Source organism: Myxine glutinosa, chromosome 11 (genome assembly GCF_964187855.1).
Source record: "Myxine glutinosa chromosome 11, kmMyxGlut1.1, whole genome shotgun sequence".
NCBI lineage: Eukaryota > Metazoa > Chordata > Myxini > Myxiniformes > Myxinidae > Myxine > Myxine glutinosa.
Window position 1 is genome coordinate 4,571,449 of NC_136271.1, and position 144,179 is coordinate 4,715,627.

Here is a 144,179-nt window from a genome sequence, read left to right on the forward strand (position 1 = left end):
GGGCGCGAAAATCCTTAACAGACGAGTTGGCCAGGGCTGTCCGTACCTGACCTGGCAGGTGTTGCAGGAACAGTTCTTTGAAGAGGAAACATGGTCGGTGGCTGCCCAGGAGAGACAACATGTGGTCCATAAGCTCTGACGGCTTGGAGACGCCCAGCCCGGGTAGAGAAAGTAGCTGGCGGGCGCTCTGGGCCTCAGTGAGCTTGAAGGTTTCGAGCAGCAGCGCCTTTAGCGTCTTGTACTTGCAGCCTTTCGGAGGATCCTGGAGAAGGCTCACCACTCTAGTCGCAGTGGAGCCGCTGAGCGCAGACACGACATAATAATACTTCGTGTCGTCAGCAGAAATGCTCCGAATGGCGAATTGGGCCTCAGCTTGTGCGAACCAAACGACAGCTTGTCGCTCCAAAAACTCCGGCAGTTTAATCGAAACTGTGCTTGTCGCCATGTTTGTTTGAAGCTCCGAAAACGTTTGAGAGCAAGACGGGGTCACCAATGTAGGAGCTGCGGATGACGAGACACTTCTTAGCTTGTTCAAAGCTCCTTTATTCCAACAGAACTAACTCGCGACCGGAACTCATGCATCTTTTATAACACAAAATCACTCTTAAGTGGGCGTGGCTCCAACAACCGAGCGCACGCCACGCCCATACCATCAATAGCCCCACTGGTCCCGTGCCTGTGGATTATGTCACAATGGGGTAACTCCCACAATGTTGTGTCGGTCTTTCGTATTGGTTGCATGTGGCCTGTGTAGTTAATTCATTGAGTCCGTCATTATTTAATTAATTGAGTCCATTGAAGAGCAGGGCTCTTGCTTGAGACGGACGAAGTGACGGGCAAGACACAAACTCGTCCGAGAAGATGTTTATTGTAAAAACCAACTCGGGAACTCTGAAAAGCCCGTTTATCGGGCTGCATATATATCAAAACCAGAAAGCACAACCGAAACCGAAAGCCACGCCTCTCAGGCGAGGCGCGCTTTGGTGGTCACGTGACCGACAGGTGCAAAAGATTATAACCGCACGCGCGGCACGCTTTGGTGGTCACGTGACCGGCCACCCCGGTGCCGTGGTTTGCCCGCCGGTTACGTCACCGGCTGGAGCAAGGAGATTCTGTAGCTGGTCTCGCTTGGGGGACCCATGGGTCGCTACACACGCCCCCCCCAGAATGGACTTGATCCAAGAAGGTCAACCTGAGGGGGTTCCGGATGACCCGACCGAAACGACCCCTGGCCGGTCGCGGGGGGGGGGGGGGGGGGGGTCCGGTGTGGTGGCGGGTGGTCGGACGGGGGGTGCAGTGGACGGGGGGCGGCCGCGCCGCGGTGGGAGAGCCAGCCTTGGCGGCTGGCTGACGTCCATGTGGGCCGGCTTGAGGCGGTCCAGCGAAATCCGGTCCGCCCGGCCGCCGATGTTGATGATGAAGGACTTGTTGTCCCATCGTAGGACCCAGAAGGGTCCGTCGTATGGTGGCCGGAGAGGCCCCCAGTGCGCGTCGTGGCGCACGAAGACGTACTCCGCCGTGCGGAGTGCTGGGGGGACGTAGGATTGGGGGTCGCCGTGGCGGGACGTGGGCACCGGGGCGAAACGTCGGGCGGTCTCCTGGAAGTCCGTGCCCTGGCGCGCGGCGGACCAGGGGCTGGTGGCGTCGGGAATGAACTCGCCCGGTACGCGGAGGGCCTGGCCGTACACCAGCTTGGTGGTGGACGCCTGGAGGTCCTCTTTGGGAGCTGTGCGGAGGCCCAAAAGGACCCACGTGAGCCGGTCGGCCCAGCCGTCGTCCTGGAGGCCAGCCATGAGTGCGGCCTTCATGGAGCGGTGGAACCGCTCGCACAACCCGTTGGCCTGGGGGTGGTAGGCCGTGGTGCGGTGCAGGGTAACGCCCAACGTGCGGGCGACCGCGCCCCATAGTTCGGACGTGAACTGTGGGCCGCGGTCCGACGAGATGTCCGCTGGTGCGCCGAAACGTGCGACCCAGGTGGCGATGAACGCCTGGGCCACGTCGGCGGTGGTGGTGGAGGCGAGGGGCACGGCCTCCGGCCACCTGGTGGTCCTGTCCACCATGGTAAGCAGGTGGGTGAACCCCTGCGATGGGGGAAGGGGACCCACCAGGTCCACGTGGACGTGGTCGAACCGTCGCTCGGGCACGGTGAAGGGAGCCAGCGGAGCCTGGGTATGATGGTGGACATTGGCCCGCTGGCAGGGTGTGCAGGCGTTGGCCCAGTCATGGACGTCCCGTCGCAGCCCATGCCAGACGCAACGCGCCGCCACCAGCCTCTGGGACGCCTTCCGGCCCGGGTGAGAGAGGCCCTGGAGCGAAGCAAAAATGCGACGCCGCCAGGTGACCGGCACAACGGGGCGAGGTCGGCCTTGGGAGATGTCGCACAGCAGGACCGTGTCCGCGAAGGGGACGTCAGCCAAGCGGAGGCCCGTGTCCGCCACCCGGAGCGCCTGCACCGTGCCGTCGGTGGCCTGGTCCATTGCCATTAGGGCGAAATCGACGCCGAGGTGGACGGCGTTGGCGCCGGCTCGAGAAAGGCAGTCGGCCACGGCGTTGTCCTTCCCGGCGACGTGCTGGATGTCCGTGGTGTACTCCGACACGGCGGAGAGGTGGCGGTGCTGGCGGGCCGACCACGGCTCCGTGACCTTGGCCATGGCGAAAACCAACGGCTTGTGGTCGACAAAAGCCGTGAACGGGCGGCCCTCCAGGTGGTGGTGAAAATGGCGGACGGCCAGGTACAGCCCGAGGAGCTCACGGTCGAAGGTGCTGTACTTCAACTCGTTGGGCAGGAGTTGCCGGCTGAAGAATGCGAGCGGCTGCCAGGCCCCGTTTACCCATTGTTCATGGACCGCGCCCACGGCGGAGTCGGAGGCGTCCGTGGTGAGGGCGATGGGAGCCCGGGGTACCGGGTGGGCCAGCAGCGTGGCGTTGGCGAGGGCCCGTTTTGCGCCGGTAAAAGCAGCGTCCATGTCCGTGGACCAGACAACGTCGCGTTTCGCCGGCTGGCCGCGGAGGGCGGCGTGCATGGGCCGCATGAGTGGCACAGCTCGGGGCACGAAGCGGTGATAAAAGTTCAACATCCCGAGGAACTCCTGCAGCGCCTTGACGGAGCGGGGGCGCGGGAAAGCGGCGATGGCCTCGACTTTGGCCGGTAGCGGCACGGCGCCGGTCCGGGTGATGCGGTGGCCCAAAAAGTCGATCGTCGCCGCACCAAAGTGACATTTGGCCGGGTTGACGATCAATCCGTGCTCGCTGGGGCGGCCGAACAGCGTCCGGAGGTGGAGGAGGTGCTCGGCTCTGGACATGCTGGCGATGAGGATGTCGTCCAGGTAGGTGTAGAGGAACGGCAAGTTGCGCAGCACGCCGTCCATCAGGCGCTGGAACGCCTGTGCCGCGTTTTTGAGGCCGAAGGCCATCCGGAGGAATTCAAAGAGGCCGAAAGGTGTAATAACGGCCGTCTTCGGGATGTCGGCCGGGCGGACGGGCACCTGGTGGTACCCCCGAATCAGGTCCACTTTTGAAAAAATGGTCCGCCCCGCCAACCGGGCGGAAAAATCCTGGATGTGCGGGATGGGGTACCTGTCGGGGGTAGTGGCGTCGTTAAGGTGGCGGTAGTCGCCGCATGGCCGCCATCCGCCCCCCGGCTTCGGGACAATGTGCAGCGGCGAGGCCCAGGCGCTGTCGGAGCGCCGCACGATGCCGAGGCGCTCCAGCGCGGCGAACTCGGCCTTGGCAACGGCGAGTTTGGCGGGATCGAGACGGCGAGCCCGGGCGTACACCGGCGGGCCCGTAGTGGGGATGTGATGCTCGATGCCGTGACGCACCGCGATGGCCAAAAACGCCGGTCGCATGAGGGCCGGGAACTCCGCGAGGAGACGTGCGAAGTCGTCTGCCAATGGGAGGACGCAGGAAAATGCGGTGGGCGCAGAACGGCTCAAAGCGCATGCCAGGGAGCTGAAAGTTTCGGCGTTGACGAGACGCCGGCGTTTCACGTCGACCAGCAGCCCGTGGGCGCACAGAAAATCGGCCCCGAGCAAAGCCATGGGGACGTCCGCCGTCACGAACTCCCAGTGAAAGAGCTGGCTGCCGAAGCGGAGGGCGACGGTGCGTGGGCCGATGGTGCGGATGGCGGAGCCGTTGGCCGCGATTAAGGAGGGGCCGCAAACGGCGGCCCGCCTGTCCTCCGCCGAAGCGGGAATGACGCTCAGCTGGGCGCCGGTGTCGCAGAGAAAGCGCCGCCCCGACGCTTGGTCCGCGATGAATAGCAGGTTTCCGGAACGGCCGGCGTTCATTGCTGGTAGGGAACGCCGGCCCGCCCGTTTCCCGACTTGCCGAACGTACACGGGGGTCGACATGATCGGGCCTGCCGCCCGAACCTGGCGTGGAAATAACACCAGGCCGGGTCCGGCGGGTGCTCCGGTCGACGCGTCGGGACCGGGCGACGCGGCGTCGCCGCTGCCAGTCGCGCCGGCCCGGCGGCCTCCGGGAAGGAAACTGCATCGCGGGCGCCGGGTGGGTGGGCGGGAGGGCTCCCGGCCGCCACCCCGGCGAGCTGGCTTGCCGAATCGATCTTGTCGGCCTCCTTGGCGAGGTCGCGGGGGTTCACGATGGTCGTGCCTGCCAGGGCGACCCGTACCGGGGCCGGGAGCTGGCGAAGAAAGAGCTCCTGAAACAGGAAATCCGAGGGGTGCTCGCCGAGCAGCGCGACCATGTAGTCCATGCGTTCGGACGGGCGCGTATCGCCGAGCTCAGGAAGGTCGAGCAGGCGTCGTGCGCGCTCAGCCGGGGAGAGGGCGAAAGCACCCAGAAGAAGTGCCTTGATGGCGTCGTACTTGCCGTCAGCGGGCGGGTTCTGGAGGAAGCTCAGGCAGCGGGCGGCGGTCACGGAGCCAAGCGCGGCGACCACGTAATGGTATCACGTGGCATCCTCCGTTATGCTACGCAGGGCGAACTGGGAGTCCGCCTGCGCGAACCAGATGGCGGCATGTGCTTCCCAGAAGGTGGGCAATTTGAGGGACACTGCGGTGTCCATCGCGTGTCGTAAATTCGGGGTCACCAGTGAAGAGCAGAGCTCTTGCTTGAGATGGACGAAGTGACGGGCAAGACACAAACTCGTCCGAGAAGATGTTTATTGTAAAAACCAACTCGGGAACTCTGAAAAGCCCATTTATCGGGCTGCATATCTATCAAAACCAGAAAGCACAACCGAAACCGAAAGCCATGCCTCTCAGGCGAGGCGCGCTTTGGTGGTCACGTGACCGACAGGTGCAAAGGATTATAACCGCACGCGCGGCACGCTTTGGTGGTCACGTGACCCGCCACCCGGCGCCGTGGTTTGCCCGCCGGTTACGTCACCGGCTGGAGCAAGGAGATTCTGTAGCTGGTCTCGCTTGGGGGACCCAAGGGTCGCTACACCATCATCATACCTTTATGATTTGCTTATTGTATTGTTTTGCCTTCTGTGAAGTAAATTGATTATATTTAATTTTGTTTGACTGTCATTTTTCGGATGAAGTTGCAAGCGTGGCAATCTAGAGCCTCTACTCCTTGAGCTCAACCATAAGTTAAAGCTATATATATATTTCAACTGAAGAAGTACACTGACCCTATGACATGATGCTGACGTCATGTGCGTAAATTATGCCAACACGTCACCTCAACAGTAGGAGCCATCCGTATGGCGCTCAAGCCTTTGCAAACTGATATTTCAAACCTATGGACATGCAAATCGACAGAAGTAGCTCATTTGCACAACGGAAGTGAAAATAGTCCGATTTTAAAACACGATTATCCGGCTTATTATTTTCCCAAAATTTAATTTCATGATTGTGTCCCTTTAACTGTCGCTTTACACTGAAGGCAAAACTTATAGGGAGGACATGGTGATTGTGAATAAGACAGCAACAAAGATGTCTTTGACTTCGCATAGCAGGAAGCACAAACATGGCGGCCGTAGTATAGAAATGGACGTACGCACGCTTCCTTTTATAGTGATCAAGCTGACTCCTTCCTTGAATAACTTCAAATGAATCCTGAGCAGGAACTCAACGTCTCACTTGAAGAACCACCAAGCCTATTGTTACGTGCTCTTCCCCAACCCCCGGTCACGGTGTTCCTCCGAACCCCGAGAGGAGTCACGGCAGAAAAATGTGTTATTCTATATGTCAAAGATCAATGGTGAAGCCACACCAATTGTTACCAACAAACAAATATTGTATTAAGATCACACAAGAATAACAGTACAACAACAATAGTAATCAATTGTACAACCAATATATATTTCCTATGATGGTACCATCAGGTTCGTACAATATAACTCACTGTGCTCCAAGTGAGCGAAAAGAAGAACATTCCCCAATGTCTCTTTCCCGGCTTCAAGCCAAAGTCGATCCGCTCCAGTAATCGTCAAAACGATGTCGAATCAAGACCAGAATCCCGTTCGGATGACAGTCACAGTCACACGGCCAAAGCTGTGCAAATGTGCCCTCAAGGCGACGGGGAGATCCAAAGGCGCCCTCCAGGCGACTGGGAAATCACACCCTCGGGTATGGATGATTCATGGCTCCAAACCGGCGAACCGCAGATTTACCTTCAAAATCCACGTTACACACACACACACCAGATAAACGTCTGGATGCGGTAAAAATGGTTGAAGCGAAAAACCTTGCGCGATGCGTAAAGCACGCGAGTCAAGATGGCCGACGGCCCGTTCTCGAGGCGTAACGGCATGACGATGATTCTCCTCGGAATCAACCACCAAAACCTGACACGCAGGTTGATCTGTCACAGCGATAACAACTCTGTCGCAAGAATCCCTTTCCCGGGAAACCCGAAGTTCGCTAGTGACCTCCGTTCATCAACGTTTGCTCCAGACCTCGAAGCAGCTAAGCTTCTTCCCCTACTCACACGCTCCGCCTTTTTCTCCTCTTCTTCTTCGTCGTCGTCCGGTTCCGGTTTCATTTTAAAACATTGACTTATTTACCTTTTGAAAATAGTAACCTCAATCTCCCTTAAACGACAACAATAATAGTACATGGAATCAAAAATGTTTACAGTGGATGAAAACCACAACAACGGAAGTGACGAATCCGTAACACTATGTACAGACAGTCACCTTTGCGGGCACTTCTGGATGATGGTACAGCCTTCGGCGTGCCGCAGCATACGGTCAGCCTTATTTACACACTCGCTGTTCAATGTGTGGAATGGACTTCCTGAGGACACCGTCCAAGCATCCATAACTGATGGCTTTAAGAGGACTCTAGACCAAGACAGGTTGATGTCCTGAGGACACCGTCCAAGCATCCATAACTGATGGCTTTAAGAGGACTCTAGACTAAGACAGGCTGACGTCCTGAGGACACCGTCCAAGCATCCATAACTGATGGCTTTAAGAGGACTCTAGACCAAGACAGGCTGATGTCCTGAGGACACCGTCCAAGCATCCATAACTGATGGCTTTAAAAGGACTCCAGACCAAGACAGGCTGATGTCCTGAGGACACCGTCCAAGCATCCATAACTGATGGCTTTAAAAGGACTCCAGACCAAGACAGGCTGATGTCCTGAGGACACCATCCAAGCATCCATAACTGATGGCTTTAAGAGGACTCTAGACTAAGACAGGCTGATGTCCTGAGGACACCGTCCAAGCATCCATAACTGACGGCTTTAAAAGGACTCTAGTCTAGACCAAGACAGGCTGATGTCCTGAGGACACCGTCCAAGCATCCATAACTGACGGCTTTAAAAGGACTCTAGACCAAGACAGGCTGATGTCCTGAGGACACCGACCAAGCATCCATAACTGACGGCTTTAAAAGGACTCTAGACCAAGACAGGCTGATGTCCTGAGGACACCGTCCAAGCATCCATAACTGACGGCTTTAAAAGGACTCTAGACCAAGACAGGCTGATGTCCTGAAGACACCGTCCACACATCCATAACTGACGGCTTTAAGTGGACTTTAGACCAAGACAGGCTGATGTTTTACCGAAGATAGGATGCACACCCTCCTGTCATACAATGACTCAACGTGATCTGTCCTGTCGTCGTTGTGTTCTCAGTTAGATTTTAAAAAATGCTCCGATCGCACATTCACCAGTCCATGAAAGACTTGGTACACCATTAACACTTCACCTCATTGTCTTTGTTTGTGTACAGAGTCGAGGCTCGTGGAAGTACTGGAGTTCAGGGATGAGCTTTGTTGCTCTCCTCTGGACTCCATCCATCTTTTCAGCATTCCCTTTGTATCTCAAGTGCCACAGGACTTTGCTGTACTCTAGATGTGGCCTGAGAAGCCTCTTGAAAAGCAGCCGGGAGATTTATCTTGCTAAGGTAGGAAAATGTCCTCCTGAATACAAAGATACAGAGGGTGCCATGCTCTGAAGTTGGTTAAGGAGAGGAGTTATCCAGCTCGACGAACGATCTGCTTCAGCCAAAGAGTAACTGAGAAATGAATGGAAAATGGTACAGTCTTCCTCAGTTTGTGGTAACTGATCCATCACTTCATTTATTTAATATCAGGTGGGACAAACATTGGTCCTCATCTCATCGAATTGTAGGGTCATACTAAATGAAATGGAAAACCAAATACTGCATTGGAGTCATCAGAAGGAACCAAAGCAAAATATAAATAAATAGTAATGAGCAAAGATGGAGTCATCAGGAGGGACCTGGATAGGATTCGGGTTTCAGCCGCTACTCCACTACCCTCAAACCCATCCAGGCGCAGCCAAGTGAACCTTCCAGAAGAAAAAAAAAATCTGCAAGAATTCACGTCTCCGAAGACAGATAAATAAGGAAAGAGAGAAATTAAGAAGAAGAAAGAATTAGAATGAATAAAGAGAAATATGAAAAAGTAGAAAGAAATGTGAAAGGAACAAAATAATATCCCTATTACTCCTAGCCCTAACTCCAAGCACTAACTCCTACCCCTATAGCACTAACTCCTAGCTCAAGCTCCGAGCCCGAGAAAGATGTTGGGAAGAACCCAGATAGATAGAATTCAGCATTTCTTCCTCAGGACAAAACGCAGCGACAGTTACAAGCTGCCGGAGGTCCATCAGCAGGGAAGCAGAATCCACACAGCATTAGGAGCACCTGGAGACACCCGGAGACACGTTTGAGCAAATGAACACTTTTTTAACAGTCGGAACTGCTGTTGAGCTCAATTCCGCTGTTTAAATTTTGAAAATCGGTTCAGGTTAAGAGTTTGTAGAGCGTATCACATTTTCATTTTAAAAAGTGAGCGGAAATTAAATAAATTTACGAACACCGCCTGGAGATTTCCCGGAGACGCCCGGAGAGTTGTGTGTGGGTGGAGTGGAGGGGTGAGTTGGAACTTGGAGGCGGTTCTTCTTCTCTCAAGTTGAATCAATTTTCGGCCGACTGCTAAAAAAAAGTGTTCATTTGCTAAAAACGTTTCTCCGGGCATCTCTGGGCGCTCCGGGCATCTCTGGGCGCTCCGGGCATCTCTGGGCGCTCCGGGCATGTCTGGGCGCTCCGGGCATCTCTGGGCGCTCCGGGCATCTCTGGGCGCTCCGGACATCTCTGGGCGCTCCGGACATCTCTGGGCGCTCCGGACATCTCTGGGCGCTCCGGGCATGTCTGGGCGCTCCGGGCATCTCTGGGCGCTCCGGGCATCTCTGGGCGCTCCGGACATCTCTGGGCGCTCCGGGCATGTCTGGGCGCTCCGGGCATCTCTGGGCGCTCCGGGCATCTCTGGGCGCTCCGGGCATCTCTGGGCGCTCCGGGCATGTCTGGGCACTCCGGGCATGTCTGGGCGCTCCGGGCATGTCTGGGCGCTCCGGGCATCTCTGGGCGCTCCGGGCATCTCTGGGCGCTCCGGGCATGTCTGGGCGCTCCGGGCATGTCTGGGTGCTCCGGGCATCTTTGGGCGGTCTGGGCATGTCTGGGCGCTCCGGGCATGTCTGGGCGCTCCGGGCATCTCTGGGCGCTCCGGGCATGTCTGGGCGCTCCGGGCATGTCTGGGCGCTCCGGGCATCTCTGGGCGCTCCGGGCATGTCTGGGCGCTCCGGGCATCTCTGGGCGCTCCGGGCATCTCTGGGCGCTCCGGGCGGTGTTTAATATGACCCAACAAACATGCACACCTCACCAGAAATTGTTAAATTATTTCAAGTAGTTGTGACTTATACCAACCTCATCGATAATAATCGATGGAACGATCGGAAGTTTAAAGTAAACAGGATCACCTTTTAGTTTTACATACTTCCGTATAACGATGATGAAAAAAGATTTAGAAGCGTTTTATTTGGATTTGAAGACCGGGAAGCCGCAGGATGTAAATTCTAACCACTGAAGGAGGGACACTACCAAAGGTGCACCAACGCAGTCACATGTGGCAAATAAGCATCGCTTGCAGTTTGTCCAACCAAGTACAGTACGGTACAGTAACCCAAATGGCGATACCGGCGGTTACGGCGACGGCGGTGTAATTACACAACAGCCTCGTCAACAGAAACTGGCTAAACGAATGCACAATGTATGGTAAAAAGTGATGAACTTAGATGTTTATATAATCAGAATATTTATCAAAGGTCAGCGCTCGTGCAGTTATTATAAATAATTTGATTGCATTGCATGGCAAAGCGGACGCTGACGTAAAAAGATGGCGCAGAGTAGGATCACTCGAGTTTTCTTGGTTTTATGAATATATAGGACAGCCTTTTCGCGCCGGATCCTAAATTGAGCAATCATAAATACTAACACACGTTAATGTATAAAATTAAATAGTTATACTGCATTTCGTGAATGGATGGATTTACGTCAGAGATTGCCGTGTACGTCATGGTACTCGCTCAGCTCGCTGAAAGTCAGTGGACATATTTTATCTTCCGCTATTAATTTATAGGAATTGCAAGTTTTTATTGTGACGTAATTTCAGCTCTCTGATAAGATGGTGAGGCGCAGTAGCTGTCAATCATCGTCGTGTTATAAGTTACCATATTAAGCGGTGTATAAGGCGCAGTATTGCCATAAGCCTAGAGATTTGGTGATTCTTCAATGGAAAATGTTTTGTTTTGCTGTAATGATATTTAATCGTTTTATGGAAGACGGTTTTACTGAACAAAGAACGAAGAATCAAAGAGAGGGAAATAATTCCGCTGCTTGTTCATTTGTAATGGCGGCTCCCGGGACCCCAGCGTGGCGAGGCGCCGTGGACGCGGCACTTGGCATCGTCAAAGGCTGCAATGCACGGATGGACCGTTTTCTGAAGTAAATATTACTTTGCGGTTGCTGGTTTAGTGTATATTTCACATTAACCTTTAATACGTGCGAACGTGAACCATGAGCCTTTGCACTTTACACTTTGTATTATTGACGTGTAGACATTTCACATTGATATGTTATTTGAAATTATAGTTTACCAAAAATGTTTTAGTAATTAATATTATTATTTTTGAGCTTTGCTCCTGTTTTAATTTCCGGGTCATCGATGCAGCTCTATTTCGGGGGTGAAGATTTATGACTTTTAAACAGTCGTTTACCTCAGTATGCGTAAACTATTAGTATTAGTCGTTGTTTATTCTTTTTATAAAACTTGACGTGTTCCTTTTCGATAATATCGCTTGTGCGCTTGTTAATATTAATTACACGGTGCCTTTGGAAAAGGCTAAGACCTTGTGTGTCGCGTCCTTGGTCAAATTCCTTCCATGTGGAGGGGCCGGGGTTTCATCACCGGTAAACTTAAAGGCACATCCTCCGAAACGATGCAACCAGCAGCTAGGTAGAAAACCTGTTGTTTCCACCTGGCACAGCTGACCAGCAGCTCGGTACAACACCTGTTGGTCCACCTGGCACAGCTGACCAGCAGCTCGGTACAACACCTGTTGGTCCACCTGGCACAGCTGACCAGCATCTAGCTACAACACCTGTTGGTCCACCTGGCACAGCTGACCAGCATCTAGCTACAACACCTGTTGGTCCACCTGGCACAGCTGACCAGCAGCTAGGTACAACACCTGTTGGTCCACCTTACACAGCCTACCAGCAGCTAGGTACAACACCTGTTGGTCCACCTTACACAGCCTACCAGCAGCTAGGTACAGCACCTGAGTCTGAAGGACAGTGTTTGTTGCACTCGCATCGCAAGCAGGTCAATGTTCTCTCTTTTTCAACCACCATCTCGTCTCCAACTTTACTCCTGATCTCCGTCATCCGACCCTCCCCAGCAAGTCCAGGATGCACGTGATCTTCCAGTAAACCCATCCTGGTGACACTTCCCCAATCCAGGATGATTACACACCTCAACTCCTTTTATTCCTTCATTCTCCCTTCTATGGAACCATCTTATGGAGGGTCTTCTGTCGCACTCTTCCCTCCAGGATTTCAAACAAGCAATGCACCGCCATGGCTCATCATCCCCAATTCTGAATCGTAATCTTCAAAATACATAATTAACCTTTCCTAACTCGACCATCTTGCTCGTGTCAGTGTTTCCTCCGTCTCTGCGTATTCTGTTTGATCACTCCCGAGATGTCTGGCCCACTGGCAGTTCGACCTTGCTTTTCCATGAGCCTCGTTCCTGTAATGAAAAAAACGGTCTTGACTGTGATTCTGAAATATCCAAAATTTGGGCGGTTTTCTGAACGTGTGCTTGTTTCCATTTGGTGTCTCTTGCTCACCTGCATATTTAAGGTAGAACATCCTGCACCACCGTTGTAATTATTCAAATCCTCCTGCATTTCCTCTTCCGTAGCTGTCGATTGCGATGCCGTATCGTCATTCATAAAACTAGCTTTCCCAGGCTCGGCTTTAGAGGGAGACCTTTTCTTTGTACAATGCGAGTGCTAATTTTTCATGATTTTCACGTTTATCTTTTGCCATCCCCAATCCCCTGGACATGCAAAGCACATTTCCTTGCTGTGTCAGTGAAGGCCCAAAGGATTGCAGCAGAACCTTGAATGTGCTCCTATTTGTACCTTTTTATGAACTTGCAAATGTTGCTCTTTATTCCGTTATTCCACTCGGGTTATTGGAAATGCCTTTCCGAAGTTTGACATCTTGTGGTATAGTCGCTCTGGTCACCGAGGAATTCTCCATTTTATTAATTTGCTTGGAGAGGCAATTACCATTGCTATATAATAATATATACATGTTTTTATTATTATTATCACTAGCAACGGTACCCACCCTATGGGCGGAGCTTCAATTGGGAGGCCCAAATGAAAAGGTAAAATATCAGAAATTGAAGGCTTTTTTATTTTAAACGATTTATATAAACATCCGTTAAATCGTATCACACGCAAATCATCAAAATCTAAACAGTATTTGGAGAATTTCAATAAAAGCCACATCACTGTTCATATCGGTAAAATATTATTCCATCGTCTTTGGAAAAACTGGAAAATTGAAAAATTGGAAAAACAAGATAGCCTATTTTACTCCAGGGGGTCCCAGGATTACCCTCCCAAAATTTTGTTGCGATCGGTTCAGCTGTTTTTGCGGTACCTGGGAACAGACAGACACACAGACAGACAGACAGACATTTGGTGAATTATACAGAACATTTATTATGGAATATTTTTTGTGGGGGTGAACTTACTTTTCAAGATGACTTAGAACCAAAAGTTCATTGGAATTAGGTTGAAATTATTCTAGATTTTGTTGATGTGACCTTTAAAAGAAACAAAAACCACATTTGACATTTCGAAGCAAATAAATTGATCCTTGAAAGTGATGTAAACTGATATCGAACTCAATTCACGGACAGTACTGTGTTAAACTTCTGTACGTTTTCCAGAAGTATCTCTATTTTGCACATTAGCCAATTTTTTTTTCACAAAAACAAAAGTTAAATTACGACTGGGATTACGGACAGTAAAATTACAGTTCAGTACTTCGTGTAACCCCCACGAGCATTCAGGAGAGCACGTACACGTTGAGGCATGCTGTTCATGAGATTTGCCAAGGTTTGGACAGGAATCGCTTGCCATGCAGTGACAATAGCCTGCTGTAATTCATGCACAGAGGTCGGCTGCTGGTCCAAGTTGTAGATTTGACGCGTTAATTCTGCCCACAAGTTCTTTATCGGATTAATATCCGGGGACATGGCAGGCCACTCCATATGCTCTACACCACAGTCAGCAAGAAAGTGTTGGATCATGCGAGCACGATGAGGCCGTGCATTGTCATCTTGGAAGACAAAGTTTCCTCGAAAGGCTGCACGAGCAAATGGAAGCAATGTTTCTTCCAGAATGGCCCTGTACTTAAACTGGTTCAGGATTCCATACAGAACAACCAGGTCAGTTTTGCCCCCTGCATGAAAAGCAGCCCAAACGGTCACCCCACCACCTCCAGCTTGGACTCTTGGCACTATACAATCTTCGTTGGAGGCTTCATGCACTTGTCTGCGCACTCGGACGCGGCCATATTGAAGGATAGACCAGAAATCTAGACTCGTCACTGAAGATCACGTGATTCCAGTGTCCTGGCTGCCATTGACGGTGCTCTCTGGCCTACTGCAATCGGCGCTGGCGGTATTGTCTGGTCAGGCGTGGCTTTCTCAGGGGACGCCTGGCACGATAGCCTGCTTGAACCAGTCGTTGGTGAACTAACCTTCTGGATACAGGCACATTTGTCAGTTGCTGCCACTCAGCCCTAAGCCGATTAGCTGACTTGGTACAGCCATTGCGGACTAACCAGTGCAGCTGGCGATCATCCCTCCTTGTGGTTCTGCGGAGACGTCCTGGCCTCGGTTTTGGAGTAGTGACACCCTTTGGAGCATTTCCTTTCAGGATCTTTGACACCTGACCTTAAGAAGTGATGCCATACTGCCGAGCAATAGCACGCTGTTTCATGCCGGAATTTCGTAAAGCCACCACTCCATGACAAACAGCATTGTCGAGTTGACGGACCATTTCCAGAGGAAGCAGCAATAACTTTTGTAGACTTGCAGCAGTTGTTTTCCACGAATACAGAACGCAACAACCCTGATATACCCGATTGCGAAGCCAATCGTCAAATGTACCTGTCCGTACATTTTGTCACTCCACCTGTGATATAATCCTGTGATTGACTTCTTGCTGTGACAGACAATCAGTGACATGATGTCTGTCGTTCCTCTTCCTGGTATAAATCCAAACTGCATTTCGTCAATCTTCACTTTCTTCCTTATCCTCCTCTCCAACACCCTTTCCAATACCTTCATTCCATGCTCCAATAACTTTATCGCTCGGTACGAGCCACACTCTCGAGGGTCACCTTTCCCCTTGTATAGAGGGACGAGGGTACTCAGTTCCCAATCCACTGGAATGCGGCCTTCTTTCATCGCCAGATTACAGATCTCTGTCATTCTCTTCATACCCCAACTTCCTGCTGCCTTCAACATATCTCCCACATCACCCGTCGGCCCTCCCGCTTTTCTACTCTTCATTGCTTTTATCGCTTCCTCAACTTCCTTCTCAGTTATCATCTCTGCCGGTCCTAAAACTGGGTTACTCTCTATGTTGCCATCCCATTCATTCTCTGTATTCAACAGCATTTCCATATATCTTTTCCATCTTCCTTTAATTCCATCTGGGTCCACAACAATTTGTCCCACTTGATCCTTTAAGCAACTCACCCCCATCACATCACACCTCTCTTTCGCGATCTGCTTTGCAATCCTGAATACTGCTCTCTGACCCTCTTCCGAATCCAAGCGTTCTCCGAACATTGACATCTAGCTTTCTAGCTTTCATTGACATCCAACCACTTTCAAGCTCAACCACATCTTCCTCTACCCTACTCAGCCTCTCTTTTAATGCCTCCCTTACTGTCACCTCTTTCAACCTCCACACCTTCATTCTCGGTTGGTACTTCACCCGCCGAGCTCTCCTCGCACGTTTCACCCTTATGTCGCAGAGAACCAAGTGGTGCTGTGAAACAGCCTCCTCCCCCGGGATCACCTTTGTGTCCCGGAGGTGCCCCCTATCTCGCCTACGCACCATCAGGTAGTCAACGGTTGTCGTCGACCCACCCGACGTGTATGTAACAAGCTTATTATCCTCTTTCTGGAACTGAGTATTACAAATCAATAAATCAGCTCCATCAGCAAACTCCAAAATCCTTTCACCTTCTCCATTTCTCACACCATATCCGTAACCCCCATGAACTCCCTCAAAACCATCCATACTCCTTCCCACATGTCCATTTATGTCTCCTCCTACCACAACAACTTCCTCATCTTTCACGGTTTCCATCAGCTTCTCTATCGCACACCAGAACTTGTCCTTCTCTTCATCGCTCCGACCAACCTGCAAAGCATATCCCGAGATGACGTTCACCAAGTGCTTTCCAATCATCATTTTCACCATCATCAACCTATCACTCACTCTAGTCACACTCACCACACTGTCTACAAACTCCTCAGAAAACAGGACACAAACACCATTCATGCCCTCCAGGCACCCTTGCCACACAAACTTTTATTTCTGTCCCTGCCTACCCTTCACCATTCTCACACCACTTCCCTTCCATCTCGTCTCTTGCACGCAACATATGTCCACTCTTCTTCTGACCAATACTTCCACCACTTCTGATCTCCCTGTCATTGTCCCTACATTCCATGTCCCAAGCCTCAGAAACCGATCTCCCCTTCAGGCTGTACCCTGCCCATATGTAGTTGTAATTGTCATGGTTCTCTTTTTGAGGCAATGTTTTTATGGCCGGATGCCTTTCCTGACGCCAACCCTCTTGGTCGTCTCTTGCGACACGCAGGGAAGAAGCCCACCTCGATGTAACTAAATAGGGAATCTGTATCGAATGAGATCATATACGTGTCTCCATATGAGGGGTGGAGCTCTGCTAATTAGGTAGGGCTTAAGGATAATCCCCAGTGTGTAATTGGCCCTTTGATTTTTATTTTTTTTCCCTTCCGTTTCATTTCATCAAAACTTGGCCAGCCATGCAATCGGCTCCATTGTTACAACAACGGCCATTAAACCGACATTGCCGACAGTACCCAGCACATTCCACCGGGCAAGTCGGCCCTGCCCCACGACCGCCAACATCATCCGAACATTTCTGAAGAGCAGCTAGACTGCCCGACGACTCGTAATGGAGAGACCACACCCCGAGCATCGTGATTGGTCCAGAGGACATGGATTGGTGTTGATGGAGCTCGGTGATTGGGCAGGAGTGATGTCAGAGGTTGAACGTTCGAGAGGGAGTAAGAAGATGTCTCTCCCTTGCTCGCTCTTTGTTCTTGGTCGCGTGAGGGAACAGCTGCGTTTTCACGCCCGGGTGCGCTGTGGAGAGAACATTTGGGAGCTTTGGGGAGCCTTTGCAACGTTGGAGGGGTGTTGTTGACGGTGGTGCTCTTCGGAGACTGAGGAGGTCGTGAGCAGACCGAAGGAGGCTATCCTGTCTCATTGTTTCACGCTGGCTACGGGCGCGACTCCATGCCATCTTGTGCGCTTCCCGCGTGGTGACTCGGGTTTGACGACCACCAGGCTCCTCAAAGTCCTCGTTGAGACGCAAAGCTGAGTACCAGCCGACTTAAAACAATTTATTTTTACTTTCGTTTTCCCCTTGTTTGTATACGAGTCTGATTGGAGGCGCCTCAATATAGGAATTAGTTTTACTTTGCCCTTTGTTTTGTTGTCCTTGCATTATTTTCATGAAATCATTATTTGTTGACTTTAAATTTCTTGTCCTGTTCGTTTTTGTGTTCGTCGGTCGATGGATAACCACGTGCCGGCCGTCCGATCAGGTAAGGCTTTGGGCCTTTCCCGCACGCATGAAAAGATAACCCCGCCAAGTTGGAAATACGCCGAGGAGTTAAGGCTCGTTTCGGCAATCCGTCATCGGGGATCTCAATCCCCGGGCAATGTGACAATATTAATACGAAGTAAAAGTTTTGATTATATTGTTACAGACGCGGTTTTAGATGTTAGTTTACCGAGCGGTTTGGTATTACCGCGTCCGAACAGTTACTCCCCGATTAGAACCCTATCCCGTTCGATTCCACTCGAACGTTGGCCGAATCGCGCTACGCTAAATCAATGAAGGAAAGGACACAACGGCTGGGATAAATGCAACGACACAAGGGGTACAGTTCTCAAGACCTCCGGAGGAGGATATAATTGGTGATGCAGAAACGGGTAGATTACACGGTAAGAGGTAAAGCACAGAAAAGATGGGCACTTAGACACAGTCTTATCTATCCCCGACAGACCACAGACAAACGGGACAAGACTGACTTACACGGGGATTGATGGCAGGGAAGGACAGGCAGTCGATAGCACAAGGTGCACCTTGGCTCAGGGGCAGAATCAACACGGTCCGGTCCAGAGATGCGGGGAGGTATTGCCGCGCTCGGAGGTGACGTCTTCTCTCTCCAAGCTGAGGGCGCATCTGACGTCACCTCCCTCTTCCTGCGCATGCTCAGCGGGGAGTGACACGCCCTCGGCTCGTTAGCTCCGCCCCAGATGGCATCGGTCCGCCGCTTCTATTGGGTGCGGGGGGTTACCGGGCTCCGCCCTTGACGAGGAGCTGACAGCGAGCCCCTGCATGGTAACCCCGTCGGAGCACATGTTCAATGGCGGCTAACCAAGCCGGAGTGAGGACGCACACTCCCCGCGCCGCCGCCGCTGTTGTTGTTGTTGTTGTACCATGAGGAAGAGCTGCGGGGAGGTATTGGGAGGTCCTAAACTTTCTAACGGTGCCATACAATCACATTCTGGTGCAACGAAGAGTCAGAATTAATGGAAACGAGTCCTTAACTGACATAGACTAAGAATAACTAGCAAGATGTCCTATAGTTGTCTACGTGAGATGCGGTGGACCTGGATGCGACATTTAATGGGGGAAATAGGGGAAGGTCGGGGCTACAGAGTGTTGTTTACAGACAATGGGACTAGGGAATGGGGGATTGGGGATAGTTGGGAAGTATTGGGGAAATAGGAGAATATTTACAAGCGGATATGGATGGAGGCCAATCTCATATCCGCAACATTGCACCCTTCTCTACCTCGGGGTGTCCCGACCCGATAAATTTTTACTTACTTTAGTGTGGCACTCAGATGTAGTTCCCTCTACTATTAACTCAACCCTGAGTGCGACAGTTTTACAGATGTTCACAAATGAGTAAATATGTCCCGCTGCGACGTTGCACCCTTCTCCTCACAGAAACACACCCACAGGATAACCGAATCGCGGAAAGAATCCTCAAACTAAACATACAGCCGGTAGGGAACATTATTTACACAAGACTACACTGATATTTACACTACGATCCAGGACCTGTTCTTTGAGGAACACATGCAGATGTTATGCATAGAGAGAGAGCACGCATGCCAGCATCGATACACCAACCCACGAGTGCCCTGTGGCCCTACGGCCTTTAATAATGTGCAGAGCACCCCATCCAAGCACCAAAAGCACCACCCCATCATGTACAGTCAGCACCATCCGGTGCACCAATAAAGTGTTCATAGTCACCGGTGGTGTCGCAGCCGGCCGATGTTCTGCCGCTGGTCTTGCCTTGGAGCCCACTTGGCCTTCTTGCTTCTTTAAAAATAAAGAAAGGCGCCAACCGCGTCCATTTCTGAATTGTGGCCGTCAGGGGGGCCAACTATAAGTGGTTCACCTGTATGGCATAGGTGCCACGTTGACCCAGAGGTCCATCCACGGGTGGTGCTTGCCCGCAAAAGAACTGCGGTCCATGGTGGGCGGCCACAAAAATTGCGGTCCATATGGTGTATCGATCCAGGCAGCAAGCAGCGAAAGTACAGGCCCACAACTGCGGAGCCAGCACCTCTCTCTCCTCTCTCTCCGCCCCAAAGCCAGATCCTCGGAGGTGGGAGACAAAAGAACCAAGTGAGTAAGGTGGTAAGGGCGCAAAAGTGCACGCAATACAAGGTAATGCACACTGGGGGCACATGGGAACCAGGTGAGACAGGTACGTTCCTACCGTACGCCCCCCCCCCCCCCCACCAGGTAACCTACATTGCCCCTCCCTTACCCCTTACTGTATCCACACAACACAACACTACCCATAAACATCTACTTTACAAATCAACAAACGTCCCTACTGTCTTCCCCGTTCCTCCCATAAACCAAATTCGTCTTCTCTCCCTCCTAACCAATCAAATTTGCCATTTCCAACTCCCATCAAAATTTGCCATCTCCAACTCAACATCAAAATTTGCCATCACCAATTCATCATCAGTCCCTCCTAAGGAGGGAGAGATGGAATCACCCCAATGTCTCATCCACGTCGTGATGCGTCTCACAAATCCACACAGCAATTCTCCTTTCCTGCAACATAGAACAAAGGAACACAGGTGTGGAGTCATCATCATCACCTCAGGTAAGTGGCTGCGTATGGTGCGACAGGTTCATCAATCCTAACTATTTCCTAAATGACTTTAACAACTTTACATTACCCGGGGTCTTTCCCTGCCAATCCATTGGCCAACTTACACTATGGGTTCTAAAAACCAATTCCCATTGACCAAACTGTGGTGCTTCTCAATTTGGGGTCTCACTCCCCCGATTCAACACTCGGTGCCTCGCACAATTTCTGGGCTGTGACGTGTAGCTCCCCCAGCAGGTCTACCCACCTGCACACCTCCACCACTGTAGGTGCCACCCGAGCTTACCTGCTCCTCACCCTAACCTAACTAACTGGGGAAGGCCCTCTCGCACTCTCACCCCCTCAGTGCCCTCTCTGGCACGGGCTGCCCGATCCACACCCGGGATCCTCAGGCACCCACTGACACTAACGGCTCCCAGAGCCCACCTGCGGCCTCACCTGGCCGACATCCTCACAGTGGTGGAGTGCCCAAACCAACTACACACACTAACAGGCTACACGCCCAGCCATTTCCACAACACTAATGCACCCATCCACAATACCATTCTGCAACCGCACCACAAATGCCAATATCCAACCACAATTTACCTGTACCCTCTACCTAACACTTACACTACCCGCCCCGGGTACTCGTGAAAGGGGTCCACTCTTCCCCCATCCACACCTTCGCACCATGCACACCACTCCGTACCACTTACTCCAACTCTCTCCACACCACTCATTCCAATACTCCATATATTCCACACACCTGTACTTGCACACCTGTGCTCTCATACTTGGTGCCGCCTGCACCCTTCTCTCCCCCAAGCGCATTCGCGCTGATCCACAACACTCACTACTCATACACTGCTCCACACACCTGTCCAGTTCTCACACAGCATCATCTCATCTAACTACTCCCCTCTGAAACTTGCGCTTCCCAGTCGTCCCTTTAAACTATTGCGCTCCCTCGTCATTATCATCCACACTAAACTACCTGCGTCCCCACTACAGGTATCAGTCACTAACTAATCTTAACGTTACCTAATGTCATCTTCTAGGTCCCTACACACAATATAACCTAACCCACCCGGGCTAGTTTTCACTGCCATACACCCCATAAACTATAGCGCATTTGCCCCACGTTTGTGAGGGATGACAGAGTTGCCATCCCACCACATCGGGCATCTCCCACTACCAATTTTTGCACATCAAATTTCAACAAATCAAAAATTTGCCAATCACTACTCATCATCTGCCAATCATTACTGCCAATCCTTTGCCAATCATCAAATTTTGTTTTTTTCTAATTTTGGGTCCAAAACACTAACCTCATCACACAGTCTACTCACTAATGCCTCTCGGTGCGCCAATTCCTGTCCAAAGCCCGGCTTCGTAAAGCCGAGCAATGAATGCGGGTTGTTTGGTGCCAGCGGCTGGATACGTCCCGCATTCGGTGCAGGGAAGGAGGTTTACCCGGGCCGAGGTCCCACGCACCATCTCGGCACGGAGCCATCCCATGGCCCGATCTCGACCTGCCGGAATGCCTCAACAAAAAGTGGTCGCCATGACGACCCTTCCTATCGGGCTGCCCGCTCCGCCTAGTGGAGCACTGACGCGGCCGTTCAAAGCGAGGCCCGGCGTGGATCGCGTACGGCGGTTCTTTCGAAACCGCCGTGGTTCCGATCCCCGCTGGTCCTTGCGGCACGCGAAGCTGCCCGACGCGCACCGAGGGCCCGATTCGGCTATAAGTCGTTCTAACCTCTAACCCGGTTACCGTCGATGCCTTACCTGCATGCTTACATGCATACGCTACCCCTTTCTTGCTCATACCTCCAGCTGTTCCCATGCTCCTCGTACCTTTCCTTACACACCTCGGTACACTCATTCCACCCACAGCCTTGGTCACACACCTGACCACCGAACACTTTGGCACACATTCGTTGGTCGCACACCTCACCAACACACCTTTTCGCGCCCCTTCCTCGGTCACCTCCTCTGTGACAATCACAGGTGTGCTCTCACTCGCACACCCAACCACGTGCCTCACTACCAATTCCAGCGTGCATTCCCACACACGCTCTACCATTCCAGGTGTGCTTCCTTTCTCACCTGTCACAACCAACTCACGCTCTGTGGCACTCTTACTACTCTCACCTCCACTCTTGACAGCGCTCTCACCCTTACTCTCGACAGCGCACTCTTTCCCCATGCACCTGTCCGTTACACACCTTTCTCGCGCACACTCTCCCGTTACACCCTCTGTAACACTCACCACACCGCGCTTCCATGTACCCCCTCGCACACGCGCTTTGACCAACTCACTCTTGACGGCACACTCACTGGTCGGCGCGCACTTTTTCCTCACACACCCCAGAGTCGGACTTTCTCGCACACCTCCTTTTTCGCACACCAGACCTGTCGCACACTTCACCAACGGCCTCTCACGAACACCCGGGTCCATCTCGACCCCCAAGCTCATTAAATCCCCTGGCGCATCATACGCACGACCATATTGGTCACCACTTACACCGGGTCCTCTTTCTCTTCGCTTCTCCTCCATCACCTGCGAATCCCTCATCCGGTTAATGAGCACATCATCACGATCCGAACACAGACTTTGAACCAATTCTTTTACTTCCTCCTTTATCTCTTTCTTATCCCCTCTCCGTCGCTTCTTAATTTCGCTCACCCCTTCTTCCACTTCTTCTAATTTCTGCTTCACCTCTTTTATTTCCCGGTGCGTCTCCTCAAGCTCGTCCTCTAAGGCCACCTTGACCGTTTCTATGTGCGTCCTCACCTGCCGGTCCTTCGTCTCCATTACCTCTACCACCTTGTTCATTTTCCTCGTCAGGTCCTCATGTACCGTCTGACACTTTTTTAATTACCCCTACGTCCTTTTTCATCTCCTGTGTCGATTTTAAACCCTCTATTACCGCTGTGTTCTTCGTTACCTGGTCCACTAACTCAGTCTGTCCCACCGTCAGCTGTTCCACCTCCTGCGTCAGGTCCTCTATGCCCCCTTGTAACTTTACAGTCCCCTTTCTCACCTCCTTCTCCATGTGCTCCTTACAGTGCCTCACCTCCTCGCGCACTCCTCCGACCTCCTCACTCACACCTCTTCTGATCTCTTCTCCCATCACTTGCATCTCCTGCCCAGATGCCACCCTCATCTGCTCCATTTCCTCCCTGTGAGCATCCAATTTAGTTTCTACCCCCATTCTGACCCCCTCTATCTGCTGCCCCATTTGTTTAACTTCCCTTTCCGCTTGGTCCCTCATCATGTCCCTCAATTTGCCTTCCATACTGTTTTCTAACCCCTCTAACCCCTTTTGCATCCCTTCCATTTGATTCTCTTGAGCGGCCATTCTGTTTTCTACCCCCATTAACCCATTCTTTACCTCTTTTATCCCATTGTCTAACCCCTCACCGGTACCCCTCGCTTCGTCCCTCATTACCCCCATTTGCTCACTCTGAGCCTCCATCCGGTTCCCCATTACCCCCAATTGCTCACTCTGCAGTTTGAGGGACGCCTGCATTTGCGCCATAAATTGCTCCATGAGGGCCTGCATTTGGGCCATCCCTCCCACTTGTGCAGCGGGTGCGGCCGCCGTAGCTATGTGCGAGGCGCCATTTTGCGCGCCCGCAACCTCGTGCGCGAGGACGCCATTTTGCGAACCTGCCGCCCTCACTGCTTCGCTCTCCTCATGTCCCTCATGTCCCTCAATTTGGTCCTGGATCGACCCTGCCTCACTCTCCTCTACCGGAACCCCGCCGTCTTGATCCGCCCTCGCGCGACTTTCAAAATTCGGGTTTTTATTTTTTGTAAAACAAAATCAAATTTCGCCGTTAATAATTTCGAGCGCGTGAAGCGCGCTTCGGGTCCGATCCCACTCCTCGACACCAATTGTTACAGCCAATATTACAATTGGTGTCCAAAATTTGGGCCTAACAAATTTAGTCCCAGGTCCGAATCCAACTCCTGACAACCAATTGTTACTTAATAACACAATTGGTGTTCCAAAATTTGGGCCTAACAAATTTAGTCCCAGGTTCGAATCCAACTCCTGACAACCAATTGTTACTTACGCGGTTTTAGATGTTAGTTTACCGAGCGGTTTGGTATTACCGCGTCTGAACAGTTACTCCCCGATTAGAACCCTATCCCTTTCGATTCCACTCGAACGTTGGCCGAATCGCGCTACGCTAAATCAATGAAGGAAAGGACACAACGGCTGGGATAAATGCAACGACACAAGGGGTACAGTTCTCAAGACCTCCGGAGGAGGATATAATTGGTGATGCAGAAACGGGTAGATTACACGGTTAGAGGTAAAGCACAGAAAAGATGGGCACTTAGACACAGTCTTATCTATCCCCGACAGACCACAGACAAACGGGACAAGACTGACTTACACGGGGATTGATGGCAGGGAAGGACAGGCAGTCGATAGCACAAGGTGCACCTTGGCTCAGGGGCAGAATCAACACGGTCCGGTCCAGAGATGCGGGGAGGTATTGCCGCGCTCGGAGGTGACGTCTTCTCTCTCCAAGCTGAGGGCGCATCTGACGTCACCTCCCTCTTCCTGCGCATGCTCAGCGGGGAGTGACACGCCCTCGGCTCGTTAGCTCCGCCCCAGATGGCATCGGTCCGCCGCTTCTATTGGGTGCGGGGGGTTACCGGGCTCCGCCCTTGACGAGGAGCTGACAGCGAGCCCCTGCGTGGTAACCCCGTCGGAGCACATGTTCAATGGCGGCTAACCAAGCCGGAGTGAGGACGCACACTCCCCGCGCCGCCGCCGCTGTTGTTGTTGTTGTTGTTGTACCATGAGGAAGAGCTGCGGGGAGGTATTGGGAGGTCCTAAACTTTCTAACGGTGCCATACAATCACATTCTGGTGCAACGAAGAGTCAGAATTAATGGAAACGAGTCCTTAACTGACATAGACTAAGAATAACTAGCAAGATATCCTATGGTTGTCTACGTGAGATGCGGTGGACCTGGATGCGACATTTAATGGGGGAAATAGGGGAAGGTCGGGGCTACAGAGTGTTGTTTACAGACAATGGGACTAGGGAATGGGGGATTGGGGATAGTTGGGAAGTATTGGGGAAATAGGGGAATATTTACAAGCGGATATGGATGGAGGCCAATCTCATATCCGCAACAATATTTTGCTTATACTGACATTCTTAATTGAAAGTGATTTGTTATTAATTTGAAATTCTCCACATGTGCAGTGTGCAGGAGGAATTGGCTGACCAGATGCTGGAGATGACAAAAAAATTATACGACCTTCATAAGTTCCAGGAACCTTCTGGTGCGTTTGAAGGAAGTCCTCTGGAGAAGTTGCAGGTCAAAGGCTTTGATGCAGAGCAAGTGTGGCAGCAACTGGAGCTGCAAAATGAACTTGTTCTTAAGCAATTGTCAAAACGTGTGGCCAATCTCGGCACTGGACAAACCATCAGCCTCTTGCCGATTGAAGTTGGTGGTGATGCGGAAAATCTCTCGTCGCTTGAAAACGACAGTTGTGAGGAATCTGATGGGAATGACTCTTCAGAAACGCCAGGCTCTGACGGCGAAGCGGGTAAATGTGATGTGAGCAACTCGGATGTGGATTTTGACATTGACGATTTAGAATCGACTGTACAGACGTCTGTTTTGAAGGGCAAAAATAATTTGGAGGATCAGTTTTTCTCATTGTCTGAGATGGAAGCTTTCTTGGAATCAGAAGAGAAGCGAGAGGACCGTAAACGTCAAGCTGATGGTTCACAGAATGATGCAGTTGAGGAAGAGAATGAGGATGAAGAGGTGGATTATTTTGAAGACATGACTGAAGATAATGACATGTTTGGAGAGGACGAGGTGGGTATCACGTGATCAACCAATTGGTCTCTGAGTGGAATGTGCTGAGTGTTTGTTTGGAAAATTTCCAATGAAAGGCTTGTTTATGGGGGGTGGGGGAAAGCTTGCTTATGGGTGGGGGCGGGGGGAGCTTGCTTATCGGGGGTGGGGGGGGGGGGGGGGTTCCTTTTTAACCAACTTCTGTTGAGATCAAGTGTCCAACTTATTTGTGTGCACCATTTGTACTTGTTTGTATAAAATGTGATCCCCCCCTCTTATCTTGGCAATCTGAAATTTCAGCTTGATTTAAGCAAGCTGGTAATTTATGAAGAAAGGAAGGAAAGATGGAGAAGCCTTTGTTTTATTACCTTTGTAATAAAACAAAGTCTTCTTTTAATGTATATTTCAGGCTCACGGAGGAGCTTGCACATGTCTTTAGAATTTCCAAGAACAGCCACGGATGTTTTTGCACTTTTACATTAATCGCAAGTGCATGCGTACACTCGAACTACACTCGGTAGAGCGCACACCTCCGCCAGGCTGAACAGTTTGTTTTGTATCCACTGATAGGCCGGATCTGGATTCGGACCTGAACCAAAATCTAATCGGCTTGTTCTTGTCATCTACCCAACTGATCCACCTCATTTTATCATAATCTGTCAACAACCTTTTGCGATACCATGATATATATATCGTTTTTGGCTCCATTGGCTCAATGGTGAAGAATCACTTGAAATATTATCGTATCTGGTTTAGGATCTTCACCATAAGCTACTTCACCAAAAAAAGGGGAATGTAATTGGATCTATGTCTGTATCCATCAGTCTCCTCCTAAACTGTTGGGCAGAAATTCACCAAACTTGGTATTTATGATCACTACATGGTACGAAGGTGCAACCTTCATGCCATGTGATGATCATAACTACTAAGTTTGGTGAATTTCTGCACATCCGCTTAGGAGGAGATAGCGTGATGGACAGACAGACAGACAGACAGACAGACAATATCCCTCCTATCTGCACCCCTCCCCTGATTGTTATAAAGAGCGTGAGGTTGAAAAACAAAAGGTGTCTCTTCACCCTTTTCCGACCTGAAAGTCTTTTCTTCTTTTTTAACTACAAGTTGCTGCATTTGTGTTTATTCAGGAAGAAAAGAACCCGAGAGATCTTAAATACAAGGATTACTTTGAAGGTCAAGGAAGCAAGCGGAATGTGAACAAGAAAGTGACATTTGGAGATTCTCAGGAAGAGGAAGAGAATGGACCTGATGAAGGGTGAGCTTGTCGTGAAGTACGTGAAATACAAGAAAAAGTCTTCCTTGTAAAGGCTGCTGTCGATCTGCGTTGGTGGACAGGTAGAATGTTATATGGAATTGACAGAACTTGCACGTTGTGGGGAGACGGGAGAAGCGTTTCAGGCGTTAACCCTTTGTCGGAGCACGGGATAGGTATGAGTATTGATTTTGGGGAAGAGTGAGCCAACTTGTGCTTCGATTGAAAATGATGCATGTGGACACAGATTGTCAAGGTTGAGGGGATTGGTACTGGGGCAAAAGGGAACATAATAGGGAAAGAAACAAAAAGTGAAAGAAAGACATTTGATGAATAAACGAAAACCTAATGATTAATAAGAGAAGAATACAAAATATAAAGGGAGAAGTGAAAGAGAGAGAGATAAGGGGTAGGATAGAGTTAAATGAAGTGAAGTTAAATGAAGTTAAAAATGAAGTTTAAAAAAAAAAAAATCAAATAAAGTTAAATGAAGTGAATAAAAAGCAGGAAGTGATCGCCCAGTGTTTGCCTGGCTTCACCAATCATGTGGATCTTGCACAGTGCGCACGTGATCGTGTAGATGACATTCACCGAGGTACAATCGACGTGGTATTTGACTTTAATGCTGTGTTGATTTTGGGTCTCGGGAGGTGTGCCAGCGATCTAGTAGATTTAATGGTGTAACACCCACAACATGGTGAAAGACTATGCTGGCACAAACCTCTTGATCACCTGGTTGTGGATGATACAGCTTGCGTCAAATCGGTGGCGTTTCGATGATTAAATGAATTGGTCATGATTTTCAGAAGATGAAAATCCAATTCTTTTATCTTCAGCAGTGTCTAATATCTGTTTTGGAAAGAAGATAATTTGCTCATTCTTGGAGATAACATTGTTTGAGTGCATAAAATCCTGCTAGGTCATACAACGTCCGCCTTATGACCGCTGGTGCATGTGCAGAAGCTCTTCGTTGCGTTTAAGGACAGGCCCCATTGATTGGAAACCTGGTGTGTTAGTGGCAGTTTAGTTGTTACATCAACAGGATAATTTTTGTTTAAAAGAAGTAATTATTCGAGTTTTCCTCCATATTTGAGGAGGGGGAGTTCATATTATGGAAAACAATTGGCTGCATAATGCAACCTTCACATACACGGATTATTCTTACGAGTCCTTACGGATCGCCAACTCGTAGTCAATCGCAAGCATCCGTAAATAACTCGCTGGTACTCGTCACAACTCGCAACAACTTTTGACATGTCAAAAATCATCTTCCGTTATTTACGGATGCTTGCGATTGACTACGAGTTGGCGATCTGTAAGGACTCGTAAGAATAATCCGTGTATGTGAATGCACTCTAACTTAAGCTGGAGTGCATGCCAAGCAAGGCCTACTTTAGTCCCAGCTGCCTCTGCTCACACATCCCTTCCATTGATTTGATTAAACTCTGTTCATCTTAAATTAAAATAAAAAATCAATTTAACTCTGTTCATCAAGTTTACCACCTGTGGCACCGAAGGTGGATGGGAGGTTATGTTTTCACCCCTGTTTGTCTGTCTATGAACAGGATATCTCAAAAATATGTCGACGGATTAGGACGAAATTTGGTTGAGATGTTGGGTATGTGACGAGGACGAAATGATTCGATTTTGCTGAAGATCCTGATGAAGATTTGGATCCGAGAATTTTTTGAGTGATTCTTCACCATTGAGAGATTGGGCCAAAAACTATATATAGCATGATATTTTAAAAAGTTGTGGCCGGATTATGACAAAACTAGGTTGATGAGTTGCGTTGGTTAGGTGACAAGAACAAGTGGTTCAGGTCCGAATCCAGATATGGCCTATCAGTGGGATACAAAATGTAAATTGGTCAGCCTAGTGGAGGTCTGCTCTCTACCTGAGTGCCTAAAGCCTGTGTTGGTTTGATGGATAAGTTGGCTGGCTTGAAATCTTCAGGTCTTAAGTTTTAGTCCTTGTCATGCCGTTAAATAACCCCAGGTGTGACTCAGTCTGTCGTTCTTCCAAGGTCGGCAAAACTAGCACCAGGGGCACTGCATCGGTGGCACAGCCATGCTCCCAGCAATGATGTGACCGACAGCAATGATGCCATGGGTTGCATATAAAATGAGTGAATGAACCTTTTGCATTATGTTTGGTTAATATCAACTGGTGTAGCGGCACTTGATCGGTGATTTATCGTGAGTCCTTCAAAGGTTTTTTCCGAGCATTCTTTCGTCGTGCAGAATCTACAAGCCAATGTTTGCTTGAGATGAGACAATGATGCATGTATGGCTCTCAACACCCAACTTCCTGAACAGGTGTGGTGAGCAGGAAGTTGGTGTACATCTTTCAGCTGACAAAAAGGGACAGCAAAAGGGGAAATCGTCTTTTGAGAAGACCGAAGAAAAAGTATGACTTTGAAGGCACACCCAACACTCCTGAAACTTGCTTGGTATTTACTTTGTACTTCAATGAGGAAGGTCTTTTTATTATTAATTTTTATTGATTAGATGATTCTTCAGTTATGGTCCAGTCCTTCTTATTCTTTATTGCTCAGAATATATTTTTTGATGAATGTTCATACTTGGACACAGAAGACCTGACCTTCACTAGTTGTTTGTAGCATGACGCTTTTTGCTGTCGATGTGCATCCTTTATATTGGCATTATACGTGTAACAGATATGGAACATCCTTTGGTTGTTGTGTCCCATGCAGATCCGACATCGAATCCAGGAGCTGGAGACCGAGGCATTGGCTGAACGACCCTGGCAGTTGCGTGGCGAGACGACTGCTGAGCAGCGTCCGGAGAATGGCCTTTTGGAAGAGAGCCTACTATTTGACCACGCTGTACGCATGGGTAAGCATTGTTCAGGAACATGTTGGAATTGTGTACTTTTGGAAAAAAAATTGTTCTTTTAAACAATTTGTTGTTCTCTGGGTGGCTTGCTGCAGCTCCTGTGATCACTGAGCAGACGACTACTAAGCTGGAAGATATGATAAGCCAGCGGATCAAAGATAAGGTATTTTTTATGCCCAATGATTAGAACATAATACATCTTAGAATTCTGATATTTGTCGATCTTCAAACTTTTTTTTCGCCCTATTCATTGTGGAGGAATTTGGGGCAGCGCTGCCTTTTCATTATACAGTAGCGTTTTGATGCCCATCTTAAGTTGTCTTGAGGGCATTGTTGGCTGGCGTCATGGGTTATGGAAATTACCCCTTCGCTGAAGGACATTCACCAGCCAGCTGAGGTTTTCCAGGTAATGTGATCGTGATGTGCTACCTTCCTTAACAATTACTTGTTTTCCAAACTCATGGAATCCAAATCCTCGATACTGCTCCCAATAGCTGGATTTTGATCTGCCATGACGAAAAACAACACCTGACAAAAGGTTAGATAAGCTTCGTTTGGGAGCCAACGTCCATCTAGTAAGGAGATGGTGTCTTCTAAAACAAGACCGAAAGTCTAACAGCGGCGTAGCCTGGCTTGTTTGATACTTTAGTTGAAGAGGATAGTATGACCTGGGTGGAGATTCCATTTTTACATATAGATATTGCATATTACATATAGCAGCGGTTCTTAACCTGGGGGTCGTGACGTACGCGCATACGCGAACAAAATACTGTGTGTGGTGTGTACCTTTGTTAGGTTCCTAAAAATGGGCTCAACAAATTGATATGCTATTTATGACCCCTTCATGACCCCCGGAAAACCCCAAACGCCCCCCAGGCTGCGGCCCGCTGACATAGCATGTACATATTACATATAGCCTACCTACCCCTGGTAATTCTATTTTTACATATAGCTAACGTTTATTGTAATGTATATGTTAGTGAACTATCAAAGGTGCATTTAAAGTATTGTTGTGGATCTCGAGCTCGTCGACGTACTGAGGGGGGATTAAGCCCTGCTCCCCCTCGAGCTTCGAGTCCACGAGGCCGCAACCCACTCTACACTCGTGGTGGCGGATTGCTGAGCAATTCCAGCCGCCAAACCCGCAGCGAGCGCGTGGAAGGGTTTCCGGTCACAACCCGAGTACCTTCGATACACACGCCGCCGCCAGGACGGGGGCTGGAACTCACACGAGTCACACTGGTCTGATATGCCCGAGCGGTTTGCGTGTCGCGTAACGCATGCCGTTAATTACTATGAAGCTGATCAAGCGGTTTTAACTCGTGCAATGCGAGGCCAATGGTGAAGGGACGAAAACGGCCAAGTTGGAAACAAGCACAGGTTTATTCACAAATGTACACTGGTGAGAGAAAAGGGACACAGAAGAGAAACTTAACAGTCCTTATTTACGTTTCCCAGACAAGGGTCCTCTGACTCGTTTGGGGAAGGGGAGGAAGAAGAGGACGCACACCAAGCGCGGTCGCTTAGTGCAGCTCGCCCTGGACGGCTTGTTGGGCGTTCCCCTCGAGGATGTTCGCGGCAGGGACGTCGACCTCGGTCGTGCACGGACGGGAATCCACGCAGCATGTCCCGAAGCCAGCGAGGCGAAGCACACATGCAGGGAGTCCAGGCAGGGAGATCGTCGGAGTACAGGGCCAACGAGAGTATGTTCAGAGTCCTGGGCTAGAGAGAGCGGGGGCAGAGAGTTTGAATCCAGCGAGGTCGTCCTGCCAGAGCGCGCGCCTTCCAGAGAGCGCGTTCGGGGGTCCGGGCCGGGTCTTATAGTCCCCGGAGTCCCACCAGAATGTTCCAAAGGCCTCCACTGGCCGCCGGGGGTCACATGTCGTGATAGCCCCTCGTCAGTCACTCCCCTTAGTTCTCATTGGCCACTCCCCTTTAGCTCCCGTTGGCTGTTTGCTGCTTACCAGCCACGCCATTCAGCTCCTCCCTCGGGCCTGCTTGACTTGTCCTCGGCCCATCACATGGCATTCCAGGCTCCAATGAGGCCTACCCTTACTTTACCTGCCTCAACGCATACTAACACTGGGAAGGAGACTATACTTAATATTTAATAAGAGATAACTAACTAAGCGAGGCTCCACATGTTGTGGTGCAACTAACTAAAAGGGGGGTTGCCTTTATTCCAAAAACCACAACAGTATTTGTCTGTTTAAAGTTTTTCTTAGTCCACTAAAAAAATATTTTAAAGCAACATGTTCTTGGGAGCTATTAACCCTCCAAGTTTCACTCTCGATCTGCTCCTGAGTTTATATGATCTCACTATAAACAACATTGTGGGTTAGTCGGCCCGCATTCCTCTCCTTATCTGGAATTCACTCTGGTTGGCAAAGATGCGCAGATCGAGTGGGTCTCCTACTGTACTTGCTGCAATGTGCAGCTGTCCGTGTGTAAAAACACATGGCAGATTCAGCCGCTTCGACGACATGTTAGGCCTGTATGGCATATAAATGAAAACGTCGGTCGGTGGAGTTAGCAATCGTACGCCATAATGACATCATAGATGTAATGACATCATAGACGTAATGACGTAGTGTGACAGACGGACACAAAACTGCCGCTACTTTTATGTATAGAAGATATATTTTAACCTCCAGTAACTTTGCAGTCACTACGAAGGGATTAGTGTTACGATTAGATTTACTATAACATTAATGTTACATTATTATTATGAAAATGATATTGCTATCAAAAAACCGAGGTGAATTCCTTACTTCCACGGTTATTAGTACCGTACACCGCTTATCATTGATTCATGAACCATACACCACTTCAATCCATTAACTGTGCAGTGTGCATTCACGACATTGGGATTAAAGTGTTATGGTCATATTTACGATATTATTATTATTGTTATGAAAACGATACTACTGAAACGATATTACTGTATTAAGAAACTGGGCTTAATTTGTCTGAAGCAGCTTGAAGGTGAGGCATGAAGCCTAAGGCCTATACATACCGTGTTGTTGGAAGAGCAGTAACGCCGATGCTTTTGATATTTGATGGTTATTTTAACGATCAGTTTGTTTGTGTTTCACACTGAATGAAAAACATAAAGGTAGAGCATGCAGATTGTGATATATGACAAGTTCAATGATATGTCCGGCCTGAACGGCATAGGAATCAAAATGGCGGTGTGTGGAGTCAGCCGTTATACCACCGTAATGACATCACATCACCCCTGTCATGTGGCGAGATTCTCAGCCCTGATTGGTGTACGTTTGAGGAGACATACATTCATACATACATACGGACAGACAAACACTGTTCTAGATGGATTTGCCCAATGGGCTACACCGTAAAAACTGGACGGACTTGTGGTTAGTTAATACGCGGATTGACTGTTATTGTACTTCCAAAAATATTTAATTCAATAATTTTTTTTCACAGTCTGTTCTTGAAGGTTACAATTGTATGGTTGCAGAGTTTGTTTTTTTTCGTCTTCTCTTAGAGGTGTGTGTGTGTGTGTGTGTGTGTGTGTGTGTGTGTGTGTGTGTGTGTGTGTGTGTGTGTGTGTGTGTGTGTGTGTGTGTGTGTGTGTGTGTGTGTGTGTGTGTGTGTGTGTGTGTGTGTGTGTGTGTGTGTGTGTGTGTGTGTGTGTGTGTGTGTGTGTGTTTTTTTGCGCACGCACGTATGCTTGTCATGTCATGCAGGCCTGGGACGATGTTGTGCGAAAAGAGAAACCAAAAGAAAATGCGACAGAGTTCAAGAAAAGGGTTGTTTTGAATGAAGAGAAGAGCAAGTTGAGCCTCGCTGAGATCTATGAACAGGAGTTTCTCAAACAAACGCAGGTAACCAGCTTTGGGGAATCGCTTCGAGCTTGTCTGAGTAAGTTTACACTTTGCCCATATTCTGGGTTGAGGGGTGTAAATTATCCTAACAGCCTGTCGGTTCGGTGCACAAGTCTGTTTGAATTTGATGAATGTTTGCACGAGTGTCAACATCCATCAAACAGAAGGGGCTGGAGGCATTGTTTTTGGTTTGTCCTTCTGGCTCTGCGTCCATCCATCCGTCCATGCGCGTAGCAGATTTTTTTTACCTCCGCCACTGAATGTGGGCGGAGGTTATGTTTTCACCCCTGTCTGTTTTTCTGTGAACAGGATATCTCAAAATGTTGTGGACGGATTTGGCCAAAATTTGGTGGAGACGTTAGATGGGGTGTTTGACAATGAAGAATTGTTTCAATTTTAGCGAAGATCTGAATCAGAATCGGAGAAGAATTTATAAGTGATGCTTCACCATTGAGTGTTTGGGCTGGAACATATGTATGTGTGTGTGTTATATATATATATATACAACACAACATGCATTTTAAAGGCCATTTTCCCTGCGCGGATTAGCATTGCGGTCCCCATGACAATCTTCTCCATTTTGCCCTATTTTCTGCATCTCTCCTTGTGTTATATATATATATGCCGTAATCTATCCCTTCAAAAACGTTCATCACATGCTACCCACTTGCAAACTAAAATATAATTAATATGGAGCATTAAATTGATCATTCTCGACTCAAAACACAACTTCCACACGAACGATACCATCTCGGGAACTTTTTCACAAGCCTGATCTCTGGATCTGTTTGAATTTGGTGCATGTACCGAGCACACACTACATTCGGAGTGATGCTGTCACCGTGTCACAAAATTGTGAGCTCTCAGCCAATCTGCATTGCGGATCGCCCTCTAGGCGTGCGGTTACCGTTTCGCTTGCGATATCATCATTACCCTGTGCTCGCGAAGCGAAAGGCAGAGTTGGGCATTCGGTTGCGTCCGTACGCGTGGCGTACTCACGTGCGTGTCTGCATTTTAAAAAAAAATCATTTTCTCGGCAACCGTTTGTCCCATTGGCATGAAATTTTTCCATAGGAGTGCTTCCTCCTGTAGAATTTTCTAATCATAATTATGACATCATAGGTCACGTGGTACAGGCACCATCTTGGAAAAATCGAAAAACGTTCCATGGAAAAAGTTGAAACATTGTGCGTTGTCAAGTACTCCCCATGGGGAATAAGATATTATATGGGGTGATGGGGATGAGGACTAGAGTCCCAAACATCACTCACGACTAAGTGTGTTACAGGGTGAGTAATGTCAGCGACCCTAGGTCCTATCCGCAGCCCGCCGGGCCAAGGCCCAAAAGCTGACCGGGCGGTTTTTAAAAGCTTGAACGGTTGGTTTAGTGCAAGGAGTAGAAGCTCTTGAGTTTTGACTGCCACACTGGCAGCTCAGGGGAGGCTTGCAACCCGATGCGAAAAATGTCAATTAAACAAAATGAAATGTAATCAATTTACTTCACATAATGCAAAACAATACAATAAGCAAAACGTAAGTATGACGACGGACTTGATTAATGAATAATGACAAAAAAAACAAAAACAAACACCTTTAGAGGCCATTTTTCCCCACAAAGTGGGGGTTGGCCTTTTTCGGGCACCGTGGTTGTTGTTGTTTTTGTTGGTCGCCTTTTTGAAGCAATATTTTACGGCCGGATGCCCTTCCTGCCCGCCAACCCTTTTTGTCGCCTTTTACGACAAACAGGGAATTACCAGTGAACTGGTACTCAATTTGCCGACCTCGGAAGGATGACAGGCTGAGTCAACCCCCCTGGCGTTAATTCAGCGATCGACCGGGATTCGAACCCAGGATCCTAAGCTGGCACCCTAGCCACTAGCCCAACACCAGGGATTAATGATGACAATGAATAATGACAGACTGAATTAATTAACACAGGCCACATACATCCAATATGAAAGGCCGACACAACATCACACACACACGGACCCTCCATCAAACCCAGGGCAAGGAAAGGGAAGCAAATTTAAAAAACGATATTCGCAGGGAATTCACATGAAACGGGCTGTGAGGGAGGGAATGGTATGGGGTTCAGGCCTGTTTGAAGAGCAGTTCCGTCGATGCTCACCAGAGCTGGGCTTGGCGGGAACAAACGTGAATGGACCAGTCATCACGCTCTGCGATTACTTTCTCCTTTGATCCTTTCCCTTTTGTCAACCTCCTTCATGCAACACAGCTTTCATCTAGCGTGAAACACAGCGTGAAATCCCTCAGGAAGTTCATCCAGGTCAACACTTTCATGTAGCACACGCCGAGCCCGTTCACAGCATGAAGCCCCAATAGTCTCCACAAAGACCCAAAGAAGCGCCTTTTTTCCACAGAATACGCTCTTTTCCTTTTTGTCCACCTCCTTCATGCACACTGAATCTTCATGTAGTTCAGAGATCGAGCCCTTCACACCAACACGCCCAAGCTATTCATGCCACGAGCAAGGATTCTTTTTTACAGCACCACCAAGAGATGCTCTTCTTCTTCTTTCTCTTTTCCTGCACTTTCTTGCTTGAAATAAAAAGGGTTGAATCCTTTCCAATGCTGTTTTTGTGCACCACCACCAACAGTCAAAATTATGTGGTGTAAAGGGAGTGGATATGAAGTAAACTTTAAGAAAAAGGAAAAATAAATACGAAAAGGTCCTATTTGGGATCCCACAGCTGACCTGGCATTTCTACGCAATACACCCAAAACGACACAAATTGTATCTGCATGCTTTGTAAACGATTGACATTCCCACAAACGTAACAATATGTTAATGATCGTCATCGGTACTTTAATTATGACATCATAATTAGACTATTACAACACTTTATTCAATCGGTATGAATTTTTTTCTGCAATTGTTGGTCTGATTGACCAGAAATTTTCACCATAGGCGCACCTCCGCCTGTAAACTTTTCGTGATAATTATATCATCATAGGTCACATGGCACAGACGCCAACTTGGAAAAACTTCGCACCTCTATATCTCTGAAACTGCTCCATGGAAAAAATTGAAACATGGCTCATTGTCAAATACTCCCCATGGGGAAAAGGATATGTTAATGATGATGTCATCATTGCCTTCATTATGACGTCATAATTCGACAATACAACGCTTCATCCGATCAGCCTGAAATTTTTTCTCTGCAACTGTTGGTCTGATGGACACTAAATTTTCACCATAGGAGCGCCTCACCAACAACAACAACAACAACAACAACAACATGCATTTTAAGGCCATTTTCCCTGCTAGAGCGGGGGTTAGCCTTGCGGTCCCCATGACAATCTTCTCCATCTTGCCCTATTTTCTGCATCTCTCCTTGTTAACCCCCTTGCCCGCATTTCTTCTTCCACCATCTTTAGCCAAGTCTTTCTCGGTCTTCCCCGTCCTCTACTTCCTTCTACATTCATTTCCATCACTCTTCTCACCCAGTCACTTTCATCCTTCCTCAACACATGACCAAACCAACTCAACCTGTTCCTCTTCACAGCATCAATCACAGGATCTATTCCCATCATGTTTCGCAATTCATCATTTGTCTTCCTCTCTCAACGATACTCCGCACATCCACCGAACCATTCGCATTTCCACCCTTTCCAGCCTTCGTTGCTGCTCTACGTTCATTACCCATGTCTCGCTCCCATAAATCATAACACTTCTCACACATGCAGCATACACCTTTCCCTTCAGCTTCAACCACACTCCCCTCCTCATCAGCACGCCAATCAGTGGATTAGTGAATAGGAACTCGGTGAATAGGAGTGCCTCCTCCTGTAGAATATTTTAATGATAATTATGACATCACAGGTCACGTGGTACAGGCGCCATCTTGGAAAAACCAAAAAACGTTGAAACGTGGCTCATTGTAAAGAACTCCATATGTGGAATAATTGTTAACAATGACGTCATTGGTGCCTTAATTATGACATCAAAACTTCGACAGGGACAACACTTAGTCTGATCAGTTTGAAATTTCTTGAGCGTGATCTAGACAACAATTATATTAGAGAATATAAATTTATGATGTCATCGCTTTTTCTTTTTAGCAGTCGTAGAGCATATCACATTTTAGTTTTAATGTGTGGGCGGAAATTAAATAAAGGCACAAACACAGGTGTTTATAAGCATTGCGATGTATACAGGAATTCAGCGATTCGCAAATATGAAGCTTTATTGGACAGAAACCGACCTGTTCTGAGGCAAGGTGTACTTGAGTTGAGCGGACAAAATGGCGGAATTATAACCCCCAGCTGAGCGAACTGAATGCAGGCTGACCGAATGTACGCCATTTAGCTTAAATTATCTTCAAAAACACACCCCAACACAGTTTTCATGCATGAAATCTTTTTGAGGCCGAGAAGTACGCTTGCAGTGTTTGTGGCTGCTACGTTTCATGGTTTTGGAGTTATGGAGAAGAAACACACACACACACACACACACACACAGCCTTTTATTGTTATAGATATACACATATATATGCATATACAATTGTCCTCAATGAACAACTGAAGGGTGGGGGGGGGGGGGGGGACAACAACTGCAAAGCAGGAAAAATAGAGGTTTTTAAATTTATTTATTTACATATATTTTTTGTATACAGAATCTAGGCTCGTGAAAGAGCTAACATTTATCACAAAAAGAAATCAAAGAGACAAACAAACATAGTATATAAAAAGGGGAGCGGTAGACAAGATGGGGAGAGAAGGGGAAGCACATAAACACAACATTTGAGAGCAGGGACATCGGGAATGTGTGGGAGGGACAGGGATTGGGGGAAGGCGGCGTGGGAAGGGGGGGTGGGTGGGAGAAGTATAAACACAGTACACCAAGGACTTCCAGGAAAGAAGTTGGGATTTCAAAAAAGTGGATTTTGGGTGAAATTAGCGGGGGTAGATAAGATCAAGGTTTTGGATGGGGGAAGATAAGAGATGGTGGTGAACAGCTGTTTTAAAGACCTGGAGGGAGGAGTGGGATTGAAGAGAGTGAGGGAGTTTGTTCCAGAGGCGGGGGAAAAGAGGAATGAAGGAGTGAAGGTGAGCAGAGAGTCTTGATTTTGGAAGTTTAACCATTAGAGGATTGCAGGCAGATCTTGTGCGACCTGTAGGAATATTTGGGGGACAGAGCCCAGAGAGAGCTTGGAGGAGCAAGGCCGGAGAGGAGTCGGTAAAAGACAGAAAGACCACCAACCTGCCTGCGGTGAGTAAGTGAAAGGCCCTCGGAGGTAGCTTCATCGCGGGAGATTCCAATGATTCTGAATGCTTTGGTTTCAACAGCATGAAGACGAGCTAGGTGTGAGGCAGGAGCACCAGCTCAGAGGGGGGAACAGTATTCCATTGAGCTGCGGATGAAAGCCTTATATGTGGTGAGGAGCTCAGGTGTGCCAAGGAAGGACTTCGCACGACGGACTATGCCCAGTCGGCGACTGGCTTTGGAGGCCAGATTTCAAATATGGTTTTCCCAGGAAAGATCATGGCAGATAGTGAGACCCAAAAGCTTGAGTGACAGAACTTCTTGGAGAGGATTATTCAGAAGGTGGATGGGAGGGTTGTCCAGTCGGTCTTTTCGGAGAGACATCGTAAGAGTGTGAGATTTGTCAGGATTGAAAGACATGTTCCACTTGTTTGCCCAGTCTATGATTTTGTCCAGGTCTGCAGAGAGTGAGGAGGCTGCAGACTGCCGATCTGAGGGACGAGGAATGGAGCGGCAGAGAGTGGAGTCATCAGCAAAGAGATAGAGAGGATTTTCAAGAGAGTCGGAGAGGTCATTGATGAAGACCAGAAAAAGCACAGGGCCCAGAACACTGCCTTGGGGAACCCCAGCCTGAACAGGAAGAGGAGATGAGAGAAACCCATTCAGGGCCACACGTTGACTACGACTAGAGAGGAAGTCCGCCAGCCATGCGTGGAGATTTCCATGGATACCGAAGGAGGAGTGTTTGGTGAGCAGAGCGGGATGCCAGACAGTATCGAAGGCATGTGATATGTCAAGGGCGACAGCTCTAATTTCCTGTTTGGCATTGAGGACCTCCATCCATTGTTGAGACAGCAGAAGCAGCATGTCCAGAGCAGAGTGACCAGGTCTGAAACCAAATTGATGATCAGAGATCAAGCCATTGGAGAAGAGGAAAGATTTCATATCCGAAGCAATGATGGATTCCATGCCTTTGCTGATAATTGGGAGAAGGCTGATTGGTCTGTAGTTGCTAGGATCTGTTTTTGCACCTTTTTTGTGTAAAGCGGTGATGTTGGCTGATTTCCAAGCAGATGGCAGATGACCTTGAGCAAAAGAGAGGGTGAAGAGAACAGAGAGAGGGAGTGAAAGAGTGGAAGAACAGGATTTTAGGACTCGTGGGCTGATGCCGTCAGGTCCAGTGGCAGAATCAGAGTCGAGGGTTGACAGAAACTTTTCCACCTTGTCAGGAGGAAAGGACACGGAGTTCAGGAGCAGCTGGGTACGACTGGGTACGGTGGGTACAGAGAGGGATGGGTTTGGGACACAAGATTTAGAGGCAAACACAGAGTTGAGGCAATCAGCTTTTTCACGTGCGGAGTCAGCTGTGTAGCCATTTGAGGTGAGGGAGGGGATGGAGGGGGAACAAACACCAGAAACAGATTTGACCAGACGCCACCAGGATTTGGAAGAGGGAGACAGACAGGCGAGTTCGGTCTTGAGAACGGAGAGATATTGTTTCCTGGCTCTCCTGAGGGTGGAGACACTTGTTTCGGGCTTTGTGAAAGGAAATGAGATTTCCTTCCGTTGGATTAGCTTTCCAGGAGACGAAGGCAAGTTGTTTCTGGGCAACAGCCTCACCACAAGAATCCGTGTACCATGGACGGGAGGAAGGGTATGACAACTGAAGACGAGATGGGATAAATCTGTGCATGAGAGAGAGCAATTTACTTTGGAAGTATTCCCAGGATGAGTTGATGTTAAAGGCGGTGGAGATGGGAGACCAGTCCAGATAATTGATGGCTGCTTGAAGACCGTGCCAGTTGGCCTGAAGTGAAATGCCAGACCCGTCGAGGCTGAGGAGGCTCTGTGAGAATGGTCAGACAGATGTCCACTTTAACAAGCACATGATCAGATGAGCCGATTGGAGCAGAAGAAGAGCAGCAGACATTTTCAGGGAAGTTAGTCATAACCAAGTCCAGAAGACAAGATGCTCCGTTGACTGAGATCCGGGTCGGGAAATTGACAGATTGCGTCAGTCCCAGTGAGTCGCAGAAGTCCTTTGCTGAGGCTGGTGAGAGAGGTACCCACACCTAGCCAACTGGCATGGTGACAATTGAAATCACCACATATGAGGAAGAGAGAGAGAGTTTGGATGAGTAGATAGAAGTTGGTCCATATTATCAGACAGCGAGATGTTGATGGAGTAATCACTGTTTGGTGGACGGTACAACAAACATATGAACAAGAGGTGGGAGCGAAGGGGAAGCCGTAGCCAGAGGTATTCCTGGGGGGGTGGGGGGGGGGGGGGTGGAGAGCAGCAGAGTTTCGGGAATGTATGAAAGAGGCACTGTAAGAGATGGAATTTTTTGGAATGGATAGATTTGGTGAGGAAGTCGAAAGCAACCTTTTAAAGAAGAAGAAGAAAAAGGTGTTATAATACACTATAGAATACAGTACTTCAGGGGAAAGTTTAAACATTTTTAAGTTTAACAGTGAAAACTATCTGGGGAAATGTGGGTGAAACGCGTGGTCGAAGAACGAACGAACGAATAGGAACAACGAATAAACGAATAAGAACAGAGAAGGAAATGTTTTTTTTGTTTTTGAGTTGAGATTTTAAACAAGGACGTATGGGGTGAAAAGACTGGGAAAAAACTGAGAACGAAAGTAGTTGGAGCACAATAGATGGACCGCTGAGAGAAAAACAAAGCCTGAAGGTCGGATACGGTTGGACCGACAAGGTCGGACACGGTCGGACACAAGGCCTCAAAAGACACGACACGAATTAACCGACGATATTTCATACAGGTATGAAAGATTAACACTGAGAATCTTCCTGGGGACACACTATACGTACACACACCATAAAATAAATAGTGTTGACGAAAATACAAATGGAAACAATTACTTAACTTCGATAGTGTGGAGAGCGTGGACAGCTTCGAAAAAACGGAAACCTCGTCGGCAAGACCGGAAGCGGCAATTTTTGCATATCATTTGCATATCACGAAAAAAACCATTTGAATCCCCGTTCCAATTTCCAAAGGTCACCATCACAGTTGATGTAACCGCATCAACCAATTATAAGCAACCGCACCAACCACCACTAACCGCTCTTGACCATCTCCACATCACGATATCACAACTGCCTTCCTCTACAACAAGAAACAGCAACCCACCTCACACTTTTATTAGCCACCACGCTCAACCACCCATGCTCAACCACCCAACGTCAGCAAGAGGCAACCTGAACTGCTTAACCACAGTCACACAGATTCAAGACCTTCACCACACAACCCCTTCAAACACCCACGACCCTGCCTTTGCCTTCAAAACTGCCAGCAGCGGCTACGCAGTACGAGGGAGATACTGCCGATGAAGCACCATGTACCATTGTACCACCATCTTCAAACCCTGCTGACGGGAAGCGCAAAGGTGCACTAACTTCCCCATAACTTTCTACAACAGCCACGACCCTCCGCTTGCCTGCCATACCACTTGGGATCTTGGCGCACGTTCGCACCACAAATGCACAGCAAAATATGTCCACCCCATGCTAAGTGAGGAGCTCCGAGCCGTGACCAAGTTCGAACACCACTGAGAACAATACGAGCACAAAAAATTTGCAGTGAGGATGACGTCAGCAAGAGGCTCGCCTGGGCCAATGGGCACGCGCGACAGGCCCAAACGGGGAGGCGCATGAACCTTGCGCCAGGCAGATAGGCCTGGAAGAGGCGGGGCGTGAATACCGATCCCCATCTAGCCTTTCCCCTCTCCAGACAGATAAAAGGTAGTCATCAGCCAGCGATTAGTCTATCTGGGTTCAGCAAGGAGTCTGACGGAGAGCAGAGTTCCAGACAGGGCGGTGGATGAGCTGACTAGGGTGCTGGACCTGAACTGGAGTCAGGAGCGACCAGTGGATCAGCAATTACCGAGTCCATAACTAAAAGAGCTTGACCAGTTATTTTCCCCATTTACCCATTATACAGCAGTGTTTGTACTATTTTTGGTTTTTGAATAATAAGTCACATGACCCCTCCTTTGCCTGTCTAATACTGATCATTGTAAGAGTTATTTGACAATCTGAGCTCACCATCTCACCAATTATATAGATTTCCATTGTGATTAACCTTGGGAGCTCAGAGTAACGTCACAATTGCTGAATATGGAGAAGGTGGGAGCATAGTCTTCCGTAAATAGTTATGCTTATCTACACTTGGTTATAAGAGTCGGTAATTTCTTTAAATTTTCAGATTTCACTCCAGATTTTGGTAGTTATTTAGTCCACCAGCTCCGATCCACAAATCTGAATCCAGACTTCAGTTATATATGCTTTAATTATTCCGTGAGAGGAGATCATGGTTCCAAGGCAAGACATGTTTGAATAGGCCGAAACAAAATGGCAACCAAGACTCCTGCAAGGTGATGTTGGGCTGACCAATGGTAAGCCTTTCATGAAGGTAAGCCATTAATTATCTTCAAAAGGGTTGTTTAAATTTTCCCAAATACGCACTTTTAATTCTTGCACTCCCTCGGAGTTCCTTCATTATGCACGCAAAGTTTCAGGCCGCCCTGTTTCATGGTTTTGGGGTTATGGAGGAGACACACTGACTGACTGACACAGTGACATTTTATTATATGTATAGATGAATTGATTATTACAGCAACCACATGTCTTCTGTCTGTACAGCTGTTATTGCAATTCACCATCTTTGAGTTAAAAACCACTGATTTGGCATTCTTTTATGCTAATGTGGATCTCGATTCTGGTTCGTCTTGCGTCCAGTTGGAAGAGGTTCCAAGCCTGCTCGTGGAAACGAGGCTATGGAGCGTGCCATTTCAACGGTGCTTTAACATTGTGTAATTATTCCCTTTCCTGCCCAACGACATAATTCGAACCTGTGAAGATTCAGATTGTGAGGAATCTTTGAAAAGCAAGGTGTCCGACAAAGTTCAAAGTTAAAATGAAGCAACCTGTTTTTTTTTTTTTGTTCTTTTGTTTTTTTGTATACAGAATTGAGGCTCGTGAAAGAGCTAACATTTATTTCACAAACAAATCAAACAGACAAACAAAATATATAAAAAGAGGGAGCGGAAGACAAGATGGGGAGAGAAGGGGAAGCACACAAACACAACATTTGAGAGCAGGGAGATGTGTGGGAGGGAGAGGGCTTGGGGGGAGGAGGCGTGGGAAGGGGGGGGGGGGGTGGGAGAAGTATAAAACACAAGGACACCAAGGACTTCCAGGACAGAAGTTGGTATTTCAAAAAAGTGGATTTGGGGTGAAATTAGCGGGGGTAGAAAACATCAAGGTTTTGGATGGGGGAAGATAAGAGATGGTGGTGAACAGCTGTTTTAAAGACCTGGAGGGTGGAGTGGGATTGAAGGGAGTGAGGGAGTTTGTTCCAGAGGCGGGAGAAAAGAGGAATGAAGGAGTGAAGGTGAGCAGAGAGTCTTGATTTTGGCAGTTTAACCATAAGAGGGTTGCAGGCAGATCTTGTGCGACCTGTAGGAATATTTGGGGGACAGAGACCAGAGAGAGCTGGGGGGGGCAAGGCCAGAGAGGAGTCGGTAGAAGACGGAAAGACCACCAACCTGCCTGCGGTGAGTGAGTGAAAGGCCCTTGGATTTAGCTTCATCGCGGGAGATTCCTACTCAATTAAACACTGTTTGATTGATGTTGATCTTGGAATTTTTGACTTTGATACTTTGTTGCCAATTAATTATTGCAGTTCAACTTTGTTTGGATTTAGAAGTTACAAAAAACGTTCTTACTCGTAAATCACAAACATTTGACTTCTGGTAAATCATAGATATAAATTCATTCAATTTGGCCAATGGATTGGAGAAACTTCAGTGTTCTGGAGTGTTAGTCAACCACTACATCCAGGATCGAATTGTGGTAATTTGGACTTGTTTGTGACTTGTGACTAATCTGCTTCACACAATCCACTGGTGGGTGGTGGTGGTGGTGGTGGTGGGGGGTGGGGTGGGGGGGGAGGGGTGGAGAGGAGAGGAAAGAGGGTCAAGGGGCCAATTGAAATTGTGCCCTTGACCAGCTCACAGTTGCCTCAGCAATGTATGTAAAATTTGGTGGAGAACGGCCAAGTTTTTGATACTAAAAGGGTCATGCATATATTTAGAGAGAATTGGTGTATTTTTAGTGCAATGTATGGTTTGAAATAAAATGAGCAGGAAGCCACAGCCTTCGACTGTCCCGTTTAACTGTCACGTTTGAATGTGCACATCGTAGAAATTGACTTTTATTTGTTTTCATGTACAACAGAAACAGAAACAGGAGGAAGAAAATCCACAACATAAGGCAGTGAAGAAGATGATGGACTCTCTTTTCTTGAAACTGGATACTTTGTCGAATTTCCAGCTGACACCAAAACCGGTGTGCATCAGTGTTTAATGAGCTGCAGATTGCACCTTTGTACAAATCATTCTTTCCATGCTTTTTGAAAAAAAACCGGGGGATTTTGTAATCGGCTCCATCTGTACGTCTCGCTATCTCATAAATGGTTGTGCAGACATTCACCAAACTTAGTAGTTATGGTCACCACACGGCAAGAAGGTACAAAAGCAGTGTAGGTTTTGGCCCCGCAGCAGCCTCTTCACTCAAAGGGTCAAATACCAAACAATGTAATTATGGGCACATTTTAAACACTTTTTAATGAAACTTTGTATATTCAATCAACATGCGTGATGCATGAAATATGTAAGGAGTTTTTGGATTTGACCCCCAGTTAGTGCCCTCGGGGGTGGGAACTTGGGTATGGTCACAGGGGTCAAAACGGTGGGAGGGAGGGGTTGGGGGAGGTGAGGGGTGTCGGTGTATTTTGAGCAAATAATGTGTAAACTCCACTCAACCGGAGGGTGGGTACTCTGCTGGTTTGAACTTGATTTGCCTCTTGGATCACTGAAACCAAAAACCGAGAGGCGTATCGTTTTTAAGATCAAAGGTCAAAGTTGCATAAAATTATCAATTTTCATCCGATTGACGACATTTGAACAGGTTTTGCATTTTGGGGCACTGAATTGGTTCACCAAAAATCATAACGATCAATTTAACCTTTTTAGAACATCAACAGTCTCCACGACAACAATTTCACCACATTATAGTGAAATGGGACTTTTTGTGAATTTATTATTGCCATACCTCGAATTTTTCAAGATGTCAAATTTAAACTTACACAGCTTATTTGTACACATGTTATGTGAGTAAAATGTGGTCAAAACTATTCAAACGTCAATACCATCTCAAAACATGCAAAACTCCTATTACTCCTCATTTAGAAAATCTATCAACCAAATTTGTTATGCACAACATTCCATCGTGTAAAACACTTGGTAGGTCAAATTTTCTAAATGACCAAATTGCTGTTTCCATGACAACTATTGTTTATATAGATTTTGCAAGTATCATGCTATGCACGACATCTTTCTTGTTTGTACTTTGGAGCTGCATGTGAGAATAAATTAGATTTTTTTTTTAAATTTAATTTAATTTTTTTTATTTTAATTGTAATAATTTTAATTTAATTTTTTTTTTTTTTTTAAATCTTTTTAATTTAAGGTTTTCATAATCAGGGGAAGAAAATGAATTTGATTACCGCCTCATTTATCACTTACTTGGTGTATGTTCTGTTCATTGTTGTAGCCTGAGCCTGAGGTGAAGGTGGTCTCTAACTTGCCAGCAATATCACTGGAAGAGGCCATTCCCGAGCATGTAAGCGATGGAGCGTTGCTGGCACCAGAGGAGGTCAAGGTGAGACAGACACCCTTTTGCATGGCCTGTTGAGCTACATTATTTCAAGGCAGATTCGTTGCGGTGGGAAAAGCCACACATACTACAGAAAGAACAAGCTTGTTATTTTTTTGCTTCCCCTCTGCTTTGACGTGTAGGAGAAGGGACGTGGTGGAGGTGACATGAAGGGTAAGTCAGAGCAGTGTGTGACTGATAAAAAACGTGCGCTGAGGAGAAAGAAGAAGATTCGTCACATGAAACGGCTGCAGAGAGAAAATCAGCAGCTAAATCGAGAGAAACGGGCACAGGAGAAGAATAAAAAGCCCGAGGACAAGGAAAGTGTGGTTCGAAGGAAAAAGGTGGATAAGAAAGCTGAAACCGTGCGCTTACAAAAACTCGCTCGTGATGGGAAAGCAACATTTCTTAAGGTTGGTGATTGTTTTCATGGTTTGTATTTTTATTTTCAAACACGAGTTTGGTAATTTGTTCCTTAAGAATTTTGCATCCTTTTATTTCTCTCGTAATATAACTAGTTGTAAGATTGTATTTCTTGTGGCTTTATTTGTTTGTTTTTACGGACGTTCCTCTTCAGAAGGCCAAAGTACACTCGAGGTGGGGGCTACTTAAGGAGAGTTTGAGAGAGAGAACAGAAAAAGATCCTAACGTTCTTCTTGAATGTTGGATGATTATAGCATGAGGTAAAGCAGGATGAGTCCTGTGCTTTTGCTGGTCTTCATTAATGATCTCTCCAACTCTCTGGAAAATCCTCTCTATCTTTTTGCTGACGACTCCACTCTCTGCCGCTCCATATCTCAACCCTCAGATCGGCAAACAGCAGCCTCTTCACTCTCTGCAGACCTGGACACAATCACAAACCGGTCACACAATTGGAACATGTCTTTCAATCCTAACAAATCTCACACTCTGACAATGTCTCTCCGAAAAAAAACCGTCTGGAAAACTCTCCCACCTACCTTCTCACCAATCCTCTTGAAGAAGTTCTGTCTCTCAAGCTATTGGGTCTCACTATCTGCCATGATCTTTTCTGGGAAAACCATATTTCCAAGCTGGCCTCCAAAGCCAGTCGCCGACTGGGCATCCTCCGTCGTGCGAAGTCATTTCTGGGTACTTCTGAGCTTCTCACCACATACGAAGCTTTAATCCGCAGCTTGATGGAGTTCTGCTCTCCCCTCTGGGCTGGTGCTCCTGCCTCAAACCTAGCTCGACTTCACGCTGTCAACACCAAAGCTTTCAGAATCATTGGTATCTCTTGCGATGAAGCTGATACTGACATGTTCTTGCTCCTACTGGCTCATTACGCGAACCTGTACTTTGACATACCATTGCTCAAATGTGGGACCTAGAAGAAGCTGATGTACCTATTCATTAAATCAGGACTGCATTCACACCATTTTACCCTCACATCACACACAGCAGAATTTTAGGCTTTCATGCATGAACAGGCAGTGACAGTGTCTTATCTATATGGGCAAGGAAAGACGACTGTGTGGAGAACATTTCTCGAGAGTCATGACCCACTTGCTAACCTCAGAGAAGGTGATCTTGACCAGAGCACAATCGAAGCTGCTGAGCAGTTCATCCGCAAGATGTGCAGCAGTGGTGCTGCAGACACTTAAGATGGCTTCCTTGTAGTGCTTTTCGAAAAGTTTATGGCAAGTGACAAATTTGGTCTCCTACAAGCCTCAAAACAAAACTGCTTTGACAAACTGCATATCCAGCAGGCTCATTATGAGATAATGGTTATGGAGACAAGGTGACTCCAAATGTCCCATCCCCTCTTGACTATGGATGGATTGAAGTTGAGGGCAAGTTACAGTCCAACTTCATGACACTGAAGCCACCCGTGAAAGGCTGTACAACCCTAATCACATGTTCTTTGAAAGGGGCTTGCATAAACAGATGTGGTTGCAAGAAATCTGGTCAAATGTATGGCACTATGCCAGTGTGGGGAAGGGGGATGAACGTCCGTCCGTGGTAGGTTTTCATTACCACGATAACTTGAGAACCGCTGAAGGGATGCAAGTCAAACTTGGTTTGGTACAGGTATGTATAATGATGTAAAGATGAACTGATAAGATTGGGGTCACAAGGTCAATGATCAGAGATCACGTTAGGTAAAAAATCTTGTTCTGGAGCAAACGTGTGAACCAGTGATGGGATTTTCACCAAACTTGATATAATAATCATCATCATCATCATCATCATGATGCAAAGTTGAGAGGTCAAAGGTCAGTCTGTAATAGGTTTTTGTTACCGCAAAAACTTAAGAACGGCTGATGGAAACCAAGTCAAACTTGGTACAACTATGTATCATGATGTAAAGATAAATCGATTTCATTATGGGGTCAAAAGGTCAGAGGTCCCATTGGGTAGAAATTCTGTTACTGCGCTAACTTGTAAACCAGTGATGCGATTTTGACCAAGCTTGGTGTAAGTATGTACAGTAAAACCTTGCCGTGCGTCGGGTTACGTTCCTGTATATCACTGTGAATGGCGAAATTGCAAATGGTGAACAGCTTTGAACATGTCAGTCAGAGATACGTTCTAGCCTCACAAAATTCGAGACCAAAAATCTGTCTTTTCTGCTTAGATTACCTGTACAGTAAAGTACAGTATTGTGATTGATCTCCCAGGAGCACCCACAGTTACCTTGTTTTCTTTCTTGTTTGTACGGGCGATATCTCAGCCATCCTTTGAGATAGAAAGCTCAAATTTTGGCATAATCGTGAGCACGTGCTTTGGCAAAAACAGTATTTTTTTGTTTTTTGATGAATCAATAAATTAATTACTTGATTATTATCGATTCATTAAATACTTATTTATTGACTTTCTCATCTGGGCAATATCTCAAGCACATTTTGAGCTGGAAGCTGATATTTGGACACGACAATGACCACGTGATTTGATTTATTGATGAATTAATTAAGCGATTTATTATTTATTGATTAATCGATCATTTTTTATTTTTGTTTAATGACTTGGTTTTCAAAAAGTTACAGATTCAGATGGAATACTGGTGGTTGAGGTATGAGGTATGCTGTCAGCCAATTGATTACGAAATTATTTTAGGATTAATATTTATTGATATTAATTATGCAATTAATCAATCAATTACTGTACACCTCTCCCTCCCAATACCGTCGCTATGTGCTGCACGGCGGTATCACCGGGCACCGGAGGCACCCCGGCAATGCCGAGTACTGGATGCTATTTATGTATTTGGCATGGGGGAGGTGTACTTTGAATGTATCTGTACTTGTTTTCTTTTTTGTTTTTCCGGGCGATATCTCAGCCATCCTTTGAGCTGTCGGGGGAGGGAAGAACACGTGGACATGGGCGGGGGAGGGAAGAACACGTGGACACGGTCGGGGGAGGGAAGAACACGTGGACACGGGCGGGGGAGGGAAGAACACGTGGACACGGGCGGGGGAGGGAAGAACACGTGGACACGGGCGGGGGAGGGAAGAACACGTCGACACGGGCGGGGGAGGGAAGAACACGTCGACACGGGCGGGGGAGGGAAGAACACGTGGACACGGGCAGGGGAGGGAAGAACACGTGGACACGGGCGGGGGAGGGAAGAACACGTGGACACGGGCGGGGGAGGGAAGAACACGTGGACACGGGCGGGGGAGGGAAGAACACGTGGACACGGGCGGGGGAGGGAAGAACACGTGGACACGGGCGGGGGAGGGAAGACCACGTGGACACGGGCGGGGGAGGGAAGACCACGTGGACACGGGCGGGGGAGGGAAGGCCACGTGGACACGGGCGGGGGAGGGAAGAACACGTGGGTAGGGGAGGGAAGAACACGTGGGCGGGGGTGGGGGAGGGAAGAACACGTGGGCGGGGACGGGGGAGGGAAGAACACGTGGGCGAGGGCGGGGGAGGGAAGAACACGTGGGCGGGGGAGGGAAGAACACGTGGGCGGGGGCGGGGGAGGGAAGAACACGTGGGCGGGGGCGGGGGAGGGAAGAACACGTGGGCGGGGGTGGGGGAGGGAAGAACACGTGGACACGGGCGGGGGAGGGAAGAACACGTGGGCGGGGGAGGGAAGAACACGTGGGCGGGGGCGGGGGAGGGAAGAACACGTGGGCGGGGGCGGGGGAGGGAAGAACACGTGGACACGGGCGGGGGAGGGAAGAACACGTGGGTGGGGGCGGGGGCGGGAAGAACACGAGGAGAGAAGCTAATTCTTATTATTATAAAAAAAAAAAAAATTTTTGTATTTAAGACATCAAACAAAGAGTAAGAGGTTAGGGAAAAAGTGTGGGGTGAAAAGAAAAAAAAATCCAGAGAGATCGAACGTGAATAACAAAAGACCATACGACGCGACTGGGCAGGCCTCGAGGCTAACCAGGCCCCAAAACACGAACGACCAAAGTGACTGACTAATACACAATTGTGCACGAAATGCAAAACACGATTGAACCAGAAACACAGTCGATACAAACACATAAAAAAACAACTTAACTTTGAGAAAAAAAACAACAATTTAACTTTGATCGACGTGGACGAGCTCAGACGACACACAACCACACCCGGGGAACCGGAAACGGAAGTCGATTGTCAATTGTATATTTGTTGGGGTCGGTTGGCAGTGGGCGGGGGAGACTGCCACAGATGTTTATATAACCCCATGTAACTATGTCTGTTTTACAGGACAGTGGAGCAAACTCGATACGTTCTTCGCAAGCGTTCTTTGCACGTTTACAAGAAGTGAATAGTACAGGAGGAAACAAAAAAGAGCCCAAAGGAAAGAAGCGCAACAGGGATGAAAAGCAGCATCTTCAAGCATCCAAACTGAAGTTGTGACCTTTTTATTTTGCCATTATTCAGAGTAGCCCTCATTCCCTTTCACCTTGGCGACCTCAGCACAAGAAGCCTTTTTCAGGTGTTCCCATTGTAATCGATATGACTGTCGACTTCATTGATTCATGTAAAGCATCCGACCCTGTTTTTTAAATTATTATTAAAAAAGAATTTCAAAGAGAGGAGATTGAAGCCTGATTTTGTATCTCGGCATGTGATGTAAAACCTTTCACGGCACATCTCTCTACCTTCTATCCCTTCCGCCGCCCCTCCTTCCACCCCCCCCCCCCCCCCCCCCCGCAACCCTTCACAGCCCACCTGAGGAGCTCCAGCAGGCTGCAGGCAATCCCTTTTGCACTATTTTATGCAAAATGGTGAGAGCAGTTTGTTATAAGACCTCATAAGCCAGGTGTTGGCTTAACGGCTAAGATGCCTGGCTTGATATCCTATGGTCTTGACTTTTGAGTTTCTTTCGTGCCGTTAAATAATACCAGGTGGGTTGACTCAGCTCGCCATCCTTCGGAGGTTGGAAAAGTGAGTACCAGCTGACTGGAAACGGGGGTCACTGCATCATTGGCACAGCTTCGCTCCCAGCAATGATGCAACCAGCAGCTTCAGGCTGCATACGAAATCTACCATATAAAAGTGTGTGTGTGTGTGTGTGTGTGTGTGTGTGTGTGTGTGTGTGTGTGTGTGTGTGTGTGTGTGTGTGTCAGTGTGTGTGTGTGTCAGTGTGTGTGTGTGTGTCAGTGTGTCAGTGTGTCAGCGTGTCAGTCATAAGGGTAGGTTTTAAAGGCTTTGGGTAGTGCTTTAGGATGGATTCGAGTGGGGGGGTGTGGGAGGGGGGGGGGGGGGAGAGGTTAATGAGCAATCTTTGAACATGACTTTGTCCACCAGTTAAAAGACTGAGGACCCAATGGACCCCAAACACCCAAAATACCCTGTTGACTGTTAAAGACTGAAAAGACCATGAAGACCCAATGGACTCCGAACACCCCCAAGGATTCTGAAGATCCAAAAGACTGAAATGACCCAATGGACCCCAAACACCCAGAAGATCCTGAAGACTGTTATAGACCATGAAGACCCAATAGGCCCAAACACCCAAAATATCCTGAAGACCCTTAAAGACCCAAAAACACAAAATACCCCGAAAACCCATAAACACCCAGAAGACCCAAAAGACCCTGAATAATTTCAGATTTTTTTCCCTCCTGTGGGTTTCCTTCTGTGTCCATCTTGTCCTTTCCTACCCCCATTCCACCCCACACCCTTGTTACTGTTGAACACCCAATAGACCCTGAACACCCAAAAAACCCCAAAGACCTTTAAATACCCCGAAGAGCCAAAAAACCCCGAAGACTGAAAAGACCCAGAAGACCCAAAATTCGCCAAAGACCCAAAAGACCCCGAGGACCCAGTCGACCCCAAATACCAAAATTATCCTTAAGACCCAAAATGCCCCAGACTCTTAAATACCCTGAAGACCCAGAGGACTGAAAATACCCCGAGGACCCCAAAGACTCAAATCACCCAAAAGACCCCCAAGGACCCAAAAGACCCCGAGGACCCCAAAGACTCAAATCACCCAAAAGACCCTAAGGACCCAAAAGACGAAAATGACCCAAAAGACCCTGAGGAACCAAAAAACACAAAAGACACTGAAGACCCAAAAGATCCCGAGGACCCAAACGACCTAGAAGACCCAAAATAAACCTAGAACCCAAAAGATCCAGAGGACGCAAATGACCCAGAGGACCAAAAAGACCCAAAATAAGAGGAATTGCATCTCTTCAAATTGGAACTGTAGACGGTGGCTTGCAAATCGAGCCTCAATATCGGTGTACAGAAGCGGGGTTTTTTAAAATCACAATAAATACAAGACGCAGGGAGGTGACATTCGCTGAACGTGACGTGCAAAGTGCGCAGAGTAAACTGAGTGTTCATTTACGTCTGTAAGATATCTATTAAACAAAGAAGATATAAGCACACCTGACACTAGGCCCAGGCTTCAGATTTTGGCATGCTCACACGGCTGCACCGTCAAATAAACTGTTCCAACCCGTCATTTTTGACGGACTATATCCTAGTAATAATATAAGACCCAATTCCTTGTGAGCAGCAACTTCCAGGCCATCACAATACATTGGGGTACGAGTGGGTTTGAAAAAGAAAATAGTGATTCAAGGTCCGTAGTGCACGTGTGAGTAATTGACCACTGGAACATGATTTAGGTTTTGACGAGGCACCACCTTTTTACCTTTTTGCTCCCAACGTGATGTGGTTTGAAAACTCATTTCCTTACTGATTGAAGTGCTGAATATTTTAGGTCAAGGCATCCATTTGTTTTTTGCTTCTCTTTGTCGATGTATACGTGGCACTTCATGTTTTAATTTTAGTACTTTGGTACTTTCTAACTCTGTTGCAAATTGATGTAATTGTTACGTGCTCCTCCCCAAACCCCGGTCACGGTGTACCTCCGAGCCCCGAAAGGAATCACGGCAGAAAGATGTGTTATTCTGTGTGTCAAAGACCAATGGTGAAACCACACCAATTGTTACCAAAAAACAAGTATTGTATTAAGGTCACACAAGAATAACAGCACAAGAACAATATTAATCAATTATACAACCAATGTTATATCATTCCTATGATGGTACCATCAGTTTCGTACAATATAACACTGTGCTCCAAGTGAGTGAAAAGAACATTCCCAAAGTCTATGTCCCGGCATCAAGCCAAAGTCGATCCACGCTCCGGTGATCGTAAGAATGATGTCGTATCGAGACCAGAATCCCGTTCGGCTGACAGTCACGCTGCCAAAGATGCGCAAAGGTGCCCTCAAGAGGCGATTGGGAAATCACACCTTCGGGTATGAACGTTCAACGGCTCCCAAACGGCGAAACGCAAATTCCCACTCGAAATCCACGTTACACACACAAACCAGCTTAACGACTGGGTGTGGTGAAATGGCTGAAGCGAGGTGAAAAGGTTGGAGCGATGTGAAAAGCCTGGAGCGATGCGAAATCGGGAGCGAGGCAAAATGGCTGACGGGCCCGTACTGAAGGCATACCTGCACTTCAACAACGATTCTCTTCGGAATCGACCGCAAAACCTGTCACGCAGGTTTATCTGTCACAGCGATAACCACTCTGTCACAGGAATCCCTTTCCCAGGAAACCCAAAGTTCGCTCGTGACCCCCGTTTGCCAGCGTTTGCTCAAGACCTCAAAGCAACTCGGCTTCTTTCGACCTCACTTGCTCCGCCTCTTCTTCCTCCTCTTCTTCATCCGGTTTTCTCTCGATCCGGTTTCCGGTTTCTTTTAAAACATTAATTTTTACCTTTTGCAAACGGTTATCTCCATTTCACTGAAACGATAACAATAACAGTACATGGAACCAAAAATGCTTACAGTGGATGAAAACCACAACAACGGAAGTGACGAATCCATAACAGTAATCCCACATGCTGCTTGTTTATTGTTGGTTCGTGCCATATATTTGAAGGCTTCATTTTTCCAGCTAACCCACCCCCTTTGTAAAAAGGATGCTCTGGTGTTGGACTGGTCTCAGATTTGGTTTAGTGTTGGGAGTTGGAGGTGAGACCGAGTATGAAGCTTGCTCGACATTTTAGCAGCTTCCGCATCTCTACGTTGCGACCCTTTGTTGCAAGTATTCAGAAGATATCCCAGTGAACTTTATTTATTTATTTTTTGCAAGACCATTTGGCTTGTCTTGAAAGGAATTGATGTATTTCCAAAAGTTTTTCTCTGGCAAAACAATCCAAGACATTTATAATCATTTATATTGTGTGTAAAGTTTTATATTATATCCACCATCTCATATCATCCCCAAAACAAAACCATGATCTTTTGTACCCTCACTAACACCCACCCCACCTCAACAACACCTCCTTCCAAATTTCAGTTTTTCCCCTCCTGAAGGTTTCCTTCTGTATCCATCTTGTCCTTTCCTTCCCCCCATTCCACCCCACACCCTTTGTTTGTCCAAGTCTTCCTATATCTTGGCCTTCTCCCACCTCTCTACTATTCCCATTGTCTTGTTGTGTCCTCATCCATCCAGTGCACGTCAGTACTCTAGTCTCTTCCATGAGCCTCAGCTGTGTATACTGTAAAACCCGAACATTCGTGGATATGACATTTGTGGACCCAGCGTATTTCTGTTTCATAAATTGTGACCTGCTTCCACATTCACACGGCCTGTGTTTTGCAAATTCGTGGTTTTTCTCCATACAGGTTGCTTCTGGTTGTCCATTCTCAGAGGTTGCTTCTGACAAACCAGATTAAATCTGCTAAACAGAAACTTTCCTCCTTCAAGATGTCTCTGATTCTTTAATATCCCTCCCTAGTTACTCCCTCCTCCGGTATGATAGATCTGAGCCTCGTCCTGATGGTGGGGTTGCTATCTTTATCAAAAACTCTTCCTCACTCTCCTTGCACTGTCCTCTCTCCACCCCACCCCTAGGAGTACCTCTAGCTACGGCTTCCTCTCCGCGCCCACCTTTTGTTCGTATGTGTGCTGTACCGTCCACCAAACAGTGATGACTCCATTTACATCTCGCTGTCTGACAACATGGACCAACTTCTATCCACTCATCCCAACTCTCTCTTCCTCATATGTGGCAACTTCAACTGTCATCATGCCAGCTGGCTGGGTGTGGGTCCCTCTTGCACCAGCCATGGCACCTCAGCAAAGGACTTCTGCGACTCATTGGGACTGACACAATCCGTCAATTTCCCAACCCGGATCCCAGTCAACGGTACATCTTCTCTTCTAGACTGGGTTATGACTATCTTCCCTGCAAATGTCTGCTGCTCTTCTTCTGCTCCAATCGGTTCTTCTGATCATGTGCTTGTTAAAGTGGACATCTCTCTGGCCATTCTCAGAGAGCCTTCTCAGCATTGACGAGTCTGGCATTTCACTCAGGCCGACTGGCACGGCCTTCAAGCAGCCATCAAACATCTGGACTGGTCTCCCATCTCTAATGTCTCTGACATCAACCCATTCTGGGAATTCTTCCAAAGTAAATTGCTCTCTCTCTCTCTCATTCACAGATTTATCCCATCTCGTCTTCAGTTGTCATACCCTTCCTCTCGTCCATGGTACACTGAAACTTGTGGTAAGGCAGTTTCTCTGAAATCACTTGCCTTTGCCTCATGGAAGGCAAATCCAACGGAAGGTAATCTCCATTCCTTTCACAAAGCTCGGAACAAGTGTGTGTCTAACCTCAGGAGTGCCAGGAAGCACTATCTCTCTAATATCAAGACTGAACTCTCAAACCTGTCTCCCTCCTCCAAATCCTGGTGGTGTCTGGTCAAATCTGTTTCTGGTGTTTGTTCCCCCTCCATCCACTCCATTACCTCAAACGGCTACACAGCTGACACCGCACGTGACAAAGCCGAATGCCTCAACACTGTGTCTGCCTCAACACTGTGTCTGCCTCAACACTGTGTCTGCCTCAACACTGTGTCTGCCTCAACACTGTGTCTGCCTCAACACTGTGCCTCAACACTGTGTCTGCCTCAACACTGTGTCTGCCTCAACACTGTGTCTGCCTCAACACTGTGTCTGCCTCAACACTGTGTCTGCCTCAACACTGTGTCTGCCTCAACACTGTGTCTGCCTCAACACTGTGTCTGCCTCAACACTGTGTCTGCCTCAACACTGTGTCTGCCTCAACACTGTCTGCCTCAACACTGTGTCTGCCTCAACACTGTGTCTGCCTCAACACTGTGTCTGCCTCAACACTGTGTCTGCCTCAACACTGTGTCTGCCTCAACACTGTGTCTGCCTCAACACTGTGTCTGCCTCAACACTGTGTCTGCCTCAACACTGTGTCTGCCTCAACACTGTGTCTGCCTCAACACTGTGTCTGCCTCAACACTGTGTCTGCCTCAACACTGTGTCTGCCTCAACACTGTGTCTGCCTCAACACTGTGTCTGCCTCAACACTGTGTCTGCCTCAACACTGTGTCTGCCTCAACACTGTGTCTGCCTCAACACTGTGTCTGCCTCAACACTGTGTCTGCCTCAACACTGTGTCTGCCTCAACACTGTGTCTGCCTCAACACTGTGTCTGCCTCAACACTGTGTCTGCCTCAACACTGTGTCTGCCTCAACACTGTGTCTGCCTCAACACTGTGTCTGCCTCAACACTGTGTCTGCCTCAACACTGTGTCTGCCTCAACACTGTGTCTGCCTCAACACTGTGTCTGCCTCAACACTGTGTCTGCCTCAACACTGTGTCTGCCTCAACACTGTGTCTGCCTCAACACTGTGTCTGCCTCAACACCGTGGCTGCCTCAACACTGTGTCTGCCTCAAAATCTTGTGTCCCAAACCCATCTCTCTTTGTACCCGTCTTACCCAGTCGAACCCAGCTGCTCCTGGACTTTGTGTCCTCCTCTCCCAACAAGGTGGAGATGTTTCTGTCAAACCTCAACTCTTGATTCTGTAACTGGACCAGATGGCATCAGCCCACAGGTTCTAAAATCATGCTCTGCTGCTCTTTCACACCCTCTCTCTCTGTTCTCTTCACCCTCTCTTTTGCTCAAGGGCATCTGCCACCTGCTTGAAAATCAGCCAAAATTACCGCTTTACACAAAAAATGTGCAAAAACAGATCCTTGCAACTGCAGACCAATCAGCCTGCTCCCAATCCTTGCTGACCTTGCTGGTCATGGAATCCATCATTGCTTCGGATATCAAATCCTTCCTCTTCTCCAATGTCTTGAACTCTGATCACCAATTTGTATTCAGACCAGGTCACTCTACTCTCGACATACTGCTTCTGCTGTCTCAACAATCGATGGAGGCCTTCAACACCAAACGGGAAATCAGAGTTGTCTGCCTTGACATATCTCCAGCTGTCTCCCTGCTCACCAAACTCTCCTCTTATGGTATCCATGGAAATCTTCACGCATGGCTTGCGGACTTCTTCTCCGGTCGCAGTCATCGTGTGGGCCTGAATAGAATTCTCTCATCTCCCCTTCCTGTTCAGGCTGGAGTTCCTCAAGGCGGTGATCCGCCTTGTGCTGTTTGTGCTATTTGTGATCCGCCCTGTGCTATTTCTGGTCTTCAGCAATGATCTTTCCGACACTCTGTAACATTAGTCAGGTTCACTATGTTTTTTCGTTCAAATTTTTTGGAGATTAGCAAAACTATACATTTTTGGAATATTCAGAGCATGAGGAATCCAAAAATTAATGTTGGCATTTGCATACATACCTTTGCGAAAATGACACTCAGGACAGTGATGAAGATCTGTAAAAGCATATTCCTGAACGGTATATTCATATTCCTAGTAGATCCTGTGTGTAGGACTTATAGTTCAATCTGATACTAACAAGGCTGCTTTCTTGCTTTATAAACCCATACCTATAACTTCGAAGGACTTGCAATATCATGTATTATGTAATACAGTTATATCACAAATATAAGGACATTGGTTTTCTATAATCCTGAGCACTATTTTGAGGCCTTTATTGGATTCCTTGACCCAGAAAACATAGGATTAGCATATTTAATTAAGTTTCTAGGTTGACCAGAAGCCCAGATAGTGCAAAATATTGTCGCGCAACCGCCGAAATTAATATCAGGCAGTCGCGGATGCCGATCACGAAGGCTTTAACTCCGAGGCGGAAACTCAATGGCGGATTCGAAAATCTAAAACACCTAAGCACGTGGAATGGAGGGAAGCGGCACAAGTCCCCGCAGCCTTATCTATTGAATTAACCAGGAAACTGCGTTCAGATATTTGTACAAAAATAATGCAAGGGTTTATTCAGGAAAAGCAAAGACAATAAAAACACGCGCCGGTAATAAAATAAGGTACTAAATTGGGATCCCACGCACAACAGATTTCAAACATGAACAGGGGATGTGAATTAATAAAAAGAACACGTATGTTAAATGTATACGCGGAGCTCGGCTTATCTGTCTTTGTCGTCTTCTTCTGCTGCTGTCCAACACCAGCCCGCTCGGCCCGACCGCACACCACGAGGTCCTGCTCCGAGCTCCGATCCTCTCGCCGCCCACGAGGTCCGTGCACCAAGCTCCAAAGCACCCAACGCAGGCCAGCGGCTTCACACGAGGTCGATAACCACACGAAGCACGAAAAGACAGGAACAGAGACAACGCAGGTGTGACTGCACGGCTCGTCCTTCCAACTCGCTTCTCAACTGCTCACTGCAAAACCAACTCTTGACCACGACTCCACTCTCTACTGAACTGCCAGGGGCTGGGGATGAACTCGTCTCAACTCAACACCAACTCGTGACTCATGGGCTGCGCGACTCTCAACTCTCAAAAACTGCTTGTGCACATGAACTCGGAATCAGATCTGAACTCCTCTCCACTCTACTCCCAGCAAAGGCGTCCGGCGCTGTTAATATCTCTCGCCCATCACGTCAGCTTTGGCGCACTGCTCTGCCAATCAGAGCCTCCCCCGACTCGCTCAGGTCACGCCCACTGCGTCACTCCAACTCCCGTCTCTTACTCCTGGTGTTATAGCACATGCTATGTGAGGCAGATAGGCCTCTCGGAGGTGTAAATGGTGGCGGCCATTTGTGGCGGTGTTCTAGCCCGATTTCTTCCTAAGTCATGTCAGGGGGGGGGGGGGAAAGGGCGTCATTTAGTGTTGTACTAAAGGTCCTAACTAATGTTTAAGTGGTGTGCAGTGCCAAAATGGACAAAGGTTTGGCTAACCAGTTGAGACATGCAAGGGCTCGACTCATTATTCCCTGCACTACTTAACACACGAATCTCCTGGTAGATTCACAATCATACATCTTAGCCGACAAAACGCCTACACATGACTTATTACAGGTAGATTCCCTATCGCGACAGTCGAAGCATGTTACCTACTCAGATCTACTCTGCTCTACGTATATCACTACCCAAATTCATAACAATATGTATTTTATGGTGGCCATTTTGAAAATCCAAAATGGCGGCCATGCAGGTGTCTGTGCAAATGCCAACATTTATTTTCGGATTCTCCATGCTCTGATGATTCCAAAAATGTACAGGTTTGCTAATCTCCCAAAATTTTGAACGAAATTATATTTGTTAACATAGTGAACCTGACGACATCCTCTCTATCTCTTTGCTGATGACTCCACCTTCTGCCACTCCATACCTCAATCCACAGATCAGCAGGCAGCAGCCTCCTCACTCTCAGCCGACCTGGACAAAATCACAACCTGGTCAAACAAGTGGAACATGTCTTTCAATCCCGACAAATCTCACACTCTTACTATGTCTCTCCGTAAAGAACATCTGGAAAACCCTCCCATATACTTTCTCAACAATCCTCTCCAAGAAGTTCCGTCAGTCAAGCTTTTAGGTCTCGCTATCTGCCATGGTCTTTCCTGGGAAAATCACATTTCCAAGCTGGCCTCCAAAGCCAATTGCTGACTGGGCATCCTCCGTCGTGCAAAATCTTTCCTTGGCACTTCTGAGCTCCTCACCACATACAAATCTTTAATCCGCAGCTTGATGGAATACTGCTCTCCCCTCGGTGCTGGTGTGCTTGCCTCACACCTAGCTCGGCTTCACGCTGTAGAAAACAAAGATTTTAGAATCGTTGGTATATTTTGTGATGAAGCTGATTTTGAGGGCCTTTCACTCTCACCGCAGGCAGGTTGGTGGTATTTCTGTCTTCTTTCGACTCCTCTCCGTCTTGGCTCCCCCTGCTCTGTCTGTGCTCTGTCCCCCAAATATTCGTTCAGGACGCTCAAGATCTGCCAGCAACCCTCTCCTGTAAAACTGCCAAAATCAAGACTCTGCTAACCTTCACTCTTTCATTCCTCTTTTTTTCCCACCTCTGGAACAAACTCCCACACTCTCCCCCCTCCACCCCCACTCCCCATCCCTCCCCCGCCCCAGCCCCAGCCCTCTCCCTTCCACAGATCGATGTCCTTGTTCGCTCCTGTTGTTGTGCTTGTGTGCTTCCCTCTCTCTCTCCCCCTCTTGTCTCTTCTCCCTTTGTATATATATATATATATATATATATATATATACATACATACATACATACATACATACACACACACACACACACACACACACACACACACACACACACACACACACACACACACACACACACACACACATACACACATACATACACACATACACACATACATACATATATATAGATGTTTTATGTGTCCGTTTTTTGTGTTTAATGTGTTAGCTCTTACATAAGCCTTGACTTTGTATATATATATAAAAAAACCTCTTCCACCGGCCACGCGTAAACACATCGTAAAACAACGCGTGGAGCAAGCCCTAAACGACGCGTGGAGCAGGCCCGGACCAACAAGTGGAGCAAGCCCTAAACTATGCGTGGAGCAACCCGAAACAACGCCGAGAGCAGGCCCGGACCAACAAGTGGAGCAATCCCGAATCGAAAGTTGGCATATTTTAATATGGAACTAGTTTGCCATTGGTAGATTAACTGTAATGCAAACCATCAGAAGCAGTTGGAGGACAAAAATGTTTTTTTACACAAATTGGGTACAGGTGTGTAAAATTTTGGTGGCATATGTTTAAGGTAATCATGACACTCGGTTCATTTTTGTAATTTGGCCGAGGTCGAGGCCGTTTATTCCTGATATGTGATACAGTATGCAACCCGTGACTGTAGAAAACAGACTTTTTGGAAATCTGGCTGCATTTTCCATCCAATCATGTAACTTTGTTTTAAAATATATGCATTTGGTTGTTGCTACGACGATGAAACTTTTTTGTCAATCACTCGAGGTTGCGCAGAAACCGAATTTAAAACTGAACTAGGCAGTTCATAGAACACCTTACCCCGCACAGTGTTCAAATGTACAATTCATTTGAAATACAACAATGATTTTTAAGGTCGTATTAAAAAATAATCTGCAACTTTAGCACCGTTGATGCAGTCTTATACACCACCATATGTAACATGTCCTAGTGCTGCTAAACGGAAGGGTTTGGAAGTGATAAAAAGGTGATTTGTGTTCTCGAGTGTTCAAGTATCATTGTACTAAAATATACAATTTCGTGACTGCCGATTTTTGACCGTGATACATTCGGTCGTTACTTATCCAATCTCAACCAAACTTAACAGGAGGACTAAGGGTGGAGCAAGCCCTAAACGATGCGTGGTTGGGTCACACACTGAAGGTTGGAAGAGAATTAATTTGCCTCCTTCTCCAAGGGTGTTTTCCCACCAATGGGATTGCGTGTTAAGGTGTATATCAGTGTTAAGATAGCTTTATCGTGGCGTTTTTCCAAGGCCGCTGCTAATAACAAAAGCATAATATTGGACAAAAGCATAATATTGATGTTATCACAAAGCAATATTAACACGAATAATATATCCCACATCCCAAGGGATGTTTCCTCCTTGAACAAATGCCGTGTTAACGTTTATAAAAGCTTATCGTGCCGTTTTCGTTGGAGCAACGGCCCCTGCAAGAAATAAAAATATTACAAGTACAGATGCATTAAAAGTACACGCCACCTCCAAAATGCCTTGGTAATCCCCTGATTTCATGATGCCATGCACATATTCAAGGCACCCAGTGCCAGAGGCAGCTCAGCAACGCAAAAACATCACTGAACCTCCTCAATGTTTGACTGGAGGGAAGGTTTTTTTTTCTTTGAAGGCTTCATTTTGTTTTCTGTAAACGTGGAGGTAATGTGCCTTACCAAAAAGCTCTAATTTGGTCTCATCTGTCCACAGGACATTCTCCCAGAAGTATTTTAGCTACTCAGCAGCTAGATTTCTCTCTCTCTCAACAGATAGAATCCCCTTTCATTGAGTTGGTGAAGGATGGTGCGAGATAAAAATCTGTCGTACCTTGTGTCTGAAGGTCAGCTTGAATCTGTTTGGCAGTTGATCGAGGTGCTTTCTCCAACATTCGAACAATCCTTCCCTGCAATCCTCGATCAAGTTGTTTTTTTTTTTTGTTTTTTTTTCCTTGCAGCCACGTCCATGGAGGTTGGCTACAGTGCCATGGGCCTTAAACTTCCTGATAACATTGCGTAGATAGACACAGGAACATCAATGTTTCTGGAGATAAACTTGTAGCCTTGAGATTGTCCATTCTTGGCCACAATCTTGTCTGATCTCCTCAGACAATTATCTGAATTTTCTTTCTTTTATCCATGCTCATTGTGGTACACACAGTGACACAAAACAGCAGAATGACTCCTTTTCTCTATTCAAACTGGTTGAATGAGTGATTTTTATATTGCAGGCACCTGCAACTCATCACAGGTGAGTTCAATTCCGAAGTCAAGGAGAATCACCTGCTTGAAATGTAATTATTCCTAACAACTTCTAAAAGGTGCCAATAATATTGTCCCGGCCATTTTAGGATTTCTGTGTGGAGTAAGCTAATATTTAGTAATTTTTTCAGGTTTTTTTGTTTTGTTCCACTGCAAATCAAAGAAATACAAATGTGTAGATTCCAAAAGATTTTTTAATTTCAACAATTTTCTGGAAGAAATGGTGCATTATTTGAAAAAAGTTCAAGGGTGCCTATATTTTTGGCCACGACTGTAAATATCCTATAGCACCCAGCATTACCGTCTTGCAGTGCATCGAGACGGTATTGGGAGGGATAAAAAAAAAAAACAAACACCTTTAGAGGCCATTTTTCCCCGCAAAGCGGGGGTTGGCCTTTTTCGGGAACCGTGGTTGTTGTTTTTTGGTCCCCTTTTTGAAGCAATGTTTTACGGCCGGATGCCCTTCCTGACGCCAACCCTTTTTGCCGCCTTTAACGACAAACAGGGAATTACCAGTGAACTGGTACTCAATTTGCCGACCTCGGAAGGATGTCAGGCTGAGTCAACCCCCCTGGCGTTAATTCAGCGATCGACCGGGATTCAAACCCAGGATCCTAGGATCCTAAGCTGGCACCCTAGCCGCTAGCCCAACACCAGGGTTGCCAAGTTGTTGTTGCAACAACACCAAGGGCAACAACAACCAGGGAGGGATTGGTGTACAATAATTGATTGATTAATTGCATAATTAAAATCAATAATCATAAAATAATTTCTTAATTCAATTGGCTCATAGCATACCTCAACCACCAGTCTTTCATCCGAAGCTGTAACTTAAAAAAAAAATTTTTTTATTCAATCATTAATCGAATAATTAAATGATTAATTGATTCATCAATAAATCAAAGATACCCTTTACACCTAAATCATTTGGTCATGATCATGTCCAAATATCAGCTTCCCAGTTCAAAGGGTGCCCGAGATAATGCCCAGATGAGAAAGAAAATAAATAAGGACTTAATTAATTGATAATAATTAAGTAAATAATTGATTAACCAAAAAACAAAAAATACAGTTTTTGCCAAAGCGCTTGCTCACTATTCTCCCCAAATTTCAGCTTCCTAGTTCAAAGGATGGCTGAGATATCGCCCGGACAAACAAACAAACAAGAAAACAACAGGAGTGAAAACTGTGTACTCCCTTTCGGCACGTGTCATTGCCAGGCCCCTTTTGGTGCCTGGCGGTGACATCATCCAGCACCTGGAGATGGAATAGGAAAGGAGCGGTGTACAATAAAGCACAAACATGTATGATTACCTTTTGAAACAGTCGCTAATGTTGTTTAACACTAACCTGAAAAATTTGGAGGAATCCCGACATTCGTGAGGCAAATTTTACTTCTGGAACTGAGCAAAGATCTACTGTAATCTATATTAAGGGTTCATACGACCCTTCCTGCCGCCCCCGTAGAGAACGGATGTACTAGTATAATTAAATCAAAATAAAATAACGGTCGTATAAAAAAATCATCCTGGTAGTTTACCACCAACAGACTCTGGCATGATATGAAGAAACTTTTAATACAGAATTAAAACAGCTCTAATGCAGGTGTATAAATCCCTCATTCGTCCACACATTGACTGTTGTATGCAAATTTGGAGTCTACCATATAAGTATCACAAAAGTAGCATATGAAGAAAGACACGGAGATTGAACCTGACAGTATTGGAAATGGGAGAAAACACGGAAACCTTCTCTGAACTTAGCGCATGTTCCAACAGATAGAAATGATAAATGAATAGTTACTCTGAAAGAATGGAGTATGAGGGGCCATTCACGGAAACTAGAAACAACACGCTCGTCTGGATGTCCGGAATACCTCTATCACCATAGAGTGGTAGAATCAACTACCAGATAGCGGAGTAACCAAAATACCAGATAGCGCAAAGCAGTCACGAACCTCTTGGAAAGAACAATCACAGCATGTGGTTTATATAAAGAGATACACATGTCCATATAAACCCAAGCATACACCAGTCACCTTCCTTACAAAAGGATCCTGAAGCTTGGGTGTGGTGTACTTCAAGGTAATAATGAACGTTTTATATCCTGGACAAGCGAATACGTGAATGATTCCAGTCTAATACTGTATGGTGCAGAAATGCAAAATGACTCAGACGTCGGGAAACCATAACCAACGTGCTTTATTAGCGCATGCGCATGATCCACCCCCTTGTGATGTCAACAAATGAACATTCCAGTATACATCAATCCTCCTATACAGGAATCCATAAACTAGTCCACTCAACATTGAACAAGCTTTAACTGAAACAACATACATGTAATTAGTAAACCAAAGGTATTCGATTCCACCTCACATGCCCAAGCTGAATCTTTAATCTTACAAATCAAGTCTCTGTGGAGGTTAAGACTGTTCAATCTGTGGATGTCTAGACTCTGTTCAATCTGTTGAGGTCGAGACACTGTTCAATCTGTGGATGTCTAGACACTTCAATCTGTGGAGGTCGAGACACTCTTCAATCTGTGGATGTCTAGACGCTCTGTTCAATCTGTGGAGGTCTAGACGTTCTGTTCAATCTGTGGAGGTCTCGACACTCTGTTCAATCTGTGGAGGTCTCGACACTCTGTTCAATCTGTGGAGGTCGAGACACTCTGTTCAATCTGTGGAGGTCGAGACATTCTGTTCAATCTGTGGAGGTCGAGACACTCTGTTCAATCTGTAGAGGGCTAGACATTCTGTTAAATCTGTAGAGGTCTGGACGCTCTGTTCAATCTGTGGCGGTCTAGACATTCTGTTAAATCTGTAGAGGTCGAGACACTTCAATATGTGGAGGTCTAGACATTCTGTTAAATCTGTAGAGGTCTAGACGCTCTGTTCAATATGTGGAGGTCTAGACATTCTGTTAAATCTGTAGAGGTCGAGACACTGTTCAATCTGTGGAGGTCCAGACACTCTGTTCAATCTGTGGAGGTCCAGACACTGTTCAATCTGTGGAGGTCGAGACGCTCTGTTCAATCTGTGGAGGTCCAGACACTCTGTTCAATCTGTGGAGGTCTAGACATTCTGTTCAATCTGTGGAGGTCTAGACATTCTGTTCAATCTGTGGAGGTCTAGACACTGTTCAATCTGTGGAGGTCCAGACACTGTTCAATCTGTGGAGGTCGAGACGCTCTGTCCAATCTGTGGAGGTCCAGACACTCTGTTCAATCTGTGGAGGTCGAGACGCTCTGTTCAATCTGTGGAGGTCCAGACACTCTGTTCAATCTGTGGAGGTCTAGACACTCTGTTCAATCTGTGGAGGCCCAGACACTGTTCAATCTGTGGAGGTCGAGACGCTCTGTTCAATCTGTGGAGGTCCAGACGCTCTGTTCAATCTGTGGAGGTCTAGACATTCTGTTCAATCTGTAGAGGTCTAGACGCTCTCCTTGACCTGAGTACCATAGAAATTACTCCACACGAACCACATTTTGGACTAACAGTGGGAACTGGCTCAAATCTGACTGGGTGCTGGATGCATTTTCTGGCATTGAGCTATTTGATGAAAACGGTAACGTCTGAGGAACCATACTTGGTTAAACAGGTGAATGGTGTTCCACCGGTACTAAATCAGGTGACTGCAGATTATTTCTCGGTGTTGAATCCAGAACCTCCAACGTTCATTCGAACTCAGGTAAACTTTGCTCCGATCTACCATACGCATCACTATCTCTCCATAAATCGTCAGCTATCAGATGATCAGCATGCACATACGTACGTTTATTTACTGTACCTCTCACCAGGTAAGTTCAACTTTTCCTTCCCACCCCCTCACATTTCTGATATGGACGAACTGATATAAGTCAAATGATCTCAATTTAGGGTTAGGATCATCATGGTGAACCTCAGAGCATTTTGTTTATTTTCTACCTTTCTTTGTAAACAAGGTTTAATCATAGACGAACAAGTTCTGGGGGTTCTTTTCAAGAACAATTCAGCCGGAATTATATGCATTGTCGTATGATAAGTGTTCCTGTAATGCAAAAGTGCAATTGCTATTTTGTGGTACGTCCATGAATTGTCAGATTTCTCAAACATTTTCTTGATTGTCTGAACTAAAGCTATGACTCTCAGAATGGTATTGTGGACCTAAGGTGTGTGATCTATGCCGTTAAATTTCAAAAACGTTGCAAATTCATCTGCAATGAATTGTGGGCTGTTATCGGACACGACATGTTGCGGAAAACCATACCTCGCTAACAATGATCTTAGCACAACAACGGTAGCACTTGCTGGAGTATTGGACACAGGAAAAACCTCAAGCCATTTGGATTCGCTGTCTACAACTTTCACAAAAGTTTGACCTTTCACTCTGGCAAAATCAATGTGGATCCATTGCCATGGTTTCGTATTCCACGGCCACAACAAAAGCGGAACAGCTTTTGGGGACATTATTTGTGTTGCCGCACAATCAGAACACGACCTAACCATATCCCCCATAGCCATATCCAGTCCTGGCCACCAAATGAATAATCTGACAACAGATCGCTTACTTGTTATGACGTCAAATCTGGCATCAGACATTGCTTGATTATTCGAACGCTCTGTTCAATCTGTGCAGACATGACATCAAATCTGGCATCAGACATTGCTTGATTAGCCCTTTTGTCACCTCAGAGAACAAAATCTTGTGAATCTCTAGACCACATGGTTGTGACATTCCTTCCTTTTCCTCTTTTTTGGCAAACGTCATCGATTTGTAGTATCCAAAGGGGCTGGTGTCTTTGGTCAGTTTTGATGAGCTTGGTGTGGAACGTGTTTCTCAACGAGCTTCCAGTGCATGGTTACAAATGAGCTCCACTGGGTCTCAACATCTCCACCCCTGAGTAGATCCACCCAGTTTATATCTCTGACTTCTTCTGAAAATGCAGCAAATTCTCCTTTGGAGTACAAGTACACATCCTGTGGGCACGAATTGCACATGGGATGAGAAGTCTCGCTTCCATGAAGCTAACATTCCTCCACCGACACACGCTCAATAAGGTATTCATTGCTCGTGAAAAGCAAATCCAGGATATTAGCACCTTGTTGGTTGTTGGTTCTTTCACCACTTTTCCTAGCAAATTTACAATGATGATATCCACAAATGTTTGTTCAATTTCACGGTGTGTACATCCTGACTCCCAATCAATGTTGGGAAAATTTAAATCTCCCATGAGCAGAGCATTGCCCGTATTTGTCGAGTTAATAGAATCACAAATCATTATAATATTGTGAAAATGGAAACACAAATCTTTATAATATTGTTACAGACGCGGTTTTGGATGTTAGTTTACCGAGCGGTTTGGTATGACCGCGTCTGCACAGTTTACCCGATTACACTCGAACGTTGGCCAAATCGCGCTATGCTAAATCAATTAAGGAAAGGACACAACGGCTGGGTTAGATGACACGACACCAGGGGTACAGTTCTCAAGACCTCCGGAGGAGGTTATAATATGGGATATGCGGAACGTTTAGATTACAAGGACAAGAGGGACAGCATAGGAAGGTGGGCACTTAATCATGGTCTTATAGTAGCCCCGACAGACGACAGATAAACGGGACAAGACTGACTCACACCGGGATTGATGGCAAGGAAGGGCAGGTAGTCGAGGCTCAAGGTGCACCTTGGCTCAGGGGCAGAATCGACCCGGTCCGGTCCAGAGATGCGGGAGGTCTCTCAGCGCTCGGAGGTGGCGACTTCTCTTTCCAAGCTGGGGGCGCATCTCTGACGTCACCTCCGGTAAGTGGCTACGTATATCCAGCTGGGAGTGACACGCCCTCGGCTCGTTAGCTCCGCCCCAGATGGAATCGGCCCGCCGCTTCTTATTGGGTGCGGGGGGGTTACCGGGTTCCGCCCTTGACGAGGAGCTGACAGGCAGCCCCTTCGTGGTAACCCCATCGGAGCACATGGGCAATGGCGGCTAACCAAGCCGGTGTGAGGACGCACACTCCCCGCGCGCTGTTGTTGTTGTTGTTGTTGTTTCATGAGGAAGATGGGAGGAGGTATGGGGATGAGATTGTGGGGAGGTATTGGGAGGTCCTAAACTTACTACTGGTGCCATACAATCACATTCTGGTGCAACGAAGAGTCAGAATTAATGGAAACGAGTCCTTAACTGACATAGACTAAGAACAACTAGCAAGAGGTCCTATAGTTGTCTACGTGAGATGCGGTGAACCTGGGCACGACAGTTAATGGGGGAAAAAGGGGAAGGTTGGTTCTACAGAGTGTTGTTTACAGACAATGGGACTAGGGAATGGGGGATTGGGGATAGTTGGGGAGTATTGGGGAAATAGGGGAATATTTACAAGCGGATATGGATGGAGGCCAAATCCCATATCCGCAACATTGCACCCTTCTCTACCCTCGGGGCGTCCCGACCCGATAAATTTTTACCTACTTTAGTGTGGCACTCAGATGTAGTTCCCTCTACTATTAACTCTACCCTGAGTGCGACAGTTTTACAGATGTTCACAAATGAGTAAATATGTCCCCCTGCGACGTTGCACCCTTCTCCTCACAGAAACACACCCACAGGACAACCGAATCGCGGAAAGAATTCTCAAACTAAACATACAGCCGGTAGGGAGCATTATTTACACAAGACTACGCTGATATTTACACTACGATCCAGGACCTGTTTTTGGAGGAACACATGCAGATGTTATGCATAGAGAGAGCACGCATGCCAGCATCGATACACCAACCCACGAGTGCTCTGTGGCCTTAGGGCCTTTAATAATGTGCAGAGCACCCCATCCAAGCACCAAAAGCACCACCCCATAACACAGTCAGCACCATCCGGTGCACCAATAAAGTGTTTATAAATCACCGGTGGTGTCGCAGCCGGCCGATGTTCTGCCGCTGGTCTTGCCTTCATGTGGTGCACTTGGCCTTCTTGCTTCTTTCAAAAATAAAGAAAGGCGCCAACCGCGTCCATTTCTGTATTGTGGCCGTCAGGGGGCCAACTAAAAGTGGTTCACCTGTATGGCATAGGTGCCACGTTGACCCATAGGTCCATCAACGGGTGGTGCTTGCCCGCAAAAGACTGCGGTCCATGGTGGGCGGCCACAAACATTGCGGTCCATATGGTGTATCGATCCCGGCTGCAAGCAGCGAAAGTGCAGGCCCACAACTGCGGAGCCAGCACCTCTCTCTCCTCTCTCTCTGCCCCAAAACCAGATCCTCGGAGGTGGGAGACAAAAGAAGAAGACAAGTGAGTAAGGTGGTAAGGGCGCAAAAGTGCATGCAATAGAAGGTAATGCACACTGGGGGCACATGGGAACCAGGTGAGACAGGTACGTTCCTACCGTACGCCCCCCCCCCCCCCACCAGGTAACCTACATTGCCCCTCCCTTACCCCTTACTGTATCCACCAAACACAACACTACCCATAAACATCTACTTTACAAATCAACAAACGTCCCTACTGTCTTCCCCGTTCCTCCCAGAAACCAAATTCGTCTTCTCTCCCTCCTAACCAATCAAATTTGCCATTTTCAACTCTCATCAAAATTTGCCATCTCCAACTGAACATCAAAATTTGCCATTACCAATTCATCATCAGTCCCTCCTAAGGAGGGAGAGATGGAATCACCCCAATGTCTCATCCACGTCATGATGCGTCTCACCAATCCACACAGCAATTCTCATTTCCTGCACACAGAACAAAGAAAACACAGGTGTGGAGTCATCATCATCACCACAGGTAAGTGGCTGCGTATGGTGCGACAGGTTCATCAATCCTAACTATTTCCTAAATGACTTTAACAACTTTACATTACCCGGGGTCTTTCTCCTGCCAAACCATTGGCCCTCTTACACTATGGGTTCTAAAAACCAATTCCCATTGACCAAACTGTGGTGCTTTTCAATTTGGGGTCTCACTCCCCCGATTCATCTCCCGGTGCCCTCGCACAATTTCTGGGCTGTGGCGTGTACCTCTCCCAGCGGGTCTACCCACCTGCACACCTCCACCACTGCAGTTGCCTCCGAGCTTACCTGCTCCTCACCCTATCCTAACTACCTGGGGAAGGCCCTCTGGCGCTCTCCCCACTCGGTGCCCTCTCTGGCACTGGGCTACCCGGGTCCGTCCTCCGGATCCTCGGGCCCCACTGACACTAACGGCTCCCAGAGCCCACCTGCGGCCTCACCTGGCCGACATCCTCACAGTGGTGGAGTGCCCAACCAACTACACACACTAACAGGCTGCACGCCCAGCCATTTCCACAACACTAATGCACCCATCCACAATACCATTCTGCAACCGCACCACAAATGCCAATATCCAACCACAATTTACCTATACCCTCTACCTAACACTTACACTACCCGCCCCGGGTATCCGTGATGGGGGTCCACTCTTCCCCCATTCACACCTTCGCACGATGCACACCACTCCGTACCACTTACTCCAACTCTCTCCACACACCTGTACTTGCACACCTGTGCTCTCACTCTTGGTGCCGCCTGCACCCTTCTCTCCCCAAGCGCCTTCGCGCTGATCCACCACACTCACTACTCATCCAGTGCTCCACACACCTGTCCAGTTGCACACCTGTGCAATCACACCTGTTCCATTCTCACACACACGGCATCATCTCAGCTAACTACTCCCTTCTGAAACTTGCGCTTCCCAGTCGTCCCTTTAAACTATTGCGCTCCCACGTCATTATAATCCACACTAATCTACCTGCGTCCCCACTACATGTATCAGTCACTAACTAACCTTAACGTCACCTAATGTCATCTTCTAGGGCCCTATCAATATCCTAACCCACCCGGGCTAGTTTTCACTGCCATACACCCCATAAACTATAGCTCCTTTGCCCCACTATGGGAAGGGTGGCAGGGATGCCACCCTTACCAACCGGGCCCATCGCTCATCAATCCCCCAGTCCTCTGGCACTAATAAGCCCCCCTTTAAGTTCTTCCTCTAACTCCACTTTATTTTTTTCTATGAGCTCCCGCACCTCCCGCTCTTTAACCTCCATCACCTCTACCACCTTGTTCATTTTCCTCGTCAAGTCCTCATGTACCGTCTGACACTCTTTTTTAATTACCCCTACGTCCTTTTTCATCTCCTTCTGTGTTGATTTTAAACCCTCTATTACCGCTGTGTTCTTCTTTACCTGGTCCCCCAACTCCTTTTGTCCCACTGTCAGTTGTTCTACTCCCAGCGTCAACTCCTCTATACCCCCTTGCAATTTTACAGTCCCCTTTCTCACCTCCTTCTCCATGCGCTCCTTACAGTGCCTCACCTCCTCGCGCACTCCTCCGACCTCCTCACTCACACCTCTTCTGATCTCCTCTCCCATCACTTGCATCTCCTGCCCAGATGCCACCCTCATCTGCTCCATTTCCTCCCTGTGAGCATCCAGTTTGGTTTCTACCCCCATTCTGACCCCCTCTATCTGCTGCCCCATTTGTTTAACTTCCCTTTCCGCTTGGTCCCTCATGTCCCTCAATTTGCCTTCCATCCTGTTTTCTAACCCCTCTAACCCCTTTTGCATCCCTTCCATTTGATTCTCTTGAGCGGCCATTCTGTTTTCTACCCCCATTAACCCATTTCTCACCTCTTTTATCCCGTTGTCTAACCCCTCAAAATTATTGTCTAACTTCCCAAATTTCTTGTCTAACTCCTTAAAATTATTGTCTAACCCCTCACTGGTACCCCTCGCTTCATCCCTCATTGCCCCCATTTGGCCCTCTAATCGCTCACTATCAGCCCTCATTCCGTCCCTCATTACCCCTAATTGCTCACTCTGAGCCCTCATTTCCTCCCTCATTTTCTCGCTATTCTGGGCCATAAGGGCCTTCATTTGTATGAAAAAAAGGTCCAAATCTACCAGCGGCGCTACTACGGTCGCGGGCGTGGGCGCCGTGGCCATGTGCGAGGCGCCATTTCGCGCGCCCGTAACCCCGTGCGCGACGACGCTATTTTGCGAATCTGCTACCCTCACTGCTTCGCTCTCCTCTTGTCCCTCAATTTGGTCCTGGATCGACCCTGCCTCACTCTCTTCTACCGGAACCCAGCCGTCTTGGTCTGCCATAGCGCGACTTTCAAAATTCGGGTTTTTATTTTTTTTGTAAAACACAATCAAATTTCGCTGTTATAATTTCGAGCGCGTGAAACGCGCTCCGGATCGAATCCCACTTCCCGACACCAAATGTTACAGACGCGGTTTTGGATGTTAGTTTACCGAGCGGTTTGGTATGACCGCGTCTGCACAGTTTACCCGATTACACTCGAACGTTGGCCAAATCGCGCTATGCTAAATCAATTAAGGAAAGGACACAACGGCTGGGTTAGATGACACGACACCAGGGGTACAGTTCTCAAGACCTCCGGACGAGGTTATAATATGGGATATGCGGAACGTTTAGATTACAAGGACAAGAGGGACAGCATAGGAAGGTGGGCACTTAATCACGGTCTTATAGTAGCCCCGACAGACGACAGATAAACGGGACAAGACTGACTCACACCGGGATTGATGGCAAGGAAGGGCAGGTAGTCGAGGCTCAAGGTGCACCTTGGCTCAGGGGCAGAATCGACCCGGTCCGGTCCAGAGATGCGGGAGGTCTCTCAGTGCTCGGAGGTGGCGACTTCTCTTTCCAAGCTGGGGGCGCATCTCTGACGTCACCTCCGGTAAGTGGCTACGTATATCCAGCGGGGAGTGACACGCCCTCGGCTCGTTAGCTCCGCCCCAGATGGAATCGGCCCGCCGCTTCTTACTGGGTGCGGGGGGGTTACCGGGCTCCGCCCTTGACGAGGAGCTGACAGGCAGCCCCTTCGTGGTAACCCCGTCGGAGCACATGGGCAATGGCGGCTAACCAAGCCGGTGTGAGGACGCACACTCCCCGCGCGCTGTTGTTGTAGTTGTTGTTGTTGTTGTTTCATGAGGAAGATGGGAGGAGGTATGGGGATGAGATTGTGGGGAGGTATTGGGAGGTCCTAAACTTACTACTGGTGCCATACAATCACATTCTGGTGCAACGAAGAGTCAGAATTAATGGAAACGAGTCCTTAACTGACATAGACTAAGAATAACTAGCAAGAGGTCCTATAGTTGTCTACGTGAGATGCGGTGAACCTGGGCACGACAGTTAATGGGGGAAAAAGGGGAAGGTCGGTTCTACAGAGTGTTGTTTACAGACAATGGGACTAGGGAATGGGGGATTGGGGATAGTTGGGGAGTATTGGGGAAATAGGGGAATATTTACAAGCGGATATGGATGGAGGCCAAATCCCATATCCGCAACAATATATTGTGAAAATGGAAAGACAAATCTTTATAATATACTAGCTGAAAGCACCCGGCGTTGCCCGGGTTCTTTTTGAATGAATTTACTACTATAATTCAGCTTTTACTCGCGGCCATAGAAGATTGAGTACTATAATTCAGCTCAGCTTTTAATTGTGAAATGGGCCGGGCCCGGCCAATGCGGCCTCAACCGACCTCACCACCTAGCCTATACCCTTCCCGGGGCCCGTCCCGACGTTTTTGGTTCTTTTTGAATGAATTTACTACCATAATTCAGCTTTTACTCACGGCCGTAGAAGATTGAGTACTATAATTCAGCTCAGCTTTTAATTGCGAAATGTGCCCAGCCCGGCCGATGCGACCTCAACCGGCCTCGCCACCTAGCCTAAAACCTTCCCGGGGCCCGTCCCGACGTTTTTGGTTCTTTTTGAATGAATTTACTACTATAATTCAGCTTTTACTCGTGGCCGTAGAAGATTGACTACTATAATTCAGCTCAGCTTTTAATTGCGAAATGGGCCCGGCCCGGCCGAGGTGGGCCTCGACCGGCCTCGCCACCTAGCCTCAAACCTTCCCGGGGCCCGTCCCGATATTTTTTGTATTGGAGGTTTCCTCCTATCTTTCACCGTTCAGGAGATTAGCCAGTGCAGACAAACAAACAAAAACTTTCTTTTATAATATACCATAGAGAGATTGTGAAAATGGAAACACAAATCTTTTTATATTGTGAAAATGGAAACACAAATCTTTATAATATTGTGAAAATGGCATCGTTCAGGTGGATAAGCGACTCCAACAAGTACACCTGTGCTTTGAACAGAAATGTTCACCCAAATAATCTCAGCATCTTCGACACCTGATCCACACAAAGATGGGTCGAGCATCATGCTCTTATAACAAGAAACAGAAATCCTCTTCTTCCAGCATTAAGTCTTCCTCTTCCGGTATTAAACTCCACCTCTTCCGGTAGTAACTCCTCCTCTTCCGGTATTTATGTATGTGTCCTCTGGAATGCCTGAATATGCTATATTATCCTTCCACACAAAATTCATTATCATACAGTATAATCTAACCAGGTATCACTGATTACACAAGTATCATGACCATGTTCAATCATAAAATCAGTGAGATGTGCAAAACTTGTATTCCTTACAGCCAGAAATAAAAGTAGTGGCCTGAATGTGAACATTTATTAACATTAGCTCTGTTTACATCAACACAAGGCAAGAGGGTGGTCATTTAGCGAGGACGACCAGGTAGGGAGTGGAGGTGTATCAACGCGCCTTTTTACCAACGTCTTTCCTACTTTTCTTTTTACAAACTTTGATTTAACTTCACCTGAACTTTGTTTGTTTGTCCTATTTAAAATCTTTGAGCCGTTCGTTTTCTAGGTTCCATACGTCCTAGAGCTGAAATTTGGCCTACGACACTCTTTTCTGGTACATTTTCATCCATCAAAATGTAATAATAAAAAAAAATTTAAGAAAAAAAAAATTGCTTTAAAACGTAAAAAAGGGGAAAAAGTGTGTATCCCGAAAACATGTTTTTAGCCACGTCGCAAGACGCTGGTCATAGAGTGCCCTCTGCTGTTGTTCTTGTTCTTCTTCTTCTTCTTCTTGTTCTTGCAGAGAAGACAAAACCTCAAAGCTCCACCCATTCTGGGAACCATAGCTCCACCCATTGTGGGAGAGGCTTCAAATAAACAAATATCCACCATTTTATTAACTCGCATAGCTTTGAGGCCTGTTTTGTAGGCCCGTGGTGTCTTCCTCTCTCACACAGTTTTATTTCAAATCAAATTCGATATATCATTTCATTTTTCACAGTCGCTAACATAGTTTTAGACTCGGTTGAAAAAAAACGGGAAGAAAATCCGATGAAAGTTGCCCTTTATAGAACGAAATGAATTCTCAAAGGCCTGTAACTTCAAGTCCATTGAGATTTTTTTTTTTTAAATCGCGGCATGGTCAGTCATACACCGCCCGAAATAACAGACGGGAAAATGCCGAGATATATATATTTTGTTTAAATCGCGGCATGGTCAGTCATACACCGCCCGAAATAACAGACGGGAAAATGCCGAGATATATATATATTTTGTTTAAATCGCGGCATGGTCAGTCATACACCGCCCGAAATAACAGACGGGAAAATGCCGAGATATATTAAAAACTCGTCCATTTGATGACAATCGTCACGATGAAATATTTAATTTATACGTCGTCACAATAATGTGGAGAGAGGAGCATAGCTTCGTTCACGTGTCGCCACATACGGGAAATTGCCGAGATATATTTTTTTTAAATCGCGGCATGGTCAGTCAGACACCGCCTGAAATAACAGACGGGAAAATGCCGAGATATATAAAAAATTCGTCCATTTGATGACAATCGTCACGATGAAGTATTTAATTTATACGTCGTCACAATAATGTGGAGAGAGGAGCATAGCTTCGTTCACGTGTCGCCACACATGGGAAATTGTCGAGATATATATTTTTTAAATCGCGGCATGGTCAGTCATACACCGCCTGAAATAACAGACGGGAAAATGCCGAGATATATTAAAAATTCGTCGCCACACACGGGAAATTGCCGAGATATATTTTCACTTTGCACAAAAATAACATCAAGTAATCGAATCAATAGAAATGTCCTGTGCCTATAACATCGACGTTATAGGCACAGCTGCATCTAGGCATTGTGTAACATCGACGCGGCTTTTGTTTTAATTAAAACTTTTTGTACTTGTTAATTTACTTGTTACCCTCACTAGATATTGCATTTGAGTCCGTTTGTTTGTCTGTTTGTCCGCACAGAATAAATATGATTTTCTCTGCAACCGTTGGTCCGATTTACAGGAAATTTTGCCCGTAGGTGCAATTCCACTTGTAGAATTTTTTTAATGATTAATTATGTTGTAAGAGGGCACGTGGTTCGGCCGCCATCTTGGAAAAACCGAAAAACTTTGCACCTCTATATCTCCGAAAGTGCTGAATAGAAAAAATTGAGACATGGCTCATTGTAAAGAACTCTCCATGGGGAATAAAATATGTTAATCATGATGTCATAGGTGCCTCCATTGTGACGTCATAATTCGACAAGTATAAAACTTCATCCGATCAAGATGCAATTTCATGAGCATAATCTAGGAATAAATTAGTTTTGAAAAAAAAAAAAGATGACGTCATCGGTCACGTGGTTCGTCCGCCATATTTGTTTTAACACAAAAGCCTTAAAAACCACTGAAAATACATCCTGGCGAGGGTCAAGGGTCTGCAATTTCTGATTGCTCTTTTTAGCTGCGACGAGCAGCTCTATGAGAGGACCGCGTTGTTGTTCTTGTTGTTGGGGTGCCTTTTTGAATAGCGCATACACTCGGACGTGCGTTGGTATAAGGTAAGAACATCGCGGACTAAAATCGCGATTTGTTTGAAGAAACCAGAATAAATTTAGCAACAAAGACAACATGAATGTTTTCATATCAATCTCGTTTCACAGAGCTTGACACAAATTAGGTGTAATTATTGAATAGCGCATGCGCATACACTCGGACTTCCCTGACCGACCAAGCCCGTTTCAAAAGATCCCTCTGCCACCCAGAATTAACACTAATAAATAACATTAATGAATTAACATTAACAGAAATAACAGTCACGTCCATCCTTTATATTGTAACGGTTTTGAGAAGTGTAACGAATTTGAGAAGTGTAACGGTTTTTGAGAAGTGTAACAATTTTGGAGGAAGTGTAACGAATGTAAAAAGTATGGTTTTGTTATGTGTAACACCCTCGTAATGTAAATAATGGTCGCAGCCGTCCTCCTAGTTAATTCCATGAAACTTACACGTAGGCCACGATATATCTTTTTAAATAGTGTATTTCCTTATTCTATGTAGGCTAAATATGTGTTTCCCACTAGATTGACTCTGCATTGTATCAAACGAAATAAGCGTAGGCCCTTCCAATTTCCCCAATCATCTCCGCTCTCCAAAGTTCCTTTCAAAAGCGGTGTGAGTGGTGTTCAATCCCGCAAGCCGCCATTGCCCATGTGCTAATCTCGGAGAAGAAAGGCGTGTCTCCACCTCGTCATAGAGGGGAGGAGTGAGCCAACCCCACTTGGCCAACCAGCACCGCGGTTAGCGACCCGGTAGGCGTGCCCTCGCAGCCGGCGGCTTGATTCCGCCCCGAGTGATAAAAGCGACTGTAAGGGACTGCTTCACCAGATGACCTGGGAGATGAGCGAAGAGGTGACATACGAGAGGAGCTGTGAGCTGAGCTGTGAGCGGTGAGATGCGAGACGCTCCAAGCCAAAGAGGAGAGGTACTCGGAGAGGAAACCAGCTTTGGAGAGACGCGCTGAAAGGAGGGAGACGGCTCCACCAGAAGGAGAGGAGCAGGTGTGCCCGAGCCAGCGCGTGACGTCTACAGCATCGGCAGCGGATACGCGACGGAGGGTTTTCCCGCCAAAAACGCGAGGAATTGAGAGCTGCTGCCTCCGACCCTGCCTCCCTCTCCAGCAATCCACCTCAAGCCATACCTGCCTGCAATATCCCCCGTGTAAGTGTGAACGTCGTCTGTCCTAATCGTTGTCTTGGGGTTAAGTAAATTGAATAGTATAAGCTAACGATGCACTGTGTGACTGCTTCTTCCATCCATTGCTGTAAATAATTTTGGTCGCTCTTTCTTTTTGCTTGTGTGTGTATAATAAATCTGTTCTTCCTCCGTACTCTGTCTTCTTCTCTTTTTCCTTCTCTTTCGGTCGCTTTAGAGGTTTCCCGATTGAATATCTGTGGTGCGATCTGGTCAACGTCGGGTGGAATCGGGCCAATTGGGGATCCTGTAACGGTCGCGGTTGGACCATCCGCTCGGCCCATCATAACATCTAAACCGCGATACGTAACAATATGTAATCAGTTGATGAAGCATGTTGCGTCGCAAAACAAAGGACAAGACCAGAGCTGAAAGACAAAAAGACGCTAGTGCATGCGTATAATTGAATGACTGGTGGAATTTGGTGGCGCATATTGCAACGGATATCCTCATGATTCTACACGTGGCAGCTGGTGACCACACTGTGTGCATGCGTATAATTTAATGACTGGTCGAATTTGGTAGCGCATATTGCAATGGATATCCTCATGATTCTACACGTCGCAGCTGGTGACCACACTGTGTGCATGCGTATAATTTAACGACTGGTCGAATTTGGTAGCGCATATTTGCAACGGATATCCTCATGATTCTACACGTCGCAGCTGGTGACCACACTGTGTGCATGCGTATAATTTAACGACTGGTCGAATTTGGTAGCGCATATTGCAACGGATATCCTCATGATTCGACACGTGGCAGCTGGTGACCACACTGTGGTCATTTTTCTCTTGTTCTTGTTTTATAATGCTGGTGCGATCTCTCTCACGTTTCTTCTTCAGTTCCTACCTGAGATTGTAGTCTTCCACCCTTTCCATTTTTGGTGCGTCCTCTCTTACGTAGATTGACGCTCTGTCGAAAGACAAATTTCTCACTTGGCGAACGTGTTCTGCATTTCTGAGGTACTTGATAATGTTATTTTGGCTCAGCTGTATTTTCAACATTCGTTTCATACATACTTTATACATATATATTATATAAATTGTTAAAATTATTTTTTGTATCGATCGTTTGGTTATTTATTCCATCGTTTGTTTTAAGCAGCGGTCGCAGCTCAGGTGGAGTAATACGCGTCTGCAATTAGTATTGACTGTGTATTTTATTTATACATGTACATATTTCGGGCTTTTCCTCGTACTAATAGTCCCCGTTTACTCTGAATGGAAGATTTGCTGAGAATTGCGAAATAACGTTACGTTTAAAGAAAGAATCGCAAAAAGGAAGTGGAAATCCCTCCATTTCCTATCCTTGAGGAACTGCCGCCTGCCGGTTTGTACTGTGTCATCGTGGACGTGCTATTCCGGGCTTTTGATTGAGTGAAAAAGCTGGTGAGGCTCATACGTTTGTTACCGTGGTTTATGATTTTCATATAGTTAACGTTATCAACGAGTCTGCAGACAATTGTATTTTCTATGTTAACAATGGTGACCGATTCACAGTGAAATGAGATCACACATACGTGGTGCCCATAAAATGGCCTTTGAGAGGTTAATGTGCTCCGTTGCTCTGTCCGCCACGTGGAGTTCCAGGTTACTGAGCTTGTCCTGTGTCGATCGGTTCACCCTTCCGATGTTAATGGACAGGGAATGGAGAACTTGTCCAATCCACGAGGCCTGTTTTATGTGAATGGTGGAGCGATTTCTTTATAACACGGGATGGGGGAGCGGAATGGAGGAAACAAAAATCAAAATGGAAAGGGGAAACACCCACAGTGGAGTATAATTAGGAGGAGGAATATTGGGGTGAACGAACGAATAAAATACAGAAAATGGGGAAAACGGGGATGAAACTGGGAAAGGAACAAACCAACCGGCAATTAGCAAATGATGATGGGGGGGGGGGGAGATCACAATAACCTGGAAAAGGGAGTGCTCGGGGATGGGGTCATTTGGGGGAAATAGGGGGAGGGAGGAATTCACAATAACATGGAAAAGGGAGTTCTCAGGGATGGGGTCATTTGGGGGAAAGGGGGGCAGGGAGGAATTCACAATAACCTGGAAAAGGGAGTTCTCAGGGATGGGGTCATTTGGGGGAAAAAGGGGCAGGGAGGAATTCACAATAACCTGGAAAAGGGAGTGCTCGGGGATGGGGTCATTTGGGGGAAATAGGGGGAGGGAGGAATTCACAATAACATGGAAAAGGGAGTTCTCAGGGATGGGGTCATTTGGGGGAAAGGGGGGCAGGGAGGAATTCACAATAACCTGGAAAAGGGAGTTCTCAGGGATGGGGTCATTTGGGGGAAAAAGGGGCAGGGAGGAATTCACAATAACCTGGAAAAGGGAGTGCTCGGGGATGGGGTCATTTGGGGGAAAGAGGGGGAGGGCGGAAATCACAATAACATGGAAAAGGGAGTGCTCGGGGATGGGGTCATTTGGGGGAAAGAGGGGCAGGGAGGAATTCACCATAACCTGGAAAAGGGAGTGCTCGGGAATGGGGTCATTTGGGGGAAAGAGGGGGAGGGAGGAACTCACAATAACCTGGAAAAGGGAGTGCTCGGGGATGGGGTCATTTGGGGGAAAAAGGGGCAGGGAGGAAATCATAACCTGGAAAAGGGAGTGCTCGGGGATGGGGTCATTTGGGGGAAAGAGGGGGAGGGAGGAAATCACAATAACCTGGAAAAGGGAGTGCTTGGGAATGGGGTCATTTGGGGGAAAAAGGGGCAGGGAGGAAATCATAACCTGGAAAAGGGAGTGCTCGGGGATGGGGTCATTTGGGGGAAAAAGGGGCAGGGAGGAAATCATAACCTGGAAAAGGGAGTGCTCGGGGATGGGGTCATTTGGGGGAAAGAGGGGGAGGGAGGAAATCACAATAACCTGGAAAAGGGAGTGCTCGGGGATGCGGTCATTTGGGGGAAAAGGGGGTGAGGGAGGAAATCACAATAACATGGAAAAGGGAGTGCTTGGGAATGGGGTCATTTGGGGGAAACAGGAGGACGGAGGGAGGAAATCACAATAACATGGAAAAGGGAGTGCTTGGGAATGGGGTCATTTGGGGGAAACAGGAGGACGGAGGGAGGAAATCACAATAACCTGGAAAAGGGAGTGCTCGGGGATGGGGTCATTTGGGGGAAAGGGGGGGAGGGAGGAAATCACAATAACCTGGAAAAGGGAGTGCTCGGGGATGGGGTCATTTGGGGGAAAGGGGGGGAGGGAGGAAATCTCAATAACCTGGAAAAGGGAGTGCTCGGGGATGGGGTCATTTGGGGGAAAGAGGAGGAGGGAGGAAATCACAATAACCTGGAAAAGGGAGTGCTCGGGAATGGGGTCATTTGGGGGAAAGAGGAGGATGGAGGAAGTCCCAATAACCTGGAAAAGGGAGTGCTCGGGGATGGGGTCATTTGGGGGAAAGAGGGGAAGGGAGGAAATCATAATAACCTGGAAAAGGGAGTGCTTGGGAATGGGGTCATTTGGGGGAAAGAGGAGGAGGGAGGAAATCACAATAACCTGGAAAAGGGAGTGCTCGGGAATGGGGTCATTTGGGGGAAAGAGGAGGATGGAGGAAGTCACAATAACCTGGAAAACGGAGTGCTCGGGGATGGGGTCATTTGGGGGAAAGAGGGGAAGGGAGGAAATCATAATAACCTGGAAAAGGGAGTGCTTGGGAATGGGGTCATTTGGGGGAAAGAGGAGGAGGAGGAGGAGGAAGGAAATCACAATAACCTGGAAAAGGGATTGCTTGGGAATGGGGTCATTTGGGGGAAAGGGGGGGGGGGGGGAGGGAGGAAATCACAATAACCTGAAAAAGGGAGTGCTTGGGAATGGGGTCATTTGGGGGAAAAAGGGGCAGGGAGGAATTCACAATAACCTGGAAAAGGGAGTGCTTGGGAATGGGGTCATTTGGGGGAAAGGGGGGGGGGGAGGGAGGAAATCACAATAACCTGAAAAAGGGAGTGCTTGGGAATGGGGTCATTTGGGGGAAAGGGGGGGAGGGAGGAAATGATAATAACCTGGAAAAGGGAGTGCTTGGGAATGGGGTTATTTGGGGGAAAGTGGGGGAGGGAGGAAATCACAATAACCTGGAAAAGGGAGTGCTTGGGAATGGGGTCATTTGGGGGAAAGAGGAGGAGGGAGGAAATCACAATAACCTGGAAAAGGGAGTGCTTGGGAATGGGGTCATTTGGGGGAAAAAGGGGCAGGGAGGAATTCACAATAACCTGGAAAAGGGAGTGCTCGGGGATGGGGTCATTTGGGGGAAAAAGGGGCAGGGAGGAATTCACAATAACCTGGAAAAGGGAGTGCTCGGGGATGGGGTCATTTGGGGGAAAGAGGGGGAGGGAGGAATTCACAATAACCTGGAAAAGGGAGTGCTCGGGGATGGGGTCATTTGGGGGAAAGAGGGGGAGGGCGGAAATCACAATAACATGGAAAAGGGAGTGCTCGGGGATGCGGTCATTTGGGGGAAAGAGGAAGAGGAAGAGGAGGAGGAGGAGGAAGGAAGGAAGGAAGGAAGGAAATCACAATAACCTGGAAAAGGAGTGCTCGGGGATGGGGTCATTTGGGGGAAAGAAGAAGAGGAGGAGGAGGAGGAGGAGGGAGGAAATCACAATAACCTGGAAAAGGAGTGCTCGGGGATGGGGTCATTTGGGGGAAAGGGGGGCAGGGAGGAATTCACAATAACCTGGAAAAGGGAGTTCTCAGGGATGGGGTCATTTGGGGGAAAAAGGGGCAGGGAGGAATTCACAATAACCTGGAAAAGGGAGTGCTCGGGGATGGGGTCATTTGGGGGAAAGAGGGGGAGGGCGGAAATCACAATAACATGGAAAAGGGAGTGCTCGGGGATGGGGTCATTTGGGGGAAAGAGGGGCAGGGAGGAATTCACCATAACCTGGAAAAGGGAGTGCTCGGGAATGGGGTCATTTGGGGGAAAAAGGGGGAGGGAGGAATTCACAATAACCTGGAAAAGGGAGTGCTTGGGAATGGGGTCATTTGGGGGAAAGAGGAGGAGGAGGAGGAGGAGGAAGGAAATCACAATAACCTGGAAAAGGGATTGCTTGGGAATGGGGTCATTTGGGGGAAAGGGGGGGGGGAGGGAGGAAATCACAATAACCTGAAAAAGGGAGTGCTTGGGAATGGGGTCATTTGGGGGAAAAAGGGGCAGGGAGGAATTCACAATAACCTGGAAAAGGGAGTGCTTGGGAATGGGGTCATTTGGGGGAAAGGGGGGGGGGGGAGGGAGGAAATCACAATAACCTGAAAAAGGGAGTGCTTGGGAATGGGGTCATTTGGGGGAAAGGGGGGGAGGGAGGAAATGATAATAACCTGGAAAAGGGAGTGCTTGGGAATGGGGTTATTTGGGGGAAAGTGGGGGAGGGAGGAAATCACAATAACCTGGAAAAGGGAGTGCTTGGGAATGGGGTCATTTGGGGGAAAGAGGAGGAGGGAGGAAATCACAATAACCTGGAAAAGGGAGTGCTTGGGAATGGGGTCATTTGGGGGAAAAAGGGGCAGGGAGGAATTCACAATAACCTGGAAAAGGGAGTGCTCGGGGATGGGGTCATTTGGGGGAAAAAGGGGCAGGGAGGAATTCACAATAACCTGGAAAAGGGAGTGCTCGGGGATGGGGTCATTTGGGGGAAAGAGGGGGAGGGAGGAATTCACAATAACCTGGAAAAGGGAGTGCTCGGGGATGGGGTCATTTGGGGGAAAGAGGGGGAGGGCGGAAATCACAATAACATGGAAAAGGGAGTGCTCGGGGATGCGGTCATTTGGGGGAAAGAGGAAGAGGAAGAGGAGGAGGAGGAGGAAGGAAGGAAGGAAGGAAGGAAATCACAATAACCTGGAAAAGGAGTGCTCGGGGATGGGGTCATTTGGGGGAAAGAAGAAGAGGAGGAGGAGGAGGGAGGAAATCACAATAACCTGGAAAAGGAGTGCTCGGGGATGGGGTCATTTGGGGGAAAGGGGGGCAGGGAGGAATTCACAATAACCTGGAAAAGGGAGTTCTCAGGGATGGGGTCATTTGGGGGAAAAAGGGGCAGGGAGGAATTCACAATAACCTGGAAAAGGGAGTGCTCGGGGATGGGGTCATTTGGGGGAAAGAGGGGGAGGGCGGAAATCACAATAACATGGAAAAGGGAGTGCTCGGGGATGGGGTCATTTGGGGGAAAGAGGGGCAGGGAGGAATTCACCATAACCTGGAAAAGGGAGTGCTCGGGAATGGGGTTATTTGGGGGAAAAAGGGGGAGGGAGGAATTCACAATAACCTGGAAAAGGGAGTGCTCAGGGATGGGGGCATTTGGGGGAAAAAGGGGGAGGGAGGAATTCACAATAACCTGGAAAAGGGAGTGCTCAGGGATGGGGCCATTTGGGGGAAAAAGGGGGAGGGAGGAATTCACAATAACCTGGAAAAGGGAGTGCTCGGGGATGGGGTCATTTGGGGGAAAGAGGGGGAGGGAGGAATTCACAATAACCTGGAAAAGGGAGTGCTCGGGGATGGGGTCATTTGGGGGAAAGAGGGGGAGGGCGGAAATCACAATAACCTGGAAAAGGGAGTGCTCGGGGATGGGGTCATTTGGGGGAAAAAGGGGGAGGGAGGAATTCACAATAACCTGGAAAAGGGAGTGCTCGGGGATGGGGTCATTTGGGGGAAAGAGGGGGAGGGAGGAATTCACAATAACCTGGAAAAGGGAGTGCTCGGGGATGGGGTCATTTGGGGGAAAGAGGGGGAGGGCGGAAATCACAATAACCTGGAAAAGGGAGTGCTCGGCGATGGGGTCATTTGGGGGAAAAAGGGGGAGGGAGTAATTCACAATAACCTGGAAAAGGGAGTGCTCGGGGATGGGATCATTTTGGGAAAAGAGGGGGAGGGCGGAAATCACAATAACCTGAAAAAGGAGTGCTCTGGGATGGGATCATTTTGGGAAAAGAGGGGGAGGGCGGAAATCACAATAACCTGGAAAAGGGAGTGCTCGGGGATGGGGTCATTTGGGGGAAAGAGGAGGAAGGTGGAAATCACAATAACCTGGAAAAGGGAGTGCTCGGGGATGGGATCATTTTGGGAAAAGAGGGGGAGGGCGGAAATCACAATAACCTGGAAAAGGGAGTGCTCGGGGATGGGGTCATTTTGGGAAAAGAGGGGGAGGGTGGAAATCACAATAACCTGAAAAAGGAGTGCTCTGGGATGGGGTCATTTGGGGGAAAGAGGGGGAGGGAGGAAATCACAATAACCTGGAAAAGGGAGTGCTCGGGGATGGGGTCATTTGGGGGAAATAGGGGGAGGGAGGAAATCACAATAACCTGGAAAAGGGAGTGCTCTGGGATGGGGTCATTTGGGGGAAAGAGGGGGAGGGCGGAAATCACAATAACATGGAAAAGGGAGTGCTCGGGGATGCGGTCATTTGGGGGAAAGAGGAAGAGGAAGAGGAGGAGGAGGAGGAGGAGGAGGAAGGAAGGAAGGAAGGAAGGAAGGAAATCACAATAACCTGGAAAAGGAGTGCTCGGGGATGGGGTCATTTGGGGGAAAGAAGAAGAGGAGGAGGAGGAGGAGGAGGGAGGAAATCACAATAACCTGGAAAAGGAGTGCTCGGGGATGGGGTCATTTGGGGGAAAGGGGGGCAGGGAGGAATTCACAATAACCTGGAAAAGGGAGTTCTCAGGGATGGGGTCATTTGGGGGAAAAAGGGGCAAGGAGGAATTCACAATAACCTGGAAAAGGGAGTGCTCGGGGATGGGGTCATTTGGGGGAAAGAGGGGGAGGGCGGAAATCACAATAACATGGAAAAGGGAGTGCTCGGGGATGGGGTCATTTGGGGGAAAGAGGGGCAGGGAGGAATTCACCATAACCTGGAAAAGGGAGTGCTCGGGAATGGGGTCATTTGGGGGAAAAAGGGGGAGGGAGGAATTCACAATAACCTGGAAAAGGGAGTGCTCGGGGATGGGGGCATTTGGGGGAAAAAGGGGGAGGGAGGAATTCACAATAACCTGGAAAAGGGAGTGCTCAGGGATGGGGTCATTTGGGGGAAAAAGGGGGAGGGAGGAATTCACAATAACCTGGAAAAGGGAGTGCTCAGGGATGGGGTCATTTGGGGGAAAGAGGGGGAGGGAGGAATTCACAATAACCTGGAAAAGGGAGTGCTCGGGGATGGGGTCATTTGGGGGAAAGAGGGGGAGGGCGGAAATCACAATAACCTGGAAAAGGGAGTGCTCGGGGATGGGGTCATTTGGGGGAAAAAGGGGGAGGGAGGAATTCACAATAACCTGGAAAAGGGAGTGCTCGGGGATGGGGTCATTTGGGGGAAAGAGGGGGAGGGAGGAATTCACAATAACCTGGAAAAGGGAGTGCTCGGGGATGGGGTCATTTGGGGGAAAGAGGGGGAGGGCGGAAATCACAATAACCTGGAAAAGGGAGTGCTCGGCGATGGGGTCATTTGGGGGAAAAAGGGGGAGGGAGTAATTCACAATAACCTGGAAAAGGGAGTGCTCGGGGATGGGATCATTTTGGGAAAAGAGGGGGAGGGCGGAAATCACAATAACCTGAAAAAGGAGTGCTCTGGGATGGGGTCATTTGGGGGAAAGAGGGGGAGGGAGGAAATCACAATAACCTGGAAAAGGGAGTGCTCGGGGATGGGGTCATTTGGGGGAAAGAGGGGGAAGGCGGAAATCACAATAACCTGGAAAAGGGAGTGCTCGGGGATGGGGTCATTTGGGGGAAAGAGGGGGAGGGAGGAAATCACAATAACCTGGAAAAAGTGAGTTATTGGGAATGGGGTCTGTTACGATAGAATTGCGGGGGTCACTGTAGGTTGGGAATGGGGTCTGTTGGGGGAGTAGGGTGGAAGGGAGCACCATAACTTGGGAATGGGGTCATTTTGGGAAAAATGGGGGGGTTGGGGGGTGGAGGTGGCATTGGAACCCAATAACCTTGAAAAGGGGAGTGCTCGGGGATGGGGTCATTTGGGGGAAAGAGGGGGAGGGAGGAAATCACAATAACCTGGAAAGGGAGTGCTCGGGTATGGGGTCATTTGGGGGGGGAGGTCGGGAGGAAACAACAATAACCTGGAAAAAGTGAGTTCTTGTGAATGGGGTCTGTTAAGATAGAATTGGGGGGTCACTGTAGCTTGGGAATGAGGTCTGTTGGGGGAAAAGGGTGGAAGGGATCACAATAACTTGGGAATGGGGTCATGTGGGGGAAAAATGTGGTGGGTGGGGGGGGGGGGAGGTGGCATTGGATCCCAATAACCTTGAAAAGGGGAGTGCTTGGGGATGGGGTCATTTGGGGGAAAGAGGGGGGGGGGGGGGAGGAAATCACAATAACCTGGAAAAAGTGAGTTCTTGTGAATGGGGTCTGTTAAGATAGAATTGGGGGGTCACTGTAGCTTGGGAATGGGGTCTGTTGGGGGAAAAGGGTGGAAGGGATCACTATAACTTGGGAATGGGGTCATGTGGGGGAAAATGGGGTGGGGGGGGGGTGGGATATGGATCCCAATAACCTTGAAAAAGGGAGTGCTCTGGGATGGGGTCATTTGGGGGAAATAGGGGGGGGGGAGGTATCATAACCTGGAAAAAGGGAGTGCTTAGGAATGGGGTAATGTGGGGGGGGGGGGGGGGACGGTATCATAATAACCTGGAACTAGAACGGGCACTCGGTAGAGCGCATACCTTCGCCGCAGCTACTGTTCTGTACTTGGCATGGGAGTGTAGGGAACAGAACAGTGAACAGTTTTGACCTTTTCGTGACCTTGACCTTGACCTTTGACCCGATTGCTCCCAAAATCTAATCAAATGTGTCCCGTATAATAACCAATCATCCCACCAAATTTCATGCAATTCGGTTGAATACTTTTTGAGTTATGCGAATAACATACACACACACACACACACAGACATACAAATAAATACACAGCGATCAAAACATAACCTTCCGCTTTTGCGAAGGTAAAAAGGGAGTGCTTGGCAATGGGGTATTTGTGGTAGTGGGGATAATGAGTATGGACGTGGCTCGTGTGAACAACTTTCTCTTGATTGGAGCGAGGGGCTTTCAAATATGGGTGGGGGTGGGGGGGGGGGGAGTGCACGTGAGGGAAACACACAGGACGTTGGATTATGCTAACCACCATCCGAAGCAACGATGAGTTAAAGTTAACTCATTGTTGAAGTATAATGGGGGGGGGGGGGGGGGGCGGTTACCGTTATCCCAATGAACTTTTAATGAACTTTCACTTTTATTATTCCATGAAGGTCAGATGTACCGAACGGGATTTTGGTCACATGTTCAGAGTGAATTGCTCATTTAGCTGCCTGATTGGAAACCTCGTCACCGCAGTCTGATGTATGCCAGATGGACCAACGTTCTGTTGATTCATCACTTGTTGAGGAACAGCGCCCGTGCAGCCGCACTGTGCACCAAGTGTCAACTCCCACTTCCCTTCCCCCTTGGACGTTCCCCTACCCCCCCCCCCCCCCCTTAAACACTCCCTCTTGACCATTCCCTTCCTTCTCCACACCTTGACCACATCATTGCACGCTCCGTCCCCTCCCATGGTTCATCTTTGCACATGCTTTCCCCCGTCGACCACTCCCTCTCCTCCCACTTGCAATATTATACTCTCCCTTGTCCCGCTCCATCCCAATGGCACGTCCACTCAACCCCAGACCATCCCCAACATGTTCCAGTCTGTCCCTGCCGCGAAGTCTCCCCATGCCCCTTAAATCTATCTACCCCGTCTACCTTTCCATCCCATCATATGCTTTCTACTGCCTACCCCCGTCGATCATCCCACCCATCTCCCCCTTCCCCCACACCTGCATCTTCCTCCAATTGCTGCCCCTCAATACGCACCCTTGTAGGGCTTCACAAATGGTTTTCTCATACGTAATCATTTATACCCCATTCATTCTTTCTTTAAGCAGGTAACATGGTGAAGGAGACTGCGTACTACGATACCCTTGGTGTGAAGCCAAATGCTTCACCTGACGAACTCAAGAAAGCTTACCGCAAGCTTGCCCTGAAGTACCACCCTGACAAAAACCCCAAAGAGGGAAACAAGGTGTGTGTGCATTCATCGATCCCTTTCATAATCAGATCCTTGTGATTTTACATTTATTAACAAAACCTTTTGGTTACAAATATTCGCAATTTTAATAAATGTTTTAACTTTGAGATATTATGATGTTACATATGCGGGTTCATTGGACATGGGGATTCTACCCCCATTTATATTGAGAGAATCAACTGTTCCAATGTCCATTCATGTTGAGCGCTTCTGTTGTGGTTCGACGATTGTGAATCGATGTGAAACTGCAACGCGAGCGTAAAACCGATACCAGCATGGGCTTCCACGTCATGCCCCAGTTCACTAAGGTGACCATCAACAGGTCGCACTCATGGTATTAATTGAAGATGGATTGAAATCAAATGAACCTGTTCCAATTTCTCGTGTGTCTGCAGTTCAAGCAGATCTCCCAGGTATATGAAGTCCTCTCAAATGAGAAAAAGCGCGAGTTGTACGATCGTGGGGGAGAGCAGGCCCTGAAAGAAGGAGGCCAGGGGGCAGGGAACTTGAGCTCCCCCATGGACATCTTCAACATGTTCTTTGGAGGGGGTGCCGGCATGCAGCGGGAGAGGAAAGGTATGCGTTATATAGATCTGTCTGTCTTTTTGTAAGTCTGTGGGCACAATATCTCAAAAAGTTATGGACGGTTTTCACTGAAACCTGGTGGACAGATTGGGTGTGTGACAATCTTCGAGTGAAGATCTCGATGCCAATATGAGAATTTTTGAATTTTAAAGTGATTCTTCACCATTGGAGCTCGGACCAAAAAAACCAGACATGACATGATATTTCAAAAAGTTGTGGATAAGTTATGACAAAACGAGGTGGATGCGTTGGTGAGGCAAAAATAACAAGGGATTAGATTTTGGTTCACATCCAGATCTGGCCTATCAGTGCCGTAAACGGAAACGGGTTTGTCCATATACGGACAAAACGTGAACTCTTCACCTGGTGGAGGTATGCGCTCTACCGAGTGCCCTTCTCGTTACGTACTGTTTGAACGCCGGTTGCTTCCTGTCTATTAATTATGTACGTCTATTAATTATGTATTGCTGGAATATACCTTTCGACCCTTTAGACTGCTGAGATCCTTTGGACCTTTAAAGACCCGTTAAGTCCTCTCAGGCCCTTCAGACCACCAAGACCCTGAAGATCACCAAGGCCCCAAAGACCCAAAAGACCACGATAACCAAAATTCCCAAAAGACCCCAAATACCTAAAAGACCCTTGAAGACAACAATGGCTCAAAAGACCCAACATACGCTGAAGACCCCCTTGAAGATCCAAAATACCCAAAAGACCCTGAAGCCCCTTTCGACCACTTTTACCTTTAACCCTTTACCTTGCCTGAAGGCATTCTATGGGCAATCAGGTCCATTGGACCCGAGTCATGCCTCCTCGGGTTAAGACCCTTTCAATACTTAAGACACCTTCAGATACTTCACCCTTCCAACCTTTTATACCCTTTAAAGTTTAAACCTTTACACCCCTCAAGTACCTTTCGACCCCTTAGACTTTAACACCATTTATAGCCCTTGCACTCTTCAGACCGATGAGACAGCTTGGACCCTAGACCATTTAGAGCTTCACACCACTTGGACCTTTTTAGATTACAAATAAATTACAAATGAATTACAAATAAATAATAGCACTTATATTACAAATAAATAATATCACCAATATTACAAATAAATAATACAAATAATATCACTAATATTACAAATAAATAATATCACTGATGTTAAGAATAAATTACAAATAAATAATATCACTAATGTTACAAATAAATAATATCATTGATGTTAAGAATACATTACAAATAAATAATATCACTAATGTTACAAATAAATAATATCACTAATATTACAAATAAAAACTATCACTAATGTTACAAATAAATAATATCACTGATGTTAAGAAAAAATTACAAATAAATAATATCACGAATGTTACAAATAAATAATATCACTAATATTACAAATAAAAAATATCACTAATGTTACAAATAACTTGCAAATAAATAATATCACCAATAATACAAATAAATGTATGCAAAATAAATGTTTGTATTATGATTGGTGTAAATCATGACAACACAGCAACTCAAGTACAGTCAGGTCATTATCCTCAGTTTGAACAAGCCTGTGCCTCTGCAGCAACATGTGGTGAGGCTAACATAGCGAGCTGATCCACGCTCGTTAAATACAAATTTAAGTTGATGCTTTTGTGAGACTGCAATGAGTGCGGAATACTTCTTGCTTGTGCTACCCAATAATCACAAACACTGCACTGATTGATGCCTGTTTGTTAACTTTTTTTTTATTTTCCATTTTGTGCTGTGTCTTTTCTTTTCAGGGAAGAATGTTGTCCACCAGTTGTCAGTGTCACTAGAAGACTTGTACAATGGTTCAACACGAAAGCTTTCTTTGCAGAAGAATGTTGTGTGTGACAAATGTGCAGGTAATGTTTTATTTATTTATTAATTTATTTATTAATTTATTTATTATTCATTTATTTTTTGCATGTTTTGTTACTTGATGTGAAATTGTCAAAGGACGTTACAAATGGCAGCCATTGATTCTTGTGTTATTGCAGTTGAATTAAATTGGGTGAAGGAAATGTTACAACAAAGTCCAAGCAAAATGAAAATTTACAAAATATTTATTTTGGCATGCTTGTTTAAAAAAAAAAAAACATTTTGAGATTGTGATGCATTCTAAATTAGGAATTGCTTGCAGTACAGGGCCTTCAGAAAGTATTCACATCCCTTAACATTTTTCACATTTTGTTGTTGCAGCCTGAATTTAAAATGGATGAAATTTAAAAAATTTTTATCAACACATAATACCCCACAATGTAAGGTGGATTTTTTTTTTTTAACTTTTTTTTTTTTTTTTTAGAAGTTTTTATAAAATAATTTAAAATGAAGAGCTCTAATATCTTGAGTCTAAGTATGCAATCAACCCCTTTGCTATGACATTCCAATTTGAGCTCAGATACATCCAATTTCCTTTGATTGTCCTTGAGATGTCTCTGCAACTGGATTGTGCGTTTGTGTATTGTGTATTGTGCATTGTGTATTGCATGTATGTATTGTGACACACAGACACAGACACAGACACAGACACAGACACAGACACACACAGACACACACAGACACACACAGACACACACACACGAAGGGGAGAGGGGGCAGAGTGACACTTCTACCTTGACTTGACTTGTGAGTGAGGGCGGAGAACCTGCCTTGACTGATTTACTTCTGTTGTTCATTTTTAAGCTTGAAAACATCGAATGCACTTCGCTTTACAAATTAACGAGAACGATACTCTTGTACGTCACGACTTCAACAGATATGCCTCCGCCCACATTATTACATCATTATAATACTTGTACCAAGTTTGCTTTAAATCCATACAGCTGTTCTCAAGTTATCACATTTTTACCTGACATGACCTGACCTTTGACCTTGACCCCAAAATTTAATCATTACATCATTATACATAAGTGTACCAAGTTTGAATTAGATCACTTCAGCAGTTCTCAAGTTATAGACCTATTACAGGTTTTGGCTTTGACCTTTGACCCCAAAGTCTAATGAGTTACTCTTTACATCATTATGCATACCTGTACCAAGTTTGAATCGGATTCCTTCAGCCGTTCTCAAGTTATAGACCTATAACAGACTTTGACATTTGACCTCTTGGCACCAAATTATAATCAGTTAATCTTTAACTCATTATACCTTCCTGCATCTAAAGGTGGTTCATCAAGTTTGAATTAGATCACTTCAGCCATTCTCAAGTTGTGGACCTATAACAAACAGACTTTGACCTTTGACTTTTTGGCCCCAAATTATAATCAGATAATCTTTACCTCATACATATCTGTATCAAGTTCGAATTGGATCACTTCAGCCGTTGTCAAGATATAGACCAACAATACCGGTCAAAAGTTTTAGAACACCTCAATTTTTCCAGTTTTTGTTGAAATTTATGCAGTTTCATGTCTCAATGTACTCTGAAATTAAGCAAAGAACAAATAAACAATTGTAGATAAAAAAGAAATCATCGAATAATTTTGTTTAACAAAATTTAATTTAAATTTTTGACTCTGCAAAGTAGCCAACTTTTACAGATATAACCACCGAACACACTTGTGGCATTTTTTCTACAATGGAAATCAAATATTGTTTGGGAAGTTCTTCCCAACACTGTTGCAGAAGTTCCCACAAATGTGTTGCACTTGTAGGTTGCTTTGCTTTCACCCTTCTGTCCAGTTCATCCCAAACCAGCTCGATGGGGTTTAAGTCTGGAGACTGTGCTGGCCATTCCATGACTTGAAACCTACCATCTTGTTCTTTTCTTCAAAGGTAGTTTTGACATAGCTTGGAGGTGTGTTTAGGGTCATTATCTTGCTGTAGGATGAACCCCTGATCAACTAGGCGTAAACCAGAGGGTATTGCGTGGCGCTGCAAAATGCTGTGGTAGCCCTTTTTGGTTCAGGTTGTCAGTCACTCTGTGCAAGTCGCCGACTCTGGATCCAGCAAAAGAGCCCCAGACCATCACGCTTCCTCCTCCATGTTTGACAGTTGGTGTCACACACTGAGGAACCGTCTTTTCGCCTACTTGACGGCGTACAAAAACCCTGTGTGACAAACCAAAGATTTCAAATTTTGATTCATCGGTCCATAAGACCTTCCAGTCTTCAGTAGTCCACTAGCGGTGCTTCATCATAGCCCAGGCACGCCTCTTTTTCTTATTTTGTCATCTTAGCAATGGCTTCCTTACTGCCACTCGACCTGTCAAACCTGCAGCTCGAAGTCTTCTCTTCACAGTTGAAACTGAGACTTGCTCACTTCGACCAGTGTTAAGCTGTGCTTTTAGTTGTTGTCCTGTGAGCCGCCTGTCACGCAAGCTGTTGACTCTCAGAAACTTGTCTTCTGATTCTGTTGTGGATTTGGGTCTGCCAGACCTCTTCCTGTCAGAGTTTCCTCCAGTTTCCAATATACTACTTCCTGCAGTGCAATATTGTCCAAATAATGCTTCAGAGTGTGTAATAACAGTCTGTCCAATACTGCTTTTATACAGACAGGGGGGTTTGTAATCAAGTAATCAGCAGAGGTTGGGACACCTGTAGGAATTCTTTGCATCAACTTTCAAGGCTTAATTTACTTACATTGCTGCAGAACAGCTGTAAGTTGTTAACCCATTACTTGTTCCCTGAAGAAGGCCTTTTTTACAATATAAGTGCAATTTACATTATTTTACCGTTTTTGCTAGCCTAAACTTTTTTTTTAACCTCGAGCAGTTTTCTGCTTCCCTTTTGACCGGTAGTGTATTTGGACTTTTACCTTTGTCCCCAATATCTAATCAGGTCATCTTTACATCATTCTACATTAGTGCACCAAATTTGGTCAGAATCCCATCACTGGTTCACAAGTTATCGTGGTAACAGGATTTTCACCTAACATGACCCCTCACTTTTGTCCTTTGACCTCGTGACCCCAAAATATAATCGGTTCATCTTTACCTCATTATACAAACCTGCACTAAGTTTGACGAATATCCCTTCAGCCGTTCTCAAGTTATCGCAGTAACGAAAACATATCGTGGACGGAAGGACGGAAGGGCAGACGGACGGACGGACAACCTGAAAACATAATGCCTCCGGCGAATTCGTCAACAGAGGCATAAAAATGGATCAAAACCAAACATTATTATTTAATAAATATAGTATTACAATAGTTAGTCTACATTTACAATATATTTCATACAAAGTTTTTTTTGAAGTATTTTTTAGTTACACAAGTACACCCGCACACTGCGGGAGGGGCAGGAAGGGTCATTCCTCTTTGGGGTATATAGATTACAGTTGATCAATGGTCGGGTCTCAAGAACATTGGGTGTGTGTTAATTTACAAAGTTTATTGTGGAGAGATCGCCAAGTGGTTCAAGCATTCAAGCAAGCACTCCATTCAAAACCATTAAGGAACGGCTGGCTTGGCAAGCACCAGCTAGCTGCTTGGTAAATGAGCACATCCCAGGCTTACTCCCTTTCAGTTTCATGTTAAACAGCAGGAGCGAGTTTCAAAAGGCCGCCACGAAAAACGCCACATTAGCGCCAGGAAGGGTCATGTTATTTACCCAACCCTTGTGGGGTTTATAAGAGCACAGTAGATCTTCGCTGAGTTCTGTAAATAATACTTACCTCATGGATGTCGGGATTCCTCCAAATTTCTTTGTTTAGTGTTATAAGGAGCATTAGCGACTTTTTTTTTTTTTTTTTTTTTTTTTGTATACAAGATCGAGGCTCGTGAAAGAGCGAACATTAATCACACAGAAAGACAAACCGACACATAAAACATATAACATCGGGAGCGGTAGACAAGATGGGGAGAGAGGGGGAAGGACACAAACACAACATTTGAGAGCAGGGACCGAGAGACATGGAGACATCGAGAGATCTGAGAGAGGGCGAGGGCTTTGGGGGGGGGGGGCATGGGAAGGGGGCGGTGGGAGAGGTATAAAACATATGGACACTGCCAGGACTTCCAGGAAAGAAGTTGGAATTTCAAACAAGGTGGATCTGGGGTGAATTAGCGGGGGTAGAAAAGATCAAGGTTTTGGATGGGGGAAGATAAGAGATGGTGGTGAACAGCTGTTTTAAAGACCTGGAGGGAGGAGTGGGATTGAAGGGAGTGAGGGAGTTTGTTCCAGAGGCGGGAGAAAAGAGGAATGAAAGAGTGAAGGTGAGCAGAGAGCCGAGATTTCGGCAGTTTAACCATCAGAGGGTTGCTGGCAGATCTTGTGCGACCTGTAGGAATATTTGGGGGACAGAGCACAGAGAGAGCTGGGGGTGCAAGGCCGGAGAGGAGTCGGTAGAAGACAGAAAGACCACCTACCTGCCTGCGGTGAGTGAGTGAAAGGCCCTCAGAGATAGCTTCATCGCGGGAGATTCCAATAATTCTGAAAGCTTTGGTTTCAACAGCGTGAAGCCGAGCTAGGTGTGAGGCAGGAGCACCGGCCCATAGGGGAGAACAGTATTCCATTGAGCTGCGGATGAAAGCCTTGTATGTGGTGAGGAGCTCAGGTGTGCCGAGGAAGGACTTCGCACGACGGAGGATGCCCAGTCGGCGACTAGCTTTGGAGGCCAGCTTCGAAATGTGGTTTTCCCAAGAAAGATCATGGCAGATAGTGAGACCCAAAATCTTGAGCGACAGAACTTCTTGGAGAGGATTGTTGAGAAAGTAGATGGGAGGGTTGTCCAGTCGATCTTTTCGGAGAGACATAGTAAGAGTGTGAGATTTGTCAGGATTGAAAGACATGTTCCACTTGTTTGACCAGTCTGTGATTTTGTCCAGGTCTTCAGAGAGTGAGGAGGCAGCAGACTGCCGATCTGAGGGAAGAGGAATGGAGCGGCAGAGAGTGGAGTCATCAGCAAAGAGATAGAGAGGATTTTCGAGAGAGTCAGAGAGATCATTGATGAAGACCAGAAAAAGCACGGGGCCCAGAACACTGCCTTGGGGAACTCCAGCCTGAACAGGAAGAGGAGATGAGAGAAACCCATTCAGGGCCACACGTTGACGACGACTAGAGAGGAAGTCCGCCAGCCATGCGTGGAGATTTCCATGGATACCAAAGGAGGAGAGTTTGGTGAGCAGAGCGGGGTGCCAGACCGTGTCGAAGGCACGTGATATGTCGAGGGAGACAGCTCTAATTTCCTGTTTGGCATTGAGGACCTCCATCCATTGTTGAGACAGCAGAAGCAGCATGTCCAGAGTCGAGTGACCTGGTCTGAAACCAAATTGATGATCAGAGATCAAGCCATTGGAGAAGAGGAAAGATTTCATATCCGAAGCAATGATGGATTCCATGACTTTGCTGATAATTGGGAGAAGGCTGATTGGTCTGTAGTTGCTAGGATCTGTTTTTGCACCTTTTTTGTGCAAAGCGGTGATGTTGGCTGATTTCCAAGCAGATGGCAGTTGACCTTGAGCAAAAGAGAGGGTGAAGAGAACAGAGAGAGGGTGAGATAGAGCAGCAGAGCAGGATTTTAGGACCCGTGGGCTGATGCCGTCGGGTCCAGTTGCAGAATCAGAGTCGAGGGTTGACAGAAACTTTTCCACCTTGTCAGGAGGAAAGGACACGGAGTCCAGGAGCAGCAGGGTACGACTGGGTATGGTGGGTACAGAGAGGGATAGGTTTGGGACACAAGATTTAGAGGCAAACACAGAGTTGAGGCATTCAGCTTTTTCACGTGCGGAGTCAGCTGTGTAGCCATTTGAGGTAAGGGAGGGGATGGAGGGGGAACAAACACCAGAAACGGATTTGACCAGACGCCACCAGGATTTGGAAGAGGGAGACAGATAAGAGAGTTCGGTCTTGAGAACGGAGAGATATTGTTTCCTGGCTCTCCTGAGGGTGGACACACACTTGTTTCGGGCTTTGTGAAAGGAAATGAGATTTCCTTCCGTTGGATTTGCTTTCCAGGAGATGAAGGCAAGTTGTTTCTGGGCAACAGCCTCACCACAAGATTCCGTGTACCATGGACGGGAGGAAGGGTATGACAACTGAAGACGAGATGGGATAAATCTGTGCATGAGAGAGAGCAATTTACTTTGGAAGAATTCCCAGGATGAGTTGATGTCAGAGGTGGTAGAGATGGGAGACCAGTCCAGATGATTGATGGCTGCTTGAAGACCGTGCCAGTTGGCCTGAGTGAAATGCCAGACTCGTCGACGCTGAGCAGGCTCCCTGAGGATGGTCAGAGAGATGTCCACTTTAACAAGGACATGATCAGATGATCCGATCGGAGCAGAAGAAGAGCAGCAGACATTTTCAGGGAAGTTAGTCATAACCAAGTCCAGAAGAGAAGATGCTCCGTTGACTGAGATCCGGGTCGGGAAATTGACAGATTGTGTCAGTCCCAGTGAGTCGCAGAAGTCCTTTGCTGAAGAGCCATGGCTGGTGAGAGAGGTACCCACACCCAGCCAACTGGCATGGTGACAATTGAAATCACCACATATGAGGAAGAGAGAGTTGGGATGAGTAGATAGAAGTTGGTCCATATCATCAGACAGCGAGATGTAGATGGAGTCATCACTGTTTGGTGGACGGTACAACACACATATGAACAAGAGGTGGGAGCGAAGGGGAAGCCGTAGCCAGAGGTATTCCTGGGGGTGAGGTGGAGAGAGTGCAGTGCAGGGCGAGTGAGGAAGAGAGTTTTTGATAAAGATAGCAACCCCGCCTCCAGGACGAGGCTCAGGTCTATCATACCGGAGGAGGGAGTAGCCCGGGAGAGATACTATGGAATCAGAGACATCATAAAGGAGGAAAGTTTCTGTTAAGCAGATCACGTCTGGTTTGACAGAAGCAACCTGTATGGAGAGATCAGTTAAGTTTGAACGAAGGCCCCGGATGTTTGAGGTCCATACCGTTAATGAAGAGGAAGGGGGAGCATCAGATACAGAACAGGGGGGAGGAGGGGTAGGGTAAGATGTGGAAGAGGTGGAAGAGATAGGGAGAGCTGTTGAAGGTGTGTCAGAGATTTCAGAATAGCTCGGAGAAAGGGAAGGATGGGGCGGACAAAAGGTTTGATGGTGATTGGGTGAGCCACAATGAGGTGTTATTTGAGGATGGGGAAGAGCGAGGCAGAAGGTTGGGGGAGATGGAGGTGAGAGTTTGAAGGGGGAAGAAGCGGGGAGGACGCTTTGAGGAGGGGGAGTGAGAGGGGGGAAATTGAGAAGCAATGAGGGTGGGGAGATTTGAAGGTGAGGGGGGAGTTTGGGAGGGAAGGGACAAGGGGAGGGATTTGAAAGGGATGGGATATGGGGGAGATTTGGAGGGGAGGGGTGAGGCAGGAGTCTAGGAGGGGCGAGGGGGCGTCTTGGCGGGGAGGGGTGAGGGGGTAGTTTAGGAGGGAGGGGGCAAGGGGGGAGATTTGAAAGGGATGGGTGATGGGGAAGATTTGGAGGGGAGGGGTTATGGGGAAGATTTGGAGGGGAGGGGTGAGATTGGATTTTTGAAAGTGTACGATTTATGGGAAACGAACATTTATTGCAAAATGAGTTTCTTGTGACCTTCGAGTTAAAAATACGTTTAAGGACGCTGGATGGAGGATGGAGTGCAGGAGAGTTTAGGGAATGTAGAAAAAAGGCACTATAGGAGATGGATATTTTTTTTGGGATGAATTGATTTGGTGAGCAAGTCGAAAGCAGCCTTTTAAAGAAGAAGAAGAAGAAGAAGAAAAAGGTGTTATAAAATATGACGGAATACATAACTTGAGGGGAAAGTGTAAACATTGAAGGTTAATGAGTGAAAACTATCTGGGGAAATGGGGGAGAAACACGTGGTCGAAGAACGAACGAACGAATAAGAATGAATAAACGAATGAGAACAGAGAAGGAAATGTTTTTTTTTTTTTTTTTTTTTTTTTTTTTTTTTTTTTTAGTTGAGATTTACACAAGGAAGTAGGCTATGGGTGAAAAGCCTGGGAATACAGAGAACGAAAGTTATTGGATCACAAACGACGGACCGCTGAGAGAAAAACAAAGCCTCAAGGTTGTACAGTGCACACTGTACAAGGCCTCAAGACACGACACGGCAAACAGACGATCAATTTATGCAAGATAAACACCGAGAAACAACCAAAGTTGCACACAATAACTTCACACACCGAAAGATAAATACAGTTTCGACAAAATACAATTGTGAACAGACTTAACTTCGAAAAACGTGGAGACCGTGTGGAGCTTCGAAAATCCCTCCCACCGTCTCCGAGATCTCGCGAGATCTCCCAAACTGTTTAAAAGACTGTTTAAAAGGCTAAAAATTTTACCTATAATCATACGTGTTTGTGCTTTATAATATTTCTACTTCTGGGAGAGGCTGTTGGGCCGTTGCTCCCACGGAAACGCCATGAAAAGCTATTTATAAACATTGACTGACGTTTGTTCAAGGAGGAAAGACACCTTTGGGATGTGGGATATTAATGGTTGAGATTGGATAAGTAATGACGGAATGTATCGCGGTCAAAAATTCATCAGACAGACACCAAATGGTGTATTTTCGTATGATAGTTGGAAAAGAGTTAACTTCCCTCAAATGAACTCCATGTACGTAGTGTGTTCAAAAAGTATCCGACCTTTATTTTTCATGCGTTGAAAAAAAAGAAGCTAGGGAGGCGTTGATTGGTGCACGTATGTAGGCGATCCTAATGCACACGCGTGAATTTTTTCCCACCTGCAGAAGCTGTCATTCGACGGCAGACCGCCGATGAGTGGGGACATGTAAGTGAGCGCCGTCGGATTTTCGTTTTTGACAAAATGACGGAAAAACTTGAACAACGCTACTGCATCAAATTTTGTGTTTTTTGGCCTCGGGGATGTTGGATGCTTCCATTGTGATGACTGCAACTTAGTTTCTGGGTCGTACCCATAAACCCAGGACTCATCACCAGTGATCACTGTGTTGAGGAAGCTGGGATCGCTGTTCACAGTCTCCAGCATGTCCTGTGCGATCTCCAAACGGAGTTGCTTCTGCTCAATCGTTAGCAGCTTTGGTACGAACTTCGCTGAGATTCTCCTGAAGCCCAAATCCTCTTTCATAATGGAATGAACGGTGTTGAATCTTGCGGATCGTTTCCACTTGGGAATCGCCAAGCTTTACACAAAATTTGATGCAGTAGCGTTGTTCAAGTTTTTCCGTCATTTTGTCAAAAACGAAAATCCGACGGCGCTCGCTTACATGTCCTCACTCATCGGCGGTCTGCCGTCGAATGACAGCTTCTGCAGGTGGGAAAAAATTCACGCGTGTGCATTAGGATCGCCTACATACGTGCACCAATCAACGCCTCCCTAGCTTCTTTTTTTTACGCACGAAAAATAAAGGTCGGATACTTTTTGAACACAGTAGTATACACTAGAAATATGGAAAATGTAATTGCACTGCGGTTCGATCCCTAAATTCAGTTTTCATTTGCTGTACATTTACCAAGTAATAATAAATAACTAATTCCCCAGTAGGGAACCCAACCCGCCCTCTTCTCTCTTTTCTCACTCTCTCCTCTCCCCGTCCCTGCATCGTGTCCGACCAGATCCATGAAAAAGGGTTATTAAAATGCATTTTTGCCAATAAAACAACAATATTCGTCCGGTTTTTCTCACCTTTTGGTGCAACCGAGACTGAAACCATCTTGGCGACTGCAAGAAATGAAATCAGATGGTGAATTAGAGTTTCTATTTAGAGTCAGCCTGCTTGGAGTTTGCAAAAAAGCACCTAAAGGACTCTCAGACTGAGAAACAAGATTCTGTGCACTTTCATGTGTTTTTCACTGAGGAGAGGCTTCCGTCTGGCCACTCTGCCAAAAAGCCCAGATCGGTGGAGTGTTGCAGTGATGGTTGTCCTTCTGGAAGTTTCTCCCATCTCCACACAGGATCTCTGGAGCTCAGCCAGAGTGACCATCGGGTTCTTGGTCACCTCTCTTACCAAGGCCCTTCTCCCCCGATTGCTCAGTTTGGCCGGGCGGCCAGCTCTAGGAAGAGTCCTGGTTGTTCCAAACTTCTTCCATTTAAGAATTATGGAGGCCACTGTGCTCTTGGGAACCTTCAATGCAGCAGAGATTTTTTTTGTGGGCTTCCCCAGATCTGTGCCTCGACACAATCCTGTCTGAGCCCTGCAGACAGTTCCTTCGACCTCATGGCTTGGTTTTTGCTCTGATTTGCATTGTCAGCTGTGATGCCTTATATAGACAGGTGTGTGCCTTTCCAAATCATGTCCAATCAATTGAATTTACCACAGGTGGACTCCAATCAAGGTGCAGAAACATCTCAAAGATGATCAAGAGAAATGGGAGGCACCTGAGCTAAATTTCAAGTGTCATAGCAAAGGGTCTGAATACTTATGTCAATGTGATATTTCAGTTTTTTCTTTTTAATAAATTTGCAAAACTTTCTAAAATCCTATTTACTCTTTGTCATTATGGGGTATTGAGTGTAGATTGATAAGGGAAAAATGAATTTAAACGATTTCAGCATAAGGCTGCAACATAACAAAATGTGAAAAAAGTGAAGGGGTCTGAATACTTTCTGAATGCATTGTATATGTATATATATATGTATATATAATATGTGTGTGTGTTTGTTGTATGGGTGTTCTGTGCAAATAGGTTCTTCAAAAAGGTTTTTTTTTTTTTTCATCATCCAATATTTCAGCACACTTTGAACTTCAACATATTAATCCAGTCGTCCTTTGTGTTGTGATCTTTTTTTTATTTTTATCATGATCATTTATTCATTTATTATTTTTGCCGTTTGGGAATTTTTGTTTTTTAGGTCGCGGTGGAAAGAAAGGTGCCGTTGAGCGCTGCTCGGAGTGCCGTGGTTGTGGCGTGCAGCTTCGTGTTCGACAGATAGCCCCAGGATTTGTGCAGCAGATCCAACAGGAGTGTGCGGAATGTCAGGGCTCTGGTGAGCGTATCCGTGCCAAGGACCGCTGTCGTCAGTGTCAAGGCCAGAAGATATTGAAGCAGAAGAAGATCCTCGAGGTTCATGTGGACAAAGGTTTGTGTTGATAACTTTGATGTTTGTGTTGTTATCCCCTGTCGCACCGCGGAGCGAAAGGGGGACTATGGTTTTCCCCTCCCTCTCTCCGTCCGTCCGTCCGTCCATCCGTCCGTGCATGCGTGCGTGCGTGTGTAAGCGAAGGACTGCATTCGAATTTTGTGTGTGGGTGCAACCCACGTCAAAATCCAAGATGGCCACCACCATGTATGTCTGACGCCATGTATGTCTGAACCTTGTGAGCGGAATATCTTGAAAAATAAGGGAACTACTAACTTCTAATCTGGTGTGTGGGTGTATCTACGCAAAAGGAAGAACACTATTGAAAATTGGGTCGCCATGTCAAAATCCAAGATGGTCGCCTTGCGTCTTCCACTTTGTCAACTTGCATCACTTCACTGACGGGGGACCTAGGCGTAACACTTGTTGAGAGTATCTTTGTGGTTATCACTAGGCTGTTGTACATCATAATGTGTGGCAAAGTGTCGGTTGGTATGATACCATTTGTTTTTTATCCCCCTCCCCCATGTAGTCTTTTTTCTGTATGTAGCACAAATGTGCTTGGTAGCATCATTGGCTGAGGTTGTGGCTGATGCAGTGTTTCCGGTTAATTCGGGCAGTAATTTGTGGATTATGCCAGCGATAGCCCGCCTACTCTTCACGAAGGACACTGTAGGATCTTTAACGGTCACCAACTAATGCCGTCAGACGGGACGCCCTATGTTATGCCCATCTGAGGGATGGCACACACATTGATGAATCGCCCTGCTGTGAAACACCGGAATTAAAGTTCTTTGCAGGGTTGGAATTTGAACCCTGACTTGAAGGCGAGTAGGTGTACCTCTTGGCCATCCTGCCCCCCACCTGGCCAACCTCCCCCCCCAATCTCATAAAACCACCTTATCTCTTTGTTTGCTGATGTGATCATGAAAATTGTTTTCGACTTGTGTACTTGTTTTACAGGTGGTATTAATGGTTAGATATGGTCGCCCAAGCTCAATGTGATGCTTACATGTGGAATAACGACGAATGCCTTTCGACCATTTGCCCCTTTTGAAGGGTTGGTTGAATGATTGCATTCTTCCGTTGGGATCTATCTATTGCATTCGTTTCTTGCAAACTGGAACGTTCCATACCTATCAACATTTTCCATCCGTCTTTTTAGGATATGCTTTTGGCTTTCTTCCTTCCACCACAAGCTTTATCTTTCTACAGCTTCATCTTCTGACCTGCGTTGCACATGACCAATGACCATAGCAATCAAGTCTTTTATTCCTCGATTTCTGAGCTCCCAATTTTCATGTAGTGACTTCATTCGTCATTGTTTCATTCTCATATCTGTTCTTTCCCTTCTTTTTACATCTTCAATCCGCATTGTTCACGTTTCGCTGGACTCTACACAATACGGGTCTGATGTAGGTTTTATAAACCCAAACATCTACCTTTACACAAAGTGGAATGTTTCTATTCGTCATGATATCACCACTTATTCCAGTGTGACTTTATTCTTGATGTAATAGCTAATCCTGCTCCTCTTGACTCTTTTGTCTTCAAGATAACAAACTTTTAACCTTTTCTAAATTAAATTCTGAGTTTGTGAACATTTAATTTTGTTTTTATTCCTCTCCTTCAAATGATTGATTCTCACATCTTTTACTCATGAAAATCCCAGCGTTTTTAAACCAAATTTCCAGTGTTACCACTGCACCTCTGCCTCCGTTGATTGAATTCCATCCAACTCCTTTTCTGTGTATTGAACAAGGCCATCGTACACTTTATTTCCTTTCTCCATCGCCACTTAATTCACCATAACCTTCATTTTATTAATGTTGACCTTTAGACTTGTCTTCTCTATTGCATTTTTCCACTTTTGAAATGTCTCTTTTGCTTCTTTTTCACTTTCTTCACGTCTAAAACGTTTTTTTTGTTTGTTTTGTTTTTTTCAATCATCTTCGATTATTGAAATGATTAGTTTGTGTTTTAGTTTTGTTGTTGCATTTTGGTCAGGCATGCAAGATGGACAAAAGATTACCTTTTCTGGAGAAGGAGACCAAGAACCTGATCTGGAACCAGGTGATGTCATCGTTGTTTTGGACACAAAGAAGCACCAGCTGCTTCACAGGTCAGGTTAAATTAGACTTTTCTTGTCCACATATGCATGCTGTTGCAGTTGGTGTTGAATAGTTTAGGGGAGGGGGGGGGGGGATAATGTACTTGGGGATTTCAGATGTCAAATGTGGGGGAAAGGTGTGGGGGTAGGGGAAAGAAAATCATGTTTTTCAGAATCCCATTCCTCGTAAATCTTATTTTGTCAACTCTTCGTCCATATTGTCATGTGAGTGAGATTTTTCGGGTTTATAATTTATTCGTATGGCGGTAAGTACAGTTTGTGTACTTTCATTGTCTTGTAGATATTTTAATTATAAGCTTAGGCCTGTTAATGGTTCAACAAACTACGCAGGTGTTACCATCAAGCTTTCCAGTTCTCCCTCCCGGTCGTTTGGTTCCCCCTTCCCACTGAGCCGTGGAGATAAATATACAACTTGTACCCTGGTTTATTTAATGGGTTGTACCCTCGAGTCCTTCGCAGGGGATTGTACGAGGGAAGAGCGGCTATGCGTTTGTTTATACGTATGTTTATACGTATGTATGTACAGTGCCTATATAAAATCTTCATCCCCTTTCAAATTTTTCACCTTTTGTTGCCTTGTAGCCTGGAATCAAAATGAATTAAATCAGACTTTTCCACCTTTATTTACACATTGTAACCCACAACCTCCAAGTGAAAAACAAATTCAACAAATTTCAGAAAATTCATAAAAAATACAAAACTTAGAATATCCTGGTTGGATAAGTGTCTAACCTCCCTTATAATAACAATAATTGTAAATTAGCTCAGGTGTAACAAATCACTTTCAAAATCACACACCACGTTAATTTGCCTCCACCTGTGTTAAATTGTAGCGATTCTGATAATTTCAGAATAAAATCAGCTGTTCCTGTAGGTTTCAACTGCTGGGTAGTGCATTTCACAGCAAAGACTCAACCATGAGCACCAAGGCGCTTTCAAAAGACCTCCGTGATAAAGATGTGGAAAGGCACAGATCAGGGTGTGGGTATAAAAATATTTCAAAGGCCTTGAATATCATTTCGAGCACAGTCAAGACAATCGTTAAGAAGTGGAATGTATGGTACCACCAAGACCCTGCCTAGATCAGGCCGTCCCTCCAAACTGGATGACCAAGCAAGGAGGAGACTGATCAAAGAGGCCACCAAGAGGCCAATGGCAACTTTGAAAGAACTACAAGCCTTTATGGCGAAGATTGGTCATGTGTGCATGTGATAACAATATCCCAAGCACTTCACAAGTCTGGCCTGTATTGTGGGGTGGCAAGAAGGAAGCTATTACTCAAAAAGGCCACCTTGAGTCCCGTTTGAGGTATGCAACAAAACACTCCGGAAATTTTGAAGCCATGTGGCAAAAAGTTTTGTGGTCTGACGAAACCGAGATGGAACTTTTTCGCCTAAATTCAAAACGTTACGTTTGGCGCAAACCCAACACAGCTGATTACCCAAAGAACACCATCCCTACTGTGAAGCATGGTGGTAGCAGCATCATGTTATGGGAATGTTTCTCATCAGCAGGGACTGGGGCACTTGTCAGGATAGAAGGCAAAATCGTAATCATCGGGTCGATCTCGATCGGACAAAGGGAAAATGGATGGAGCAAAATACAGAAAAATCCTAGAGGAAAACCTGCTGCCCTCTGCAAGGGGGCAGGGAAACGTGTTCAACCAAGGCATTCTTGTTTTGTATTTTTAATTAATTTTCTGAAATTTGTAGAATTGCACAATTATAGCATGGACCGTGGACGCGTCGGAGAAATCTCAATGTATTTCAGTCTGGAGACTGTACCTTAAGATTGTCTGTGTGTCTTCACACGAGGGGTGAAGCTGTGATAACTAGTTAGGGATTAAGGTTAGTTTTTCCCCTGTACGTGACATTCCCTCTGGGATTTTTTCCCTTTACGTTTTACATTTACAAGGCCGACCATGCAAAACATCCATTAAACCATATCAACCGTCCACTGCAAGCCAGACAGGTTCCCGGACACTAAGCCCCACCCACATAAACACTTACGGCAAAAGGCAACACCCCCAGAGTGGTACGAAGGGCATGGAAGAGCAGAGCCGGCAGGCCACGCCCCGAAGTTCATGATTGGCCGAGAGTGTGCGTGCTTTGGAAAGAGCTTTGTGATTGGTCGGTGTGACGTCGTGGAGAAGCTTCTTGAGAGAAGAGGAAGAGCGCGTCTCTCTCTCGATCTTGGACTGAAGCAGAAGACTGGCCATTTTTGTGCGTGCGTTTGAAGAAAGAGGGGCTCTGGGCTGCGTTGTAGACACTTGGAAAGAGGATTGCGACTGCTGTGCTCTTGGTGGGCTGAAGGCCGTGCTGCTCGTCACAAGGACGAATAATTGGAGTGAAAGAGGACCGTCCTCACCTCAAGGCCCAGTGTGCCCTCGACGCACAGCACCTCGGCCGCCATCTTGTGTGCTTCCCGCGCGGTGGCATCGAGCTTCAACGGCCACCAACCTAAAAAGTTCCATTTTGAAGCCAAAGTTGAGTGTCGGCACTGAAAAGGCCATTTTATTTTATCATCCCCTTGTGTGTTTTGGAGACTGTATGGAGGGTCCCTCAAAATAGGATTTATTTTTCCCTCAGCCTTCATTTTATTTCTTGATTTATTATCATTGAATCTTATTTGTTGAATTTCCTTGTCGCGTTTACTTGTTTGTGGTTTTGGAATAAACCCGTGTTTCGTAAGGTAAACGTCTCACATCCCATCATTCCCGCACGTGTTAAAGGAGAATAACCGCCATTTTTGGCTGCTCGCCTCAAGAGTCAAAACTGTCTCGGCTATTCGTCCAAGGCTGGTCTTAACTAGCTGAGGACGGGACAATACCATATTTCGTACAATGGCAGAATAATGTTTTATGGTCTCACTGGAATGTCTAAGACGAAATTTAAAAACACTCCTGCTGCACAATTTAAAACTACACCATAGTCCTGATGCATAATGAAATACACGGCCCGCTGTGTATTCCAAAAGCTTCACTTCCACCTTATTAAAACACATGAAAACCACATAATTAAACAGTTCTGTTGCAAAACTCAAAGCATATCTCCACCATGTAATACCGCCACCCTCGGCACGTATGATCACGTGACTGACTGACATCAGTTGTACTACTTCCTGATATAATATCACTGTACTCTTAACCCCTGAAAAAAAACTGCACGTATTGTAAAAATAATAATAATCGGTTTATTTCAAAAAGACTTTCGCAGCCATAGGCTGACTTAGTCAATTTCCAAATATTGCAGGGATACCGTATTTTCCGGTGTATCAACCGCGGTTTTTTACCGACGGGAAAACCCTAAAAAAGGGGGTGCGGTTGATACACAGTAACAGAAAAATTTGTGCATTGAAAAACTGTCATATTAACGGGACGTAATCTTTATATTACTTTGGGGTTGCGGGGATACAATGATGAATGATCGTCAATTACGTTACTAAGGTAGGTTCAACGCCGATTACTGCTGCCAGTCAAAATACAAGAAAGTTTGAAGTTTGTAATATTTGATTTTTCTATGCGTGTTTGTGAAAATGTGTACTTTCACTAGTCCTCTTTGAATGACAGGTCAAATCGTGAATAGAGTGTGCTAAATAAAGACAGGATTAAGTCACAAAACAAAAGCGTCAACATGGTAAACAGGATGTTTTGCATGGGACATTATGACGTACCTATTGTCTAACCAACGCCGCGGTATAAACCTATTGAAGTCGGCTTTGATGCCGCCGCATGGGCTGGGCGAATGTATAAAACGGAGAGGTCAACGGGGAGTTTCACCATTCGTTCTATCCTGTTCGAGCTATCAAGACCAAGATTCACCATTCGCTTCTATCCTGACCAAGACCAAGCTTCACCATTCGCTTCTATCCTGACCAAGACCACGAGATGGCACCGCGATCATTCACAGCAGCTTTCAAGCTCAGTGCCTGCAGGTTTGCAGAAGAGTTTCGTAATCGGGCGGCCGGCCGACACTTCGGAATCGACGAGTCCGTCATTAGACACTGGCGGACTAACAAGCAGACGCTGGAGACGATGCCGAAGAAGAAGAAGGCGATGAGGGGCAAAGCAGCCCAGTGGCCGGCCTTCGAGGAGAGACTGCTAATGTGGGTGAGAGAGAAGCGAGCCGAGGGACACGCCATCGCGACACTTGCGTTGCGACTCCAGGCCCGACTCATCGCCAGGGAAACAAGGGTCGATGACGTCACGGCCAGTACGTCTTGGGCGTACAGGTTCATGGGTCGTCATGGCCTTTCCATTCGCCGGCGAACCCACATTGCACAGAGTCTCCCTGATGACATAGCAGAGAAGACTGCTAATTTTCAGAAGTTTGTGATCAAGTTCCGCAAGCAGCACGACTATCCCCTAAGCTGCATCGGCAACGCAGATCAGACGCCGCTGACCTTCGATGTGCCTCGAGGGACCACCATCTCGGCCAAAGGTGACAAGTCGGTGTCCATCACTACAACGGGTCATGAGAAAGATCGTTTTACGGTTATGCTGGCATGCATCGCTGATGGGGGAAAGCTGCCGCCGTCTATCATCTTCAAGAGGAAGATGCTACCAAAGGATAAATTTCCTCCGGGTGTAATCGTTCGTGCCCAGGCCAAGGGGTGGATGGACCAAGCGCTGGTAGATGATTGGCTCCGCGTCGTGTGGGGGAGACGAGTTGGTGGGCTTTCGCGGCGACGGAGCATGCTCGTCCTCGACGCCTTCCGTTGTCACAAGACAGAGGAGACCAAGTCAACGCTGAGGGGGCTCAACACTGATCAGGTGATGATCCTGGGTGGCACGACGTCGCTGCTGCAGCCGCTAGACGTTTCAGTCAACAAGCCGTTCAAAGACTGTCTGCGGCGCTGTTGGTCGGAGTGGATGCTGTCGGGGGACAAGACCTTCACCAAGACTGGGAGGATGAGGAAGGTGGACCTCCCGACGATCTGTAGCTGGATACTGAAGGTCTGGGAGGAGTTGCCGGCAGCCATCATCGAGCGGGCCTTCCTCAAGTGCTGCATATCTAATGCCCTTGATGGCACTCAAGATGACATCATCTGGGAGGATGAAGTGGCAGTGACCGACGATGGAGAAGAGGATAACGACGACGATGATCTCGCATACCCAGACTCGGATGATGATCTTCGTCATGTCTTCCCTGAAGAAACAGATGACGAGGACTTCTTCGGATTTTAGAGCCTAAACCCAACGGCCCTTTTCCGACGATGGAGAAGAGGATAACGACGACGACGATCTCGCCTACCCCGACTCGGATTGGACTGAAGAAACGGATGACGAGGACTTCTCCGGATTTTAGAGACTAAACCCAACGGCCCTTTTCAGGGCCTCACATTGGCAAGAGCCAAAACCCAACGGCCCTTTTCAGGGCCCCACATTGGCAAGAAAGAAGAATTGTTTTTTAAATTATATTTCAACTCATTTCATGTATTTTCACTCTTTCTCTGTCTTCAGTTTCTTTTTCCTTTCATCATATTTCGCTTTCCATTTTATTTCTTTATTCTCTGCTCTTTTTAAAATTTTCCTGATTTTTTTTTTTTCCCCTCGAAAATCTGTTTTTTTTTTGGTGTGTTTTTTTGAAGTCGAAAATCGGGGGTGCGATTAATACACGGGTGCGGTTGATGTACCGGAAAATACGGTAAACATAAAATGGCAAATAAATAGGATAAAATTGCCATACAAACCAAGCATTTGGCAGGATCTTCAGTGACAAAGACAGCTGAACGTGACTATTGATGATAGCATTGACATGCCTGCCAAATGTCCACCTCAATCACCTACTTTGCGTGCCAAGAAAGTACAAAAAGCTGTGACTTAGAATATCAAGTTGGAGGTCATCAGGTGGTACGAAAATGGTGAAGGGCTGACCAAGATCTCCGACGCACTAGGCCAACCGCACTCTCCCGTCATGATCGCTAAAAAGAAAGTGTGGATCAAGAAAACTGCAGAAAATGTGTCATCTACCAGCTTAAAGAAGATAACTCGGACATGGGACCCCATCATGTAGAACATGGGGAGGCTGTGAGGATCAGACAACGTCAGGCCCGTCAGACCTGCTCTAACTGTATATACAATTTTTTATTTGTGGTTATATCATTTGAAATATTATGCAAGCATGTTATTTCTGTGTTTAATTTACTTTCAGTCGTCGTCTTCTTCTTGTTTTTTTTTTTGCAATAAATGTGGAAAAAAGCAAAACATGTTGAGCGATAACCCCCACCTCTGGAAGGCATCCCCTTTTTTGCCATAGGTGCAACTGTTTACGGGAACGTAACCCAGGCGTACAACGAGGTGTAAGTGCGTTTTGGAAAGTTGATGAAAATGTACTTTTATTATTTATTTATTTTTTGACATGCAGAGTCGAGGCTCGTGTAAGAGCAAAAATTTCTAAACAATATTCAGATACCTGATATAACTAGATGGTATTCATAAAATACTTACCCTGTGCAGTCAACTATTTGCGAGCTAACTATTCTTTTCTTGAACGTTTTTTTTTTGTTTTTTTTTTGATCAAATATTGCTGCCAGACCATGAGCGATGACATCATAATTTTATATTTTCTAATATTGTTGCATAGATTACGCTCAATACATTTCAAACTGATCAAACTAAGCTTTGTCCCTTTCAAATTATGATGTCATAATTATGGTACCAATGATGTCATCATTAACACCTATTCCCCATATGGGGTTCTTTGCAATGAGTCACGTTTCAATTTTTTTCCATAGAGCGGTTTTGAGGATAGAGGTGCAACGTTTTTCGGTTTGTCCAAGATGGTGCCTGTACCACAAGTCCTATGACGTGATAATTATCATTAAAATATTCTAAAGGAGTAGGCACTCCTATGGTGAAAGCTTTGTGTCAATAGGACCAAGAATTGCAGAGAGAATTTTTTTTTTAATACTGATCAAATCAAGTGTTGTACTTGTCCAATTGTGATGTCATAGTTAAGGTACCGATGACATCATCATTAACATATCTTATTCCCCAAGGGGAGTATTTCACAATGAGCCATGTTTAAATTTTTTCCATGGAGCGGTTTTGGAGATATAGAGGTGCAACTTGGTTTGATTTTTCCGAGATGGCGCCTGTACCTATGATGTGTTCTTTGCCGTCATAATTATCATTTTTAAAAATTCTCCAGGAGGCGCCGCTCGTATTCTGAAAATTTAGTGTCCATAGGACTAACGGGTGCAGAGGAATTTTTTTTTCCCATATTGATCAGATCAGCATTTTACTTGTCGAATTATGACATCATCATCAAACAACAACAACAGGCATTTTAAGGTCATTTTCTCTGCTAGAGTGGGGGTTAGCCTTGCGGGCCCCATGACGATCTCCATTTTGCCCTATTTTCTATATCTCCCCTTGTTAACCCCTTTGCCCGCATTTCTTCTTCCACCACCTTTAGCCAAGTCTTTATCGGTCTTCCCTGTCCTCTACTTCATTCTACATTCATTTCCATAATTCTCCTCAACCAGTCACTTTCATCCTTGCTCAACACATGACCAAACCATCTCAACCTATTCCTCTTCACAGCATCAATCACAGGCTCTATTCCCATCATCTTTTGCAGTTCATCATTTGGCTTCCTCTCTCTCAACGATACTCCACACATCCACCAAACCATTCGCATTTCCACCCTTTCCAGCCTTCGTTGCTGCTCTACGTTCATGACCCATGTCTCGCTCCCATAAATCATAACACTGCTCACACATGCAGCATACACCTTTCCCTTCAGCTTCAACGACACTCTCCTCCTCGTCAGCACGCCACTCAGTTCCTGAAACTTCTTCAATCATCATCATCATCATCAACAACATATCTTATTCCCCATGGGGAGTACTTGACAATGACCCATATTTCATTTTTTCCCATTGAGCGGTTTGGGAGATATCGAGGTGACACGTTTTGCCAAGATGGCGCCTGTACGTATGACATGACCTATAACGTCATAATTGTGAATAAAAAAAATTATACAGGTGGAGGCACTCCTATGGTAAAATTTCGTGCCAATCGGACCAACGGTTGCCAAGAAAATGAATTTTAATAACGCAGGCACGTACGCCACACGTTGCACGATGTACGCAACCAAAAGCTTAACACTGATTTTCGCTTTATGAGCGCAGGTTAATGATAGGTTGCGCAATACCTCTTTGAAGATTTTGAGTAGCTTTAATCCAGTTGTAATTTGCAAACTCAGTTTGTATATCTGAGACAAATCACAACTAAAAGTATAGCACCCTATCGATGATTATTCAATCGTACAAATTATTTTGGTAGTTTACTCTTCCATTTTATATCCTTTGTAACGAGCACGAGCAATTTAACATGTAACATACAGACAGATGAACACCTATAAATGTAGGAAAAAAAATCACTCGGATTCAGGATCACTGGCTCCAACTCCGATTTTAATGCGCAATGAAGAATCGCCATTGCAACAATCGCAACAACCACACAGATCAATACATGCAACACTGTTTGCTCTGCAAGAACAGCCCTTCCAGTCGCAAGGACAGCAAGAACATTTGCATTGGATACGGGTGAACATTTCCTCAGGTGTGGGATCTTTGGTCATCCACATGATGCCCAGATTGACTCCTTCAATACTCCATGGTGTGCTGGATTTGGGGCATGTAGAGGTAGTGGACAAAAATTGGAAACGTGTGTCTCACCACATTCAAAACATCACTAAAGACCCACCTGTTCAACACTGCATTCAACATTCAACCCACAGCATTTAACCCCTGACTAGCTCTTTTCCTTCTCCCTCCTTTTGCTTTAAATATTTCCCTATTGATTCTTGTCTTTTTGCAATTGTTGTTTTCATGTATTGTTATGCATTATGTTTTCCACTCTGTCAAAGCGCCTTTGGGCTTCTGGAAAAGCGCTATACAAAATAAATGAATTATTATTATTATTATTATTATAAATGAGGGACACAAAGTATATTGAAAACGGCTTACACACAGTTGGGGGCCTATGTGTTCATGAAGTAAATAACATCCCAGCAGAGTCATGTATAAAAATGCTGCTCAGGCCTGGTTGCCTATAATTATGGCTATCATGGCAGCAAGAGGAGACCTCGGTGACTTTGAAAGAAGGGTGATTGTTGGGGAGCATTTGGCAGGAGCTTCGTTGACAGACAACTAAACTTGCTGATGTTTCATGAGCAATGGTGCCTAAACTGATGTCTGCATGGAACTCCGAGGGAAAGACATCATCAGCAAAGGGAAACAGTGGGTGGATGTGCATGCTCCAGGGTCGAGATATCTGTGCAATAATTCAAAGTGCAAAGCAAAGCAGTGGGGTTGTGCACTGCAACCTGACGGAGTGATCAGGCCAGCGCGAATATCAAATGGTGACTGTATCCTTGGGGTAAATAATAACCTTTTGTGGTGGAATATTGAGTGTGGAACTGCATGCAGATTTAAACTTTATACATACTGATCTAATATTCAAAATGAAATTCACTTGCATGAGGTACGTAATGGAAGTGAACGATATAGAACTACTCGGCGCACGGCCTGAAGGATATTGGTGTACAGATGAGCTTTATAGGGAGATTGGTAAAAAAAAAAGTGTGCTGCACTCCGAGTGCACATGGAACATGAGAGATTAACGAAGAAAGCGGATAGGTTGAGGGACTGTTGAGATGGGAAGATTGTGTGAGAAGGGATATCAATAAGGTCGAGAGGGTTGGCTGATGACAGGGCAGATGCTTGGTGCACTACTTCCTCACCCATTATAACGGGTAGAGGAAGAAGGGTGTTTTGTTAATGAAAGATGAGAAATAAGTATAACTGTAGTGAGAATGATGCATTGTAAATTTGAAGTGTGTGTGTGTGTGTTTGTGTTTTTTTAGTTATATTTATTAATTTTTTTTCCCCTTTTTAATTTATTTCACAGAAGGGGCCAAGATCTACTTATGGAAATGGACATCAGCCTGACAGAGGCCCTGTGTGGTTTTCAACGTCCCATCAAAACATTGGACGATCGGACCATTCTTCTGACATCTTACCCTGGTTAGTTGTGCGCGCACACATGGATAGATATATATAAATATAGATATTTATATAAAAACAAGACTGAAAGTCTAACTGTGGTGAAGCCAGACTTGTTTGATATTTTAGTTGAAGAGGTTAGTGACCTGGGTGGACATACCAGTTGGCAAATAATGTAAGTATTAACTTATTTTAAAGTACTCTGGCTCTAAGCTGTCTGTCACCATGGAAACAAAGAGATTGCATTGAGACACTTGTTTATTCTATGTTTCGAGTCAACAATGAACCAACCATACACCGCTTCAATCCAGCAACTTTGCAGTTACAACAAAGGGATTGCAGTGTTGCAGTTATATTTATTATATTATTATTAGTAGTATTAATGTTTAGTATTATGAAAACAATACTACTGTATTCATAAACCTGGGCTAATTTGTCCGAAGCAGCCTGAAGGTGAGGCATGAAGGCATGAAACCTAAGGCCTATAAGTACTGTCGTTGGAAGACCCGTAACGTCGATGCTTTCGATATTTGATGATCGTTTTAACAATCGGTTTGTTTGTGTTTCACACTGAATGAAAAAGTAAAGGTAGAGCATGGCGATTGTGATATATGACAGGTTCAACGATATGTTCGGCCTGAACAGCATATAAATCAAAATGGCGGTGTGGAGAGTCAGCTGTCATATGCAGTAATGACATCACAGATGTAATTACATTACATCACCCCTGTCATGTGACCAGATCCTCAACTGATTGGTGTACATTTGTGAGCGACCATACATACATGCATACATACGGACAGACAAACTGTTCCAGACAACTTTGCCCTATGGGCCATGCCATAAAAAAAATTCCCTCTCCGAACAGTGACTTGGGCTTCTTGAAAATTAATTGTGTATATTGCAATAGATACCAGAAGGGTGCATGAAACAGATGAACTCCATTAGCAACAACAGTCCACTTTGTAATGTGCAATTGGTGGAATCTGTTGTTGGGGATTACATCAAATCATTCCTTTTCAACAACAACCTGATCTGAGATGATGGGTTCGTTTTGAGATCCCGACATTTGACCATGGGCACACTGATTCCACTCTCTTAACAAACTGATCCCATAATCATCACATCATCACTCTCTCAGCAATGGATGGAGGCCCTCACTGTCGGATATGATATCAGGGCCGTCTTGCTGGACATAGTCACGTGAAAAAGTAAGTACACCCCATGTAAAGTTTTGACTTTTTCAACATATTTCGACATACAGCTATTTGATCTTCATTTCAACAATGTTGATAGATAAAGGTGATATAATATAACAAATATCATGAAACATTTACATTTTGTAGTCCATTGCATAATTTAAATTAACATAAATGCAAATTTTGCATGTGGAAAAAGTAAGTACACCCCTACATTTATCACTACTTCAAATACCTAAAATTAGTATCAGGTGCCCCAGCTCAGGTGCAAATGATTATAACATCGTTAGAGAGGATCTTGGAGGAACCTGTCTTATTTAAACCTCAGACATTTAGTTTGGTTTGCTCTTTGTTGTTGAAGTGTGCGGCGTCACCCTGCCGAGATCAAAAGAGCTCTCTGAGGCCTTCAGAAGGAAGGTTATAGTTGCCGATGAGTCTGGGAAGGGATTTAAAAAGATCTCCAAACAATTTGAAATCAATCATTCGACTGTCCAGAAGATCATCTACAAGTGGAGAAGATTCCAAACAACTGCCAACTTGTTCAGGCCAGGCCGCCCCAGCAAGTTCAGCCCGAGAGCAGACAGCAAGATGCTGAAAGAAGTCTCTAAGAACCCCAGAACGTCATCACGGGACCTACAGGTAGCTCTTGCCACTGTTGATGTCAAAGTGCACGAGTCTACCATTAGAAAGAGGCTGCACAAATTTGATCAACATGGAGGTGTGCCAGGAGGAAACCTTTGCTGTCCAGAAAGAACATCAGGGCAAGACTAAAGTTTGCCAATGAACACCTAGGCAAAGACCAGCACTTCTGGAACAATGTGCTCTGGACAGATGAGTCAAAGGTAGAGCTATTTGGCCACAGTACCAGAAGACATGTTTGGCGAAAGCCAAAGACAGCATTTGACCACAAGAACCTGATACCAACTGTAAAGCATGGTGGTGGAAATATTATGGTTTGGGGCAGCTTTGCTGCATCAGGGCCTGGGCAGCTCACCATCATATAATCCACTATGAATTCTTCATTGTACCAGAGGGTGCTTGAGGATAATGTGAGGCCATCTGTCAGAAAGTTGAAGCTCAACCGAAGGTGGACCTTGCAACATGACAATGACCCTAAACATACCAGTAAATCCACCAAGGAATGGCTGAAAAGAAAGAAATGGAGGGTTCTGGAATGGCCAAGTCAAAGCCCGGATCTAAATCCCATCGAGATGTTGTGGGGGATTTGAAACGAGCTGTGCATGCAAGAAACCCCTCAAACATCGCACAGCTGAAATAATTCTGCATGGAGGAGTGGGCCAAAATTTCTCCCAGTCGATGTCAGAGACTGGTAGACAGTTATAAGAAATGCCTACTTGAGGTTGTTTCTGCCAAAGGGGGCAATACCACCTATTAGAGCCAAGGGTGTACTTAATTTTTCCACATGCGAAATTTGCATTTATGTTTATTTAAATAATTATACAATGGACTACAAAATGTAAATGTTTCATGATATTTGTTATATTATATCACCTTTATCTATCAATATTGTTGAAATGAAGATCAAATAGCTGTATGTTAAAATGTGTTGAAAAAGTCAAAACTTTACATGGGGTGTACTTACTTTTTCACGTGACTGGATCTTGAGCATTTGATACATTCTGGCACCTCAACTTGATCTTCGAACTCTGTTTATGGCGTCCAAGGCCACCTCCTCGCATGGATAACTGACTTCCTCCACTCCTGCAGTCAGTATGTTACTCTTAACAGGATCCTCTCATCTCTTCTCACTGTCAGGGCTTGAGTGCCCCAAGGCAGTGTATTTGGCCCGGTCTTGTTCCGTATCTTCATCAATGATCTTTCTGATTGCCTGGAAAATCTTGCTTATCTCTTTGCTGATTACGCCACTCATGATTACGCCATGTCATTTCTCATCCTTCAGACAGCTAGGCAGTCGCCTCTTCTCTCTCGGCAGACCATAATATAATCGGGAGCTGGTACATAACTTCGAATAGGCCATCCAACGCATTCCACACGATCATCCCCTCTCTCTCTCTCTCTCTCTCTCTCTGAAAGGATCCTCTGGCAAACCCTCCCATCTATTTCCTAAACCAACCATTTCAAGATGTCGAGTCACACAAAAGTTTGGGGGTCACCATCACCCATGTTCATTCTTGGGCAGACAATATTTCCAAGGTTGCCTCCAAAGCCAGCTGTTGACTGGGCATCCTTCATCGTACAAGGTCTTTCCTTGGCTCGTCTGAACTTTTGGCAACCTAAAAGTCCTTTATTCACAGCTTGTTTCGGTACTGTTCTCCCCCTTGGGCCAGCACCCCTTCCTCACACCTTGCCGTTATTGACACTGTGAAAAGCAAGGCCCTCTAAATCATTAGGATCTCCCATGCCAAATCGGATTGTCTCGGCCTGTTATTCTTCCAGTAACCCTATTCTTGTTAAACCCCCCCAAATCTAGGGTCACTGCTCCCCGCCATTTATTTGTTCATCTTTTCTCTCGCCAATAGAAAGAAGTACCCATTCAGTCCCATCTTCCCTCCAGCGTTTCAAGACTAGCTGTTCACCACTACCTCAGGTCTTCCCTCATCCATACTCATGATCTTTTCTACCCGAAGTGGCTCAATTTTCAAGCACTACCGGCAAAGTACAGAAGATATATTTTAAGCCATAACTGTGTCCTTCAGTCAGTCTGGCAATGGGTCCATAAATGTTATTACGTATATATATATATATATATTTTCCCTATTCCTCCGAGGCAGCTAAACGTATCGTTTGTAAACTCGGCATGATGATTCATGACGTTGATACGCAAGAGCGAACGGATCCCTTTTTTAATTGCCATCCAGGTGGTGAGATAATTGCTTAATTAAACTCAAAATGTAATCTATTTTTGTATGTCCATCACATATCACGAGATAGTCATTTTGCAAGATGTTCCGTTGTTTAATTTAAACCTTCATTTTATCTCATAAATACCTGAGCCAGAGGAGGTACTGCATTTGGGTCTGTTTTGACTGGCTGTCTGCAAATAATATGAGTAAGTATATTAATTACATGCTGTTGAAAAACCTAAAGACCCTCAAAAACCTCCATCACCTAAAGCTACTCGACCACCACTGCCCTCCATCGGGAGACGAGCGTCTGTCCCACTTGGGACTATTCATTCACGGTTTTGTGATTTCCTCTCCTCCTCCCCCTCACCTCTTTCCATTTGTTAGATGTTGGTTTGTTCCTCTTCTGTTCTTCTTTGTATTTCATTCAGTTTGTATGCAGCTTGGTCACCCTGATGTCCTTCTCTCCCTCCCCTTGATCTCACTCATCTCTGCTCTGCTGTTGGTGTTTCCCCCTCTCCATTTTGTTCCCTTCCATTCTGATATCGCTCATCCATGAGCCTCGATCGTATTTACAAAACACAGGGGTAATACACCTGGTGCTCACCTTGTAGAATAAACGGAAAACTGCATTATATATATATACTACTGTGTTCAAAAAGTATCCGACCTTTATTTTTCGTGCGTAAAAAAAAAAGAAGCTAGGGAGGCGTTGATTGGTGCACGTATGTAGGCGATCCTAATGCGCACGCGTGAATTTTTTCCCACCTGCAGAAGCTGTCATTCGACGGCAGACTGCCGATGAGTGAGGACATGTAAGTGAGCGCCGTTGGATTTTCGTTTTTGACAAAATGACGGAAAAACTTGAACAACGCTACTGCATCAAATTTTGTGTAAAGCTTGGCGATTCCCAAGTGGAAACGATCCGCAAGATTCAACACCGTTCATTCCATTATGAAGGAGGATTTGGGCTTCAGGAGAATCTCAGCGAAGTTCGTACCAAAGCTGCTAACGATTGAGCAGAAGCAACTCCGTTTGGAGATCGCACAGGACATGCTGGAGACTGTGAACAGCGATCCCAGCTTCCTCAACACAGTGATCACTGGCGATGAGTCCTGGGTTTATGGGTACGACCCAGAAACCAAGTTGCAGTCATCACAATGGAAGCATCCAACATCCCCGAGGCCAAAAAACACAAAATTTGATGCAGTCGCGTTCAAGTTTTTCCGTCATTTTGTCAAAAACGAAAATCCGACGGCGCTCGCTTACATGTCCCCACTCATCGGCGGTCTGCCGTCGAATGACAGCTTCTGCAGGTGGGAAAAAATTCACGTATGTGCATTAGGATCGCCTACATACGTGCACCAATCAACGCCTCCCTAGCTTCTTTTTTTTTACGCACGAAAAGTAAAGGTCGGATACTTTTTGAACACACTACGTATATATATATATATATTGTTACGGAAACGGAGTATGGCACTCCCCTTAGGGGGGGGGTTAATCCCCCTTCTATTTTCACTGGCCGTCTCCGCTCCTGACGCTGCACAGCTACCTCCGGAAAGGCAGGTGCGCAACCCCATTCGCGTCCGTGGATAGATGTTAATTGCCGAGCGGTTTAGCAACCGCGGCACGAACTATTAACAAGAACTAGACCCGATTCTTGTACGTTGGTCAAATCGTGCCACAGGTTTTCAATGGGGGAAAAGACAAGGACGAAACGGCTGTAAAGGAAAGAAGACCAAAGGTAGGAAATACAAATATTATTTATTACTAACTATTATTTACACCATCAAAAGAACCAAGGAGAAGGAAGGATAAGAAAATAAAGACAGAAAGAAGCAAGGAGACAGTGCAAATATTAGCTTACCTATTGCAGTCTTACTTAACCCAGGACAAAACACACAAAACAGACTACAAGCACACTTACATGGGGGATGATGACAGGAATGGCAGGAGGTGGATGGCTGGAGGGAGGCAGGTTCAGCTGGAACCGGAGCATGGTCGGGCCGGGAGTGAGCAGCCGCCGCCCTTTCTCGATCGGCGCGTTCAGCAGCCGCTGTTCCTTCGCGGCCACGGTCGAAACTGCCGTCAAAGCCCCGAAGCTGCGGTCGTTCAAAGCTGCGATGGTTCCAAAGCTGCGTGGTGGATTCAAAGCTGCGTGGTGGACTCAAAGCTCATCTCTCGTGTCTCCTCTCTCTCGTGGGGGCGTTGCGTGACAGGTTCTCTCTCTGACGCATCTCCCTTCCCAATCCTTCCCCACACCCTTTTATAAGGCGCGTCGCGATCAAGCCGCGCCACGCCCGTGATGGTGTCTCACCAGCCCTAATTGGCTGGTGGGGGCTCGCTGGGCTCCACCTTCTCATGACGAGTGGAGGGCAACGCCCTTCTTCCCTGAGACGGAGCACATGGCCAATGGCGGCAAATGCTGAAAACCGCCCAATGCAGTTGGCAACGGAGGCTTTGGGAATGGAAGGGAACTACCTTATGTCATCTGATGCAATGCAGTGTCAACTAATGGGAACAGAGCCTTCAACTACATAGAATTAGGAGATAACTACTTAAGAGGGTATATGATTGGCTACGTGTATGTATATGGAGTAACTAGGAGGATGACCTTTGACCTTTACACACGGTGATATTTACAACAATTAATTACACTTACAACAATACAAAAAAACCACAACAATTCTCAAATCCACTATATATATATATATATATATATATATATATATATATTGTTACGGACACGGCTAAAGATGTTGCTTGACCGAGCGGAATGGCCGCCGTGTTCGTACAGTTCCCCCGATTCTTCCCCAACTCACCCGATTCACCCCAAACTTTGGCCGTATCGCACCGCAGCTGCCCAATCTGGAAAACTCTAAAACGACCGAATGCAAAGAGGAAAAGGAATAAGACGAGAAGACGGACAGAAGAGTAATGGGATTTATTATTTACACATATAATCAAGAAGGAGCAGTCACGATTATGTACAGGGACACGAGACGCAGGTGACACAGTGAATTCCTTATACAAGCTTAATTACCTACCCAGGACAGAACAAACAAAGACGACTCACACGGGGAATTGCAGAGTGGATTGGCTGGAAGGAGGTGTGTGGCTGGAGGGGGAGGACGGCACGGAGCTGGCTGGAGCTTGATCCCGCACGGGACGTCGGGCTGGACCTCGACGGCTGCTGATGCCACCGATCCTGTCGTGTGCGCGGGATCACGGGTCGGATAACGGGTCGGATCACGGGTCGGATCACGGTCAGAGCCGACGCGCTCGTGGGGGGTCTGGCGTGACGGGTTCTCTTCTCTCTCTTTTGTTTGTCCAACCACTCTTTCTCCAACGCAACCACTCAACGCAATCACTGACCACCCCTGACGACCAACTCAGCTCTTGTCATGGACCTCTCTACGCGCTCTTGCTCTGACGACCCAGCTCTTTCCTTTGTACTCGTCTCTCCTCTGTAAAAGCTCATCTGCCTTGGACCTCCTCTCGTCTCAACGGCTTGGGCTCCCTTTCGTCTGCCGGTAAAAGCTCCTCTCGTCTCAACGGCTTGGGCTCCTTTTCGTCTGCCGGTAAAAGCTCCTCTGCCTTGGACACGCCCCTGCCTGCGGGTTATATAGGCCCCACCCCTCAACCTTCGCGAACCTCCTCGATGTTTCTCTCCACACCCTCTCCAAGTCCAACCCCTTGTTCGTGGTTGGTTGAGTGGGGCTGACTCACTCCTCCCCTCTATGACGAGGTGGGGACCCGCCTTTCTTCCCCAACCCTGCCTCGTGGTCAATGGCGGATGAAGGGAAAACCGCCCAACATGCAGTTGGCAATGCGAATTGCAATTGACGAAAAGGGGGGAATGGAAGTGTTGGGAGTGGGAATGAAGGGAATCTATCTCTTTCACTGGTGCAATGGAGTATTTCAATTAATGGGAGACACAGCCTTACCCTAAAACACAGAATAAGATATAACTATTGAACAGGGGTATTCTATGATTGGCTGTGGTGTGGATGCTTTATGGACTAATTATGGGATGCCCCTTTGACCTTTACACAGCTCCGGAGGCAGGAGGCGCAGAATAACAATAATAATAATAATAATAAAGCACACAATCAAAAAAAATATACAGTCCTCATATCCGCAACAATATATATGTTTTTGAACACCTCAATTTTTCCAGTTTTTATTGAAATTTACACAGTTTAATGTCTCAATGTGCTCTGATATAAAACAACAACAACACAACAACATGCATTTTAAGGCCATTTTCCCTACTAGAGCGGGGGCTAGCCTTGCGGGCCCCATGACAATCTTCTCCATTTTGCCCTACTTTCTGCATCTCCCCTTGTTAACCCCCTTGCCCGCATTTCTTCTTCCACCATCTTTATCCAAGTCTTTCTCGGTCTTCCCCGTCCTCTACTTCCTTCTCCATTCATTTCCATCACTCTTCTCAACCAGTCACTTTCATCCTTCCTCAACACATGACCAAACCATCTCAACCTGTTCCTCTTCACAGCATCAATCACAGGCTCTCTTCCCATCATCTCGCAATTCATCATTTGTCTTCCTCTCTCTCAACGATAATCCGCACATCCACCGAACCATTCGCATTTCCACCCTTTCCAGCCTTCGTTGCTCCTCTACATTCATTACCCATGTCTCGCTCCCATAAATGATAACACTTCTCACACATGCAGCATACACCTTTCCCTTCAGCTTCAACGACACTCCCCTCCTCATCAGCACGCCACTCAGTTCCCGAAACTTCTTCCATGCACATCTCACTCTTGCAACCGTTGCCGAGTCTGATCCACCTTCTCCATTCAGCATGTCTCCGAGGTAGCAAAATGTTTTCACACCTTCCAGCTTCATGCCGTCTCCAAGATCCAACTCAACATTTCCTCCATCTGTAGCTCCCTCTGTGCACACCTTACATTTGAATGTAGCTGCCACACTGATTAATGACCCTCTCAGACCACTACATTTTTGATGAACCCACTCAGCGCACATTGTACATTGAATGGAGTTCACTCCGACACCCTTCCTGCACACAGCACATGGCCACTTACCAGTTCTTTCCACCTCACCACATGCTTTACCACTTGCCATCACCTTCGTCTTTCCTATATTCACCTTCAGATCTTTTGTCTCCATACATTCCTTCCACTTGTTCATCTTTTCCTTCAGTCCATCCATACTTTCCGCAATCAACACCAGATCATCTGCATACAACAACTCCCACGGTAAACCCTCCTTTATGTTCTGAGCCAGCACCTCCATCACAGCTACAAATAGTAGTGGACTTCGTACCGACCCCTGATGCACTCCCACCTTCACCTCAAACTCACCATTGTTCCCGTCCTTCGTCCTTCCAGCTGTGCGCGCTCTTTTGTACATTGCCATCACTACTCTGATCAACCATTCCTCCACTCCTAACTTCCTCAATGCCCATGTCAATACTTCGCGTGGAACCCTATCGAATGCTTTCTCCAGATCAACAAACCCAAGAAACAACTTCTTCCTCTTCTCCATGTACTTCTCCTGCAACTGCCTCACAATAAAGAGCGCGTCTGTCGTTCCTTTTCCTGGCATAAATCCAAAATGCATTTCGTCGATCTTCACCTTCTTCCTTATCCTCCTCTCCAACACCCTTTCCAATACCTTCATTCCATGCTCCAATAACTTTATCGCTCGGTACGAGCCACACTCCAGAGGGTCACCTTTCCCCTTGTATGGAGGAACGAGGGTACTCAGTTCCCAATACACTGGAATGCGGCCTTCTTTCACCACCAGATTACAGATCTCTGTCATTCTCTTCACACCCCAACTTCCTGCTGCCTTCAACATATCTCCCACAACTCCCGTTGGCCCTCCCGCTTTTCTACTATTCATTGCTTTTATCGCTTCCTTAACTTCATTCTCAGTTATCTTCTTTGCCGGTCCTAAAACTGGGTTACTCTCTATGTTGCCATCCCATTCATTCTCTGTATTCAACAGCATTTCCATATATCTTTTCCATCTTCCTTTAATTCCATCTGGGTGCACAACGATTTGTCCCACTTCATCCTTCAAGCAACTCACCCCCATCACATCACACCTCTCTTTCGCTATCTACTTTGCAATCCTGAATACCGCTCTCTGACCCTCTTCCGAATCCAAGCTTTCTCAGAACATTTTCCTACATGCCTCCTGCGTCTTTGCTACCTCTTTCTTTGCAGCCTTCTTGGCTGCATTATAACTTTCATGCTCTGCTTTTTCTGCTCCCGTACCCTTCGCCTTCTGCCACTCCTTGAACTTCTTCGTCTTCTCGTCAATCCTCTTTCCAACTTCATCATCCCACCACCATGTTTCCGAGTGTCTCGGTGGTCCTTTTGTCCATCCACATACCTCACCAACGGCTCCCAACAGATTATCTTTCATTGACATCCAACCACGTTCAAGCTCAACCACATCATCCTCTATGCTACTCAGCCTCTCTTTTAATGCCTCCCTTACTGTCACCTCTTTCAACCTCCACACCTTCATTCTCGGTTGGTACTTCACCCGCCGAGCTCTCCTCGCACCTTTCACCCTTATGTCGCAGACAACCAAGTGGTGCTGTGAAACAGCCTCCTCCCTCGGGATCACCTTTGTGGCCCGGAGGTGCCCCCTATCTCGCCTACGCACCATCAGGTAGTCAACGGTTGTCGTCGACCCACATGACGTGTATGTAACAAGCTTATTATCCTCTTTCTGGAACTGAGTATTACAAATCAACAAATCAGCTCCATAAGCAAACTCCAAAATCCTTTCACCTTCTCCATTTCTCACACCATAACACACACCATCACACACGCCCCTGAACTCCCTCAAAACCGTCCATACTCCTTCCCACATGTCCATTTAGGTCTCCTCCTACCACAACAACTTCCTCATCTTTCACGTTTTCCATCAGCTTCTCTATCGCACACCAGAACTTGTCCTTCTCTTCATCGCTCCGACCAACCTGCAGAGCATATCCCGAGATGACGTTCACCAAGGCCTTTCCAATCATTTTCACCATCGTCAACCTATCGCACACTCTAGTCGCACTCACCACACTGTCTACAAACTCCTCAGAAAACAGGACACCAACACCATACACGCCCTCCGGGCACCCTTGCCACACAAGCTTGTATTTCTGTCCCTGCCTACCCTTCACCATCCATCTCGTCTCTTGCACACAACATATGTCCACTCTTCTTCTGATCAATACTTCCACCACTTCTCCTGATCTCCCTGTCACAGGGGTCCCAGCCCTCCTATTTTTCCTATTTATTCCTACTTTTTAATAGGATCCTATAAATCTCCTATTTTTTGGTGGAAATTCCTATTTTTCCTATTTTTTAACCCTCAATGTTCCAAAATTTAAATTGATATATTAATTAGTAGAATTTCTGTATCTAAGCGTCAGAACAGACATTCCTATACCAATCGTCAGCCATGGAATTGCTTTTTGGGTCCATAATCGCAAGACAAATTTCCAAAACGACTTTAAGCTCAAATCCCCGAAGAACATATGTCTCTTTGTCTTTTTCTCGAAAACCGTTTGTTCGATCGATTTCACAAGTGGTGAGTGCATTTTTGAGGACTCAACAAAGTGCAGTGTTGAGGAAAAATTGAGTATGCAGTGATGACGTCACAAATAAATACTGTACGAAGTGGAGGCATGTCGTTTACACCATGGTGTAAAGTACGTGTTGTTATTGATCTCGACTGGAAATTATATGTATATCTTATGTATATTATGTTATTGTTATTTTTGACTTTGTCCTAATATTAAGTATATCCTTCCAAACAATTGTTTTACCTTTATGATTCGTGCTTCATGCTATTCAGTAACAGAATTATAAAAGATAAAATGAGATGAAAATAATATAACTATGTTTATCACGCATTTCTCTTGGATTATCTCATATACTTTGTGAAGAATGACTGAATGATACCTTGACCATTATCATTGTCCTTTGTCTTATTTCAAAAGTTCAGCTGAGCTCAATTTTTAAGGTTTGTACTTTACTTAGAGTAACAAAACCAACTGTGAACTTTGCGGTTATTCAGTTATTACTAACAACCTTTCCCTAAAGATTCTACCTGAAATTGAACTTTTCTACTAATTTGCTAAACATTGACATTTGATACTACATGTTTAACTCAATCTTTCGCTTATTACAATGAGATTGTATTTTGCCTAAAACTAATAGTATTTGGCAAAGAACTAATTCAATCGACAATTCACACATTTCATCATTTAATTGCAGATAATAAAGAAGGACCACGACACAAAATAGGGATTACAACTTAATTCTGTATACTTTCGTGTGGTAGTTGCATATTCAGCTTTTAACAAAATTACAGTAGAATTAAAATTTACATACGCAATGCTGCACAATAGGTAATGCAAGCAATGTAGGACAATAAAAAAACAAACAAACAAAAAACAATAAAGACTGTTAAAGTCTTGTTGTTTCTTCTGAAGATAGTACAACAACAATACCAAAGATACATAATTGAATTGTCATCGCTTAGCTTGAACTCAGATTAGTGTTCAAGCTATTCAGCAGTGGAGAAAATGCAATTATCGGGTGGTAAACATGTTAGGACATGTTATTTATCATCTTTCTTGTTTCAGTTATAATCTGCAGACCGGTAAGAAATTTGTTGATTTGCCTTTAAATTACTTTGTTTGTTCTCATTATTTTACTAACTTATGTTTCAGTTTTGAAAAAAAAAACTGTTTGGTTCACAGTTCTTTCCACTTCATGCGTTAACAGGTTAGGATTTTCTATGCTAATTCATTTAATCTTATCTCATATTTGTTTTCTTTTTGACAGGTATACTCCCAGCAGTATAATGCCTGGTGGGAGAACTAAATTTAACCCAGAGTGGTTGAAAAGTGGACATGGATGTAGGCTTTCTGACTGGTGTCAGCCTAGCAAGTCCTCAGTGTTCTCGGCTTACTGCTCGTTGTGCCATTCGGAAGTGAGGTGTGACAATCAGGGTGTGAAACAACTGACACAACATGCCCAAAACAAAGGGCACCTGAAGCGTGCGAAGGAACTGCTGGGTGGGTCACAGACGTTGCTGACATTCGTTCAACCATCAACTTCATCTGCTTCAGCATCAGGGTCAGCTTCTACAGATGAGCCAAGTCGTGCAGCTTTAGTCTGTATGTCCAAAAAAGACGCTATTACAAAAGCAGAACTTCTATGGACATTGAAAGTTGTTCGTTCGAATCTGAGCTACTCTTCCTGTGACGGTTTGAAGGATCTTCTGCAGGCAATGTTTCCTGGTGTTATCCCGGATGGTTTCTCAATGAGCTCATCGAAAGTTTCATATCTCATTAGCGAAGCCACCGGTCCTTATTTTCAGGACATGATAGTCACTGATGTTAAGAATTCAGCTTCTGGCTTCAGCCTCATGTATGATGAAACCACCAATAAACAGAACTTGAAGCAACTAGAAATCCGTGTACGGTATTGGTCTGATGCCGAGGAACAGATATTAGTATTTCACCTCAAAACTTACCTCATGGGTCATGCAACTGGAGAAGATTTGTCCAGGAAAATAATCTCTGCCTTGGATGAATCGAAACTGCAGCTTCAGGATATTATCATGCTCGGCAGTGATGGGCCTAATGTGAGCACCACTGTGTGGAGACAGATTGACAAAGCCATTCTCGACAACAGGGGCCCTGGTCTCCTTGATGTAGGGACATGTACTCTCCATACAGTACACAATGCTTTTGCCAAAGGACTTGCAGAGTACTGTGGAAACCTAACTGAGCTTGCAGTGGACATTTTCTACTGGTTCAAAGGCTCTGCTGCTAGATCTGTTGATTTTCAAGACATTCAGCATAAATTGGGTGCTGTTCCAAAAAAGCCTTTGAAGCATGTCGAGTGCAGGTGGTTGACACTGGGACCTGCAGTGGAGCGGCTGATAGAGATCTGGGAATCTCTCAAAGAGTATTTCTTGGTATTTCTTCCAAAGCAGCAGCCAAAGGACATGTTTAAACCCAGGTACAAAAGAATCAAAACGGAACTACAGCGACCGGAAATAAAAGCTCAACTGCATTTCCTGAAGTTCTTGGCAGCAACATTTGCAGAGTTCCTCACCTTCTTCCAGTCAGAGCAACCACTTGTGCACATTCTATATGACAAACTCCATGACCTGCTCAAAAAACTGATCAGAAGAATTATGAAGACTCCTTCAGTTGATGCTGTGAAAGACATCTCAAACCTTGATGTTTCCATTGTTGCAAACCAGCTGGAGAATGAATCCATGGGTGTGGGAGAGGATACCCGACGGTGTATCGCTAAGTTGAAAGTCTCTGAGAGGGAAAGGATGTATCTTGGGATGAGGAAGTGCTACCAGGCAGCCATAGTACACCTACAAAAGAAGCTTCCATTGACAAACAAAATCCTGAAGAATGCCAGATGTCTGCAGCCACAAAACAGGACTGCTGCATGGTCTCTTGAATCAGCCAAGAGCCTGTCCAGACAGCTGAAGAGGAATATTGACAGTGACAGCATTGCAGATGAATGGAAGGTGTACCAAGAGGAAGCCATTCCTACTGACTGGTCCCAGGAAACACAGGAGAATGAAGAAGAAGTCTGCATGAAGAGAGTGGACAGTTACTGGGGAAAAGTGTTGGCTTTAAAAGGCTGTACGGGAAACTGTAAATTCCCCCAAGTGAGACAAATGATAAGGATTGTCCTTGCACTGTCTCACGGAAACAGTGACGTGGAACGCGCGTTCTCAATCAGTGGGAAAAGTGTCACCAAGGAGAGAGTTAGTCTGAGCGAGGCATCAATCAATGGTCTCCGTGCAACAATGGATGGCATGAGATTGTATGGTGACCGGCCCGAAATGGTCCCAGTCTCAAAGGGACTCCTCTCGTTAGGACGTTCTGCTCACATGCACTATATGCAGAGACTTGAAGAAGAATGAAAAGCCAAGGAAGATGAACAGAAAGCCAGGGAGAAAACCAGGCAAGAGAAAGAAGAAAGAGAGAGAACAGCTAAGATTGCTGTAGAGAAGGCAGCGGAGCTGTCTCGTAAGAGTGAGGACTTGAAGAAAACAGAGAAATCTCTGGCAGCAAAAGATTTATCTCAGCAGATGTCACTGACTGTTAGCAACAGTCTGCTTGATCAAGCAAATAAAAAGCTTAAGGTGGCGCTTAAGAAAGGTGACATGACTGAAATTGCAGTAGCTCAGGCCATGCTTGAGTCTGCTCAGAAAAAGATTCAAGAGACACAGACTCGTATGGTGGAAACCAGGGAGGCGCAGAGAAAAGTGGAGAAGAAAAAGCAGACTTTGATAGAGTCCATGGTGGCTGCCAAAAAGAAGAAGTCATAGTTTTTGTTGTCGATGTTAAGACGGGTGGGCCCAAGTTCATTGGGGGTGTGTCCATGCCCATACATGTACATGTATTTGCATAAATCTTGCAGCAATAAAGCTACCGATGTTGTTCCAATGCTGAAATCTGTGCTATTACTTCCTAGTTTTTTCCTATTAAACTCCTATTTTTTGTGATCAGAATTCCTATTTTTCCTATTATTTTGTCAATCAAAGTGGCTGGGACCCCTGCTGTCATTGTCCCTACATTCCATGTCCCAAACCTCAGAAACAGATCTCCACTTCGGGCTGCACCCTGCCCATATGTAGTTGTAATTGTCATGGTTCTCTTTTTGAGGCAATGTTTTTATGGCCGGATGCCCTTCCTGGCGCCAACCCTCTTGGTCGCCTCTTACGACACGCAGGGATACGGTGTACCTATTCTAACCAGGGTACACACCGGGATACTCTGAAATAAAGCATAGAACATATAAACAATTGGAGATAAAGAAATCATAGAATCGTTTTGTTTAACAAAATTTAATTAAATTTTTTGACTCGGCAAAGGAGCCACCTTTTGCAGATATAACTGCCGAACACACTCGTGGCATTCTTTCCACAATGGAAATCAAATATTGTTTGGGAGGTTCTTCCCAACACTGTTGCAGAAGTTCCCACAAATGTGTTGCACTTGTCGGTTGCTTTGCTTTCACCCTTCTGTCTAGTTCATCCCAAACCAGCTCGATGGGGTTTAAGACTGGAGACTGTGCTGGCCATTCCATGATTTGAAGCCTGCCATCTTATTTTCCTCGAAGGTAGTTTTGACATAGCCTGGAGGTGTGTTTAGGGTCATTGTCTTGCTGTAGGATGAAGCCCTGATCAACTAGGCGCATACCAGAGGGTATTGCATGGCGCTGCAAAATGCTGTGGTTGCCATTTTGGTTCAGGGTGCCATTCACTCTCTGCAAGTCGCCGACTCTGGATCCAGCAAAAGAGCCCCAGACCATCACGATTCCTCCTCCATGTTTGACAGTCGGTGTCACACACTGAGGAACCATCCTTTCGCCTACTCGACGGCGTACAAAAACCCTGCATGATGAACCATAGATTTCAAATTTTGATTAATCTGTCCATACGACCTTCTTCCAGTCTTCAGTAGTCCACTGGCGGTGCTTCATGGCCCAGGCTAGCCTCTTTGTCTTATTTTGCCATCTTAGCAATGGCTTTCTTACTGCCACTCGACCTGTCAAACCTGCAGCTCGAAGTCTTCTCTTCATAGTTGAAACTGAGACTTTCTTACTTCGACCAGTGTTAAGCTGTGCTTGAAGCTGTTGTCCTGTGAGCCGTCTATCACGCAAGCTGTTGACTCTCAGAAACCTGTCTTCTAATTCTGTTGTGCCTTTGGGTCTGCCAGACCTCTTCCTGTCAGAGTTTCCTCCAGTTTCCAATATACTACTTGCTGCAGTGCAATATTGTCCAAATAATGCTTCAGAGGGTGTAATAACAGTCTGTTCCAATACTGCTTTTATACAGACTGGGGGTTTGTAATCAAGTAATCAGCAGAGCTTGGGACACCTGTAGGAATTGTTTGCATCAACTTTCAAGGCTTAATTTACTTACATTGCTGCAGAACAGCTGTAAGTTGTTAACCCATTATTTGTTCCCTGAAGAAGGCCTTTTTTTACAATATACATGTAACTGTGCAATTTACATTATTTTCCCGTTTTTGCTAACCTAAAATTTTTTTTTTAACCTCCAGCAGTTTACTGCTTACCTCTGTACCATTTCAGCTTATTCACTGGACTTTAATTGCTTAAATTTCAATAAAAACTGAAAAAATTGGTGTTCTAAAACTTTTGACCGGTAGTGTATATACCACCTTTAGAGGCCATTTGCAGGGGTTGGCCAAACGGTATACTGCAATGACTAAAGGTATTTTAAACCTCTGTCAATGGTTGCTAGAAGACAGGGCAGCAGGTACAATCATACTAACATAATCATTATACTTTAAATAAACATAGAAAAAATACCTATTGTGGGGGGCAACCCCCACCCCCCCCCCCCCTCCCTTCCCATGTACCTCCTCAGACCCCAATTTTTCCAATGCCTTGAATAAACATTGGTACAACACGGGTGATTAAGGTTGTGGTCAAGTTTCATCAGGATTGCATGTGTAGTTTGAGAAGAAAGCAAATTGCCATTTTGGGGGGTCAAACCTGGATCCACTTTGACCCCCGGATAGACCCCTTAGACTCAGATTCTTTTTTTCTTTTTTTTAATGCCGTGAACAAACTTCAGTCATAACACAACAAACATCATTTGTGCCAAATTTGGTCGGAATCCCATCAGCGGTTTCGGAGAAGAAGTTTCAAGTGTTTACGGACGGACAACGCAAAATCGCATAAGCTCCCCTGAACTTCGTTCCAGGTGAGCTAAAAAGCAGGAAAGGTTGACCTGCAAATAAATACTGTTGTAAACGATGTCAGAGGATGGTGATTGTGCGTGGGGTGGGAACTGAATTTGGATTTGCCGAACTGCTTCCATTTGGTAGATTTGTGGTCTTTTGTCTCCAAAGTTGGACCATGATAAAATCGGTACTTGTATGGACTTTTTTAACAATGACAATGTTTGCATTTCTGGTTCTTTTAGGAGATGTGGTCAAATACGGTGATACAAAATGTGTGTTGAATGAGGGTATGCCCCTCTACCGCAGCCCATTTGAAAAAGGTTTGCTGATCATCCACTTCAAGGTACGAATGTTTTTGGTTTTTTTTAACTTACAGTATGTTGTGGAAGGTACTGTATGCATAATTATTGATAGACTTGAGTTTGTGAATTGGCAACTCGGTTTGTTCCTGAACAATAAAATGTCTCTGCATAAAGTTAGATTTTATTCGGGCTCCTCCGCCCCTCCCTGTGGGATTTAAATTTCAGGTCGACACTTTCTGAAAAACAAACACGTTTTTTGCCAATGTGGAATCTCAAACACCATTTGATGTTCCAAGATATTCTTGCATCATAATCATGTACCTGCACTGAAGTTGTGCACCTGATATCTAATTAGTGTCTTGACCGATATTTTTGGGATTGTGACCTAATTAACATTAAAAACCCTTTTTGATCATAACTTGAATAATTTTCCTCTAATTTTCATGATGTTAGGTTTTTTCGAGAGGTTGGAGACGGGACACATTTTCTTTATTTACACTCTATCCCTAAATGTGGAAGGTCACGGTCATATGGTAAACCCGAAAATAACATACCGTCATTGGATTGTGGGCACTGGGTGACGCGTACCCTTGGCAAATGCCTTGTGATCGTGTATATTTATAATTTGAGATTTCTCCATGCTTTTTATGCCTCCGCCGACAAAGTCGCCGGAGGAATTATGTTTTCGGGTTGTCCGTCCGTCCGTGCTAAACCTCGTTTTTCTCAGCAACCATATGTCTGATTGAGACAAAACTTTCAGTGTAGGAGTGACACCCGTGCAGAATGTTATGATATTTGTGACGTCATATGTCACGTGGTATGGCAGCCATATTTGATGAAAAGCAGTACAGCTGTAGTCGGTAATTGTCTTTTTGGTGTTGTATACAATACAGCTGCAGTCGGTAATTGCCTTTTTGGTGTTGTATACAGTACAGCTGTAGACGGTAATCATCTTTTTGGTGTTGTATACAACACAGCTGCAGTCGGTAATTGCCTTTTTGGTGTTGTAAACAACACAGCTGCAGTCGGTAATCATCTTTTTGGGTGTATACAGTACAGCTGTAGATGGTAATCGTCTTTTTGGGTTGTATACAGTTCAGCTGTAATTGGTAGTCGTTTTTTTGGGTTGTGTACAATACATCTGTCGTCGGCAATCGTCTTTTTGGAGTGTGTACAGTACAGCGGTAGTTGTTGGTAGTCATCTTTTTGGAGTGTGTACAGTACAGCTGTAATTGGTTATCTTTTTGGGTTGTTTACAGTTCAGCTGTAGTCAGAAAGTCTTTTTGGGTTGTATACAGTGCAGCTCTAGTCGGTAATCGTCATTTTGGGTTGTATACAATACCGCTCTAGTCGGTAATCGTCATTTTGGGTTGTATACAATACAGCTCCAGTCTGTAATCCTGTGTTTGGGTTGTATATAGTACAGCTGTAATCGGCACTCACTGACTCCAATCGGCCGATGCAGATTACCGAAACATTGTCAATATCGGCCCAGCACTATTTTTTGGTAATGAGTGAAATGTTCAACATGTTGGTTGTAAGTAAACCACTCCCATGCAAAACTATATCAACACGTTGGTCGTAAGTAAACCACTCCCATGCAAAACTATATCAACACGTTGGTCATAAGTAAACCACTCCCATGCAAAACTACATCAACACGTTTGTCGTAAGTAAACCACTCACATGCAAAACTATTATCAAAATGTTGGTCGTAAGTAAACCGCTCCCATGCAAAACTACATCAACATGTTGGTCGTAAGTGAACCGTTCCCATTCAAAACTATATCAACATGTTGGTCGTAAGTGACCCGCTCACATGCAAAACTATATCAACAGGTTGGTCGTAAGTAAACCGCTCCCATGCAAAACTATCAACAGGTTGGTCATAAGTAAACCGCTCCCATGCAAAACCATATCAACACATTGGTCGTAAGTAAACCGCTCCCATGCAAAACTATATCAACATGTTGGTCGTAAGTAAACCACTCCCATGCAAAACTACATCTAAACGTTTGTCGTAAGTAAACCGCTCCCATGCAAAACTATATCACCATGTTGGTCGTAAGTAAACCGCTCCCATGCAAAACTATATCAACATGTTAGTCGTAAGTAAACCGCTCCCATGCAAAACTATATCAACATGTTAGTCGTAAGTAAACCGCTCCCATGCAAAACTATATTTTCCACCTTCGCATCATTCTCTTTATTTCATGGAGATGTATCACCTGTTCTTGGGAATGTCTTTCACTTATTTTCCTGTGTTGAATTCCATTGGTTTCCCTCACCCGAAGAACTATCATACCAAAACATTAACCATGTCGTTAAAAAATTTGTTTTGTGAGGCCTTCGTCAAATATTCTATCATGGAACTATTTCATAGTATTTATAACTATTTTCAGGCATATCTGAAATATCAGAAAAGGTAAATATTTCTATGGGTGTCTTAACATGCGTATATCTTCTTGTGCACCGTTATTTTCATGTTTGGCTCAGTGAATTTGCTCCTTTGATGATGCTTTGGTGAAAATATTGAATTTGTGAGAAAAAGAGAATGTCGCATTGCAGTCATGTCTCAACCCTTTCCAACAGGTGTTGTTCCCAGAGCCGAGGTGGCTCCCAGAGAGTAAAATCGATGAACTTCGGGCCCTTCTGCCGAGTGCTCCGGAGCCTGCTATTTGTGACGACATGGAGGAGGTCTCCCTTGTTGACTTGGAGCCTTCCCGAACCCAGAATTACAACGGGGAGGCCTATGACGACGACGACGACGACGACGAACACAATCATCCTGGGGTGCAGTGCCGAACGTCCTGAGAACTTCTCCCTTGTGTGTGTGTGTGCGGGTGTGTGGGGGTAGTGGTGGGGAATACAAAATTAAATTAAAAACACCTTGTAATGGTAAAATGAGCTGGTTATGAACAAGTGGTGATTCTTCTTTTTCAGTAAGGGCATTTGATCCTTTCTAGGCCTGCTCATTGTGGAGAAGCAAATCATGCACCGTCTTGTAATGATTATGCACTTTAGTTTGCCAGGCCTGTTTACATTGATACCAACGCATGGTTTTTGTGTTTTGAGGCAGTCGTGCTTCGTTTTGTTTCCCCCTTATTTTAAATTGTCATCGCATGCGTGCATTTGCATAACCTTTGGCCATTCTTATTTTAACCTTTGACCATTATTATTTTGAGCACAGCTGAGGTTGCTGCATTGCATGGATCATTTCCTTCAATTGTGAAATCACTACCTTTTGCAGCAGAGCAACAGGAAAGCGTTTGCAGAGCAGCAAAGTTCCTCCCGCACCCCACAGGTGAAAGGTGTACGGTTTCGGCTTTCTTTTCCAGCGTCAAATGAAAGCTACATGGTGGTTCTGATGTGATGGGAAGTTGTAATTGCAACAACATGATGAAGTCGTTGCTGTTTTAACCTTTATTATTATTATTATTATTATTATTTTCTTTTTTTTTTTGCAAAATCTTGTAATGTCTGTGCAAGCTGAAATAAAAGGCAGAGGAAATTTTTCCTCCCCTCCAAGTTTTATCAATTTATTTTAAGTACGAGTGGATACATCTGTTAAGAATGGATGATAGGATGGGACGGTAACATTTCCGTGACGTTTGTTTTTGAGGTACCGCCCGCTGCAATGTCGTGACGTCCGGTTGGACGAGCACTTAACGGTTTCTGTTGACTGGGCCAAACTGAATAAAAGTTGGAAGAACATTTAGATTCCTTCTGCGAAATTGTAAGACCTTTTACTGGTTTGCCCGTGAAGTTTCGCGACGATGTGCGAAACGTAACCAATGTGCTGAAGCTCTACACTCACAGGCTCGTGAAAGAGCTAACATTTATTTCACAACCAAATCAACCAGACAAACAAAATATATAAAAAGAGGGAGCGGAAGACAAGATGGGGAGAGAAGGGGAAGCACACAAACACAACATTTGAGAGCAGGGAGATGTGTGGGAGGGAGAGGGCTTGGGGGGAGGAGGCAGGGGGGGGGGGGGTGGTGAGAAGTATAAAACACAAGGACTTCCAGGACAGAAGTTGGTATTTCAAAAAAGTGGATTTTGGGTGAAATTAGTGGGGTTAGAAAAGATCAAGGTTTTGGATGGGGGAAGATAAGAGATGGTGGTGAACAGCTGTTTTGAAGACCTGGAGGGTGGAGTGGGATTGAAGAGTGAGGGAGTTTGTTCCAGAGGTGGGAGAAAAGAGGAGTGAAGGTGAGCAGAGAGTCTCGATTTTGGCAGTTTAACCATAAGAGGGTTGCAGGCAGATCTTGTGCGACCTGTAGGAATATTTGGGGGACAGAGCCCAGAGAGAGCTGGGGGGGGGGCAAGGCCAGAGAGCAGTCGGTCGAAGACGGAAAGACCACCAACCTGCCTGCGGTGAGTGAGTGAAAGGCCCTTGGAGTTAGCTTCATCGTGGGAGATTCCAATGATTCTGAACGCTTTGGTTTCAACAGCATGAAGACGAGCTAGGTGTGAGGCAGGAGCACCAGCCCAGAGGGGAGAGCAGTATTCCATTGAGCTGCGGATGAAAGCCTTGTATGTGGTGAGGAGCTCAGGTGTGCCAAGGAAGGACCGCACAACGGAGGATGCCCAGTCGGCGACTGGCTTTGGAGGCCAGGTTTGAAATGTGGTTTTCCCAGGAAAGATCAGGGCAGATAGTGAGACCCAAAAGCTTGAGTGACAGAACTTCTTGGAGAGGATTATTCAGAAAGTGGATGGGAGGGTTGTCCAGTCGGTCTTTTCGGAGAGACATCGTAAGAGTGTGAGATTTGTCAGGATTGAAAGACATGTTCCACTTGTTTGCCCAGTCTGATTTTGTCCAGGTCTGCAGAGAGTGAGGAGGCTGCAGACTGCCGATATGAGGGATGAGGAATGGAGCGACAGAGAGTAGTCATCAGCAAAGAGATAGAGGATTTTCAAGAGAGTCAGAGAGATCATTGATGAAGACCAGAAAAAGCACAGGGCCCAGAACACTGCCTTGGGGAACTCCAGCCTGAACAGGAAGAGGAGATGAGAGAAACCCATTCAGGGCCACACGTTGACCGACTAGAGAGGAAGTCCGCCAGCCATGCGTGGAGATTTCCATGGATACCAAAGGAGGAGAGTTTGGTGAGCAGAGCGGGGTGCCAGACCGTATCGAAGGCACGTGATATGTCAAGGGAGACAGCTCTAATTTCCTGTTTGGCATTGAGGACCTCCATCCATTGTTGAGAAAGCAGAAGCAGCATGTCCAGAGTAGTGACCAGGTCTGAAACCAAATTGATGATCAGAGATCAAGCCATTGGAGAAGGAAAGATTTCATATCTGAAGCAATGATGGATTCCATGACTTTGCTGATAATTGGGAGAAGGCCGATTGGTCTAGTTGCTAGGATCTGTTTTTGCACCTTTTTTGTGCAAAGCGGTGATGGCTGATTTCCAAGCAGATGGCAGATGACCTTGAGCAAAAGAGAGGGTGAAGATAACAGAGAGAGGGAGTGAAAGAGCGGAAGAACAGGATTTTAGGACCAGTGGGCTGATGCCGTTAGGTCCAGTTGCAGAATCAGAGTCGAGGGTTGACAAACTTTTTCACCTTGTCAGGACGAAAGGACACGAGTCCAGGAGCAGCTGGGTATGGTGGGTACAGAGATTGATGGGTTTGGGACACAAGATTTAGAGGCAAACACAGAGTTGAGGCCTTCAGCTTTTTCACGTGTGGAGTCAGCCGTGTAGCCGTTTGAGGTGAGGTACGGTGGAGGGGGAACAAACACCAGAAACAGATTTGACCAGACCCCACCAGGATTTAGAAGAGGGAGACACATAAGAGAGTTCGGTCTTGAGAACGGAGAGTTATTGTTTCCTGGCTCTCCTGAGGGTGGACACACACTTGTTTCTGGCTTTGTGAAAGGAAATGAGATTTCTTTCCTTTGGATTTGCTTTCCAGGAGACGAAAGCAAGTTGTTTCTGGGCAACAGCACACCACAAGATTCTGTGTCCCATGGACGTGAGGAAGGGTATGACGACTGAAGACGAGATGGGATAAATCTGTGCATGAGAGAGAGCAATTTACTTTGGAAGAATTCCCAGGATGAGTTGATGTCAGAGGCAGTGGAGATGGGAGACCAGTCCAGATGATTGATGGCTGCTTGAAGACCGTGCCAGTCGGCCTGAGTGAAATGCCAGACTCGGCCACGCTGAGGAGGCTCTCTGAGAATGGTCAGAGAGATGTCCACTTTAACAAGCACATGATCAGATGAGCCGATTGTAGCAGAAGAAGAGCAGCAGACTTTCAGGGAAGTTAGTCATAACCAAGTCCAGAAGAGAAGATGCTCCATTGACTGAGATCCGAGTCGGGAAAGTGACAGATTGTGCCAGTCCCAGTGAGTCGCAGAAGTCCTTTGCTGAAGAGCCATGGCTGGTGAGAGGTACCCACACCCAGCCAACTGGCTTTGTGACAATTGAAATCACCACATATGAGGAAGAGAGAGTTGGGATGGGTAGATAGAAGTTGGTCCATATCAGACAGCGAGATGTAGATGGAGTCATCACTGTTTGATGGATGGTTCAACACACATATGAACAAAAGGTGGGAGCGAAGGGGAAGCCGTAGCCAAAGGTATTCCTGGGGGTGAGGTGGAGAGAGGGCAGTGCAGGGCGAGTGAGGAAGAGTTTTTTTAATAAAGATAGCAACCCCACCTCCAGGACGAGGTTCAGGTCTATCATACCGGAGGAGGGAGTAACCTGGGAGAGATACCAAGGAATCAGAGACATCAAGAAGGAGGAAAGTTTCTGTTAAGCAGATCATGTCTGGTTTGTCAGAAGCAACCTGTATGGAGAGATCAGTCAGGTTTGAGCAAAGGCCCCGGATGTTTGAGGTCCATACCATTAATGAAGAGGAAGGGGGAGCATCGGATACAGAACAGGGGTGGGGGGAAGGGGTAGGGTAAGATGTGGAAGAGGTAGGGAGAGCTGTTGAAGGTGTGTCAGATTTCTGAATAGCTTGGAGAAAGGGAAGAATGGGGCAGACAAAAGGTTTGATGGTGATTGGGTGAGGCACAGTGAGGTTATTTGAGGAGGGGGAAGAGCAAGGCAGAAGGTTGGGGGAGATGAAGTTGGAAGGGGGAAGAAGCGGGGAGGATGCTTTGAGAGGAGGGGTGAGGGGAGTCTAGGAGGGGAGGAGCGAGGGAGAGTCTCGGAGGGGAGGGGTGTGGGGGGAGTTTGAGGGAAGGGGCAAGGGGGGAGATTTGAAAGGGATGGGTGATGGGGAAGATTTGGAGGGGGGGGGCAAGGGGGAATATTTGAAAGAGATGGGTGATGGGGAAGATTTGGAGGGGAGGGGCAGGGGGGTAGATTTGGAGGGGAGGGGTGATGTGGAAGTTTTGGAGGGAAGGGGTGATGGGGAAGATTTGGAGGGGAGGGGTGAGATTGGATTTTGAAAAGGGTACGATTAATGGGAAACAAACATTTATTGCAAAATGAGTTTCTTGAGACCGAGTCAAAAATACGTTTGAGGATGCTGAAGGAGTGGTGGAGTGCAGGAGAGTTTGGGGAATGTAGAAAAAAGGAACTAGATGGAATTTTTTTTTGGAATGAATAGATTTGGTGGGTAAGTCGAAAGCATCCTTTTAGAGAAGAAGAAGAAAAGATGTTATAATATACGACAGAATACAGTTCTTCAGGGGAAAGTTTAAACATTTTAAACGTGATCACGAACAACGTGATCGAAGAACGAACGAACAAATAAGAACAACGAATAAACGAATAAGAACAGAGAAGGAAATATTTTTTGGGGGGGTTTTTTTAGTTGAGTTTTTAAACAAGGAAGTTTGGGGTGAAAGACGGACAAAAACAGAGAACGAAAGTAATTGCAGTGCAATCGATGAACCGCTGGTAGAATAACAAAGCCTCAAGGTCAGACACGGTAGCCTGCTAGGCCTCAGAATACGCGACACGAATTAACCGACGATTATGTATGCATGTATTGCCTGGTTTTGGGCTAGCGGCTAGGGTGCCAGCTTAGGATCCAAGGATCCTGGGTTCGAATCCCGGTCGATCGCTGAATTAACGCCAGTGGGGTTGACTCAGCCTGTCATCCTTCCGAGGTCGGCTAATTGAGTACCAGTTCACTGGTAATTCCCCGTTTGTCATAAAAAGGCGACAAAAAGGGTTGGTGGCAGGAAGGGCATCCGGCCGTAAAACATTGCTTCAAAAAGGGGACCGAAAAACAACAACCACGGTTCCCGAAAAAGGCCAACCCCCGCTTTGCGGGGGAAAATGGCCTCTAAAGGTGGTATGTATGCATGTATGAAAAATTAACACTGAGAATCTTACTAAAGACACTATCGGTACACACACCGAACGATAGATACAGTTTCGACAAAAACACAATTGTGAACAATTACTTAACTTCGAAAGCGTGAGCGCATGGACAGCTTCGAAAAAACGTGGCCTCCAATCTTGCGCATGCGCAAACCTTGCATTTATACATTTACATTTACATGTAAAAAAAAATTCCCACCTTCAACTCCAAAGTCTCCATTTTTTAATCACCTAAAACCTCCCTGTCCACAGCAGTGTTACTAGCAGTTTTACATGAATGTCAAGTGGTTTGGGAATGTAAAATGTCAGACAAACAGAAACTTCACAAATTACGGTTTGACAAGCAGAAGACCGTGGTAAAAAAAATACTACGGTATAAAAAAAGGAAGTTTTTTTTATTCTTGCGCTGATTGAAAGTCTCAAAAGTGGAAGGTTATATATATATATATATATATATTGTTACAGACACGACTTTGATGTTAAAGTGGGCCGAGCGGAATGGCCGTCGTGTCCGCACAAATTACCCGACTATACTCGACGTTGACGAAGTCGCGCGATGCTGACTCAATAAGAAAAAGAAGACACCCGGCTGGATCACAATAACACAATACGACACCAGGGGTTCAGTTCTCAAGACCTCCGGAGGAGGTTATATTAAGGCGGAAGGTTAGATTACAACTACAAGAGGGACAGCATAGAAAGACAAGCACTTAGACACAATCTTATATTATTCCCAACAGACGACAGATAAACGGGACAAGGCTGACTCACACGGGGATTGATGGCTAGGAAAGGCAGAATCGATCGCTCCAGGTGCACCTGGGCTCAGGGCAGGATCACGTACGGTCCAGTTTAAGAGATGCGGTGGAGGTATTGCAGCGCTCGAGGGGTGGCGACTTCTCTCTCCAGGCTGGGGGCGCATTTGACTCAGC

At 46.3% G+C, this 144,179-nt stretch overlaps 2 protein-coding genes across 4 annotated transcripts; both read left to right on the forward strand.

Moving 5' to 3' along the window:
- The first annotated feature begins 10,588 nt into the window (after positions 1 to 10,588).
- On the forward strand, positions 10,589 to 52,091 carry MPHOSPH10 (M-phase phosphoprotein 10). 2 transcript variants are annotated; one of them, XM_068130076.2, is made up of 11 exons: positions 10,589 to 11,235; positions 25,540 to 26,164; positions 27,289 to 27,416; positions 29,732 to 29,822; positions 30,130 to 30,271; positions 30,367 to 30,434; positions 33,982 to 34,119; positions 45,615 to 45,725; positions 46,992 to 47,099; positions 47,237 to 47,506; positions 51,762 to 52,091. In XM_068130076.2, the coding sequence occupies exons 1-11, from the start codon at positions 11,030 to 11,032 to the stop codon at positions 51,912 to 51,914; spliced, it is 2,040 nt and encodes a 679-aa protein (XP_067986177.2). In that variant the 5' UTR covers positions 10,589 to 11,029; the 3' UTR covers positions 51,915 to 52,091. The 2 variants fall into 2 exon arrangements, with proteins under 2 accessions (XP_067986177.2, XP_067986178.1); XM_068130077.2 differs by lacking the exon at positions 10,589 to 11,235 and adding an exon at positions 11,459 to 11,474.
- Positions 52,092 to 81,377: 29,286 nt separating this feature from the next.
- On the forward strand, positions 81,378 to 138,462 carry LOC137436367 (dnaJ homolog subfamily A member 1-like). Of its 2 annotated transcripts, none has more exons than XM_078786360.1 (9): positions 81,378 to 81,491; positions 91,005 to 91,144; positions 91,546 to 91,726; positions 93,506 to 93,610; positions 104,487 to 104,714; positions 106,722 to 106,836; positions 116,765 to 116,880; positions 134,888 to 134,988; positions 137,540 to 138,462. In XM_078786360.1, the coding sequence occupies exons 2-9, from the start codon at positions 91,013 to 91,015 to the stop codon at positions 137,759 to 137,761; spliced, it is 1,200 nt and encodes a 399-aa protein (XP_078642486.1). In that variant the 5' UTR covers positions 81,378 to 81,491; positions 91,005 to 91,012; the 3' UTR covers positions 137,762 to 138,462. The 2 variants fall into 2 exon arrangements, with proteins under 2 accessions (XP_078642486.1, XP_078642487.1); XM_078786361.1 differs by having other exon boundaries at positions 81,416 to 81,491; positions 91,008 to 91,144.
- The last annotated feature ends 5,717 nt before the right edge of the window (positions 138,463 to 144,179 follow it).

Bases quoted from the DNA above. Each gene is read 5' to 3' on its own strand.
- LOC137436367 (XM_078786360.1), top strand. From the start codon at position 91,013: ATGGTGAAGGAGACTGCGTACTACGATACCCTTGGTGTGAAGCCAAAT. The intron at 91,727-93,505 runs GTATGCGTTATA...TTTTCTTTTCAG, and splicing joins CATGCAGCGGGAGAGGAAAG to GGAAGAATGTTGTCCACCAG. The intron at 134,989-137,539 runs GTACGAATGTTT...CCTTTCCAACAG, and splicing joins TGCTGATCATCCACTTCAAG to GTGTTGTTCCCAGAGCCGAG.
- MPHOSPH10 (XM_068130076.2), top strand. From the start codon at position 11,030: ATGTTTTGTTTTGCTGTAATGATATTTAATCGTTTTATGGAAGACGGT. The intron at 30,435-33,981 runs GTATTTTTTATG...CATGTCATGCAG, and splicing joins GCCAGCGGATCAAAGATAAG to GCCTGGGACGATGTTGTGCG. The intron at 34,120-45,614 runs GTAACCAGCTTT...CATGTACAACAG, and splicing joins AGTTTCTCAAACAAACGCAG to AAACAGAAACAGGAGGAAGA.